At 36.7% G+C, this 135718-nt stretch overlaps 26 protein-coding genes and 4 non-coding genes across 36 annotated transcripts; 13 read left to right on the top strand and 17 right to left on the bottom strand.

Moving 5' to 3' along the window:
- Positions 1-3637: 3637 nt before the first annotated feature.
- On the bottom strand, positions 3638-6495 carry LOC106441204 (receptor-like protein EIX1). Its single transcript, XM_013883022.3, has one exon. The coding sequence runs from the start codon at positions 6455-6457 to the stop codon at positions 3743-3745; it is 2715 nt and encodes a 904-aa protein (XP_013738476.2). The 5' UTR covers positions 6458-6495; the 3' UTR covers positions 3638-3742.
- Positions 6496-7374: 879 nt separating this feature from the next.
- On the bottom strand, positions 7375-7448 carry TRNAT-AGU. Its single transcript has one exon. It is a non-coding gene; the product is annotated as a tRNA-Thr (tRNA).
- Positions 7449-7560: 112 nt separating this feature from the next.
- On the top strand, positions 7561-10094 carry LOC125600522 (translation initiation factor eIF-2B subunit epsilon-like). Its single transcript, XM_048773206.1, has one exon. It carries the CDS (start codon positions 7688-7690, stop codon positions 9863-9865), a length of 2178 nt encoding a protein of 725 aa, XP_048629163.1. The 5' UTR covers positions 7561-7687; the 3' UTR covers positions 9866-10094.
- A 438-nt stretch (positions 10095-10532) lies between these two features.
- LOC125600523 (phosphatidylinositol N-acetylglucosaminyltransferase subunit C-like) lies at positions 10533-11795 on the top strand. The gene has a single exon (XM_048773207.1). It carries the CDS (start codon positions 10759-10761, stop codon positions 11701-11703), a length of 945 nt encoding a protein of 314 aa, XP_048629164.1. The 5' UTR covers positions 10533-10758; the 3' UTR covers positions 11704-11795.
- A 144-nt stretch (positions 11796-11939) lies between these two features.
- Positions 11940-13714, bottom strand: LOC125600524 (RING-H2 finger protein ATL38-like). The gene has a single exon (XM_048773208.1). The coding sequence runs from the start codon at positions 13595-13597 to the stop codon at positions 12656-12658; it is 942 nt and encodes a 313-aa protein (XP_048629165.1). The 5' UTR covers positions 13598-13714; the 3' UTR covers positions 11940-12655.
- On the top strand, positions 12297-12380 carry TRNAL-CAA. Its single transcript has one exon. It is a non-coding gene; the product is annotated as a tRNA-Leu (tRNA).
- A 2665-nt stretch (positions 13715-16379) lies between the features above and the next one.
- LOC106441202 (E3 ubiquitin-protein ligase ATL9) lies at positions 16380-17896 on the bottom strand. The gene has a single exon (XM_013883020.3). It carries the CDS (start codon positions 17712-17714, stop codon positions 16608-16610), a length of 1107 nt encoding a protein of 368 aa, XP_013738474.2. The 5' UTR covers positions 17715-17896; the 3' UTR covers positions 16380-16607.
- Positions 17897-20840: 2944 nt separating this feature from the next.
- LOC106441201 (UDP-N-acetylglucosamine diphosphorylase 2) lies at positions 20841-24628 on the top strand. Of its 2 annotated transcripts, none has more exons than XM_013883017.3 (15): positions 20841-21086; positions 21192-21246; positions 21356-21507; positions 22158-22197; positions 22369-22461; positions 22546-22661; positions 22748-22822; positions 22925-22964; positions 23060-23142; positions 23234-23311; positions 23433-23576; positions 23760-23827; positions 23914-24028; positions 24113-24269; positions 24349-24628. In XM_013883017.3, exons 1-15 carry the CDS (start codon positions 20892-20894, stop codon positions 24444-24446), a joined length of 1509 nt encoding a protein of 502 aa, XP_013738471.2. In that variant the 5' UTR covers positions 20841-20891; the 3' UTR covers positions 24447-24628. The 2 variants fall into 2 exon arrangements, with proteins under 2 accessions (XP_013738471.2, XP_013738472.2); XM_013883018.3 differs by having other exon boundaries at positions 22549-22661.
- Positions 24629-24839: 211 nt separating this feature from the next.
- On the bottom strand, positions 24840-26919 carry LOC106441200 (pentatricopeptide repeat-containing protein At2g35030, mitochondrial). Its single transcript, XM_013883016.3, has one exon. The coding sequence runs from the start codon at positions 26776-26778 to the stop codon at positions 24895-24897; it is 1884 nt and encodes a 627-aa protein (XP_013738470.2). The 5' UTR covers positions 26779-26919; the 3' UTR covers positions 24840-24894.
- Positions 26920-34670: 7751 nt separating this feature from the next.
- On the bottom strand, positions 34671-36621 carry LOC125600527 (urease accessory protein D). The gene is made up of 8 exons (XM_048773212.1): positions 36392-36621; positions 36238-36303; positions 36083-36157; positions 35946-35990; positions 35578-35811; positions 35403-35485; positions 35133-35301; positions 34671-34933 (listed from the first exon to the last, which is right to left on the bottom strand). The coding sequence occupies exons 1-8, from the start codon at positions 36488-36490 to the stop codon at positions 34820-34822; spliced, it is 885 nt and encodes a 294-aa protein (XP_048629169.1). The 5' UTR covers positions 36491-36621; the 3' UTR covers positions 34671-34819.
- Positions 36587-39698, bottom strand: LOC125600526 (bifunctional purine biosynthesis protein PurH-like). Of its 2 annotated transcripts, none has more exons than XM_048773211.1 (12): positions 39488-39698; positions 39290-39398; positions 39118-39193; positions 38952-39048; positions 38695-38797; positions 38461-38594; positions 38207-38384; positions 37957-38114; positions 37662-37871; positions 37249-37596; positions 37044-37170; positions 36587-36940 (listed from the first exon to the last, which is right to left on the bottom strand). In XM_048773211.1, the coding sequence occupies exons 1-12, from the start codon at positions 39599-39601 to the stop codon at positions 36789-36791; spliced, it is 1806 nt and encodes a 601-aa protein (XP_048629168.1). In that variant the 5' UTR covers positions 39602-39698; the 3' UTR covers positions 36587-36788. The 2 variants fall into 2 exon arrangements, with proteins under 2 accessions (XP_048629168.1, XP_048629167.1); XM_048773210.1 differs by having other exon boundaries at positions 39290-39413; positions 39488-39686.
- A 1053-nt stretch (positions 39699-40751) lies between these two features.
- LOC125600525 (potassium transporter 11-like) lies at positions 40752-44897 on the bottom strand. The gene is made up of 10 exons (XM_048773209.1): positions 44489-44897; positions 44200-44253; positions 43921-44095; positions 43613-43838; positions 43294-43539; positions 43015-43065; positions 42663-42923; positions 42414-42581; positions 41541-42318; positions 40752-41329 (listed from the first exon to the last, which is right to left on the bottom strand). Exons 1-10 carry the CDS (start codon positions 44506-44508, stop codon positions 40846-40848), a joined length of 2463 nt encoding a protein of 820 aa, XP_048629166.1. The 5' UTR covers positions 44509-44897; the 3' UTR covers positions 40752-40845.
- A 6331-nt stretch (positions 44898-51228) lies between these two features.
- On the bottom strand, positions 51229-53330 carry LOC125600528 (probable arabinosyltransferase ARAD1). Its single transcript, XM_048773213.1, has 3 exons — positions 52428-53330; positions 51883-52248; positions 51229-51799 (listed from the first exon to the last, which is right to left on the bottom strand). The coding sequence occupies exons 1-3, from the start codon at positions 53226-53228 to the stop codon at positions 51611-51613; spliced, it is 1356 nt and encodes a 451-aa protein (XP_048629170.1). The 5' UTR covers positions 53229-53330; the 3' UTR covers positions 51229-51610.
- A 4070-nt stretch (positions 53331-57400) lies between these two features.
- On the bottom strand, positions 57401-57507 carry LOC125600529. Its single transcript, XR_007333833.1, has one exon. It is a non-coding gene; the product is annotated as a small nucleolar RNA R71 (small nucleolar RNA).
- A 5397-nt stretch (positions 57508-62904) lies between these two features.
- On the bottom strand, positions 62905-70961 carry LOC125600506 (protein NAP1). Of its 2 annotated transcripts, XM_048773183.1 has the most exons (23): positions 70853-70961; positions 70139-70581; positions 69969-70043; positions 69600-69680; positions 69304-69384; positions 69121-69203; positions 68941-69025; positions 68647-68772; positions 68397-68504; positions 68068-68112; positions 67840-67982; positions 67542-67674; positions 67243-67353; positions 67059-67137; positions 66696-66889; positions 66324-66469; positions 66143-66224; positions 65951-66061; positions 65439-65564; positions 65210-65355; positions 65017-65113; positions 63609-64825; positions 62905-63543 (listed from the first exon to the last, which is right to left on the bottom strand). In XM_048773183.1, the coding sequence occupies exons 2-23, from the start codon at positions 70550-70552 to the stop codon at positions 63027-63029; spliced, it is 4200 nt and encodes a 1399-aa protein (XP_048629140.1). In that variant the 5' UTR covers positions 70553-70581; positions 70853-70961; the 3' UTR covers positions 62905-63026. The 2 variants fall into 2 exon arrangements, with proteins under 2 accessions (XP_048629140.1, XP_048629141.1); XM_048773184.1 differs by lacking the exons at positions 70139-70581; positions 70853-70961 and having other exon boundaries at positions 69304-69394; positions 69969-70049.
- Positions 70962-72398: 1437 nt separating this feature from the next.
- Positions 72399-73802, bottom strand: LOC125600521 (glycine cleavage system H protein 2, mitochondrial). The gene is made up of 3 exons (XM_048773205.1): positions 73554-73802; positions 72888-73150; positions 72399-72736 (listed from the first exon to the last, which is right to left on the bottom strand). The coding sequence occupies exons 1-3, from the start codon at positions 73630-73632 to the stop codon at positions 72608-72610; spliced, it is 471 nt and encodes a 156-aa protein (XP_048629162.1). The 5' UTR covers positions 73633-73802; the 3' UTR covers positions 72399-72607.
- LOC125600520 (pentatricopeptide repeat-containing protein At2g35130-like) lies at positions 73803-77165 on the bottom strand. Its single transcript, XM_048773204.1, has 8 exons — positions 77048-77165; positions 76634-76821; positions 76325-76557; positions 75984-76233; positions 75612-75760; positions 75332-75537; positions 75117-75241; positions 73803-74496 (listed from the first exon to the last, which is right to left on the bottom strand). Coding segments are annotated over exons 1-8 (1776 nt in total). The 5' UTR covers positions 77050-77165; the 3' UTR covers positions 73803-73873.
- Positions 77166-79503: 2338 nt separating this feature from the next.
- Positions 79504-82265, top strand: LOC125600514. Its single transcript, XM_048773196.1, has 3 exons — positions 79504-79912; positions 80003-80119; positions 80241-82265. The coding sequence occupies exons 1-3, from the start codon at positions 79610-79612 to the stop codon at positions 81960-81962; spliced, it is 2142 nt and encodes a 713-aa protein (XP_048629153.1). The 5' UTR covers positions 79504-79609; the 3' UTR covers positions 81963-82265.
- A 16-nt stretch (positions 82266-82281) lies between these two features.
- Positions 82282-83436, bottom strand: LOC125600515 (protein EXORDIUM-like 7). Its single transcript, XM_048773197.1, has one exon. It carries the CDS (start codon positions 83352-83354, stop codon positions 82389-82391), a length of 966 nt encoding a protein of 321 aa, XP_048629154.1. The 5' UTR covers positions 83355-83436; the 3' UTR covers positions 82282-82388.
- A 1000-nt stretch (positions 83437-84436) lies between these two features.
- On the bottom strand, positions 84437-87634 carry LOC125575716 (protein NARROW LEAF 1-like). Its single transcript, XM_048773199.1, has 6 exons — positions 87416-87634; positions 86618-87163; positions 86390-86533; positions 86069-86309; positions 85084-85584; positions 84437-85004 (listed from the first exon to the last, which is right to left on the bottom strand). The coding sequence occupies exons 2-6, from the start codon at positions 87119-87121 to the stop codon at positions 84658-84660; spliced, it is 1737 nt and encodes a 578-aa protein (XP_048629156.1). The 5' UTR covers positions 87122-87163; positions 87416-87634; the 3' UTR covers positions 84437-84657.
- A 6566-nt stretch (positions 87635-94200) lies between these two features.
- Positions 94201-96902, top strand: LOC106441185 (histone-lysine N-methyltransferase, H3 lysine-9 specific SUVH5). Its single transcript, XM_013882993.3, has 2 exons — positions 94201-94390; positions 94723-96902. The coding sequence occupies exon 2, from the start codon at positions 94726-94728 to the stop codon at positions 96880-96882; it is 2157 nt and encodes a 718-aa protein (XP_013738447.2). The 5' UTR covers positions 94201-94390; positions 94723-94725; the 3' UTR covers positions 96883-96902.
- A 1253-nt stretch (positions 96903-98155) lies between these two features.
- On the top strand, positions 98156-100626 carry LOC125600509 (novel plant SNARE 11-like). Its single transcript, XM_048773188.1, has 9 exons — positions 98156-98556; positions 98645-98834; positions 98929-98966; positions 99091-99185; positions 99281-99360; positions 99450-99506; positions 99590-99682; positions 100054-100128; positions 100215-100626. The coding sequence occupies exons 1-9, from the start codon at positions 98480-98482 to the stop codon at positions 100302-100304; spliced, it is 795 nt and encodes a 264-aa protein (XP_048629145.1). The 5' UTR covers positions 98156-98479; the 3' UTR covers positions 100305-100626.
- Positions 100627-101551: 925 nt separating this feature from the next.
- On the top strand, positions 101552-103654 carry LOC125600519. The gene has a single exon (XM_048773203.1). The coding sequence runs from the start codon at positions 101665-101667 to the stop codon at positions 102208-102210; it is 546 nt and encodes a 181-aa protein (XP_048629160.1). The 5' UTR covers positions 101552-101664; the 3' UTR covers positions 102211-103654.
- Positions 103655-109225: 5571 nt separating this feature from the next.
- LOC125600505 lies at positions 109226-110146 on the top strand. The gene has a single exon (XM_048773182.1). It carries the CDS (start codon positions 109701-109703, stop codon positions 110019-110021), a length of 321 nt encoding a protein of 106 aa, XP_048629139.1. The 5' UTR covers positions 109226-109700; the 3' UTR covers positions 110022-110146.
- Positions 110147-110439: 293 nt separating this feature from the next.
- Positions 110440-110524, top strand: TRNAM-CAU. The gene is given in 2 exon segments: positions 110440-110477; positions 110489-110524. It is a non-coding gene; the product is annotated as a tRNA-Met (tRNA).
- Positions 110525-112925: 2401 nt separating this feature from the next.
- Positions 112926-114946, top strand: LOC125600513 (protein HAIKU1-like). Of its 4 annotated transcripts, none has more exons than XM_048773192.1 (2): positions 112926-113162; positions 113384-114946. In XM_048773192.1, exon 2 carries the CDS (start codon positions 113435-113437, stop codon positions 114647-114649), a length of 1215 nt encoding a protein of 404 aa, XP_048629149.1. In that variant the 5' UTR covers positions 112926-113162; positions 113384-113434; the 3' UTR covers positions 114650-114946. The 4 variants fall into 4 exon arrangements, with proteins under 4 accessions (XP_048629149.1, XP_048629151.1, XP_048629152.1 ...); XM_048773194.1 differs by having other exon boundaries at positions 112979-113162; positions 113421-114946; XM_048773195.1 differs by having other exon boundaries at positions 112986-113162; positions 113416-114946.
- Positions 114947-115547: 601 nt separating this feature from the next.
- LOC125600516 (multiple organellar RNA editing factor 6, mitochondrial-like) lies at positions 115548-116795 on the bottom strand. Its single transcript, XM_048773200.1, has 4 exons — positions 116356-116795; positions 116165-116262; positions 116006-116071; positions 115548-115897 (listed from the first exon to the last, which is right to left on the bottom strand). The coding sequence occupies exons 1-4, from the start codon at positions 116745-116747 to the stop codon at positions 115749-115751; spliced, it is 705 nt and encodes a 234-aa protein (XP_048629157.1). The 5' UTR covers positions 116748-116795; the 3' UTR covers positions 115548-115748.
- Positions 116796-124255: 7460 nt separating this feature from the next.
- On the top strand, positions 124256-126487 carry LOC125600508. Its single transcript, XM_048773186.1, has 9 exons — positions 124256-124746; positions 124834-124985; positions 125099-125194; positions 125292-125354; positions 125428-125496; positions 125600-125702; positions 125785-125850; positions 125953-126041; positions 126121-126487. The coding sequence occupies exons 1-9, from the start codon at positions 124404-124406 to the stop codon at positions 126262-126264; spliced, it is 1125 nt and encodes a 374-aa protein (XP_048629143.1). The 5' UTR covers positions 124256-124403; the 3' UTR covers positions 126265-126487.
- Positions 126488-130060: 3573 nt separating this feature from the next.
- Positions 130061-132315, top strand: LOC125600512 (AT-hook motif nuclear-localized protein 21-like). Its single transcript, XM_048773191.1, has one exon. The coding sequence runs from the start codon at positions 131272-131274 to the stop codon at positions 132124-132126; it is 855 nt and encodes a 284-aa protein (XP_048629148.1). The 5' UTR covers positions 130061-131271; the 3' UTR covers positions 132127-132315.
- A 1642-nt stretch (positions 132316-133957) lies between these two features.
- Positions 133958-134735, bottom strand: BNAC04G09830D (auxin-responsive protein SAUR78). The gene is made up of 2 exons (XM_048773187.1): positions 134593-134735; positions 133958-134489 (listed from the first exon to the last, which is right to left on the bottom strand). The coding sequence occupies exon 2, from the start codon at positions 134487-134489 to the stop codon at positions 134121-134123; it is 369 nt and encodes a 122-aa protein (XP_048629144.1). The 5' UTR covers positions 134593-134735; the 3' UTR covers positions 133958-134120.
- Between the last annotated feature and the right edge of the window lie 983 nt (positions 134736-135718).

Genomic DNA, 135718 nt, shown 5'->3' on the forward strand with positions numbered 1-135718 from the left:
AACCACATGTATAAGTTGGCATATTACCTCACAGATGGTATATATCCAAATGGTCAACATTTATCCAAACTATCGCACTCCCTCAAAGTCCTAACAACAGTTATTTGCTCAATTCAAGAATCAGTCCGAAAAGATGTCGAACGGGCTTTTGGAGTATTGCAAGCTCGGTTTGCGATTGTGAAAACCCGGTTCGTACAATGGCCAAAGAGAAGATAGGGAAGATAATGAGAGCATGTATCATACTACACAATATGATAGTTGAAGATGAACGAGATGGTTATTCAATGCGGTACGATATTTCAGAATTTGAAGAAGGAGAATCTTCCAGAACTTCGGAGGTCCTAAACGCAAACCCTACACTAAACGAAATCCCGACAATTCTCAATAATATATTTCCCAACCGAAATGATCTTCGTGATAGGCAAACTCATGAACGATTGAAGAATGATTTGATCGAAACATTTGGAATAAATTTGGCGATGAAGATTAATAATTAGTATCTTTATATTTAAACCTTGTATCTTTTAATCCTTGTATCTTTAAATTGAATCCTTGTACCTTTTATTTTAATTATGCAATTAATAAATTTTCAATTTCAATTTTTAAAAAAAAATATATAATATTTTAATGTTAAGGACTCCGTCTTCGGGATCACCATTGAACGAGCTTTTTGGACTCGAGTCCTTCACTGTTCAAACAAAAACAAAAAGCAAAAAAATTTATAATAAACAATTCCCAAGGATCCCAATGTGGGGATGACCATTGCAAGTGCTCTTATTGACTTATTTCCCAGCCGGTTCAATTATTAATTTAGAAAATACTAGCGCAATATGTATAAAAGTCTTTGGGTCATGCTTGTCGCATCTAATAATCACAAACCAACCATATAAAATGTGGATTTTGCATAGTTATAACTTATAAATATAGTACTTGGTGAGTTCAGAGGCACATGCCTCCGCGAACCTGCATTGGCTGTGTGTCAACGAAAGCTAAGTGATGATGAGTAGTACTGAAAAGTATACTTTTGTTTGGGTAATAATCATATTGCAGATTATAGGTAATGATGAACAAACCCAATGCACTTCTAATTCTTTGCTTTAAACTAGTTTAGAAATTCGTCAAATTAGACAGAGTTCATTATAGTCTTTTTCGCTTCAGTTACTCGGTACGATTACTCTAGTTTGCTAGAAACTTACTGAGCGAAGTAAACTTATCTCGATTTGGTTTGATATTTGATTTTTTCTTTATTGTAATACAGTCTGGATTATTCTTACACACCACCAAACAGTAGTTACTGCACATGAATTTGTCATTATATTCTTCAAAACTATGTACTGCATGCTAAAAAGGCAAAATAAAACTGGAAAAGAAAAAGATGAAAGTGGCAAAATGAAATAAAAATGAAATCTATAAACGGTATAGTTTTTGCGTGTAAAGGAGGAGAAGACACCCCTGGCATCCAAAGCTGCGTTGAACCATCATTTTCTTACTTTCCCCCATCGTATTACATATCTTGATCCTTTATCCATTTAATAGTAACAAACTAATAGCATGTTTCTTATATTTTAAATGATCGGTTTATGTATTTCTAACATGGACGGAAATACGTTTGGTTGTAAGGATGCCAGGAAAAACTATCATCATTACATGTCGAAATGAAGAAGAGTCTACGTTTGGCTATGTCGTACCTAAGAAAAAAAAACATTCATTCAGCCGTTTCTGAAACAGATTGTACGAATATTTTTTTTTTTGGTAAAATTTAATTTTTTTTTGATAGGATTACAAAGATAACAAGAAGAAAATAAAAAAATTTAAGACTAAACACAAACTTAAACTGTTTTAACAGGAGCATACACAAGAACCAGAACCTACCGAGAGGCTCGACCAAGTCCACACCATCCACTTGCCACGAAAAATGAGCCAAGTTCAAAGCCGGAACCCGGTAATTTTGGCTTCCCTAATGAATCCACTCTTAAAAATAATGATCTATCTAAGAAAAGCTTGCCGAGAGCTTCATAGCACCTATCCACACAAACAGACAGTCAGTGGCGGACCTATGTATAAAGAAGGGGGTTCAGCTGACACCTCTTAAATTTTATAAATCTAGTTTGTTAAATATGTACAACTGAATTTCGCTAGTTCTAGTGGTGTTCTGACTTCGGCTGACACCCTAAACCAGGGTTCAAACTGCTCTTGACACCTTATTTTCTTTCTTTTTTTAGTTTTGATTTTAACGCTCAATTAATTTCTGACCCAAGTTTATAAAATCATGGGTCCGCCACAGTAACTGTAGCGGCCAAGCATACCCGCATCAACTAAACTGAGCATTTATTAGACCGGAGACGAACAGAGAGCACGAAGTACAACACCCCCAAATGTCAAACGGCCAAAGACCGGGTTGAGATTGCCACTGAACTCTGAACAGACAATCTCTGAACCTGCACAAAACTAGCTAATCACCCAACCCAAGATGATCAGCAGCTTAGGCACTGGGATGAGTACGAATATTTATACAAAATGACTAAAGAATCCATAGATTGACACAAGTTCAAAGCAGATTTGGAGGAATTCACCCAGTACAGTGATTTTTTAGATTTACAACTTTTAATATATGTCCTGATTCTCTTGTTAAGAGAACACATGTACAAAATTCTTTATCATCTCATATAATTCATAACCAGTTGGTACTATCGGATTCTCCCTAAATCCATAGCGATGGCCAAACTTGATTTAATTTGTATGGGTCCTGTTAAAAAAAAAGAACCGCGGAGTTCTTGATATAAATCATAACTATTTTGGTGAGGCACTATTTGCAAAACATGGAGAAGACAAAAAAAACTTACAACCAGTAAATAGTGTAGCTTTACAAAAAGCTTCCCCCATACTTATAAAACAAAGCGCCAAGTCTCAGCTTTTGAAGCTATTCCAAACTGATACTAAAAACTTACATTGACCTTAATTTTCTGAAGTTCCAACTTCCAATAAGTAAAAAAGTAAAAGCAATGGTGCCAAAAATTCTTAAATCAGTCAGTTAAAATAGTATGGGCTATGGTTTGTAACTTTGCAAGACACCAGCACCCGGTTGGTTATACATACTTAATCAACCTACTCATAGCACCAAGTACCAACACATCTTAGTTTCAATACCTTTCCTAGTTTCAATATTTGGTTTAGCTTGATATGTGTGAAACATTTTGTGATCAAACAGTGATGGAAGTTAAAGGAAAAAAAAAGAGAATCAAATAATTAGCTGATTATATTGCAAAAATTAACTTTTTAAAAATATGAACAAGGTGATGGCTCATCACCTTTATCTCTTCATACAGGAGAGAAGAAAAGGTAAGAATAATAGCAAAAGCTAACTCATGCTGCGATCAATGTCAAAAGAGAAGAAAAGCTTTCTTAACTGAAACAAAATATCGCATCATAAAACCATGAATGTGAGTGACTTTGTCAACAACTAAAGTATAGAGGTCTACTTTGTCAACAAGTAAAATATAGAGGACAACTTTGAAATATTTCTCAATTTCCCACCGCAAGGGGGTAGAATTGGAATTTGATAAAAGCACAAGAGAAATGGTTTCTCGTTCAAATGTTTATAGGATTGATTTGTCTTCAGTGGCCAAGTTCCTGTAAGTGGATACAACTTGATCAGCTTAGAGCTGATAATTTTATTATTATTTTGGAATGATCAGGTACATTATCTTTGTAAGGTACTTCTTAGTACCGTATATTGTTGTTACTACAACATTCTCCTAGGACATTTTTTAGGAAGTGGTTTCCCACAGAGTAACTCATTTCCAATGTAAACGGACGGATCATCAAACTTCAGAAGCTGCGGTATCCTCCCCTCCAGTTTATTGTACGAAAGATTCAGCTTCTGCAGAGAAGATATCGCTGCCAAGCCCTCAGGAATGGCACCAGACAACATGTTCCTCGATAGATCAAGCGTCTCCAACCGACCAAGTTTCGAAATCCCCCCGGGAATCCTTCCCGCCATGGAGTTTCTTGATAAATTCAAGATTCGAAGGTAAGAGAGGTCCAAGATCTCCTCTGGGATCTCTCCGCTTAAGTTGTTTCCCGAAAGATTGATGCTGTTGACAATCTCTTGGTATTTGCGAGCTCTTGTGACTACGAAGACAAGGTTCTGGAACACCTCGAAGTTTGTTGTCCCGCGAGCAATGGCTGTGAGGTTGCTTATGCATTTCGGAACCGGGCCTGAGACTTTGTTCCCCGAGAGATCAAGAATGTGTAGATTGGGAACGCTGCAGAGAGTATCTGGGATTTGACCGTCTAAGGAGTTGCTTTGCAGACGAAGCATGAAGAGAGAAGACAGCTTACTCAGCCACGATGGCACTTTCCCACTCAGCTTGTTTCCTCCGAGATCAATGTTTGTAAGACCGGAGCAGTTCTGAAGAGTGTCTGGGATTCTACCTTGTAAAGCGTTCTGGTTCAGAAGCAAGACGCTGAGAGAAGGCAACGCGCCGAGAGAGGCTGGTATCTCGCCTGATAAGCTGTTCTCGGAGACGTCGATTCCGTAAAGCATGAAGGAACGGTGCCAGCAGTTTGGGAAGCTACCGGAGAAGCGGTTGTTTCTTAGGGAGAGGATCTGGAGACCGGTGACTTCGCATAGAGACGATGGGATTGGTCCGGTGAAGCTGTTGTGAAAGAGGTATAGCTTTTCCATTCTCGGCATTAAGACGTTAATGTTGAGTGGAAGAGGACCTGAGAAGTTGTTCTCGTAAAGACGAAGCTCTGTTGCGTTTGTTGTCCAGAGAGGGAAAGGGCCTTGGAAGCTGTTGGAGCTTAAGTCAACGGTGTTTAACTTTGGGAACGCGAGGCTTTGAGGTAATGTACCTTTGATTCTGTTGTTTGCTAGAATCAGGTACGTTACATCAGAAGCTATATTAGAGAACCAGGTGTGTGGTATTGCGTCTGCAATACCAGTGTTCCTGAGTGTGACGGAGTTGAGTTCGGTTTGTACCTGAAGCCACATTGGGAACTTAGGGCCGATCCGGCAGTTCTCGATGTTGATCAGCTCCAGTTTGAAAGGAGGAACCCATGTAGACGGGACCTTAAAGACGAGAGATCTGTTTGGTTCAGTTGTTAGACGGAGGCTTTTCAAGCTTCTGAGATTGGCGAAATGAGACTTCAGGAGAACGCCTTCCCATGTGTTGGCCATCAAGTCTAGATCCACGAGCTCCGCAAGCTTCCCCAAGGTTTCCGGGATGTTCCCGTTCATGGCGTTGAAAGAAAGATCGAGTTTCTTGAGTGACAACATGTTTCCTATAGAAGAAGGGATCGAACCAGTGAAGGAGTTGGATGAAAGATCAAGAATCTGGAGATTCCTCAACGCTCCGAGAGACTCAGGTAATGTCCCAGCCATCTTGTTGGAGCTAAGATCGAGAAAGACCAAGCTGTTGTATTTGTTTTTGGAGAAAGCGTCTAGAAAGCCATTGATTTGACTGTTGAGTTCGTTTGCAGAGAGGTCAAGATACTTTAGCTGAGGAAGCTCTCCAAGAACCGGTGGAACTTCTCCCGTGAGTTCCAGATTATTAGACAGATCTAATGTCTCTAGAAGCTTCAGGTTCTTGAATCCAGAAGGAATTGATCCCTGGAGGAAGTCCCATCTCAGGAATAGCTTTCTAAGGCTGGTGAGATCAAAGAGCCAGCTGGGTATGGGCGAGCTGAGAGAGTTTTCAGACAAATCAAGAACTTCAAGAAGCTTCAGATTCGCAGAGGAAGACAAGGAGGGAGGTAAGTTCTTGATCTCACAGTTGAACAAATGCAACTCCTTCAGCTTCGTGAGTCTAGTGAAGTCCTGTAACCAGGTTTCGCCGGCGCCGCTTAGATTCACATACCCCATGTTGAGGTAAGTCAGTGAAGAAGGCAGCCACTTGAGGTCGCTTGCGCGCAAAGCAAACGGACCAGAGTCACTAAACGACTCAGCGTACAGGTCAAGAAACTCCAGCTTCGACAAGCTCCCAAGACTCTTAGGAACTTCACCGGAAAACGATGAGGAAGAAAGATTCAAGTACCTCAGAGTATCGATGTGTCCGATGAACTCAGGGATCACCAGGCCGTTGAAGTCGTTTGAACTCAAGTCAAGGTAGCTCAAGAACTTGAGACGGGTCAGAGACTGATGGATCTTACCCCGCAAGCAACCTCTTTTATACTCATCGGAGTTCACTGCTTGACTCGGGTTTCTGAGATCAATATTGACGACGTGGCCGGTCCGGGCGTCGCAGAGAACACCAGTCCAGCTGCAGCAGTCTTGTCCGGACCAAGAAGAGAGTCGACCGGAAAGATCGGTAAGTGATTGTTTGAAGGTGAGAAGAGCTTGTCTCTCGGTGGATATGCATTTGGGAGTAGATGCTGATCCGGAATCAAAACTATTGAGAAGAAAGATGAGAATAAAAGAGGAGAAGAAGAAGCTTGGCTTGAGTTTGAGGTCCATACTTGAGCTATGTTTTGTTTGGTTTATTTTGTCAAAACGTTTATATAGACGTTGAAACGCAGACGTATTAGACCAGCATTTTGTATAATACACAAACTGATTCATTTGCGTATTTTTCTACGCGTATATCTGTATCAGATGCGAACGCGTTTTATATTGTAATGTAGTATTATTTAAATATGAATATGGACACGTGAAAAATGGCTGGCGTGCATCGAGCTTAGTGCAATTAGATATTTGATCATTACATGGCTCGTGGTGGTGTTTTGTGGGACGACCACTCTTGTGGATTCATACTAGAGCTTTTAGATATTTTTTGGGATCTTGTCTATTACTCTCATGTTTAACCGAAGCAATTCCCCCGAATGGGCTTTTTAGGCCCATAAAAAAATTGGTAACATTTTTGGATGATGTCTCTATGGACTTTTAAAGGCATCCAAGTGTTACCCTCGCGACGATATGTTACTCGTTAATTACATTGACACCGGCCTGTACAGACAGAAGAAGCGGATGGTTTTTCACAATTGTGGTTTCAACCGCCATTGCAGGCATGTCATTTAGCTTCTTATATATTCTTCAAGTACCTTCTTCTACTTATGACATCCTTTTACGCATAGTTCATGAAACTATAAATTATCCTTTTCTATCAAAACTATAATCCAGTCTAGCATGGATTCAAACATAGTGTCTATTATGTCTCAGTACATCCCACTCAATAGCCAAAACATTGACGAGATCTCTGTAATGAAGAACTCTAGCTGTCTGTAATAAAGACTGTTGAATCTTGGTTAGGGTGTATTATTAAAGGGTAAAGGAGTCCTCCTTTTTTTTCAATAATCAAAACTTTGAAGCGTTAATATAATAGTTTTGGGAAAGTTGTATGCAATGCAAAATAAAATCCAAAAAATAAAAATATATGCTTTCATTGAGAGTTGAACTCAAGACCTCCCGCTTACTAAACGGGTGCTCTAACCAACTGAGCTATGAAAGCATTTAGTTGTAGAATCATTAGACCATGTAATGTTTATTACTATTCCTTTAAGTACTTTAACCGTGAAAATATAAATTTGCAAACAGGACCTTGACATTTCTCAAAAAGAGCACATTTAACCCTCATTTCTCAAATTCGAGCTTCAGTTTTTATCACTAGACTCGTAAGGGTTTTAGGTTTCCATCGTGAGAATCTCCAATCGAATCGAACAGTGAGAGAGACAATATCGGAATCAAGAGATGGGTGCTCAGAAGAAAGGCGGCGCTAGGGTTTCCGACGACTCCGAGGAGCAGAGCCGTCAACGTCTCCAAGCCATCCTCCTCGCCGACAGCTTCACCACAAAGTTCCGTCCCGTAACCCTAGAACGCCCCAAGGTACTCTTACCACTCGTAAACGTCCCGATGATCGATTACACCTTGGCCTGGCTCGAATCCGCCGGAATCGAAGAGGTCTTCGTCTTCTGCTGCGCTCACTCCACGCAAATCATCGATTACCTCGAAACCTCCGAGTGGCGCACGCACCCGAACCTGGTCGTGAGGACGATCGAATCTCACAAATCGATCAGCGCCGGAGACGCCTTGCGTTACATCTACGAGCAGCAGACGGAGACGTCTCAGATCCAAGGCGACTTCGTCCTCGTCAGCGGAGACACCGTGAGTAACATGCCGTTAGCTGATTTGATTCAAGAACATAGGGAGAGGAAGAAGAAGGACGAGAAAGCTATCATGACGATGGTTATCAAGAAATCGAAACCTTCCTTGATCACGCATCAGTCGAGGCTAGGGACTGATCAGCTCTTCATCGCTGTTGATCCGTTAACGAAGCAGCTTCTTCATTACGAAGAGGATAAGGTTGATCACGCGAGAGGGAGTGTTTGCTTGGATAAGTCTTTGATGGAGAGTAATCCATCTGTGTTGTTGTATAATGATATGCAGGATTGTTACATTGATATATGTTCACCTGAGGTGCTTAGTCTCTTTGAGGATAACTTTGATTATCAGCATTTGCGGCGTCATTTTGTGAAAGGTGTGCTTGTTGATGACATTATGGGGTATAAGATCTTCACTCATGAGATTGGCTCGAGTTATGCTGCTAGGGTTGATAATTTTAGAAGCTATGATACTGTTAGTAAGGATATAATCCAGAGGTGGACGTATCCTTATGTGCCGGATATCAATTTCGGTGGGAACCGTCCTGTTAAGCTTGGGAGAGAAGGGATATACAGGGCTTGTGATGTGGTTCAGTCGCGGTCTGCTGATGTTGGGGCTTCTACTGTTGTTGGTTATGGGACAAAGATTGGGAATGGGGATAGGATCTTGAACTCGGTTATTGGGAGTGGATGTATTATTGGATCTAATGTGGTGATTGAAGGGTCCTACATTTGGAACAATGTTACTATTGAAGATGGGTGTGAGATAAGGAACGCTATTGTCTGTGATGGGGTGAGAATCAGAGCTGGGGCTGTTTTGGAACCTGGTGTTGTTCTGTCTTTCAAGGTTGTGGTTGGGAGGGACTTTGTTGTACCTGCGTATTCTAAGGTTTCGTTGCTTCAACAGCCGATGAAGGAAGACAGCGATGAGGAGCTGGAATATGCTGACAGTAGCAGTGGGGCTGCAGATCGTTTGTCTGGTCTAAGTTTGGAAATGGAGTCCAAAGGATCTGAGCTTGGTCCTGATGGAGCAGGTTACATATGGGAAGTATGTGAAGGGGCTCATGATGAGGAGTGGAAGCATTCTGTTGCACCAATCCCCGAGGATAAACTCGCTGAGATCACTCAGGCCATGGATGATTATGATGACATGGAGGACGAAAGTGTTGTCCCGACTTCTGGAGAGTTGAAATCTGATGCTGATAGTATCAACACTGATGTGAACGATCCTGGTGATGACTATGGTTACTTTGAGAGAGAAGTTGAAGGTACCTTCTTAAGGGCTGTTGAGGAGGGTATCAAAGTGGAACTTGGAGTTTTGGAGATTAACTCACTTCGTTTGTCATACAACATGGAGTCTGCGGATTGTGCTGGAGCAATATTCTACTCTATGATGAAGCTAGCAGTTGATACTCCACACAGCTCTGCTAGTGAGCTGTATAAAAACGCCTCGAGTATCATTACGAAGTGGAAGGGGCTTCTTGGGTTCTATGTAAAGCAAACTGATGAACAGATAGAAGTGATAATGAAGTTTGAAGAGATGTGTCAGGAAACTGCGAAGGAGTTGGGACCTTTGTTTGCTCAGATTCTGCATGTTCTATATGAGAAAGATGTGGTGCAGGAAGATGCGATAATGAGATGGGCGGAAGAGAAAGCAGGCGCGGATGAAGCCGACAAAGTTTATCTGCAGCAGTGTGAGACGTTCATACAGTGGCTAAAGGAAGCATCTGAGGAGGAAGATGAAGACGATGATGAAGAAGATGACTGAACTGGTAATGATTATTCCGTTTCAAAGCCTCATATTTTGATTGATCACTTACGTTATGAGTTTTGAGAGATGCTCTGCTTTAATCTACAACCTTATTTTATATGTTTCTTCTGTTTAGTGAGATACTGTCTCAGCCATCGAGTTTACAGATCTGCTTGACATGTATTTTGACTAAATCTCATGTTTAGCTATCTTTTCTCGACTAAAATAATCAATTCTTATTCTTAAACTTGATCGAAGCAACATGAGTTAACCGGTAATTCTCAGTTAAAACACAAAAAAAAACAATTTAACACCTTTTCTGTATACTAATGTAACAGGGAAAACACCCAAAGCTTACCTGTATTTATACTCTGAGCTGTACTTAATGCTATTGACATCCAACACACCACTGAACATACCAACCCAAGTATCAGAATCCACACAAAAAGCATTTAAATCAATGAAACATCTCAACTCTTCTGAGTATCTCCTAATTAGAACAGCAAGACCTTATGAAGGTAGCAGAGTCTAGGTACCTTTTACGGTTACGAGACGGAAATTCACATAACCTTTAAACAGTGTTGTCTGAAAATAAAGCCTACCTAATGGGTTTAGCTTGTAAAGGCCCGTTGTGTTTGGACCCACAAATGCATAAGAATCTGAATTAGTCTAAGCTTGACAGAACACGAAGAACAGATGTTAAAGCTTTGGACAAAACCCAATATGAAAACCGACCGAGATTTTCTTTTCTTATACAATTGCGTTAAAACCCCAATTTATTTCCAATAAGTCCCCTATACTTTCTTTTATTACAAAAAGCGCACAAATTCGCAAAATCTTCTCTTCCTCTCCATTAATTGCTTCTTCGATCTTCCATCGCCATCATCACACGCTCACTGGAGAATCCCCAAATGGACAATAACCTCGCCGGAGACTCTCCTCCTCCTCCTCCTCCTCCTCCTCCTCCTCCTCCTCCAAGACCCAAATGGCGCAAAGTAGCCTACGGAGGGATGCAGATCGGCTACGACGACAACTACACCGACGAAACCTTCCTCGAAGAAATGGTAATGAACGCCAACGTCGTCCGCCGCGACCTACTCAAAGTAATGAAAGACTCAATCTCAATCTCCCAATACCTCTGCATCGTCGCCCTCGTCGTCCTCGTCTGGTTCCACACCCTCCAATCATCCCTCGACGAAACCTCCCTCCTCCTCCTCGACCTCTCCCTCCTAGCGCTAGGCTTCTTGGTCCTCCTCCTAACCGAAGAAAAAATGCTCTCCTTGCGCCTCCTCCTGCGCTACGTAATCAACATCACGTTCTTCACTACAGGACTCTACGTGTTAGCTCCCGTCTACCAGACGCTGACGAGATCGATAAGCTCCGATTCGATCTGGGCCGTGACTGTGTCCCTCCTCTTGCTCCATCTCTTCTTGCACGATTACTCCGGGTCCACGATCAGAGCCCCGGGGGCGTTGAAGAGTCCGAGTTTGACGAGCTGTATATCGGTTAACGCTTCGGTTGTTGCGTCGGTGTTTGTCGCTTCGAGGCTTCCTTCGAGGGGACATGTGTTCGCTGTGATGCTCTTCTCGCTACAAGTGTTTTTGTTTGCTCCTCTTGTGGCTTACTGCATCAAGAAGTTCTCGTTTGGGTTGCATTTGGGCTTCTCGTTTGCGTTGATGGGTTTGACGATGTACTCTGTTTATGCGCTGCATAGGTTGTTCTTTGTTTTGTTTCTGGTGCTTGTGGTTGTTGTTAATGTTGTGTGTCCTTATTGGTTGATAAGGATGCAGGAGTATAAGTTTGAGATTAATGGTCCGTGGGATGAGGCTAAGCTTTGTTTCGACATTACTGATTGATAAAAAAAATTTGTAGCTAAACATTGTTTTGATATTATTCTTTGTAGTTTGTCTGGGTGATATTTAATAGACTTGGTGCCATGGTTTGTTCCTGTTAAGATTCCTTAGATTTATTGATTAAAGAACGAAGAACGAGAATAAACAACTAGACACGAAAGCTTGTTTACTCGGACTTCCTCAAATGTGAAGAAGAACTATACTCATTGGGTTTGGTAGCAATCCACTAGAACTTGAGCTTTGATCTTGACAATTGAGTTTTCTCTTTTTTTCTCTAGCTGAGTCTAGCTGATATGTTACAGTCTCATATCAAATCTCAACTTGAAAAAAAAACGACCAGGAGGATATGGCTTCATATCTCAGCCATTTACATATACTATCTCAGGTGTAACACATGTCCCTAGTTACTACTTACCAGAAGTCTAAACCGTCTCTTTCACTCAGTATATTCCTCACACCAAAGATAGATCATAGGATATGGGGACACTATTCTACAGTTCCCATACTGATAGATTGATTAGTTTTCATGTTGAATTGTATGCGCTTGACATAGGTTATAATTATGTAAAACATATCACCCACATCCTCTCAAAAATGTCAGGATGGCCGAGTGGTCTAAGGCGCCAGACTCAAGTTCTGGTCTTCGAAAGAGGGCGTGGGTTCAAATCCCACTTCTGACATTTATATTTCCAATTTTTTTTCCCTTTTTCTCTAAAATTGTCATGTTCAAATACAAACGATCGCAAACAAAATAAACACACTTAAAGGCTAGCATTCTTACACTAGATCATCTGGTCGGAGTTCTTATATGGCCGAGTGGTGTAAGACGGTGTGGTTCAAATTCCACTTCTGACAATTATCATTCCATTTTTTTTTTCTCTAAAATTATCATCTTCAAATACAAATGATCGCAAACAATATGTTGCAACAAAAACACACTTAAAAGCTAGCATTCTTACACTAGATCATCTGGTCGGAATTCTCTAGATGACTGCTCAGTATTCGGCGGAGCCACCACATCTCCTGCCAACCATACGCGAAGATGATCAGTGAAGGAGAGAGTCATCGAATGTACCCGCCGATGGTTCTTATAGTTACACCATTGTTCTGAGAAGACACTCCTCGCGCTTCTGCTTCCGACACTTCTGCTTCTGTACAAACCCTGCGAGCTTCTCACCAGCGTCTTCTTTATCAGTCTCGTCCGTACACCATCTGGTAACCGGAGTGTAAACCGGTCCAAATTCTCCACCGGTTCAGCCACACAGTGTCCGGTCGAATGAGATCTCGATAATGACATATCAGCGACTCGCAAATGGGGCAATCTCATCGACCTAGACCGAGGCGGTCTGCTTCTATTGGACCACGTCATACTTTCAGACAAACGCGCTTCTGTAGTATCTACAACTCCTAGTTCAGGATCCGGGTCGCTTCCCTGACCCTGTTGGAAGACAAGATCCACACGGCAGAGCGGACACGTGGAGTGATCAGAGAGCCAGACACTTACGCAATCAGCATGATACACATGACAACAATTAGGCATCAAACTCAGCCTATCATTGTCTTGGAACTCACAAAGACACACCACACACTCGACCCCGCCTTTACCAATCCTCTGCTCCTTCACCTCAGAGTATAGAAACGTCTGAAACGATTCCACGATCGCTGCGTCGATCCCACGCCTCGTCGTACCCCTCCTCGCGGTCTGGAGTTCATGTTGGGGGTGTGTAGACAGGTTTACGGATTGCTCGTCCGTGTAAAACCTGCGAGCGGTCCAGCGATAGCAAACCGAAGCCAAACCCACGATGAAGATGGAGAAGGTTAGAGCCGTTGCCACCATGATGGCTAGGTCGCTTTCATTTTTCACGAATCCTGGCTGTGGCATATCGTCCGCTGGCATATCTACTGCTTCGAGATAGTTTAACAATTCATTTTTTTTTCTTCTTTTTCTAGCTTTATAGATAAACAAAATTACGAGGACGTAATCTGAACTCTCAAAACTTGTGGCTACTCGATTTTTATATCAAACATTGCATATAATGAATAAGTTAATATGCAAAAGAAAATTAGTTTGGCATAAACCAAATTGTAAAAGAATACAAAATCTTCTTAAATTGATGTATAATGATGACTAATGAGATATTTATTACCTACTGTGTTGTAAGAGAATACAAAATCTTCTTAAAGTTTATATAGTATGTGTTTGACCAATTTGTTGGTTTCTGTATAAATCTTCGAGTAATTCCTCAGACCATTGAAAATCTTAGGAAATGCCAACTGTCAATTAAGATTCAAGGAAAGAAACTGACTTTTCTTAAACATGAAATTTGCTGGGGGTAAATTTAATTTAATTAGGTATCAACCACTCCTCTAGTGTCACGTGACACTTTTTACATACGGTAATGATTGATATTGATAACATGCGTAACGTATTCGTAATATTACAAAATATACATATTATAAAAAATATTAATAATTAACTTTATTTGTAATTTATATGTATAATTTATTTTAAATAATATTATGTTATTTTAATTATATTTGTAATTTAAATATATAATATCAAGTCAATTTGGTTATCACTTGGGTATATTGAATCGTATTTACTTCTCTAAATTTAAATATGATATTTTTGTGCTGAAATATATTAAAATTTTGATAATTTCGGTTTTTTTTTTGCATTTAAACTTTTGATATTAGTATAAAATTTTGGATTTATAAGTTTATTCATTTTGTGGGTTATATTGAGCTACACATGTTTCTTTGTATACTAGCCAATATATGTTTTACTCTTTTTCCTTAATCCTCAATTATTGAATAAATATTGTATTATAATTTTGCCAAAATACATTTCAAGATTTGACATCCTCTATATATTAAAAGAAAAACATTTGTCATTAATGCGTTCATACTATATTTGCTATGTGACAGTTTCACATCAATTTCAATTTAAGTATGTTTACGTATTGGTTTCACAGTCATTTAATAATTAATGCGTTCACATACTAATTTTTTTAACTCTACCGCGGATAATTTAATGTGTTTGCACTATTTTTTTTTAAATCATGTCTTTTTAGTTCCTGTTATTTTAACCCTTGTATTAGTAACTAAAATTTTCTTCATAATAATATCATTTTGAAAGAAATAAATTATAAAATCATTAAGATTTGCATAAACTAAAATGTTGGAATGAGAATGTTTTATAAATTGAAAGTTTTGTATCTTGCCGAACTTAGCCATGGTTGAAGATTATGCACACGAAGCTTAATGTTATGAATTAAGTAAACTGAGGTAAAAAACACTACACATAAAGACGGATCTTTAGTTTAGCCAAATATTGATTTTTTTTTTACGAAGTTTTCATCTCAGACAAAGAATTAAAAACATAATCAGATTATTAAAAAATAATCAGAAATCAGAAAAGCTTTAAAAGAAAAGAAAACTCATGAATCAATTGAAAAATAGAATTAAAGTACCGAGTGAAGAGATCACATTATTTTCCATGCAACTGTAACAATTTTCACTCGATTTTTTGTGTTTTTATTATATGTACCAAAAAAAATTATAAGAAAATACACGTTGTTAGTTATAGACTACGTCAATTTTGCAACATGCTAACCAATATTGACACGACGCTATCCATTTTTATTGGTATTCTTAAAGTATGGTCCAGTAATTATGTATGGTAAATAAACCTAGAATATTTGTTTTACATTTATTTTATTTTGCTTTATATTAGTAGAGAAAGTAAGTTTGGGTAAAATACATGGATTCAAAGAACCGAACTAGATTTGAAAGTAATACTAAACACAAAATAAAACTGATTAATTACTCATATGGTTCGAAAAGTTTAATATCCAGATAACCATACACGAATCTGATCCAAACTAAAATATTTGGGATACCAAAAGTATCTAAATCACAATTATATACTTAAATATGTAAAATTATTTTAAATTTTATATCTATTAGATATTCAAAAATATGAAAATATCTAAATTATCAACATAGTCAGAAGTAAATATAAAAAATAAGAGAAAATGTTCAAAATACTGAAAATATTTATTTATTCTCCATCCAAATATTTAAATTAAACTAATTATTATGTAAATTTAAATAGTTAGTCTTACATTATTAATTTTTTTATGTTTTATATTATTTTATTTTCGGATTTTGAGGATTTAAGTACATTTGAATTTTTTTAAATACATAATTAAAGTGGGTACAAAACTCAAATCCGAATCAAACCAATGATTCGAACCAAATTCAAACCAAAATTTGTAAATATTCAAATACAATTTAAATTTGTAACTCTAAAAATTAGAAATTCGAATAGATTAACTGAATTCGAACAAATATATGAATGTCCACCCCCATAAAAGATAGACAACAAATCCCTTAATACAACATAAAATAAATAATTCAATAAACTATTTCATGCATGACACGGGTTACTACCAAGTAAATGTTATAAATGGTTAACAAAAAAGTTAGGGTTAACTTTCCAAAAAAGGAATTTAGACATTCAAATTGGTATCAGGTCACAATGTGATCATCATATAGGCTATAGCTAGAAAATAGAAGCTCTTGCCATAGAATCGTAGTGACTTTGGCTTGGTTCTGGTTTCAATTATCTGAACTTCAAAATGTTTGTAATGAAACGAACTGAATATCTCATCATATTTCTTGAAATGCTTTTTTCATTTTGTATTGGTGAACTAAGCTTTAAGAAAGCTCTCGCTCATTGTATAATACATACACTTCAAATATTAACAATCTCACACACATACAATGTTTTTGTTTCAGAAACCTGATGATTATCAAACGAAACTTTTTCAACAAAAGAATATTTGTCATGTTTGTTGTTATGGTAAAAAGCAATCAAAGGCAGAAACATTCAAGAATCTTATTTACACTCGCTCATCTGGTCGGAGCCGTTCAAAAGACCGTTCACCAGATTCAGTAGCCGCCGGAAAATTCTTCGGCGGAGCCACCGTATCTCCACCGAAAGTAGACCGAACAGAACCACTTCGGAAAGAGAAGGAGAAAGATAGAGAATGCAGCCGCCGGTTGTGATTATGATCCTTCCGACCGTACGAGAACACGCCGCCTGTCCCGCTCCCGACACTACCGCTTCTGTAACCGCTCCGTGAACTCCTCGCCTGAGGTAACGTCACGTTTCTTATCGTCCTCGTCTTCATCAGCTGCCTATGTACATCATCCGGCAACCTCAGCGTAAACCGGTCGAGATCTCCAACCGGTTGAACCAGCGAATGTCCGGTCGAGTGAGACCTCGGGAACAAAAGACCGGTTATACTCCAGCTGGCTAAACCCGTTGACTTTGACCGAGGCGTTATGTTGTTACTATTGGTCCACGTCACGCCGTCCAGCAGATGCCTGTCGGAAGCTTCCAAGACCCCTCTCTCAGGATCCGAACCCGACGAAACCGTACCCGGATCCGAACTCAAGTCGCTACCACCGTCACCCTGTTTCTGGACAAGATCAGCTCTACAGAGAGGACACGTGGAACGTTCCGAGAGCCATACGTCGACGCAATCAGCGTGGAACACGTGGCAACAAGGAGGCATCAAACGTAGCGTTTCCTCATCCTCAAACTCGCAGAGACAAACCGCACACTCGACACCGCCTTTTCCGATCCTTACCGACTTCACCTCCGAGTAGATAAACGTCGGAAACGACTCTATAACCGCCGGTGCGAGTCCACGCGCCGCCGACCTCCTGATCCTGACAACGCCCACTGCAGCATCTGCGTCGGTGAGTCCAAAAACCGAAGGCCTCGAGTACACGGAGCTTCGGCGGCAGAAGATTGAGCCGAAGACCATGCTGAAGATAACGAAGAACAAGACCGTTATCACTATAACAACCGGGTCGCTGGCTCTCGTTTGGGGAACAGGCGGTGTGGGCTGACCTGATCCATATGGTACTGACTGGAGCAAGAGCAAGAGGAGTAGTAATGAAGCGCTCCGTGGGATCCAACGGTTGTAAATGATCGCCATATGATTATCATCGTATGCAAGTGGAGGAGAAATGTTTTTGGTGTGAAGATTATATGGTGGAAGAGTCAATGTCTGGTTGTGAAATCCACGGAGGGGTTGTAAAGAGTGGCTACGTCACTGTGGATTATACCACTTGGGGTAAATTATTAAAAGGGAATTCTATTTGATTTGATCTGATCTGTTCACAACTTTGACTTTGAAAAAGCCTAGTGTATGTGTATCCATCCATTTTTTGTATTTTTATAGCTAGGAAAGAACATCAACTTCATTACACAATTATTACTCGTGACCGCATATTCCAAAAAGAATTAGAAAATCTTATAAAATTAAAATATAATAAGTTACTTTTTTAATTAAACAACTTTAAATACATTGATCCAGACAGGCAAGTCTTCTATCTAATATCCATTATATATTAAAGGAGAAGCATTGTAATAAATACATTCACACTATAATATACACGTGGCAGCCTCACAATGATTTGATAATAAATATGTTAACGCGTTCACACTATATTCATAAATGTGTTCACACTATATATTTTTTTATTTTTTTTAATATAAAACTTATGTGCATGGTTCAAATAAAACTTTGGATTTTTCGGTTCGAATCAAAACAAATAACGAATCAAAAGCTAATATATATATATATATATATATATATTATTTTTATTGTTTACGGATAAAGTTGGGCAAAATATTTATAAGTTTTGATTCAATTCGTTATCCGTTTTGATTTGAACAAAAAAATATGGACATCGTAACTATACGAAGCAAATCAACAACTAAAATACAATTAAAAAAAACAAATCAAAAATACCAATATTTTTAGAAACGGATATCAAATTTGATCTGTTATATGCATATATATACATATATGTACAGAATTATATATATATATGTTATATATATTATAGTTTATATAAGTTTTACAATATTTTTACGGATTAAATTTATTATATTAGGTATTAAAATTTAAAAAGTTAAATAATATTTTATTTTTGTAATAAAATGTATTATTAAAATTTCAATTATTTTTTAAATTTTATTTTATTTACGGATCAAATCAGATATTCTTTAAAATTCTAAATCATTTCGGATATCAGAGTCAAAGCCTTTTTAATTTTTAATTAATTTTAATTTTATCTTTCATGTATTATTTAGAACAAAAATGTTATTTAATACTAATTAACAATATATTTATATATTTATCATTTATTTTTATATACTTTTACATACATATACATGTGCACCTTGATGTGAACACTGTATAAGTATTTACCACCAGTGAAGTATCAATTTTTTTTTGGAAGTTGAAACATTTTTTTTCTTAATGTTTCTTTCACTACCGACCAAATTATAGTAAAATGATTTGTATTAATAATTTTTTTTTCTTGAACTATTATCCATTTACAAACTATGAAACCATTGGTTCAACATGACGATTATCTAAAATTTATAACATGAAAATAAATAAATAATAATAATTTTTGGATTTTACCGAAAAAACTAAAAAACAAACGTTCTAACAGAATAAACCAAAATAAATATTAATTTAAAATAATGGCTATATTTTAGGAGATTAAAAACAAAAAAATAACTTAAAACCGAACCGATATCCAGATTAAATAGATTTGTTTTTTTTATTAAAAATAACAAAACTAATAATCACATCCCGCGCAAGGCGCGGGTTATTACCTAGTCTATATTATATTCATGACATGAAAATAAGATTAAACAAATCAACCTACAATATTAAACATGTTATCTCCTATGTTTAGTTAACTAATTTTAATTTATCTATTTTCAGTGAACTGGTCTTGGATTGGATTATAACTCGATTCGAGATAATGATATTTAATTTTGGTAGAATCCACCCTCTAGAACGTGGGAATCACCAACATAGCTGCTAAGAAACGGGCTACAATTCAGTCAAAAATTTCAGGTGTCTCTAGTAATTTTGGTATATAGATTTCAGACATATGATGGTAGTAGGCCGTAGGAATTCTAATAATAATTTTCGGTTCCAACAAAAAGAAAATAGTCAATTTAGTATGAGGTACGACGTGACAACCATAACTATCTTTTATATAGTTGTTGAAACTTATAGAAAAGAAGAACAATATACCATTTCAAATCTGATCAGTCTATGTAAATCGCCATCATCATCGTTGACTTAGAATTTTTTTTATATAACTTATTTAATCTGTCAATTTTTAACTATAATTCGGGTGTTATCCGGACTATATAGAAACATTAATGAAACATAGAGGCTTTAGGAGCAATACACAAGATTCAACTAACTACTTTCAGGAGTCACTATAAGCAACGTAACCATTGCTGAGCCGAATTTTAATGAAGCCCATAATACAAGGAACAATGGACATTATCCATTGCATATCTGTTGGGTGGACTTTCAAAGACTGTCGGCAAGTTGGGTATCACATCTGTGGTGACAGCTTCATTAACCTTCCTTTCAAAACATAACCTACAATATAAGCAGGAACAAAGGTTTTGATATTTTTCTTTAAAAAAACAAATGTTTTGATGTTTAAATATACAAGCATTTGGATACCAATCTCATGAACATTTATGGTGCAGCCAATACTGCAGTTCTTCAAAGAAGGCTCGAAAAAGGCTGACATTGTGGGCACAAATGTCAGGAAGCTGAAGAATCTCATGGAATAGCTACAAGTGAACACAAATGTTGAAATAGTTGCAACTTGCAAACCGGTAGTTTAAGACAATCCCAGTTCGATAAAACAAGTGCCAAGCATCTGTTTCTTCCTTGTTTCGCAATCTGCCCAGTAATATTAAACCAGAGTGCGCTGACTTGTTGGAGCTGATATAGCTGAAATTCCCATGTGGTCTTCTCCAAATGCATGAGTAGATTGGATCATATTATTTAACCAGGAATTAAAGGTGTGGAGTGTATGTATAAAATACCATTGATATTTTTTAAAAGGATATATGCAAGTTAATTCTAAATGGCCCGGAACCTGCGGAGCCAAAAGGAGGGTTAGGCTAACAAATTGTCGGAGGACTTTGACTATGAAGGAGGGTATTATGGTCATTTACGAATACTATTAACACGTTGATTAATTTGATTCATCGTCTCTCTTCTCTTTAGTACTATAAAATCCTCTAGACTGTGATTGACGTTCGATAGACGACGACGATGGAGGAGCCAACGACGGAGACAGAGATTAAAACCGCGGACGTGACGACGACGACGCTGCCACCTCCTCCTCGGACGGTGTCACCTCACCAGGAGCTAGTGGAGAGGCTCAAGGACTACGGACAGGAAGATGTCTTCGCTCTCTGGGAGGAGCTCTCACCGGAAGAGCGTCATCTCCTCGTCACTGAAATTGAGGTGATTTGCATTCTCTATTCATCGAATTAACTGAAGATTGGTAGTGAGTGTTGATCGAATTTTTGATTAGATTATTTTAAGCGTGATCCGTTATTGTTCTTGCAGAATTTGGATCTTCCGAGAATAGATCGGATCATCAGATGCTCATTTAACTCCCAAGGTTTTACTTATTAACTTTTGTTTTATCTTCCTGGAATCAAATTGTTTAAGCCTCTTTCACACGCATTATATGAAGATTTGAATTTGAGCTCTGTTTTTGACCTCGTTAGGGTTGCCAGCGGCGGCAATCGAGGCGCCGCCGGAGAGTTGTGTGTCGACGGTGGAGGAAAGAAGAAAGGAAGAGAAAGAAAAATGGTGGAAGATGGGGTTGAAGGCTATCTATGAAGGCAAATTGGGTGTGGTGCTTTTATCTGGTGGACAGGTTACTTTAATTATTACTTGCATCTTATTATTTTCTTGAGTCTTGTGTTGCTTTAGAAATAAAACATTGATCTGATTTTTCTTGGATTAGTTTTCTAAGTAAGTACTAATCACTAATTGGTTGAGTAGATTTTAATGATATTCGGATTATGGTTGGAATGGGTCGTCATTTTGGCTGAAATGATGTTGGAATGATGCTTGCTACCTACTCAATAATTGCTTAAGCTGGGGTCTGACATGTTTTCTTTTGATAATTGTGGGTTGAGGCCATAAAGGCTTTATTTGAAAGTAATCATGAGTGCTTTAAAAAAAAAACTTACCCGTCGGTGCCTTCTTCTAGATATCTAAGCACCTAATAATGAAAAAGAATGGTTATCACGTGACCTGAAAGATACTTTATAGGATACTGTAATCTTCTTTTCCCATTTGCTTTAACATTTAATGTACCTTGGGAATATACTTCTGTGGATATCCGTATGGGAGTGTCTGTCATCCATCACCTGAATTGCGAGTTGACCAGTTGAACGAGATGTAGGGGGTAAAAGCTACGTTTGAGTAGATATTAGTTGCTTGTTTTGAATGTAGTGTTTGTCAGTACGTCCATGTGAATAAAGTTCTCATGAAATGATCTGGTTATAAAAAAAATGGCAGGGAACAAGACTTGGAAGTTCAGATCCCAAAGGGTGTTATAGTGAGTAGTTCTCCTTCCAGCTCTGAATTTTGCTGTCCATCTTCTATACACAGTTGAAAATTGGCTTTGCAAGTTCAGCTTCTCATGTTTAGAGCAATATTCTATAACATGACTTGTTTTACTGTTTCCGGTATCTATTATTACCTCACCATAGTAGTTTTATCACCTTAGATATCGGACTGCCATCTGGGAAGTCACTTTTCCAGATTCAAGCTGAGAGGATCTTATGTGTCCAAAGGCTTGCTGCTCAGGCAATGAGTGAGGGTAAAGTTCACAACTCCACCGTTCCATGTATCTGCACAGTAAACCATTTTTGATACCTTGTTTCACATGACATTTTGAATGCAGCAGGTCCAACTCGCCCAGTTGCAATACAGTGGTATATAATGACCAGTCCATTTACTCACGAACCAACACAAAAATTCTTCGAGACTCACAAGTACTTTGGCCTTGAGCCAGATCAAGTAAGAGGGTTCTTAGTCGTAGTTTTCGTTCATGTCTACGGTTTCCTCTTTTGTGCGGACACCAATATCGATCTCACTCTCTGTAGGTCACATTTTTCCAACAAGGAACTCTACCTTGCATTACTAAGGATGGAAAGTTTATCATGGAGACACCTTTCAGTGTATGTGTAAACAAGCTACTTACACGCCGGCTATTGATGTTATAGCAGTTACTTTATACCCTTAAGACACTGACCTTATGAATTTCAATTCTTTGTGACTAGCTAGCCAAGGCTCCAGATGGGAACGGGGGAGTTTATGCAGGTAAGTATCCTCTTAGTCCTCCTGCTCTAGTTATCGGAAATAGTATTTTCAACATTTTCTGATTCTGATCAGAAACATTATATATGTTTGTCCAGCTCTAAAATATTCAGGGTTATTAGAAGATATGGCTTCCAGGGGGATAAAGTATGTGGATTGCTATGGTGTTGACAATGTTCTGGTAGCTCTTTCAATGCTTTCAAGTCTTTATTCGAGTACTTCGTCAATTCTTCTAGGCTATTGGAACAATAAACGGCAATCTTGGGAAACAGGTTCGAGTAGCTGACCCTACTTTTCTAGGATACTTCATCGACAAAGGTGCAGCTTCTGCTGCAAAAGTAGTCCGTAAGGTATTCATATACCTTTCTAATGTTCAATATCCTACATTAAATTTTCACCTTCTTGCATCTAGCTTATCGGAAGACAAATCAAAGTCAAGTCTTAATCGAGAAGTTTGTTGTATGAGAACAGGCATATCCACAAGAAAAGGTAGGAGTATTTGTAAGGAGGGGAAAAGGCGGGCCTCTGACCGTGGTTGAATACACAGAGCTTGATGAGTCCATGGCTTCTGAAACTAATCAACAAACAGGACGTCTTAAATTTTGCTGGAGTAACGTAAACTCCTCTCTCTTATACATGCTTTTGAAGTTCTTATAAGTTAATTTTAAGACATAATTGCTAGTGATTGCTCCATTTTATGCAACTTATGCATTGGTTATGTTAAAAATCTGCAAGGAAGGACAGTGAGTGTTGTTATGCAAGTGGCATGTGTTTAATCCTAATGTAAGTATGTTTCAGGTGTGCTTACACATGTTCACTCTGGATTTCCTTAACCAAGTTGCAAACGGGCTGGAAAAAGACAGCATGTGAGAGATGCTTTCACTCTAATTCAGTCCTGCTATATGAAAACATTTGACATATTCATAATATCTGATATCAAAAACTCTTGCAGTTACCATGTGGCAGAGAAGAAGATACCGTCTATAAATGGTTCTATAGAGGGAGTGAAACTAGAACAGTTCATATTTGATTGCTTTCCCTATGCGCCTTCAACTGCACTCTTCGAGGTATTGTGTTCTGTTATTCTTAATGAAAACCATCAAAACCGATATATACGTTCAATTGTAAAAGATTAATTCTCGTCTTTATAGGTCTTGAGGGAGGAAGAATTTGCGCCTGTAAAGAATGCAAACGGGTCGAGCTTCGACACGCCAGAAAGCGCGAAACTGCTGGTTCTACGGCTGCACACACGTTGGGTCATTGCAGCTGGTGGATTTCTAACACACTCCGTACCTTTATATGCGACGGGTAAAAGATCTATCATCTATCCAACGCTTATTTTTCATCACTATAAAGCAACTGGTATTAATGATCATGGCTTAAATAGGTGTGGAAGTGTCACCACTGTGCTCGTACGCTGGAGAAAACCTGGAAGCGATTTGCCGCGGAAGAACGTTTCACGCACCATGTGAGATCTCCCTCTAATCTTCCTTCTCTTCCTTTAAATTTGGCCATCTTTTTTACTTTTTGTTTGTTTGTTTCTCTTTTTTTTCTTTTTCTTGTTGAGTTTGGTCCATGTATGAACTGTTGTAACTGGCCAGGAGATAGTAGTTCCTGCCGAATGTGTTATACTCCTATTTTATTATACACTAGCATTGGTTAGCCTTTTTGACTGAGACTCAATACATTCAATTTAGGATTAGTGTGTTCACTCGGTCAGTTTTAACCGGTCGATAGCTCGAGTTTTCTTACTAACTAGTTTCGTGTTACCAGACATCTTGAAGTTGAACGTCTTTAAAAATTTGTGTCGAGTAACCCAACACCAAGTCCCAAATTTGGCGGGTATCACTCAAAAACAATTTTTTATATAACAAAGAAGAATGAATGACTGTATTATTCAGTATAAGATGGTAAAAGATCGAATCAGACAAATCTATAAGAACAGAAGTAAGAGCTTATCTTCTTCAACATCTGAAGTCATGTTCTTTCTCGTGTTGTTGCTAAGACCTGTTACTACCCAATAAAGAGCTTCAAACTGAGGATGAGAGAAGTCTCCAACTACAAAAGCATGCCACCCAAACCCGACTTTAACCCAACTACAACCTGGCGGTTTCTTCAACCCTCTCTCCTTCATCTTCATCCTCATCTCTGCAGCTTCCTCCCTTTTCCCACTCCTTTTATATATATTAGACATCATTACATAGGTTCCAGCATCATCCGCCCCTGTTTCCAGAACCTTCTTCACCACCTCGGAAGCAATACTCACTTCTCCATGAACATTACAAGCCGACAAGAGCGCTCCATAGACGGAACCTGATGGCTTAGCGTCTACACTATTGATGAACTTAAACACATCTTTCAATCTACCAGCCCGACCAAAGAGATCCACTACACAGGTATAGTGATCTTCACGCACAGAAAGTGACTTGTCTCTCACGAGCTCCTCAAAGAACTCCATTCCTTTATCCACCAAACCGGCGTGGCTGCAAGCGGATAGCAAGTTAAGATAAGTCACCTCACTGGGTTTGAACCCGTGTTTCCGCATCTGATCATACATCTCAATCGCTTCTTTCCCAAGCCCGTGGTGTGCATAAACCGCAATCATACTGTTCCATGATATCAAATCCCTTTGGCTTACCATCCCGGAGTCGAATATCTTCCTCGCAGCTACCAGCTCTCCACATTTTGAGTACATGTTAATAAGCGCTGAAGTCACGATCTCGTTCTTCTGGTGGACAGACTTCGATACCAACTGGTGAATCTGCCGCCCTTCCACAAGACCAGCCATGTCACTACATGCACTTAAAACACTCACATAAGTTCCCACGTTAGGCTTAACACAACCATCCCTCAACATGTTTGAGAAAACCTTCAACCCATTTTCGTTTTCTTTAGCCTGAACGTATCCTGTTATCATCGTGGTCCAGGAAATAACATTCTTTTCAGGCATCCGGTGAAACAAAACACATGCTCTGTCTACTTCCCCATTCCGTATAAACCCTGTGATCATCGTATTCCAAGAAGCAAAGTCTCTCTCTGGCATCACTTGAAAGAGTTGGTCAGCTTCCTCTATCCTATTGTTATGTGCGTAACCAGTGATCATCGCGTTCCACGAAACGATGTTTCTCTCAGGCATACAATCAAAAACCCGCCTCGCTTCATCCACCTTACCGTTCTTCGCCAAACCATCAACAACAGCAGTCCAAGACTTAACATCCCTTACAGGCATCCTCTCGAACAAACCCATAGCCTCATCTATCCTCCCGCGCATCACCAACCCTTTAATCATCGTATTCCAAGAAACAACGTTTCTCTCAGGCATTTCATCGAACAGCTCCAGGGCCTTGTCGATTCTCCCGCTTTGAGCGTACCCATCAATCATAGTGTTCCAAGAAACTATATTTCTCTCCGGCATCGCCTGGAAAAGCATCTCAGCTGCAGAGAATTGCTTGGATTGCAAGTACCCACGAACCATAGCTGTCCAAGTCACGACATTTTTCCTGGAATCGGACCTATCGAAGAGCTCTCTAGCTTCTCTCATGTTCCCTGACTTGATATACCCGTTGATCACATCCGTCCATGTGATCACATCTCTCTCGGGCAATTCGTCGAACAGCTTGCGTGCTTCTGTGATTCTACCTTCTTTGCATAGACTCGAGATCAGCCATTCGGGTCGTGTTACGTTCGGTTTGGTATAGCTGGAAGAGGAAATCGAACGTAGCGGATTTGATAGTTGGTTGGATCTAACATGGTCTGATATGGGCAGTGTTGCTCTTCTGTAGTAACTTTTTAGCCGCGACCATGCGCGAGACTGCATCAGCTAGAAGATTGGAAAAAGTGAGCTGCCTACTGTTTTCTTTTTGTTAGATAGAAGAGAATGAAAAGAGTTGAGGCGAGGAGGGAGCTCTTTGATACAGATACTCGAGACGACTCATCCGAGGCGGGATACATAATGATAAATTCACCTTAAGTAGTTTACTTTATTTTTCATAAAAATATTCTTTTGATTTAAAAACTACTAGGTGACCGGTCCGCACTCTGTGCGGACATAAGAACATGATCGGTCTGCACCGTGTGTTCTCTCTCGGTCCGTACCTTACGAGAGGGAACATAGCAACGTCAGTATGAAGATGCAGATATTGTGTGTATGTATAATTGCAACGTCACAAAATATTTTGTGTGTTTACGAAGATACTTTCATTCAAAAAATGAAATAAATAGTGTATAGTTTTAAAAGTAACAGATTTTATATTATTATTAATTAGAATTGTATTCTATATGTTTCGTAATTCTTTATTTTAGGTGAATAATATTATTTTTCCATATATAATAAACAAACATTTATGTAGACATATTAAAAAAAATATAATAATAAAAAAAATCAAAATATTATCCATAAATAATATAAATTATGAAGTATATTTTTCAATAAAGAAAGCAAATTCAATTAGAAATTTGCAAAAAATTAAATAAATTTTGTAAGCAATTTGACGGGTTAACATTATTTGATAGATTTATAAATTTCTAAATTTTATTGAACATGAAATAATATTAAATTGACATACTGTCATCGGTCTCCTAACTCATCACAACCCATCTAGCAAATACAAAAAATAAATAATTGCAACAGTTTATTCATTTTAAAATTTGTATTTGAAAAAAAAATAGATAAAAATTACGTACCGTGACTACGAAATATTCTGAAAAACTTGTTCGTAGACAACATTCAATATTTTTGTCTCCGGCTTCCCTTCTTTACCAGTTATTAGGATTTTTTAATCCAGATCTCGACTTAACTCTTGAAAGTGAAACTTTGCCTTGCATTTTGTAAGCATTTTATAAATTATTTTAAAATTATGATAAATTTATTCTTTAAACAACGATAAATAATTTAAAAATAATTTTAATAAACATTTTTGGATTTTGTAATATTTAAAATAGTTATTATATAATTATATTCGAACATAATTCATCAAGTAGAGTATAAAACTATTATAATTATCTTATATAAAATTTCGTTCATTGTATTTTATAGTTTATAAATATTAAAAGTAATAAATAAAACATTATTAATCTTTCTATAATACTTCCAAGGTAAAGTGGGTGGCAGAGTCGATGAAAGTGGGTGGCAGAGTCGATTCATCAAGTAGCATATAATACTTCCAACGCAAAGTGGGTGGCAGAGTCGATGAAAGATGAGGAGCATTTGCGTCTAAACACATTTTTCTTAGCACACAAGCAGCATCGTCGTAATACCTTAATAGTATGAGAGGAGAGATTTGTGAATAATACTTTAAAGAATGAAAAGATAATGTTTGTATTTTAAGACTTTGGGTGTCTCATATATATATATATACAATCGATTTATTTCTCATATTAATGACGCACAAAATTTTACACAATAAATAATGAAATCGTTTAAAGAAAGACATTAAATGTGTATTGTCAAAAAATGATTTGCATATGATATGATTTTAACTTGCGCAAATAATCCATATTAGAAGGTAAGTTATTAAAAACAAACAACCTAATTAGAAACATTAAAATATTTTGTAAGCAATGTAATAAATATGATATCAACATGCGCAAGTTTACCGTTTGAATAATAAGGAAAGTTTTTAATATTTGTCCAAATTTTAAATCTTGCCCAAGGGTAAACTAAATCGATAATATTTATTGATTTCAACTTGCGCAAGTAACCCATATTGTGAATAAGTGATTTGCATATTTAATGATTTCAATTTGCACAAGTAATCCATATTAAAAAAGGCAAGTTTTGTCAATAAGTTATTTGCATATTTAATGATTTCAACTTGTGCAAGTAATCCATATTAGAAAGGTAAGTTATTAAAAACAAACAACCTAATTAGGAGGGGTGGGCACTTTACCCGATATCTGAAGTGGCACCCGAACCCGCTCTGAAAATGCATGTCAAGTTTTTAATTAAAAACTAACAAAAAATTACATCCAAATTTTTTTAAAAAATAGCTAAATTAATGCCTTTTTAGTTTTAAATTTTTATGTCTAAATCTATTAACCATTCAATCTATTAAAAATAAAAAATTAGTTAACTGAAAGTTATATTTTTAAATATAAGAAACTTGAGAAATGAAAATTTTAATTTTTTTTCAAAATCTAAATATTCGAACCCGATCTGAAATAACCGAATCCGAACTAAAAATACCCGAACCCGACCCGAAGTACAGAAATACCCGAACGGGTTCTACACCTCTATACCGAAATACTCGAAAATCCAAAATACCCGACCCGAACCCGAACGGGTATCCGAACGCCCACCCCTACTAATTAGAAACATTATAATATTTTCTAAGCAAATGTAATTAATATGATATCAACATGCACAAGTTTACTGTTTGAATAATAAGGAATGTTTTTAATATTTGTCTTAGTTCTAAATTTTGCCCAATGCTAAATTAAATCGATAATTATTATCCCCTATCTATATATGGGCTTAACGAAATCGACAATAGTTTTGGGCTTGTCTACATAAGCGATTGATTAAAATAAATGAAAAATAAAATTCAAAAAAATCGACCAGTAGAATTATAACAATTTTTCTGAGAAGCTCTATATTAATGCCATGTCAGCAGAAATCACTAAAGTGACTTCTCTTTTAATGTATAGGAGGATTGTATATGTGTCGTAATTCTTTATTTAGGTGAATAATATTATTTTTCCATAAATAATAAACAAACATTTATGTAGACATATTAAAAGAAAATATAAAAAATCAAAATATTTGATAGATTTATAAATTTTTAAATTTTATTGAACATGAAATAATATTATATTGACATACCGTCATCGGTCTCCTAACTCATTACAACCCATTTGGCAAATACAAAAAATAAATAATTGTAACAGTTTATATATTTTAAAATTTTTATTTGAAAAAAAGTAGATTAAAATTACGTACCGTGACTACGGAATATTCTCAAAAATTTGTTTGTAGACAACATTCAATGTTTTTGTCTTCGGATTCCCTTCTTTACCAGTTATTAGGATTTTTAATTCAGATCTCGACTTAACTCTTGAAAGTGCAACTTTGCCCTGCATTTTGTAAGCATTTTATAAATTATTTTAAAATTATGATAAATTTATTCTTTAAACAACGATAAATAATTTAAAAATAATATTAATAAACATTTTTGGATTTGTAATATTTAAAATAGTTATTATATAATTATATTCGAACAGAGTTCATCAAGTGGAGGATAAAACTATTATAAATATCTTATATAAAATTTCGTTTATTTTATTTTATAGGTTATAAATATTAAAAGTAATAAATAAAACATTATTAGTCTTTCAATAATTTCGAGAATAGTTTCCATAAATTGTTATTTGTAATATTCGTTAGATTATATGGCAAGTGATGTTAAACGTCAATAAATTAAACAATTATTCCATATTTGGAAAACATATATATATATATATATATATATATATATATATATATATATATATATATATATAACAATGACAAATTAAATGGTAGAGTATGTAAACACCTGTTTTCTACCATCGTGAGTTAGAACACCGCCGTATTTAAGAATCATAAGAGCCTCTACAGGTCTTTATTCTTCGCCTTCACCATCCCACTTCAGCGGCTTCAGTTGAACCTTCCTGTATATCCTTGAGAAATTTCCTCCCTGCGCCATTTCAAAAGGTTCTCTGCTGTGAGAAAATGACCTCATAAATTAAATAAAAAATGCATAATGCTAGCTTACTTATAAGATAGTATATTCAACAAAAAAAATGATATAAGATAGTATTACTAAATGATATTATGTAATACTTTCCCGGACAATATTCAACAAAGAGAGAGAAAGTACTAAAGAACCTCTTCAAGAACTGCTTTAACTTGGCGAAACTTCTCAGCATGTTCAATCAAGGTTTTCTGGATCACTATCACTCTCACGACCTGGTCTACATATAAAAAAAGAAGACCATATTGTTGTTACCAGTATTCAACACATAGAAAATATAGACCAGACATGTTTTTTGGAGACAAGACACAAATAGTTGAGTTCAGGGTTCTAAAGATGAGGAGTCTTTGCGTCTAAACACATTTTTCTTAGCACACAAGCATCATTGTCGTAATACCTTAATAGTATGAGAGGAGAGATTTGTGAATAATACTTTAAATAATGAAAAGAGAATGTTTGTATTTTAAGACCTTGGGTGTCTCCTATATATATACAGTCGATTTATTCTCATATTAATGATTTTAATATTTTTCACAATAAATAATAAAATCGTTTAAAGAAAGATATTAAATGTGTATTGTCAAAAAATGATTTGCATATGACATGATTTTAACTTGCGCAAGTAGTCCATATTAGAAAGGTAAGTTATTAAAAACAAACAATCTGATTAGAAACATTAAAAGAGATTTTGTATGCAATATAATAAATATGATATCAACATGCGCAAGTTTACCGTTTGAATAATAAAGAAAGTTTTTAATATTTGTCTTAATTCTAAATCTTGCCCAAAGGTAAACTAAATCGATAAATTTAATGATTTCAACTTGCGCAAGTAATCCATATTGTTAATAAATTATTTGCATATTTAATGATTTAAACTTGCGCAAGTAATCTATATTAGAAAGGTAAGTTATTAAAAACAAATTTTGTCAATAAGTTATTTGCATATTTAATGATTTCAACTTGCGCAAGTAATCCATATTAAAAAGGTAAGTTATTAAAAACAAACAACCTAATTAGTAGGGGTGGGCACTTTACCCGATATCCGAAGTGGCACCCGAACCCGATCCGAAAAACCCGAACTGAAATCCGAACCAAAGTAGCAAAATATCCGAACGGGTATTGAATAAGGAGAGATTGGATACCCGAACCCGAACGGATAATACCCGAACCCGAATGGATATCCGAAGATAACCGAACATATGTATAATTAACCTTATATTTTTAGTTTACATCTCTCATTTTATATAAAATATATATATTGATACTGCACATACTTTAAGTTCATATGATATACATACAATTACGAAAAAAATGATTTATTACTCACTTAAAATGCATGTCAAGTTTTTTATTTAAAAAATTAACAAAAATTTACATCTGAAATTTTTAAAAAATAACTAAATTAATGCTTTTTTAGTTTTAAAATGTTATGTCCAAATCTATTAACTATTCAATCTATTAAAAATAAAAAATTAGTTAACTGAAAGTTATATTTTTAAATATAAGAAACTCTTGAGAAATGAAAATTTTAATTTTTTTTTTCAAAATCTAAATATCCTAACCAGATCCGAAATAACCGAATCCGAACTAAAAATACCCGAACCCGACCCGAAGTATAGAAATACCCGAACGGGTTCTATACCTCTATACCGAAATTCCCGAAAATCTGAAATACCCGACCCGAATCCGAACGGGTACCCAAGGCTAATCTAAATCGATAATTATTATCCCCTAACTATATATGGGCTTAACGAAATCGACAATAGTTTTGGGTTTGTCTACATAAGCGATTGATTAAAATAAATGAAAAAGAAAAATTCAAAAAACTAGCCAATAGAATTATAATGTTTTTCCTGAGAAGCTCTATATGAGTGCCACCTCAGCAGAAATCACTAAAGTGACTTCTCTTTTAATGTATAGGAGGATGTTTTATACAAATATTCTATTTTTTAAATTTTAAAACAAAGTTGTGTTTAATTTTATTTTAATACCTTTTTTATTTTTAAATAAAAATTTTATTTTAAATACAATTGGTCTCTTTATCTTTCTGGTAATAACTAGATAAAATATTTAATTTTAATTACAAATAGATAAAGAAACAACTTTTTTTAGAGCGTTAATATTACTGTATATTTCTCAGATCCATTAATAAATTTTAAAATTATTAATATTTTGTTAACATATGAGTATTCTATTAGAATTTTTTATCAATAGATTGTATTTTTTAATTAACTTCTTACAAAACTTCTATTTTTAGAAAGTTATTATTTTTGGAAAGTTATTATATTTTTAATAAATCTTTGTAAATTTTGGATTTTAATTTAGAAATTAGGTTAACAAGAATTTTTGTTGATATATGATTATTCTTTTATAATTTTTTACAATACGTTGTATTTTTCAATTAAATTTGAAAAAAAAACTGATTATTTTTGGAAAATTATCATTTTTTAAAGAACTATTGTAGATTTGGAATTTTGATTTAGAAATTAGTTTAACAAATTTTTTTTATTGATATAAAATATACTTATAGATTTTGATCAATATGTTGTATTTTTAATTAAATTGATACATGAGTTTCTTTGGTTTAGAAATTAGCACAACAAGAAGTTTTGTTTATATGCTGTATTTATAAAATAAAATTTTAAAAATTGTTATTTTTAGAAAGTTATGAAAAATTCTAAAGAATACTTTTCATTCAAAAAAATTCTTGTTAGCTTAGAGATGATATTGAAAAAACACAAATATAATTTAACTTCTTTTTAACAAATGCAACTTTAAGTATGAAACAACAAATACAATTCGTAGGATGAAACAACACAACTTTTGACATTAATCGGTATTGGTATTATTAATAATTTTAGAGATGATGTTGAAAAAACACAAATGTAATTTAACTTTCTTTTCAATCAATGTAACATTTAAGATAAAACAACACAGTCTTTGAGAAATACTGTATGTATAACTAGGGTCGGCCCGCCCTACGGGCGGGATATTAGTTAATTTGATATCCACTAAATGTTCGAGTTGAAATTTGTTTTAAGATTCAAGAATTTTGTTATCTGTTATGTCTTACTTATTAGTATGCGGTGGTATAGTTGTTTTTCGATTATTCTTGCTTTGGTATTGTATCAAATTAACTAATTGTCCAACTCATAATTATAGATGTACAAATGTGGATTTGTGATAAAGTTTGATGACAATACTGTTTTTTTTTTTAATTTTTATTCATAGTGGAGTGTGCATGTGTCAGAAAGAGGCCTATAACAACTTTTATGTTTTTGTGTATGGATTTTAAATATATATTATTTTGTATAATGCATATTTGCTCTACAACATTTGCTTGTAGACTAAAAAAATTGTTTTTTATATTTTTAAAAGAGAAAATATTTAGTCTAGAATATAACATGGACATATGTATTGACTATATATAGAAGTTGGGTGTTATTTTAAAATGACATATGTATAGAGATTTTTCAACCATTACTTCACTGGCATAAAACATTTATAACTGTAAATACCTTCTTTTAAAAGCAAAACTAATAAAAGCGTGTACAACAAATGTATTTTGATATATATTATATGCATCAAGTTATAAAGGTTGGAAACAGTGCAAAACTGTTTGGAGTAAAGTTTTTAACTTCACGATCTTCATCTTAACGTCAGTTCAGTGTCGAAGAAGCATGGACTTCCAGCTGACACGATAATAAGTATTTTCGCGGCCACATATTTATAAAAAGTGACTTTAGCCTAGTGGTTCTAAGAGAAATTAACAGTGCTGGAGGTGTTGGGTTCAATTACCCTTAACTGCATTCATTTATTTTGGCCCTAAATATAAAAAGGGACACGTGTCACTCCCAGAACGCACGAATTGATGATGTGGCATCACGGGAGAGAGGCAAACATTTCTTTATATATATAGATTTAAGTTATTTTTAACAAATGCAACTTGCAACTTTTATGATGAAACAACACAACCTTTCAACATTAATTGAGATTGATATTATTAATAGATTAATTTTGAATTACTTCTTATTGTTTTCACCTAAACACCAATATGATGTTGGATGGACTTGTTGATGCTTTTGGTAGAGTAAGAAAAAGAAGAAATTGAAAATGAAAAAAGACTCAAGCATAAGGAGATTGACCAAGAAGTGGTTCCAAATCACCCAGTTGTTGCCTCAAGAAGTTATAGACTGACTCTGTGGAATCCGAAGCAATTCGAACCACAACTCCTTTCCCCTGCAATATATTCACACCATGTTTCAATCATTAAAGCCTAGCCGCAATAGCCATTCATGCGTTGTCTCTAATCCTACCGGTCAATCTTGTCTAGTTTTGGGCAAAGCTGTGTATATATATATATATGGTTTCTTGATGGATAGGAGAAACAAGATTTAAGGATTTGGAAACTGAGAAAGAAAGCATGATTACTACTAACCTCAGGGCCAAAAGTGCTGCAGGAAGCTATGAACTCTGGTTTCATGAAGCCATTACGTACCCTTGAATCAGGATTGTGTCTCCGAGAACTATAAGAGATCTGCAACTGTTCCGACATCATATTCTTCACGTTTTCTTGAACTTGCTTCTGGAGTTCCCTCAGCTTTGGCCTTTTGCCAAACAGATTTAGCAAATAAACCAAATTCTCACTATAAAGATGTGCTCTAGTGCCTTCTCTAGAACTACTGCAAGAAGACAGAGAGAAACCAACCCGAAGAGTATGACCATTGCTATGGCATGATAGTCTTGCATCCGCTCCGCTATGCTTTGTATGTTCCTCTTCTCTAGCAGCACCTGGAGTAAACAAACCGTTACCACAGTAAGGTCTAATAATCTTGGTCATGAATGTTCTTATCAGATGAGAGTAAATGAGATTAGTAATTTACTGTGTCAAGGAATAAAGGTTTATCATCTTCCAGGTAGACATTGTTTATGCTTTTATAAAACTCGAAGTCCCATTTTTCACCATTTGCGTGACGCCCGCTTGTGATCCAATCCACAAGGACAAGGTTAGAGTCTGAAAGCAATCTGAAGTTCTGTTTCTGATAGTACCGAGCAGTGGAGAAGCAAGTCACTGGATCTGGAACCACAACCAAAAGAGACTCACTCCCTATTCTCGCCTACTGCACGACAACAATATGAGAAACAGGAATCAAAGAAAAAGAGTCTTATTCTATTGCAATAGCAAACTGGTGTTCTATCTAACACATACACAGCTCAAATGATTGTAGCAGACATGTGAAAGAAACATTACTTCTAAAGTCTGTTCAGAGCACTTTGATCCTATTGCCTTGTATACCTGTAGTGAAATAACAGGATCCAAGCCCAGAGAATCAAACCAAGTAAGATGAAGTTAGTGTATCCATTTCAAAAGAGACGGAATGTTTTAACCTTAGTAGAAGACTGGGTTGTAAGAACTGCAGTGCAGCCATCACCAATGGTGAACTCACATGAAATCGAATCTCCCTATGAACAAGAACTTGTTCAATTAACTGACAAATTTACTGAGAGACAAAAGGAAGTGAGAGAGAGAGAGAGGGAAGTACAGAGACAATGCCGCCGCCATAGGTGATACTGTAAATCCAGACAACATCAGTTCCGACAGGAGCTACCTGAAAGTTCGATATCTTCCTTCACTGTCGGGAACTTAAGCAAGTGAAATTCTGAATAAGAATCTGCATTAAAATAGATAGAGAGAACCTTGGTAGGAAGTATGAACTTGAGAGGATACTTAGAGAAGCAACTCGTAGCCGTAGATCTCCCTCTTATCTTCTCCACCACCACTTTCCCTGTCGCCATCTCTGGTCTCTCTCTCTCTCTCTCCACTGTCGTTGACTCTCTCGTTTTAATTTGAGTTGACTAAATATATACACATCTCATCATGTTGCTTCCGGGTGTTCATAAAAATATGATCTTTGAGTAGAAAAATGCCAAATTTATTCGTTGAAACATCTCTCAGGTGCAAATCATACACAAAGTCAAACGCTTTCATATTAAAGTTACAACATTTCTCAACTCTTGCTTTTTATTTTAGTGGGTGTTGTTCTTGCCTAGAGCCCAGACACAAACTCTTTCAAAATCTCTTTTGGATTCATCATCAATGGCGGAAATGTCTAACGTTGGTGAAGAGAAGAGAGACACCATACTTGTTGCAGCAATCAATAGCGTCTTGGTCTCTAATACTACCTCCAGGCTCTGCTATTGCTCCTATTCCTTTCTCACACGCCTCTTCTACCGCATCTTTCCAAGCTGCCATTCATCACACAACAACAACAGCAAGTATTAAAACTTTCTCTTCATAGAAGCATTACGCTATTACAAACAGAAGAGTGGTCTATGAAAATAAATATACCAAATGGGAAGAAGGCGTCACTGGCCAAGGCAGCTCCTTTGGCTTCCTCGCCAGCTTTCTTAAAAGCTAGTCTCAAACTCTCTACTCGGTTTGGCTGTCCACTTCCCATCCCCAGCATACAGTTGTTCTTCACCATAAACAACCCAAGAATCAGAATCATGAACGAGCCAAGACGTATAGAAAGAGAAGAAGAAAGGGAACCAACCTTTGCTATCACAATGGCATTGCTCTTGACATGCTTAACACAAAGCCAGGCAAATTTGGCATCCGCAAGCTCGCTTTCAGTTGGAGTCTTATCCGAGACGGCTTTAAAACTGATGTCTTCTGGAGTTATATCATCCGAGTCTTGAGCTAACCATCCTCCACCAACTTGTCTGAGAGACAGCTTCCCTTGGTCATTCTTTTTCGCCTCCAGGATCCTCAGAGTTTTCGACTTCCCTTTGAGAACTTCAAGACCTTTAGCAGTGTACTTTGGAGCAACCACGATTTCATAAAACATTCTAGTTTCCCCGTCTGTTGGGCTCCTGAACTCCCGGAGCTCTCTAGCAAGAACCTAGAGACATATTAACAGATTATTAGACAACTGAATACACTATGGACAGAACTAGTTGAATTTACCTCGTCCACTTCGACATTGAAGGCTACAATGCCACCAAAGGCGCTAACTGGGTCAGCTTTCACAGCTAAACGGTAAGCCTCGAGAATATCATCGCGTGAGGCAACACCACAAGGATTTGTGTGCTTCACGACCACACATGTCGGGTTTTCGAATTCTGACACACAGTTCCACGCAGCGTCAGCATCAAGATAGTTGTTGTATGACATTTCCTGCTCAAAGAAATATCAAAAAAGGGATTATATGGCTGGAAGGCAAGTACAAGGATGATAAATGACAGTTAAAAACTAAAAGTACCTTTCCATGGTGCTGAATGGCTGTGGCAATACCACCAGCGTTGACTTCAGCAAGGCTCTTATCAACATAAAAGGCAGCCTTTTGATGAGGATTTTCACCGTAGCGAAGGGAGCTTTTAAGTGAAAGAGGAACTGTAAAGCTGGGAGGGAACTTCTCTTCTGAGAAAGGTTGCAAGACAAAGATATAATGATTTAGAAAGAAGTTTGATTTTTTAGTATATTCATGTTGAGTCACAAGTCTAAGCACTTACTTCCTTCGGTCTGCTTCCATAGCCATTCTGAGACGGCGGAATCATAAGCAGCAACATGCTGAAAGGCCTTCCACGCAAGTTTTCTGCGGAACTGTTGGTCACTCTGCCCTCCTTTGAGATACTCCAAAACGGCTTGATAATCCTCTGAATCGACAACAATGAGGACATCCTTGTGGTTCTGTCCAATAACATAAAAACACATTCATCATCAAGAAATGAATATAAGGAATAAGTTTCATATGCATATGTATTACCTTAGCAGCTGCTCTGATCATAGCAGGACCACCAATGTCGATGTTCTCAATCCCATCCTCAAAACTGATCCCACCTGGAGCAGTTACTTTGTTGTAGAACGGATACAAATTGACAACCACCACATCAAATGTACCTGTCATTCAATACATACGAAACGATGTAATTTAGCATAAAGACACACTATAGACAGCTTAATCTCAACCTTAGAAGGCAAACTAAATGTGAAAACAAACCAATGCCATGCTCATTAAGAGCTTCCATGTGATGCTCCACATCTCTTCTAGCGAGGATACCACCGTGAATGTTTGGGTGCAAAGTCTTCACACGGCCATCAAGCTGATTTTCGAGAAGAAGAAAAAAAAACAAAACAAGAGCTAAGTTTAACATACCAAACTAAATTGCTTAATCATTTTTTTTAATGAAAGGTGAATCCTATTGAAGAATTAAAAACGATAACAAAAGAGATGCGAACTTAAAGAAAGAAACTTGCCATTTCAGGGAAATGAGTAAGCGTCTCGACTTTGGTGACAGAGACTCCAGCATTCTCCAAAGTAGAAGCAGTTCCTCCAGTAGAAACAATGGTGTATCTAGAGATGAAAAAAAAAGGAATCATTTTTAAGTCCATAAACATAACTCAAGTTGTGAAGAAGACATACCCTAGCTCTTGAAGACCGTTGCCAAGAGTAGCTAAATCCTTCTTGTCAGATAAAGATATCAAAGCTTGCTTCTTTCCTGTTGTATACATTAAAAAACCTTATTGTATACAAAAAATATAATCAAAATCGATCTCTGAACATGAAATTTCATGTTAACAGAGAAAAAACAAACCAGAGGAGGCCGAGGACTGTGGCTGGTTCTTTAGAGCTGTCTGAGACTCTGACATGGCTCTGACCGCAACGAAACTTGGACGCAGAGACTTACAGTATACCTGCTGCTTCTGAAAAAAAATCAACTAAGTCTTTATCATCAGAATGTGAAAGAAAGACACAAAAGAAGGCGTCGACAAAGGGAGAGGAGAGAGCTTACAGGCTGAGCAAAGCGAAAAGGCGCGACGGTTTTCCTGCGCAAGTAGCCGTAGAGAATATCGCCAGAGCGAGCACTCACGGAGGTGGCGGTAGCGGTGGCGGCGGAGCTGAGCATATCTATCTGTTTCGCAACAGTTGTGAGGAGTAGTAGTGAGTGGTAATGTTTTTAGGGTTTTTGCGATTTTGCGGCTAATTGGAAAAACAAATTAAAAAAAAAATAAGAATTAATAGGGAAATATTTAATAATATATTATTGGAAGTAATTATTTATTTATTTATTATTAAGGATGTTGACATTAGATAACACCTGTAATCTCGCCTGGAATATTTCGGAAAAAGCTTATGGTTAAGTAGAAACCAAAAGTCTAATGTGTACTGTGAAACCAAATTAGTAGTAAGAAAGTTAAACTTTACTGGATTGAAGTGGCAAATCAATGGAGATGACGATTACTATGAATAAATCAAAATAGTTTTTTTTTTTGGGGCAAAATAGGATTAAAACTAGATTAGCGTGAAAAATTATAACTAACTACAGATAATATTTGGTTAGCCTTTAATATAATTTTGCAAGTAATGTTTCACACAGGTCGATGTGTTCTCTTTCGGAATCGTCTTGTGGGAAATCCTTACATTACAGGTGACTAGGTGAGGAACCCTACGCCAATCTGCATTACGGGGCAATAATCGGTAAATGACTTTCTGTTCTCTTTTATTACCAACAAAGGTTTTGTACAATTGTAGGCAGTACATTCAGTTCGGTCTTTACTAATTTGTTGCTTGTATGAATAAAAATGATAGGAGGCATTGTGAACAATACACTGAGACCAACCGTGCCAAGCTACTATGATCCAGAATGGAGGGTTGCTGATGGAGCAGTGTTGGGCTCCTGACCCATTTGTTCGACCTTCCTTCCCAGAGATAGCAAGACGTCTCCGTACCATGTCCTCTGCGGTACAGACAAAAGCTCACGCCGCCAGCCACCAAATCCACAAGTAATCCATCAGTTTATCATTGCGGCTACATAAAAATAAATGGTTTTTGTATATATATTTTCTTCTTCTTTCGGATTCCAGAGTTTGAAGGTGTGAAAATATTGTGTTGGTTTGTACAAAAAAAAAAAAAAAAACTAAAAGCACATTATTTTGTTATCCATTGTTTATTATTATTGAGTGTAAGTAAATTGGTTTTGGTACAAGTACTTGGACTCTTCTGTAGTAAGAGTCATATTTTTCTTTTTGAGCAATTGTATAATCTTACTCTCCATATACAACATGATAGACAACATTACATTCAAAAAGGGATATACATACAACACATGCAATATCATCCGTGCATTAGTGCATACACATATCTCATATCTTATACATAGAAGATCTGACCAACATTCAGAAGGCTCTCCTGAGGAACATTGAAGATAACACTATGTTCTCTACAAATCTTCCTCAAAAACGCATACACATAATCAATAGCTATCTTCTTGTAGAACCTCGCTTGCCTCCTCGCTCTAACCACCGTGTTCCCCATTATATGCACCACTCCCGCATCTCTACACCTATTTATAAACTCCAGCTCATCCACTCCACCGCTCATCTGGCTCGACGCCGTCACCGTGTGGCTCACCCGTTTCACCGGCGTTATGGACTCTATAGAGTCAAACGTATCAAAGGTTGCAACATTCTCGTTCTTTTCTTTGAAATGATTCTGGCTTCCACATATGCTGTAGTCATCTGAATCAGAACAGCCTCCTTCCATCATGGACTCAAGTCGTATGAACAAGAAGAGGCTCTCGAAGAGACGTTTTTCGAAGTCATCGTCTTTCTTGTGCAAGTCTCCATATCCATACCTGTTAACAAATGGCTTCAAGGTTAAGAATGATATGGCTAAGGACAAAACAGTTTACACAACTTCAAACTTAAAACTAATAATGGCTAAGGACAAAACAGTTTACACAACTCCAAACTTAAAACTAATAGTGATAAATTGGATCGGTCCTAACCTTTTATATATTATTTTATTAATTCTTTAACTACAGATGTTAAACTTTCATGTGTTACCTTGCAACGCAACGGAACATGTGGAAGTTTTTAGGACCAATCCTTTTAACAAGGAACCGTTCTTCCTCGGGAACAGTGTAAACCGGAAGGTTCTTGACGCATACAAACACCACAACAGAGTGAATAGCCGGTAGGTTTGTAATGAAGTGAGAGAAGATGTGAGGGACTCCACTAGCTAGCTCAGTGTAGACAAGCCCAACACCAGGAACACGAACAAGCCCAAGGCTAGGCCCAAGTCCAAGAATCCAAGCCATTGAGACTCTACTATGCATCTCAAACTCATACCTCTTCAAAGTTCCGTAATGCCATACCGACATGATGAGGAGAAACGCTGCAGCGATAACAAGCGGAACCCAACCTCCTTGGTCCACTTTGAATAGCATGGCTGAGAAGTAAGTGCATTCAACCACAAGCGAGAGGACGGTGAACACAAGAACAAGAACCCAATGGCAACGCCACACTAGGATCATGATCAATGTCATAAGCAGAGTTGTGACAAGCATGACGATCACAACTGCTGTTCCGTAAGCGTTACCTATCTGACTCTGGTTCTTGAATCCAGCCGTGACGGCGATGCAGAGGATCATCAAGATCCAGTTGATGTCCGGAACGTAGATCTGACCAAGAAACTTTCTAGAAGTGTGGACTACTTTAACCCTAGGGAAACAACCGTGTGCTAGAGCTTGCTTGATCAAAGAGAACGTGGCTGAGATCGTGGCTTGGCTTGCAACAATGGCTGCAGCAGTTGCAATAATGAACATTGGCCAATACACACTTCCTACAAAGAATACAAAAAAATAAATAACTTTAACTCCAAGCTTCTTCTAACAAACACTACAGACTAAAAAGTAGGTAACTTATCAAACAAGAAACCTGGAATGGAACGGTAAAACGCATCAGCCACGTGATGAGGGTGGTTTCTAATGTAGGCAGCTTGTCCACTATAAGCCAAGAGAAGGCAAGGAAAGACAATGGCAGTGAAAGCGATTTGAACAGCGGAAACAGGAAAGTGAGATAGGTCAGCGAAGAGTGCTTCAATCCCTGCCATTTTCAAGAAAATCAAGATTTAGTATTGTTGAAGATTCAAGGGCAGAGTCAGCAGCTTCTTCTTTTTGTTGTTACCTGTTATACTAAGCATGATGCCTCCAAGGGATGTCCAGCGATCTATACCTCCTCTTTTGAAATAACGGTAGATATACACAGGGGAGAAAGCTTTCAAGACGGTGGTATCATGTTTCCAGATGTTGTACATACCGATACTTGCGATGGAGAGAAACCAGAGAAAGACAATGGGAGCGAAAAGCCAACCAACACGGTCTGTTCCGTAATGCTGTACACTGAACAAGCTGACTAGTATCACAACCGCAACAAGAACAACAACACCTGCAATATAATAACAATAACCAACAAACTTATGATTACTAATGAGACATCAAATGTTTCCAATGGAGTTGAATGTATTAAGTGGTGATACCATTGCTTATATGAGGAAGGTTTACTCTTAGCCCTCCTGCAGCTGACAGAACTGCAAAAAAGAGTGTAATGTTATTATCAATAATCGTTCATCAAGCCGGTCCTGAGATTTTGGGGTTGTAGGCGATTTAGTAAAAAATTTCTAATAATTTTTTTTTATTTTTACAAATTTGGGGACCTATATATGTAATTTTCTTCAAATATTTTGGGGGCTATTTCACTTGGCTATGCCCAGGACCAGAACACAACTTACTTGAAAGAGAAAGTGAGAAGGCATTACCAGAAATGGCTGGAGTAAGGATACCATCACCAATGACCATGCAAGTACCAACAAGAACCAAAACAAGAAGAGCTGTTTTCCTAGATGTCCTGTCTTCTAACCACCTTTTGGTTTTGGCAGCAAAGGAATGCTCATGAAAGGTAGACCGGCTGTAAGTAGTAAGCTCTTCATCGGTACGGTGCTGGTTCCTTATCGTTTTCACCTTGGCGTGTCTACATAGTAATGAATAGAGAGCAAAGGTTCCACCTTTCAATAAAAAAACAACTAAGTCAGTAACTAGCAAAGTGAAAATGCATAAAGATTTGTGATTTGGTATTACCTTGACCATTGTCATTGGCTTTACATACAACGAAAACGTATTTGAGGAGAGGGATGAGTGTGAGTGAATAGATAATGAGAGATAGAGCTCCAATGATGTCTTCAGGATCTTTGATCCCATGAGGGAATGTATTGTAGAAAACATAGAGAGGAGAAGTCCCTAAATCTCCATAGACAACACCAAGGCTCTGAAACGAAAGCTGCAGAAGCAGAAGAGCAGAGAATTTCTGCAATAACCAAATTGAGTTTAGAGACAAGATTTGGAGTTTGTTGTAATAATAAAAAAAAATTAAAAATTAGAAAATAAACCTTTTCTTTGTACATGTTCCTAAGCCGACCAGCTTCTTCATCCATAGATTGATCAAGCTTCTGGTCCAAATCCCACATGCTACCTCTCTCATCACTCTCTTCATCAATCTCACCACCACCCATTGTTGCTGCTTCTACTCTTGCCGCCATTTTTTTTAACTCATAAAGCTCAGATCTTTACAAGCAAAACAATAAAAGTGTGAAATTTTCACAAATACAAACAGATTTTTCAAGAAGACAGGAAAGTGCTTAAAGAGGGAATGTCGTAAGAGCTGCTACTTCTTGCCAGATTGAGAAAAAAGAGATGGGAGTGAACAGTAAAAGGAGAAGATCCTGTAAATTGACAAAGAGACAAATAAGATCAGGAAGATGTAACAATCACACAAAAAAAAGTATCAAACAAAGAATATTCGAAAATCAATTTTTCATACAGGAACCACTCACAATTAAAACTTTTCTTCCTTTTTTAAAACAGAGATTAGCTAAAGTATTATATTATGTGGAGGATAAACAAGAGACAACAGAAGAAGAAGAAGAAGTTGTCTTTTCAAAAGAAATAGATTCTCACGGTATGTAAGGTGTTTGCATCTGTGGGTCCTGTTTGATTGAGGACCATTGAAGTTACCAGAAGAAAGAAAGCTCTCAACTTTCACTCAGAATTGAGAGAAAAGCCAGAGACTTTGCCTTCTCTCTCTTTCTCCGCAAAGAAGGCAAAGTTATGTTTCTAGAGAGAGAGAGTATGCATATATGGTTATGATCTCTGACAGATATGAACATGGAGGGAATTAAATAAAAATAAATTAGCGTAAATAATCATAAGTCCATTTCATTTTAAATGTATTGGAATTATCGAACAACTATTTAATTAGTTGTATTCTGTGTACTAAGATTGAAAAGTACAATACTTTACGCACGCACACACGTACAAAAAGGACTCTAACATCATGTATAGGGGAAAACGTACATTACATACTTAAAAAAAAAAAAAACAGTGCCAAACCAGATAAATTTAGTTTGTTTATTTATAATTATTTTTAGATCCAAATTAAAATTTTCTAATCATGATATTAATAATGTTTTCAGGAACAGTTGATAAATAATATATAAAGTATATTCTAATGTAACGGTCATAGAACTTTTTTATCTACGCTAACTAGGACGAAGATTATTTTCTTTTGTCAAACGTGATTCTTGATTTGTCCGTCAGAGAATCAATTTCTATAGTGTAATTAAATAATTTAAAAGGACAATTCAATCAAGGTACTACTCAATAATCAAATATTGGATCCGTTCTGATTTTCTTTTTAGCTTTATATACACATCTCGATCTAATTACCCAACATGTTTGCAATTTTTCTTTATTCTTTATTTTTTCTTCTTCATTTTTTAAAAAGGATTTTCATATTAAAATTGCAGTAAGAAAGAGGCATTCTTTATTTATTTCTTTTGTGTCGTCAATCAACATCTCATGTTTAAGACCAAGCTGCTGACTGTATATGTCTGATTTACATTCCAATATAATTGCATATTATCAACAAAAGAAAATTAGTTGGACCAGCCATAAAATAATATTGAGAAGATTTTTTCTAGAACAATTAAACTAAAATTTTAAACCCTCATTAGTTACTTTTAAAAAACCTTGAAAAAGGTGACTTGCTTCACATGCTTTTTAACAAGAAGGTTTTCTTAACAGCCAATGTCTCTATGATTCTCTCACGGCATTCTTCGTTATCTCATTACTTGGTTTGCATGCGGTACTGTTTCTCATATGTTAATTTTATACAATATCTGGAAAGAGCGAACTGAAAAGAGTTACCATCTAATAGATAAAGCCTGTTCAGACCAAACTCAGCATCTGGTAACACAAAATCCCCACGCCTTTGTGACCTCTGGCGACCCTAGTTTCCAAGCACACATGAGTCACGTTTAGCTCGATTTTTTTTCTTTCTAAAAACTCTGATAATTCATATTGTTTTTTCCCAATTTCTTTTCCAGTCCATGTAAATATTATTTTGTGGAGTATTTATGTTTATAATTTGAAAACACTGAAGTTGAAATTTGTTTTGAATGATCCTATTGTTTTCAAAACAATTGGTTTGAGCTTTGTGGACGTCTTACCCATGAAAAAGAGAGAGTTACACTGAGAGACACAATCTGTCTTTCATTTACGTGAAGAGACACATTCTCTCTTTGACACACTTTCTCATGACAGCTGTTTTTGTGTGGACAGAAATAACCCTACTTTTTGTGTAAGGAGAAGTTTGTTTATTTTAAAGAAGGAAACGTAAGTTGAGCAAAATGAAACTAAGTTTGTTCTTAGTTGCAATAAATGATAAAAGTTCAAATGAAAAAGTAGATATATAAGTAAAAATGAAATTTTTGGGGCGTTGGATCTATTTACAGGCATAAGATCTAACGACTGCAAATATGTTTACCTTCTATAATGTAAATATTTTTATATTGGTAGATAGTGCAATTAAAAGAGATACAAAGATGGTGAGAATAGTGTGATGTCATGTGAGCCACACGGCTTTAACCATTTCACTGATAAATTTTTCTTTTGGTTTCAAAACAAAAATGTATATGAACCAAAATCTAATTGTATAATACAAAACAAAAATGTATTTGAACCCTATCATGTTATACAAATCTCGTAAATACCCAGAACATAGAAGACAGAGGTGGGATTTTCATTGTTATCCATATCTCATCTTACCACCTCTTATCTAACCATTGCGCACTTGACCTCTCCCCTCTTCTCACTCTCATGTCCACAGCCACCACATCCACATACTGCCGATCACATCCACACATCCTCTGTCCACAACATCCACCAACACAGCATCTATCACCACTTTCTTCTCCTCACGTCTTCCACCTCTGTGTCTACATCTACCACCACAGCATCCACAGCCACAGCATCCACCACCTCCTCCTCTTCCTCACGTCTACGACCTCCGTATCCACATCCACCATCACAACATCCACATCCACTTCCTCCTCCTCACGTCTTCCACCTTCGTGTCCACATCCACCACCACAACATCCACAGCCACAACATCCACCACCATCGCCTCCTCCTCACGTCTTCCAACTCCGTTTCCACATCCACCACCATAGCATCCACAACCACCTTCTCCTCACGTCTTCTACTTCCGTATCCACATCTGCCACCACGGCATCTACCATCGCGGCATCCACCACCACAATAAGACAAAAAAACTAAATTTTCATATATGAATCTGTTAGATATATCTATGAAATTAGGAATAGAGAGACATGATTGAGAATAGATTTGAGTTTCTGGATTCATGGTGTGACTCACTAATGGTCGAGGATGAAGAGCTGGAGAGGCTAATCCGGCGAACCAGTCTCAGATCGGGTAAAATCTAGAGGTGGAGACAGAGAGCTTGAACAAAGTGACGGCTCCGACGCTTCACCAAACACGCCATGACGGAGATCTTGTTACATAAGAGAGAAATCAGGGCAAGAGGGATATTTATAGTGATTGTGATTCTACCTCTTGATCAAGGAGAAGAAAGGGGATCGAGAAACATGGATTATGGTTCAATTTCTCAGACCCTTATGTTGGAGCAAGAGGTTAGGATTTGATTTGTTTGTGTTTTCACGATTTAGAGATTTCCAAGAGATAATGTTCTTGTTTTTTTTTTAATAGTTTATTTGTTTTAAAGAAATAGTTAGAAAAATAACTAAAGACACATGATCACCTAAAGATGCCATCTCATTGGTTGAAGGTTATCTTGGTAATTTCTCTGAGAGAAAGTGTTCTAAAGACACAATGTGTCTCTTTAAGTAATTAATAACTCAGAATGTGTCTCTCAGGGTAAATTTTTCCATGAAAAAACTTTGACCTGGTAAGTGAGAGTAATTTGTCCATTTCGGGAACGTTAACGCTATCTGAGCTCATCGCACTTGCCATTTTTAGCAACCGTAAACTATTTAATAAGTCCTATGTATTATATATCACACCCTGATTTTGATATCTTGGCACTTGCAGTAGAAATATGATATCGAAATAACAACTAGATCTGTTAACTCCACCAAGATAATGGTTTATAAACAATGAAAAGAACTGAAGTACATTGAATCAAAATCAAACACCTTACATAATACCTACCATAACAAATACTTTATAATATCACCAAAAATCGAATAAATTTGGATATCCTAACCACAATACTACACACTAGATAATATTCTCTGAAAAAAACGTTACACTAATTTAACGAACGAGAATCACGATGGAAAGTTATAAACAATAAAAGATCACTGTAGTTAACCTTAGAATCATCACTACTGAATAGTGATGTATTTTCTTTCTTTCTGCCAATTACTATATTTGAGTACATTTTTCAGATCCGTGAGTTTTAATATTTTGTTTATAGTTAGTTATACATCTATCACCTAACACGTATATTCCACTACGTTGCATGCACACATGTAGGTATCCAGCTTACACACTTGGATTCCAAAGTAACATAATGGCCTGGCGTGTGCATTATCATAATCTATAATGAATCCACATTAATCAAATCATGAACGAAAGTCTATCAACGACAATTAATACATATAAAAATAAGCTTTTGTTTTGCTTTTTTTTTTTTGAACACAAGCTTTTGTTTTGCTATATATCCGAATATAATGTCATTATATACAAAAGGACCAAAACAGAGATAATCAGTTATCAAAAACTAATTCCTAATGATAATCAGAAGATCAGTCTCAACTAATTGTGGTAGTATGGTGAAAAACTGGGATATACACACATTATTAGTTTCGAACTACCCCTTTTTTCATGGAAAAATTTCAAGGTGAGCCATGTAATATCATGTGATCAGTCTCAATTCAGCCATGAGCCATGTAATATCATGTGATAGGTGCACCCACGTGGCTGTATGCTAAATATAAACATTACGACAGCTGGTACGGTTAACCCTATGATGTATGTTGTGGAATGTGGTCCTTTGTCCAAAACACATACGAGTCCAAGTTTTTTTTGGGTTCAAGTACTTGTATTTGTTGGCTTCATGAGAACAACAAATGAACATATTTTATCTATACAGATCTCACATATTCTCGTGTTTACTAGAAAAAAAAGTTTAGTATTAAAAGAAAAATCTTAAATTTTCACTCGTTGGCGATTTCCAATCAATACTAATATTATATTATTATATAACAGATGTATCAAATTCTTTTGATAGTTTGGTATACCTACATATTTTGGTAGAGATGTAACCCGCAATACCTACTCACAATACCATATTTTACTATTGCTTTCAGGTCTGTTCCATAGTACACGGCACAACCATTCAGAACCGGACTAATACAAAAAGTCTTGGATACAGTCAAATAAAACACCAGTCTCAATTTTAAAATACTTTAAAAATCAATATATATATATATATATATACACATAAATTTTTTGAAATTATTATTAAAATTTTATCAATTTTTTTACTAAATTATTATTGGTCTCCAAGATTTGAGAGCCGGTCCTTCTATATATATGATGTTTATCTTCTAAGTTCTAACCACAGTTTGCCAATGATCCAAAACCAGCGGCCCTAGTGATAAACAAATTTGACATACATGAGAGCTTTCACGTGACCACTCTTGCTGGGCCAGAAGTTTTCCAAGACTAGTTAAGCGAAGACTATTAATGTTCGATGAGTACATAACGTTAGCTTAGATGTATTATAGGGTTGTCGACAAAAAAAAAGATGTATTATAGGGTTTACTTTTTGTCTGAAAATGCGACCAAAATAGCTTTAATAATTTTCTAAAAATCAAATAATTTACATACGTCCAAATTAGTTTTGGCCCATGATCTCAAAAGGAATAAGATCCTTATCCTAATTAAATTACGAGAAAATAACTGAAATTGTAAACTTATTTGTAATATGTTTTTAAAATTCATGTATTCATGTCATTGTGTATTTATTCATACGTGTTATCGTTTTCGAACCTGCAACTAGTTTTGTCACCATATGTGATGACTGATTCATGCATGGTATGATGGAAAATCACATCGGATTTATATAAGACGTGGCGCGATTTAAATGGTGATGGATGACCAATGTACCAGCAACAATATCATGGCATATCTCTAGAATCCAACGTTGATACGTATATATAGAGATATCATATACAGTATCTGCTATATGGTATCGATAAAGACATGTATATGTATGTATGCTTCTTCAGATGCATTCCATTTTTATTCGACTTTTTCTTATTGGTTAACCTATGTGTACTGACCAATCAATTATCGGGCTATTTTAATTAGTATATATCAACATTAAATATTATGAGAATGTATTTTAAAGTAGTCAGAAATGAAATTTAGATTAGTTGAGCGCACCCTAAAACATCATACGAACTAGAGTGTTTTTAGTTGAATTCACTTAAAATTCATATTGTAAGCGACTATTTTCTATATATAAATAAACATATGATTATTAAGTTACTTAAAATTGTACTATATTGTAACATCGAACTAGGATATATTTTAAAATCAATAATCGTGCTTACTCTATTTTTTCCTCCCAATGAATTATTGGTGATTGTACTGGTGTATGATAATTAAGGATTAGTCAATTTAATAATCAATTGAAAGACATGCAATGTTTTCAGCTTGTCGTCGGTTAGGTTTCATTTAATCATTTCAGTTCTTTTCTTTCAATCAACTAAACATTTGTTATCCGTTCCGTTTCCAGTTCTTTCTTATTTTTTTTTTTCCAATTTTTGTAAGAAATTGTATGTAAAAGTGAAAGGTCCGAAAAATAAATGTCCAGTTAGATGTATTTTTAGCCGCCTAAAACATGATTTTATTTATAGATCACTACATTAATTTTTTCAATGTTTTAAATTATATAAATTTTAGAGCATAAAGTTGGTCCTTTATAAACTACTATATAAATCTTAGCAGCTAAAGTTGGTGTGTTCTAGCCATGACAGATACGACTGTGTATGGCTTCATACATCTGTATATCATGGAGAAAGCTAACACGTTTCACAGGACAAAACAGTGAAACACATACAATGTATGACTGATAAATACCGGTATTGGAGACCAAACCAAGTTAACCTCTATCTTCTATTGTGTCCGGTCTCCCCAATACCGTTATTTTTTGTTGGTTTGGTCAAATTCATACCATAAGTAAACACCTATTTTCCGATTGTTGCCTTGCAGATGAACAATTGACAGTTGACCAAAGCTTGCAAAGAGTGATATACTCTGAAACATTGGCAGAAACCAATCGATGTTGTTACATGCAAGGCCGGTTATAGGCTAAAAGGGCTTTTATGTGCCAAATTTTATAATAAGTTTCGGTGATCAACTACAAAAAGTTTGTTTGAGCTGATATCTCCTAGAGTTATTAAATTTTTCTAGGCACTGACATGTACAGAGTAACAATGGGGCAACAAAAAAAAGAATGGATGGTGGTCCGTATAAAGTGTGACACTATATTAAGTACGAGAAAAAAAACTAATGGAATCTACAAAAAAAATAAGGATTTCAAATATATCTTCCTTATGAATCTGTTTCCTGACCGGAAAAGTCAAGCCACGAGAGGCGGACATCCGCATGCGCAAGTCTCAGGGCCAAGAAGTTAGGAGCTCCTCCACTATCTGATAGGTCTCGCTCAAGAGACAAAAAGAGTTTTCTTTATATGGAAGTGATGACACCAGTTTGGTTTGTGCACAGACATGAGCAGTCTGGCTCAGTGGAGTTTCTAAGAACCAGACGTTTGTCACGGTTACTCATTAGCTTGATGAGTGGTAGCTTCTGTGAGACTTGACGCCAGATCTCCTTCACAGCTCCATTCGGGTTCCCATAGTCAAAATACCGTCTTACCTGTGTGCATATCATCAGGTATGAGACAAACATCTCCAAATCACCTAAAAGAACCAAATATTTCAATACAAGGAGAAAGGTACCGTCTTCATCTCTCTCTGATACTCCAGGATCTTCTTCCTTCCAATCTTCCTCAGCATCTTAACCAGAAACCCAGGCTTCAGTGCCACATTGGCCTCAACAAAAATCGAAAACTTTCTATAATCTATAACATCCTCAAAAGGCAACTCGATGCTATCGCTAACAATCACAGGCACACACAAGCTAACAATAGAGTCAAACAGCCTGCAAGCGGATGGAGTATCACCAGCAGGGTTTAGACAGAACTTAGAAGTATGCATTCCTTTCGTAGCAGCTCGTCTGTTCTCTCTAGATTGAGTCCCATGCTTTATCGTCACGTCTCCTTCCTTTTCAAGAACTTGGAACAGCAAATCACGAACCTTCCCACCCTGAAGACACACGAAGAAGCAGACCAACATTGTTTATTACAATAAAAAGAACCTGATGCCGTTTCGGACAACAACACAAGAGACAGTAACTCTCTGTTTCTTGCAATAACATAACTACCACTCTGCTCAAGTTTCAACCTTTATCCAAACCCACAAAGGCCAAAGAGATTCAAACTTACATCTTTGCGATATCGATTGCCCATGAAGAAGAGCAACGTGTTACGAGACTCAACACCTATCTCCCCAGTGAAGATATTAACCCTATGAGAGTAAGGAATCACCACATCTTTAACGAACGAGCCTTGATCAGGCCTCAACCGCCCGAAATCCGAAACCAGAAGAACCGCGTTCTTGACCCGGTCCAAGATCCGATACAAGGCGTTCGGATCTCCAGCGGGAATCACGTGATCTCTCCCTCCGTTTCTCCTCCACCACACCTGACGCTCGAGCCAATCAATCAACCCCTCCTGCATCTTCTCGTCGCTGTAACCCGACCCGGGCTCAACCGGGCGACCCGCGTTCACGATTAAGCTCAAGGAAGAGAACACGGGGACGTAGAAGAGATCGGCATCCGCAGGATCCAACACGCGGGTGATAGGAGAGCCGGATCGATCCGCCTCGGGTCGGTTTAGATCCGAGAAGAGGTACCACTCGTGCATGTGCTGATGACCCGGGTACTTGAGCGCGGTGACGTCATTGGTAGGCTTTTTGAGCCCGCCGCCGCCGCCGCTGCGGACGATGGAGTGCTGCTGGATTACGCCGTGGGTGAATCTCGTGGGGAGATCGTACATGTAAACCTTGACTCTGGGCTGGATCGGAGAAGGAGCTTCTCGTTCTCGCTCTTCGCGGATGAGCTGACGCGGGAGATCGGACGAGGAAGGGAGGGAGCGGCTGACGGAGGCGTTGAGGATGGCGTAGATTGCGATTACGGAGACGACGGCGATGGCTGCTCGTTGGAGGACGGAGGATTTGCGCGCCATTTGTTGGAAGGAGATTAGGGTTTTTTCAGGTATGTGAGAGAGATTGGAGAATGTTTAGTTTAGCTCTCAGAGTCGAGCGAGACTCGTGATCGTGAAGATAGACTGTTTGTATTGTATCTGGTTCTACACGCTTCCATAAACGCTATTCATTAATCAATATTAATTTTAGGCATGTGCACAAAACCGAAATATTAACTGAATCTGATCCTAACGAATGAGTTAAGAGGCTGAATCCGAATAACCAAAATTCTGATCAGATAACCTAACACGAAAGCCTAATCTATACTATTAAAACGACATCGTTTTGATATACGAGAAAAAGTAAATAAATAAATATGTTTATTCCGGTTACATTAACAACTAGATAAAAATAATTTTTTGAAATATTACTACAAATTTGAAATTATATAAATTACTATTTTCTTCATTTTATCCAATTTAAAATTTTGGTGATAATTTTTTCTGATTTATATAAATACATTAACATGTTTTGTATTTATCATATCTTTAATAAACTTATATCTTACTAAAATATAAATAATAAAATATTTATTATTATGTGATCTTAAATATACTTAAAACTTTGAATTATTTATAAACTTTTCTTATATAAATTATTTTTAATTTTTAAACTATTAAGTGGACATTTTTCTATTGTTCAAGGTTAATATTATGTATTTTTGATATTTTGTTCAAAAATGTTAAGGGGCCTTTTACTTTTCTTTCACTAAGATATCTTGTACAAAATATTAGACATTTTAAATAATAACTAGAATATATAAAAGCAATCACCAAAGTTTTAAATTGGATAAGATGAAGAAGAATAGTGGTTTATATAATAGGGAATTTCAATTTGTAATAATATTTTTAAAAAGTTATTTTAATATAGTTGTTAGTGTGCTCCTTTAAAAGGGTATCCCGACATGGGTTTGAGTCCTGGAATGAACATATTTTTTAAAAAATATCTATATCAAAACGATGTCGTCTTATCTTGTTAGCGATTGACTAACTTGTGTTAGAGTCAACGTAGATTTGTGCACGTTTTAAGAAGTTTGGATAGTTTTTCTTAAATTATAATTGAGTTGAAGTCGTTTTTGGCACTGACCATTTGTTCGGGTCCTATTTGGCATGACTGAAATTGTTGAGGTCGAAATTGCCAATTTTCCTTGTATATCAAACAACGTCGTTTTATCTTCTTAACAGTTGACTAACTTCTGTTAGAGCCAACGTAGATTTAAGCACGTTTTAAGAAGTTCGGGTAATTTTTTAAAATTATAATTGAGTTGAAGTCGTATTTGGCACTGATCAATTGTTTGGGTCGTATTTGACACAATCGAAATTGTTAGGGTCGAAATTGACACTTTTTCCCGAAGATGACTGTTGTGTATGGTTCCTTACCAGTACACGCTTCATTCCATAAAAAGTTAAAACTATTTACTAATCAGTATTATTAATTTTAGGCATGTGCACAAAACCCATATCCAAATCGAAAATCTATGAGAAAACTCGACCTGAAAATTTGAATTAGAATCTAAAATAATATTCCAAACCTAAAACAAACATCAAATATTAATTTTGATATGATTATATAAAAATACAGTAGAACTTCTATAAAAACCATCATCTCGAGGTTAAAGAAAGATCATATCAATCCCATTAAGTCTGAGCTGATCGACTCTTACAGGAAACCCTTGATCCTCGGATATGAGGACAAGCTTCTAACCTCCTTATTCTTTATTCGTCACTGTTTGAAGAAAGTTCTGTAGAGACTCATCGATAGAAATATCCGCGATTTGGCTCTTAGGTTTCCTTAGGTGCTCTGGAATGTCCTCCATAGCATCATATGATATATATATATATCATCTTCAATGCTTTCATTTTTTGTTCTATCTCTATCCTTAAAGAATTTCTAATGATCCGCTTGTACTGTGGAGAGTTAGCTTTCCAGATAAACAAAAAACTTGAACGGCGAACTGAAACCAATATTTTCTAGGCCTGGGTGATAAGCTGTACAGTAAACTTAGTTTTCATATTAGACGGGATTGAAGCGTTCTCATAATCATTGATATCTTGCATATTTACATTGTTTTATCCATTTATTCATGTGCATTTTCATCATATAGATTAGGACTTAGCCATGTCTAGGTTGCATTTTGCATGCATATGTCTCTATCAGGTATTTGAGTACCACATGGAGTTTCTGGAGACATTTGGGTGCATTTGGAGCTCAAAAGGAGGTGATTAGAGTGATCTTTGGACGAGCACTGCCGGAGCGACCTCTCGGAGCGACGGCATGAGGTCGCTGTGCACCACATCCCGGAGCGACTCATCCAGAGCGACTGCACAAGGTCGCTCGCGTTTTCACGTCTGGAAACACACATTTACACCTCGGAGCGACCTTCCAGAGCGACGTGCTGAAGTCGCTCCCGAAGCTCAGAGCGACCATACCAGAGCGACAGGGAGAAGTCGCTCGCGTTTTCATCACCCGGAGACGCGAGAACGAGCCCGGAGCGACCTCTCGCAGCGACACAGCGAGGTCGCTCCCGAAGCCTGGAGCGACTTGTCGGAGCGACGGGCTGAGGTCGCTCCGTGTTTTGTTTCTGCTCGAACTTGTGATTTCTCAAGGGCATTTTGGTCATTTCATTATGCACGTTTTTATTTTCTAAACCTATGTTTTATTACTCTGTAAGCCATTGGAGGCGAGATAATCTCTTTTCTAGAGGAGAACTAGTAAAAAACCTTTTTTGATTCAGATTTCATTGCTTTCATCTTGTGTTCTTGTTGATTTCTTATCTATTTCTCTACATGGTTAATCTAGAATCCAATATGGGTTTAAGAGGAATCATGGAGATTAGTGAGTAATCATCTTTTGAATTCATGGGTTAGGGAGATTAAGGGTGATTAGGTTAGTTCTAGGTTGTTTTAGTGTAGATCATTCTTGTTCCTTGCTAGTAGAGTATTCATAATGCATCTTCTGAGTTGGCCACTCAAAAGTTGATCAATAGGCATTTCCCACCCAAAAGGTGTTTGATGAAATGCCTGAGACAACTCTCCTAGGCTTTTAGTATACTTTGCCAAAGACATTTGTTGTTAAAGGTGCTAAGATAGCTAATAGACTTGTTAGTAATGATTGCTTTCATATTATTCAACCAAAGACATTTGATGTTTGAGATATGTTAGCAAATGAGCATTCATCTAGACATAGAGCTTGCTTAGAATTGTGTCTAGGCTTAAGGTTGATAGTTTGATTGATCATTTGCCATCCTTAGTTCGATACTTGATCACCCAAGGTCTAATCCCTATGCCCATGAGTTCTCTTTTCCCTTAGTCAAGAAAGTATCATTCTGTTATTGCTTTTTAGATTTAGTAGTAGTTTAAAACCCATCTAAATCATTGGTTGCACTTAGATTAAGTGAGTACTTGCATTCTCAGTGCTTTGATATCCCTCAGAACTGGTTCGACAATCTTCTATACTACAACATTTGTCTTAGGAGCCTTGAAAACTCCTAACATCAAATTGGCGCCGTTGCCAAATTCTGAGTAGATTTGAACATTGAGATTTAGTCACTTGCTTGAGACTAAGTCATTTTTATTTTCTTTTGTTACTGATTCTTCTTCACCTCCCTTTAATCTACAGGTGTATGAACTTGAGGAGCAGGGGTCCATCAAACCTAGTTCCAATAGCTGCAGACATCAGAGCTTTAGAGAGAGAGTGTGCTAGAAATAGAAGAGAAGAAGAGCAACAGGCTCACTTGCAGAGATTGAGTACTGATATGGGAGACATACCTCAAAACCAACAGCGAGCAGCTCGACCCATTGGCACTTACGACCGCCCCAACATTCATGGTCATAGATTGGGAATCCGAGCACCCGCTGTGGCAGCCAACAACTTTGAGATCAAATCAGGACTCCTCAACGTGATCGAGAACAACAAGTATCATGGCTTGGCTCTAGAGGATCCATTTGATCACTTGGACAGGTTCGACAGCTACTGTGGGTTGTCAAAAACCAATGGTGTGTCCGAAGATGCCTTAAAGCTCAAGCTATTCCCTTTCTCTTTGGGGGATAAGGCACGTCAGTGGGAGAAGTCTCTACCCAGTGACTCCATCACTACTTGGGATGACTGCAAGAAAGCATTCTTGGAGAAGTTCTTCTCTACTTCAAGAACTGCTAAGCTGAGAAACGAGATTTCCAGCTTTCAACAGAAGAACTTGGAAGGCTTCAGTGAAGCCTGGGAGAGATTCAAGGGCTACCAAGCTCAATGCCCACACCATGGCTTTTCTAAGGAGAGCTTGCTGAGCACATTCTACCGTGGTGCTCTTCCTAAGTACAGAGCCAGACTGGATACAGCTAGCAATGGGTTCTTCTTGGGGAGAACTGAGGAGATGCAGAAGAGCTGGTTGACAACATGGTAAAGAGTGATGCAGTCTACAGTGGAGACCACGACAGAGGCAGTAGAACAGATGATAAGCAGACGAGGAAAGAGATCAAAGCTTTGGAAGACAAGATCGACCTACTCATTGCTGAAAAAGCAACCCAAGAGCAGCTGAAGTTTGTTGGTAACTCCAAGCAGGAAGATCCACTTGCTGTCAATGAGGTTGAGGGTTTGGAAGGTCAAGAGGAGTTGTGTTTCATCAACAACAATGGTAGCTGGTACAAAAAGGAGCCCAACTTTCAGTACAACAACTACCAACAGAAATCCTATCCAAACAACCAACAGAGTGGCTATCCGCCAAGAAACAACCAGCAAGGCAGCTATCAGCCTCAGCAAAACCCCTCGTCTGGTTCTTCTGCTCCTCAAGAGAGCAGCACTGATACCTTACTGAAGCAAATCTTGGAGTCTCAGACTAGAAGTGAGAAGCAAGTTGGTTATGAGTTGAAGAACCTTCATTCCAAGATTGATGGGAGCTACAATGAGCTCAACAACAAATTCTCACACCTTGCTTCTACAGTCAAGAATTTAGAGAATCAGTTTGCTTCCATGAACACTCACCAGAATCGCCAGCAAGGATCTCTACCTGGAAAATCTGACCAAAATCCCAAGGAGGCCAAAGCTATCACCCTTAGGAGTGGTAAGCAGTTACCTCCTAGAACCCTCACCAAGGATGCTGAGAAACTAGGTGAGGGGGTTGCCATCAACATAGATGATGAAGTGGTGATTGTTGATGAGAAGATCAATGACGAGATCTTGGAGAAGATAGTGGAAGCCAAAGGTAAAGGAAAGGTTGGAGAAGAGAAGAAGACAGTAAAGGATGGTGAAGTTGTTACTCCAGCAAGTGAAAGTTCTTTTGTTCCTCCTCCCTATGAACCCAAACTTCCATTCCCTGGTAGATTCAAGAAGCAGCTGCTAGAGAAGTACAAGGCTCTGTTTGAGAAGCAAATGAGTGAAGCTCAGGTTGCAATGCCCATCATCGATGCTTTCATGTTGATTCCTCAATACAACAAGTTCCTGAAAGATGTTGTAGCTGCAAAGAAGAAGGAGATGGAAGGCATGATGATTCTTACCCATGAGTGCAATGCCATCATCCAGAGGCTTGATGTTCCAGAGAAATTAGAGGATCCAGGAAGCTTCACACTACCTTGTGCTCTTGGACCTATGGTATTTGAGAAAAGTCTCTGCGATTTGGGAGCTAGTGTCAGCTTGATGCCTTTGTCTGTTGCAAAGAAGCTTGGATTCACTCAGTACAAGAAGTGTAGACTCTCTCTGGTGTTAGCTGATCGTTCAGTGAAGTACCCTGTGGGCATCTTAGAGGACCTCCCTGTGAAGATTGGAAGGTATGAGATACCTACAGATTTTGTGGTGCTTGAGATGGGTGAGGAGGCTCAAGACCCATTGATTCTAGGAAGGCCATTCTTAGCTACAGCAGGAGCTATTGTTAATGTGAAGGAAGGCACGATTGATCTCCATTTGGGTAAAGAGAACATCCTCCACTTTGACATCAAGGAGAAAATGAGGAAACCAACTGTGTTCGGGCAAGCCTTCTACATTGAAGAGATGGCCACTCCTGCTGATGAGCACCTTGAAGAGTTACCACCTGAGGACGACGAGGAGGGAGCATCTCCCTCTACTCATTCCCTATAGAAGGTAAACCACCACACTCCCTTGTATATACCATTTCATTTTTGCATATTAGTCTTCTTTTCGGTATCTCTCTCTACTTGACAACACAGAGACTGTGTAACTCAAGTTTGGGGGAGGTACCAAGTATTTGATCATGTTTGCTTTGATGTTTTCATTGAGTCATGCATTGCATACCTATTTGCATAAAAAAAAAAAAAAAAAAAATCATTTAGTTTGCATCATTTGCATTTTTAGGAGAGTCTAGAGCATATAGGTTGCATTCACTTGCATTGGGAGCAATGATTTTAAATGCCTTGTAAAGAACACTACGTTGCACCTTGAGTAGCTTTGCACCTCTCAAAAACTTGTATGTTTCGAGCCTTGAAAACTCTTCCTGAAACTTGTTGATTGCTGAAACTCAGTCTTTGAAGCCAACTACAACCTTATTAGAAATGAATGAACTTAATGCTTCTTGCTTAGGGTCCCTTGTGTACTGAGTCATGGCTATACACACTGGAGTTGTCACATCTTTTATGCCAATCTTTTTGACAAACTCTAGTGGTAGACCACTCCCAAAACCTTTCCTTCCTTTTAAGCTTTCATTGTTTGATGAGTGAGGCCTTCTTCGGAAAGTCTTACATGCGCATAATGTTGAGAGTATCGGGAACGACAATGCTTGATCTTCATTTTTGCTAGATTGGACACTCTTTTGTCTAGCTATAGGTGGGAGGGTGAGTGTTGTGATCATGATTTGGGAGAAATGAAAAATAAAAAGGATAGACTCTTTGTGCTTAAGTGAATTGATTTTCTGGGATAAGTAGAGAACCTCTAGCTCTAGTTTTGAAAAGTCTTGGCCCCCAACCTAAAAAAAAAAAAAATATATAATAAAAAAAAAAAAAAAAGAAATCGAAAAAAAAAAAAGAAAGAAAAGGGGGCTAGCAAAGTTGTTAGGAGCTAAGAAATGTTTTGAGGTTGTAGAAAAATCCCTTGTAGATTTCAAAAAGAAAGAGTTAAAGTTCTTAAGATCTTTTGGTGAGAGATGTGAGTTGGGTTTGACATTTGGGAATGATTGTGTAATGGTATGTTTGGGAAAAGGGTAGAACAATGGAGATTGAGCATTGTATGCATGAGTTGATCCCTTTCTTAGATATATTATGTGCAATGTCAAGGCTACTTGTTTCGAGAGTAAACCACTTTAAAGATCATATGTTTTGAACCTCTTGAATCACTTGAATAAAAGCCTTCCCTTACCCAACCAAATGACTTGGACCAACTGACCATTTGCAAGAATTCACCTGATGTTTTGTGCTTAATGAATGTGAGAGTTGGTTGATTTGAATGTGTGGATGCTTGATGATGAGTGTAAGAACAAAAAGAGTTAAGATAGGCCTAGAGAAGCTAGAGTGTAATAAGAGAGTGTGCTAGTTGTGTTTCTTTTGGCTATGTGCTCCCACCTTCAACCTCTCTCCCTATGAGTTCTAGAAAGTTCACTTGAGGACAAGTAAAAGAACAAGTTTGGGGGAGTTGATATCTTGCATATTTACATTGTTTTATCCATTATTCATGTGCATTTTCATCATATAGATTAGGATTTAGCCATGTCTAGGTTGCATTTTGCATACATATGTCTCTATCAGGTATTTGAGTACCACATGGAGTTTCTGGAGACATTTGGGTGCATTTGGAGCTCAAAAGGAGGTGATTAGAGTGATCTTTGGACGAGCACTGCCGGAGCGACCTCTCGGAGCGACGGCATGAGGTCGCTGTGCACCACATCCCGGAGCGACTCATCTAGAGCGACTGCACAAGGTCGCTCGCGTTTTCATGTCTGGAGACACACATTTACACCTCGGAGCGACCTTCCAGAGCGACGTGCTGAAGTCGCTCCCGAAGCTCAGAGCGACCATACCAGAGCGACAGGGAGAAGTCGCTAGCGTTTTCATCACCCGGAGACGCGAGAACGAGCCCGGAGCGACCTCTCGCAGCGACACAGCGAGGTCGCTCCCGAAGCCTGGAGCGACTTGTCGGAGCGACGGGCTGAGGTCGCTCCGTGTTTTGTTTCTGCTCGAACTTGTGATTTCTCAAGGGCATTTTGGTCATTTCATTATGCACGTTTTTATTTTCTAAACCTATGTTTTATTACTCTGTAAGCCATTGGAGGCAGATAATCTCTTTTCTAGGAGAACTAGTAAAAAACCTTTTTTGATTCAGATTTCATTGCTTTCATCTTGTGTTCTTGTTGATTTCTTATCTATTTCTCTACATGGTTAATCTAGAATCCAATATGGGTTTAAGAGGAATCATGGAGATTAGTGAGTAATCATCTTTTGAATTCATGGGTTAGGGAGATTAAGGGTGATTAGGTTAGTTCTAGGTTGTTTTAGTGTAGATCATTCTTGTTCCTTGCTAGTAGAGTATTCATAATGCATCTTCTGAGTTGGCCACTCAAAAGTTGATCAATAGGCATTTCCCACCCAAAAGGTGTTTGATGAAATGCCTGAGACAACTCTCCTAGGCTTTTAGTATACTTTGCCAAAGACATTTGTTGTTAAAGGTGCTAAGATAGCTAATAGACTTGTTAGTAATGATTGCTTTCATATTATTCAACCAAAGACATTTGATGTTTGAGATATGTTAGTAAATGAGCATTCATCTAGACATAGAGCTTGCTTAGAATTGTGTCTAGGCTTAAGGTTGATAGTTTGATTGATCATTTGCCATCCTTAGTTCGATACTTGATCACCCAAGGTCTAATCCCTATGCCCATGAGTTCTCTTTTCCCTTAGTCAAGAAAGTATCATTCTGTTATTGCTTTTTAGATTTAGTAGTAGTTTAAAACCCATCTAAATCATTGGTTGCACTTAGATTAAGTGAGTACTTGCATTCTCAGTGCTTTGATATCCCTCAGAACTGGTTCGACAATCTTCTATACTACAACATTTGTCTTAGGAGCCTTGAAAACTCCTAACATCAATCATATATCACAGGAGTTACAGCTTATCACCCGTGATATATGACTATGAAATTTTTTAGGCATGTGCACAAAACCAGTACACGCTTCCATAAACACTATTCACTAATCAGTATTAATTTTAGACATGTGCACAAAACCAAAAAATCTATGAAAAAACCAGACCTGAAAATTTGAATTAGTATCTACAATAAATATTCCGCACCTAAAATATCTAAATCTAAATAGAAATTAGTTACTTGGAAGCCTTCTTGTTTATTGGTTTTACCAAAAGTTTATTAATATTTTTATACTAGCTAGAATTATCGACTGTAGTATCATCTACGTTTGTAAAAAGAGAAATCAAAATTAGTTGAACCCAAAACGAAAACGGATTTGAAATAAATTTTAGAAAAAATGATAAAATATACAATAATCCGAAATATTATTAACCTAATCCGATCCAAACGATGGGCTAAGAGGCTGAATCCGGATAACCAAAATTCTGATTAGATAACCTCACATGAAAGCCTAATTAGTTTAACTTATAGCAACTTGGTTGATTAAATGTGAAAATGATTGTTAATATATGTAAATAACAGATTGATGGAAATGACCAAGAACATAAGATATGCATAATTGTTTTTGCGAATAACAAGTCCAAATGATCCAAAACATAATAAGCACAACAATTAACAAGTGTTGCCAATGATTTGTACAAATCTGATCTCTCTACATAATTGTATTTTTCTTTTTCATTTAGTAGAATGTGGCAGTGTTCTTTTACTTAGTTATGCTGTTTATAAGAGATGGGACCAGATCTAGATACAGCAAACCTTGGAAGTGGACTAGGACCTGTACTGTTTGATCCTGACCCTCCTTTATGGCTCGTGCTGTAATCTAACGGTCCAGAACGACGAGAACTACCCCTTTGTTTGCTCTTGTTTTCATTGTTCCTAGAGGTTCCAGTCTCAGGTTCGTTGTAGTGTTCCTGACTGTAGACTGAGGATGACGAGCCTTTGAAGTACCCTGAATCCGCACCTGCAGCCGTGCTACTGCCGCTACCACTACCACGGGGAGTGGTCGCGTTTTTCATGGAGGGAGAAGCGTGGATTAGCGATACAGATGGGGAATGGTGTGGGGATGCTGTTGCCAGCGGCGTGGACGGTGTGTTGGAGTAGTATTGAGTGTAGATTGACCTGAGGATTGTGTACGGAACGTGTGATTCAAGGGAGCTTCTTGGCAGGAACGGTGAGCTCTCACAGAGTTGATCTAGGAAGATAAGCTTAGCCACAAGATGAGATCTGCAGAACAAAGAAGATGGTCTATGATGATGCAAACAAAAATGTAAGAAACAGATTCCTTTTACCTGTTTGCTTCGTTCCATGAATCTAGCACGATCGACGCAGCGAATTTAACAAAGAGTAGCATTGAAGATTTGATGCTTGCTTCAGCAGTTACACGAGGTTGAAACTCTGAGTCTAGATTTTCACTAGACTGGTGACCATTGGAGAGGGACTGATGCTGCTGCTGGTATTCACGTTGTAACCTCACATACTCACTTCCTGCAATAACGGCGCTTATACACCGAGCCAAGCAATGTATGTTGTTGCTGAATCCGCCAGTCTCGATGTTGAAGCCAGTAGTGTTCCAGGCGTTTGAGCTCATGAAGGAGGCGAAAAAGTAAGGTAACAAACTCCATGAGTTGTCATTTGCACCTCCAACTTCTTCTAGGATTAATCTAACCCATTCAGAGTCATGATCCACAGATACACCATTGCCATTTGCCACGCCTCTGATCCTTCTGATCTCTTTCTTCTCAGGTACTTCTTCCGGTATGTGCTCAACGATGCCAGAGATCATCGAGTGAATCAAGGATGCATTGTCTTCAAGAACAGCTCCAGAAGCTTCGGCTAGGAGCTCATCGAAAGCCAACGCTTCACCAGCTTCAATACAAAACCCTATCACAGTATCCAAATCCACTATCTGCCTGATAGATGCATCTCTCTCCCCTCTATCACCAGAATGCATACTTGCAGCAGCTGCTTCAATCAATTCCCTGTTCGACCTCAGAGATGTTTCTATGCAGTTTACAAGGGCAGCTGTATGTACTTTCATCATCTTATCCAACCGGTCTACTCCATAGCCTCCAAATATACGAACAAACGCCTGTAGTTCCTTGAGGTCGGTGACCGACTCTGCAAAATACCCACCAACTGGTCTAGCGCTTTTGAAGTATTTGTGCCTCGGAGCAAAGAGGATTCCTGCGCCAGACACGTCTTTGATGATATTGTCCATGTACCAGTTGCACACAACTTCGACGGCGGATCCAGTGTTTTGCTGTTGTTCAGCAGGTTTTTCGAACGTATGCAAAGAAGAAACAGGCCCTGAAAACGCTTCTGTGAGTAAAATTTCTCGGATGCCTTGGGTTAGGTCCATGCTAACGTGCTGCTCTGCCAAATGGACTATGCTCATATGCCGCCTTATAAGAGACTCCAACACAGAAGGCCGTTGAAGATCATTATCAGTTTGTAGTGCAGTGATAAATCTTCTCTTGAAATTCGCGAGGATGCATTCTCTCATGTACTGCAAATATCGAAACAGCAGGATCCAGTCAAAAAGCTTAACAAGACCAGACGATGACAGAGAATTCATCGGCTCTTTCCATGAGATAATCTTCTTAATTTACGGATTTCGAATAGGATAATTCAACCATTCATGTGTTTTCTTTCTATAGATAGATCCTTGAGTTGATATATAGAAGATTGAAAGTTCACCTCTCTTAGGACGAATACGTGATTTATAACACAAATAGGCTCCATGTCGTTCAAAATTGAACACAGATTAGTTAACCTTTGGATTGCAGCTTCCAACCTGCCATCACAAAGAGATATTTAAGATAACAGCATACAAGAGGCAGTGGTTTCATGAAAGAGAAAAAAAAACTTCAGGCTAGACTCGGGCGCTCACATTTTGATAGACTTATTATTCTCAGGATAGCTCTCATGGCCGGGTAAAGTGAAACCGCCTCCGCCTACAACCCTGGGGGATTTCATTGAAGGAGCAGAAATTCTAGATGCATTATTCAGATACGCTGCAGCTTGTTCTGGAAGAAGCTGTGAAAGCTCATCGTATCAGTTTGAGGACAGTAGTCAAATAGAAGATTTCTTTCGTTATACTATTGAGTTTGGTTAGAGACCTGTGATTCCAGAGCGCCAAACCCGCCTTCTGAATCAAGAATATTTATTAGTCCCTCCAGACCGCCCATTATTGATTCAATAAGAGACTCAACGTAAAGCACTGCGTCTCGCCCAAATTTGGTAACCTGTGGAGAAAGACAAGAAAAGCTTTTCGTTTAGTAGATGTTGTCACTGATATAGGAAAAATGGACATACAATGAGAATTCGTGATTCACCAAAAGAGAACATGTATATTGCTTGTTTTAACAACAGAGGTGATATGCTAAGAAAGAGATGTGAAATCCAATAGTAGCTAATGGAACATCAAACCGTCAACAACTTGAGCTGCCATGGAACATATGCAAACACGATAACTAAGTCAATTTAATTTTACAATCACTTCATTATTTATTGGCATACTAAGAGTGATATGGTGCTCAGTTGCTCACTGGGTGGTCGTTACACTACTTGAATGCATGCAAGAATCTCATGATCCAGACATGTACAGCGGTAGAGTGAAATATAGATTTACCTCCTCAGGAATTATTAGCGAAGCACACTCTGGGAAGCTACTAGCCACACTAAGCCATGCACAACAATGCTGGGGACGCCCTTCTGGTCCAAACATTGTATTTCTGAAAACCTTTAACAACAGTCGAATGTCAGATTATGCATAAGATGACACGGGAAAATAATGGACAATGAACAACAACAACAAGTATACAGTTGTAAGGTGTTGATGGTAGAAATATAGTTTCTTCAGACTTCCATGCTTTGATAATTGAGACTCTATCTCGTCAACACATCTGCATTGAGTAGACAAAAAAAATTTCAGGATCTTAGCTTTGCTGTTTTCCTTGCTAGAAGATAATCAAATAGTGGTCATATAAGGACGAGAACAGTACCTGGACCAGTTATAAGCTGCATTTCCTTCAGATAGCAAGCCCTCCTTCCCTGTAGAGACAGTGGCTTTTTCGAGATGTCTGATGTTTATCGATGATCGAGAAGAAGTCACAATCATCAAAATGGACAACCAATCTTTTCGGAATTCCTATACAACAAGAGGTGTGGAGCATTACGAAAACAGATTGATGAGTAAACAATATAACCTTGTTGGAACCAAGTTACCATAATATTTGGAAGACATAGCAAATGGGAAATATCTGGAACTGGAACATGAATGAATCTACCGTCTATGGTGTTTTGATTATCATTAAAAGAAAATGCAACTATATGTCATATGAATTAAAATAAGTGGATCTAGTTTAGCATCTTACAGATAGATCGCATGTGATTGCAGAAACATTTTCTCCCTGCGTTTTGGGTATAGTTTCTAGATGCTGCACAATACGCTGGAAAAGGCCTTTCAAGGTTGGATCAAGGTCCAGAGCTACGATTCCAGGAGTGCCCATCAAGTAACGAATCCTTCCAGCAGATGAAGAAAGGTATGATAGTGCATAACCTCGGGCAGCTGCATTTCAATAACCAAAGACCATTGAAATCACCATATTTTGAACACCAGTACTGATCAAAGGGCTCTTATCAAGGTTTTAATGAGTCCCAATGGGTCCAATACCAGCGTCTCAAACCCATCTAATGACAACCAATGTCCGAGGATGTGATATCTCAAATTAACAAACCTGCGATGTACTTGCGTACTAAACAACAAAGACGGTCCATTCCGTCAAGCAGGAAGCCAATGGTTGGATCATTTGGATCCTAAGAAATAATGAATAACAAATGAGTCATCATAACAAATTTGAGTTCACTGAAAGTCAAAGTTACAATGTTGAGCGACTTTGAACGTTCATGCAATCAACTTACTATGTCAACTGGTATCACTCGAGCAGCTTTGGATCTTGATGATGCAATACCAGCGTGTTGAAAATACCAGAGAACCTCAGATTGGGCCAAAGCCAATGCAGAGAATACCATCTAAGAAAGGGAAGTAAATAAATTAATAATTAAGGAATTCAGGGAAGGAAAGAACGCTTATGAGTATACCACTAGATAGGAAGACTGTTAAGTACAACCAATCAGTGACAGACGCTAAACCTTTATCCCGTATATGCAACGGCCTAAACCTAGGTTACAAGCAAAAGAAACTCAAACATCCAGCTAACCTGAATGTTTGGAGCCAACAAACTTGGTTGATCTGTGAAAAATAAAACCATCCGCCCTATTTCCTGCTTCAGCAATATTCTTCTTTCTCGGTGTATGGTATCACATAATTGCAAGGCTTGGTCATGCACCTCACTGAAAGCAGCGACCAGAACAATAATTAAATTGTATAATCAAGAGCTAATATTCTTGAAATCACAGCCTTGGAGGAAAAACGACAATTCTCCAGTATCATATGAAGATTATGAAGTTAGATGTGGCTCATAAAGCCATAAAACTGGAGCTAGAGTATGGAGTTACCTAATCATCTTCTCAACTTGCTTTGCTACACTATATTCTAGATCAGCTTCCTTTTGTTTAGTCCGACCAGACTTTGCCATCTTCTTTGATTCCAACACACGAGGTAAAACATACAACTGGTAGTCCTCATGCAACATGATGTACTGCATGGTTAGATTAACATAGTCAGCTAATGAAAACCAATCTAAGCCAAAACTCTTTGTCGCAGACAATTTGATATCAACTTACCTCATCCCGGAATAAAGTCACAACTAAGTTTTCCTTTAGCACAACCTGAAATCCAACAGGGCGGTAAACATTTATTAAAGACAGCATAAACAGGCAATCTGTAAATATAACTGGAAGCTTTTTGTACTCCATAGCTAGTAATCTTTAAATAAATTAACAATCGACATGAAAGGACATAAATTCACACAGCTAGTCCAAAAACAACCAATTTCGAAAACAGCAGAGAGAGGCAGATAATTTCTGATTTGTGTTCAACCCTCGTGAAAGATAACTGTGTGCTTCTTTATCAAGATCTCAATCAAGAACCAAAGGAAGAAAAAGATTTGTACCAGGGCGATATCAATGCTAGTAACACGAAGAAGCTCGTCAGGGCAAACGAGATATCCAAGTAGCACCCATTCTCGGTACGAAGTAACATTTGCAAGGTCCTGCGCTCTCTGTAGGAAGCAACAATGTAAAAATATGCAGTTACTAACATTATACACAAGAAAACTGTTAACGGGAAATACTTATAGCATCCTACTAATTCAGAGAATCTTTAGTCTTAATGTTGATAAGTATCTAGGCGTTCAGACGTACCATGGGATGAGCAGAATTTGTAAGTATGTCTGGGAATCGAGGATGATATGGGCTTAAAAATCCCTCATTTCTCAACTTCCTCGTGTCAGCAGATAGAAAAATACTGGGTCCTACGGCCTCCAGGACCTAAGAAAATGGGTAACATTGTTAGTGCTGATGTATCAATTCCAGTATTAGCTCATAGTATACCCGTTCATTTTTAATTTGGTTATAGCAGGTGCAGTCTCAAATCTTACAATCCAGTGAAATCCTAATAAGCCAGATAACCAAATCAAACAAAGACGAAATATTAACCTCTCCAATCCTCGGACTGACAAAATTCAAATCCTCTTGTAAGCCTTTCAATGGCGGATCATAAGAATCTATGAATTGCACCAAGCTGGATGAAAGACGAAGAGTATTAGTTCATGATAATTGGCCTATTGATTATATGTAAATTAACGAATGACACTACAAGGAAAAAATAATTCATACCGGTGATAAAAGTCACAGTCTCGATCATTTCTTGATAACGAATGCAGAAGATTGTAGACTTGCAGCAACATTTTTCTAGGAATCTACTTTGATAGAATAAACATTCTTAGAGATTGGTAACAAAAGAAGCGTATGTCTTAACTGAAATTTATGTTAATCAATCCAAATAAGCTTTCAGCATACCTTCTCAGCGAAAAGATTGACTCGGACAAATGCACAAAAGAGATCCATGAATGCATGCAGTATAAGCGAGTTCTGATGAGGCTGCAAAACACTGAACTAAGTTATGAGCTAATCATGAATAGTAAAGAGACAAAAATTATATCCTCATCCCCACAGACAAAATTTTGACAAGTAGAAATATAACTTAACATGTCGAAGTTTTTCATACTCCACCCAAGATATGAGTTCAAAGTAGAATTCAAAATTTCAACCAAAAGCAAGTAAATGCTTTACGCAGATGAGGGACGTTGACTCACCAGCAAAGTAATCACAGTGCTGCTTAGGTCTAATATAAGCCGTAGTGCCTGTTCGCGAAATGCCATCAAGTCGAGCAGCAGCTGAGAAAGAAAAAATGGGTGACGTGAGGAAAATGAAGACAACCCTACTGAAATAGAAGGCTAACAAATACCACTCTTATACAATTTACAGGCGAAAACCATATCTTAGGTATCATATATGCGTGAACATATATATACAAAGCTAGTCCTTTATGAGGAGGAAAGAAATGAATAGAGCAAACTTTTAGAAGCTTGACTATAGAGCATGTCGAGATGCTTCACTATCTTCAAGAACAATATGAGTACAACAGAACATTGACCACAACAACATATCACATAGATAGGTACCTGTATCCATGGCTCTAAGCTCTGTAAGTGAAGTTCAGCACCATCTTGCAAGCTATCCAGCGAAAACTTATCAATCTGCATAAATATTGCAAAAAAAACACATTTCTTATTACCATCACAGCAACAAAAGCACACACTAAGCCTAATACGAAAACGAACTCATAACTTACACGTTCGAGTTGTGATTTGGTAAAATTCTCAGGGAACTTCTTCGAGAGCAATGTGCAAATCCGCGGATGATTAGGAAACACACCCGCTTTCCAAAACGCCTCAGAGAATACATGACCAACAGGATCTGGGTACTCCAAGATTTGGTTCAGTCTATACATTTTAGCCATGAGTCCCTCCGCAACCTCGATCATTTGAACTACCCACTGTATGTTCAAAGCCTTGGTGGAGGCAGCAGAGCTCTGAACATGTCCATCAGAAGTCGTGTGCTTGGAGCTTCGAGACGACACTGATGAAGCCATTTCAGGTCCCAAGTACTCAGTCCACCTTGAAGGACCCTCCCATTCCCTGGATCTCACTGAAGTGGGAGACGCTGATTCATCTTGAGATGGATAGTATTGACGGGAATTCGCCATGAATGATCAAACCCCAGTAAAAGAGAGTCCTGCAAGTAAGGGGAAACTCAATTTCAGAATCAACATTACACGATTGCATTCCTGAGAATCGTGACTCGAGGATTGTATGTTAAACCCAGTGATTGTGATTCTCAACAACACCTCGTCAGCTAATTGGAGTGAAGTTCTATAGGATACGATCTTAAACAAGTTTACGAAGCTAGGAATCGCGATTGATTATTACTCCATTGATGTCTTCTCGAGGAGCTAGGTATAACAAAGACCCAGGTCAAGCAAGAGTCTCGTGAATAGTGAAGTTACCTGAGGAAGGAAGCTCCGATGTGGGAAAGTCAAGTAGGAGAATTGCTCGGAGGTGAGTGTTAGAGTTCAGATCTGAGTTTCTTCAATCTTCTCCGGAGGAGACGAAGACGGTGAAGAAGAGGAGAGAGCGAGCAGAAGGACAAAACCGTCTATTATTTTAATAGAATTATTTATTTGTTTTTTTATTTTGAAATTTAAATTCTGTTAAAAAGAAAATATACAAATGCTCTTGTTGGGTGGTTGAGATATAAATAAGTTTCCCAAGTTTTGACGAAGATGAGGAGGATAAGTCCATTAACTAATTTACTACTCTTTAACTTCTTTTTTTATAACTTTTATACAGGAAGTAAGTTAAATTCAAAGATCAAAGGTGATTTTGATGGCAACAAATGCCACTTGTGATTATCATTACCTCTACTACAAAGCTGCTTTTAGGTGTACTAATTGTCAATTATTTTGAAATTACTGTGTGAAACTACTGTATGATTCAATTGATCATTTATGTTTCTGACTTTTTGATTATGTCATCGTGGCGATTTGCGAATTTTAGCAGCTCGGCTCCTTTTTCAAATTAACTGTCCTGATTTAAACAAGCATTCCATCTGTTGACAAAAAAACATTCCATCTTTTCAATATTAGAATTGATTTAAAGATAATTCGTTTGTTTATATACAATCTCTTTTTTCAAGTCTACACATAGTAGCTTATGAAGCTCCAGTGGTTGAATGATTCAACATATGGATTTAGAGATTAGAGTTCTTATCTTTCCCACTTTAGGTAGTAAGGTAAATCATAATATACCTGTGGTAAAAAAATACCCACCCTCCAGCTCTCTCCAGCTCTTCTTCATGAATCATGATTCCGAGATATATTATTAGTGGAAGACATGACAAAGAACAAATGATAAGATAAATTAAAATAAAAGAAATACTTAAAATTCGATATGAAGCAAGAAAGTACTGTATTTGTATATTAGTGCTAATAATAATAATAATTATTAGGGTTGACAAGGCAAGAATCTTGTATTACAAGGTACATCTCCGTAGCTTTGTCGGCCAATTTTGAGTGCTTGGCTTCCACAATAAGCAACAATCATTCCCAAATCTTTTCCTCACTGTGCGTGCACAGTATCATTACACCACACAAGATTTTGTTTCCTTTCACAGTTAAAACTTGCAACTTTTGAGGTTTATTCCTGAACCAAACAAGAACAAGAAAACAGTTCCATGCGGTTGGTATGATTGATATATTTCTACCTAATTCGTGTGATAAATCTTCCATTATATTCTTCTTTGCGGGTCCGAATCTTGTATCAACACTTCTTGAGAGATATAAATTATGTATCTTAGTATATATTATTGCCTATGGATCCTTCTTCATATGAGCCATTCGTCCCTTGATATTAATAGCATTTATCAGCCGGATCGGTCGCTCAAGACCTTTGGTCTCTACTCATGTTAGAAACCTTTTCAAGAATCAATTCTATCACTTAAAGATCCCAGATGCAGAGATTGGAAAGAAAAAAACAACATAAAAGGCCAAATGAGAAACAAATATGTGTTAACTCCATGAAAGATCAAATCAAATTGTAAATGCCAAAAGCTTATTATTCTCTACCATTATTATTCAAAACAATACTTAAAAAGAGAAGCAAAGATCCAAATCTTCGGAATTATCTCGATTCATCCATCTACATATATCGAAATTTTGTGTAACACAATCCTTGTTGCAGTGGAAGCTTCCCGAAGAAAAAGATCAGTGCTTGGCGTCCTCTTCTTCACAGAACTTAGAGTACTTGTCTGAATCCATCAGCTTCTCCACCTCGCCTGCATCACTCAGCTCCACCTTTATGATCCATCCTTCTTCATATGGGCTCGTGTTCACCTGTCAGTTCAAACAAAATCATATCAGCAACATAAGCAACATGTTAGTCGATGAATCAAATCTATATTGGTTGCTAGTGAACCAAGATTCTCAAAGTTTTATCACGGTTTAAAACACAGAAGCAATTCTATTACTTTAAACGAGGACTCACCAATCCAGGGGACTCTGTCAGCACCTCATTGACTTCGACCACCTTACCAGAGACTGGAGAGTTGATATCACTAGTTGCTTTCACACTTTCAACTGCTCCGAAGCTCTCACCTTGTGACACCGAACGTCCCAAATCAGGAAGCTCAACATAGACCACATCACCCAAGTGGTCCTGCGCGTGATCCGTTATACCAAACGTCGCTTTATTCCCATCAATCTTCACCCATTCATGTGAATCAGCATACTTCAAATCCTTCAATACCACTATACAAACACAACAGAACAAAAGAGAGTTTTGGATCCAACATCCCAACAACAGAATCAAACAACAAAGACCATGAAGATTTCTTTCAGGCAAACACATTAGTTTCTTCAATTCAAAACGTGAGAAACTGCAAACAACATGAACATCACACAACAACCCAAGTGTCTGAACACATTTAATACTCATTATTAACAGAGCCTCGAGTAATCAAATGCAAACTTATGTGATTTGATACGAACAAATACAAACACAAAGCCTCCGACTTTCTCTTATAATCCGATCAGATATCAACAACAACCAAAAACCCATCATTTCTATAAGTAACAATCTCAGATTCGATTATCACAGAGAGAGAAACCAAACATCAAACAAAGAGAAACGAATCAGGAAACTGAGATTCACCGGAAGCAAACCCTCGTTGGGCAACGGAGATCCTTAGATGAGAAGCAACCCTAGAAGCCCACAATAACCTAGCAGCCATCTTTTTCGTAGCGATCGAGAAAACGCCGACACAACACCAGAGATAGATATAGAGAGTGCACTCACCGAACAGCTTATCAATACGACAAAAGGGTTTGGTGGGTTTGCTTTTTTAGTTATAAAAACCAAACCTTTATTCATATAAATATCACTTTCTGAATGATTATGCGATTATGACATTGGACCATATATTATAACATAAATAATGTACATCACTACTGTTCATAAAGATCCAAACTTTATCAAGTAGACACAGTTAAGGACTTAGCCACTAGCTGCTTTGGGGCAAGAGAACTCACAGACACATTCTTATGCATCGTCCTAATCACTTCAGTAACCTGTTCCACTTGCTCCTCACTAGCACACGCCTTAAGAAGCACCTTAGCTGTTCCTCCATCAGGCACACAACCCGAATCAATCATCTCCTCAAATATCTCCAAACACTTCACATACAGCTTCTTCCTCGAGTAACCACCCATCCTCGAGGTCCACGTCACAACGTCTGGTCTCAGCTTCCTCTCCTTGACCTCCTCGAAAAGCTCCTCGACTCTCTCCAAGTACCCGGCTTTGCCGTAGACGTTGATCAAGATGTTGTACGTGCTTATATCCGCGGCGCAAGGACCCTTCTCCATCTCGGCTAGAGTCTTTTCCATCTTGGTGAATTGTCCTAACCGGCCGTATAAGTTGAGCATGCTGTTTAGTACGAACGTGTCTGGTTCTACTCCGTTTTGGCTCATCTCTTTCACGATGGCTTCGCATTTTGTCACGTCTCTGGCTCTGGAGTAGGCTGAGAGAAGCAGCATGTGGGATTTCATCGTTGGTGATATGCCGAGTTTCTTCATTTGTTCAAACACAGCTTCTGCATCTGGTTTTCAAACACACACAGTTGTATCAACATTTTTGATATAAACAGAAACCGGAATCCGGACCTTAACCGGAACAGAAAACCAATCCGATCCAATCCAAACCGTCAAAATGGGATTTAAGAACTAGGTTCTTTCGCGTTCTGTGTACAATCTGAACTGAACCAAAATCCAAATTAAGAACCGAAATTATCCGAAATTTTAGTTAAATATGTTAAAAATTGTATATATCTTTAGGTAATTTAGATTTTTAAAGTGTTTTAAAGATTTTTGTAATTTTTTATCTGTTATCTCGCATATTTTTAGAAAATTTAGATACTTCATCTAGTTTTTAATTAGTTTTTTTTTGAATCATTTATATATTTTGAGTTTTTTGATCAAATAATTAAGTTTTTTTTAACAAGAAAGATTGTGGGCGATTTGATTCAAACACGGATGGAACTAAACCGAACCCGACCCAAAAAAATTAGTGAAATTCGAATGAAACTTATGAGCACAGTGTACCAAAAACCCAAAAATTCGAATATACTGAACCAAATCTGAATGGGACACTGAACTCCCATGCCTTATCAAAACAGAGAATGTATGCAATGCTGACTCCTAATGTTTTACTGTGTGTTACCTGAGTGAAGACCTGCTCTACCATAAGCATCGACCATGATATTGTAGGATGCTCTGTCTGGTTCACATCCCATATGTTGCATTAAAGAAAAAATCTCAGCAGCACCATAAGGATAACCTGCACGACTGTCTCATGATTTTGAGGATGTTACATTTAAGTTTCTTATGATTTTCTTGGGAGGGTAATATACTAATATAAGGTTAATAACTAATCACCTGTATGCTTCCATGAGAGCGTTATAGACATATACATCAGGCTCAAGCCCATCTTCTTGCAGCTGCTCAAAAACTTCCTCAGCTTTCTGGCAAAGACCTTCTCTAGCGAATGCGTTCACTAGCGCTGTGTATGTGCAGATGTTCGGTTTACACTGGTGACTTCTCATTTCACAAAACAGTTTCCAAGACATGTATGATTTACTTGCCTGACAATAAAACCCAATGAACATGAACATGACATCTCCCAAAAAAAAACACTATGTTCATATGAAAGCTAAACCTTTCCGTATAAATTTATCATCAAGTTGTAAGTTTCAGTGGTTGGTTTGCATCGTTCCCGCTTCATCCTCTGGAAAACAACGATTGCTTCTTCAGTGTTTCCTTTCCTCTTTGTTAATCCTTCAATGTATGCATTGTATACAATAGCACCTACACAACAACACAACATCTTTGTCTCTAATCTCTCAAGTCAAGTTGAACATTTTTTTTTTTGAATTGAATTGAATGTTAAATTTAATTCAAAGAGAAAAGACCTTTTTACAAACAAGTGTTACCCTCTAAGAATTTGTATAAAAGGTCTAAACATGCCTAGACTTCAAAAAGAGATTCAAATAAAAACTTCTATCTCTTTATGAAGGTGCAGAAACCATACTTGGAGTGACATGATGCTTTTGCATCTCGATTAAAACAGCTTCAGATTTCTCTATAAGCCCGGCCAAACAGTAAGCCTTTACAAGAAGAGCGTATGTGTCTTCCGTAGGCACGCAGCGGGACTCAAGAAGCTGTACATAGAGTAACTCTGCCTCCTTGTACCTGAGCTTCTGTCCGTAAGCATCTATAAGCAAATTGAAGCAGATCACATCAGGCTGAAAGGAGCTCCTCCTTAATATCCACTCACACACCTAACACAAGAACGTTAGCTTTAGCCATTAAAGACACGTGTCAACATTCAGATGTACAGACAAAACTGAAACTGCTCCAAGAAAAGCTAACCAGAACAATGGGATCCCATTTCTTGTTCAGCCGGAGCTGCACAGCGACATTGATCAGATCATCCCATGAGGCATGTGTAGAAGGAAGAGTTCCAAGGACATCAGCTACTTTCTCAGGATCAATTTCTCTTTGAATGAAGCTCAGAATCTTCTGAGCAATAGGACTCAGAACAGGAAAAATCCCATCTACAAAACCGGATCCATACTTCCATCCTCTCCCTCTCAAAGAGCCACCTTACATTGAAAAAGACAAAACATTCAAATCTTATAGAGCATCATAAGGAACTGTCTTGATGATGTGGAGCCTTACATCGTCTCCTGGAGAGTTTCTTCTTGTTGAATCTTTTTAACTTCCCGCGTTCATCTATGACAAACCCCTCCTTTCTACAGCTTTTCACAACCCCACCACCATTGAAATGCGTCACTCCAAACCTCAAATATCTCTGGAAGCTACTGGTGTCAGTGAAAAGGCAATTCAAAGCGTTTCCAGCTACCAACCTGCCATTCAAAAGTCCAGTTGAGAGCTTTGTTTACTTTCTTTATAACCCCCCAAGTCTCAAAATGTGCTAAAGAAACCCATAACAACACCCAATAATTGATTACACTCATCTTTCTAAACCGGGAAACCAAACACTCAGAGGGATGTAGGGAACTTCAAAGTAGATAAGATTAACCGACACAATCTCAGAAACCAGCGTGAGAGAGAGTGAGAGTGGGTTCTTACATGACCAGAGAGATGTGGTGAGCTTTGGAACAGTGCTGTTGTATATATATTGATATATACTCTTCTCCTTCTTGAGTTGTTGTTCATGGAGGATAATATGTCGCAAGGATGAGAGTATCCGTTAAGTAGAGGCTCAGGACTCGTAAAGGTTTTCACTTTCATCTTCATTTTGTCGTCTTGCTTTTCTTATTTGGAAAAAGAAATACAGTTTTTTTCACGCTATAGTTTTTGAGATGTCTAAATAAAAGTCATTTTCTTCCAGGAACAAATCAATTATATCAAGATCTTAGTTTTTAAAATAAAATATAGAAACTTTTCAAATATTAAAATTAAGTCATTTTAAACATAATTTTTTTAAAAAAATTGATAGAAGAATGAAAACTAACGATTTTTTGAAGTGTCTTATATATTAAAAGAGAAGTCACAACTTTGACTCATGTGTGATTTTTTTAAAAATAGACTTAATAGACCTATTACTAGAAAATCATGTTACATTTAATTTCTAATATTATCATTATTATAGATCTAAATAACTCACTTTCTAGATTATAGGAACTAAATAATATGTCTACTACATTATAGGAACTAAATAATTATCAATCTTTTTCTAGCAAAAAAAAAACGTGATCTGGAAACAACCAATTCAATAAAAAAATATACGATAAAATTATTATATTTTAAAAATATACGATAAAATTATATTAATATATACCAAAGTAGAATTGAAAACAAAATGTTTATATAAAAATAAATGAAAATAAAAATCCGCGCGGTTGCGCGGGTCGAGATCTAGTTATATGTTAAGATATCCTCAGTTGTGTTATTTAAATTAATTGCTTTAGAAAAATCTAATTTAGAATATTTTTGTTTGTCATCTATTGCATTAATATTAGTACCCCTTCTGTTTTTTTAAAGAGTGTCATTTTAGATTTTTTTCTTGTTACATAAAAGATGTCGTTTTAGATTTTCAATAAAGCTTTTACTTACTTTTGATTGAATATTAATTGTAAAATGCATTGATCTAATAAATAAATTTATTTATCTCAAATACTTAGTCAATTAAAAAACATAAATACATTTCAATCATTTTCTTAATACGTGTGAAAAATGTATAAATGACACTTATAATAGAACGGAGAGAGTATTAATTATTAAACGTCATTTTACACAAAACTGGTAAAGGTTTATAACCTTTCCAGATTCAATAGCCACTTTGAATACTTTTAAATACTGAAAAAATATTATGAATTTTTGAAACTACTTCCACTTAAAAACAAATTTGTTAAAAGAGTCTATTAATTTTTTTTTGAAAACGCAAAAGAGTCAATTAATTAATCACATGTTTTTAGTGTCAATTAAAGTCAAATTGCAGCTAACAGTCTACAGAAGAATTGACAGATATGTCACTCTTATGATATGTTCCTGTGTTATTTGGTAGATTGAAAGTTGCTTTTGGTACCAAAAGTTTAAGAACTTGTGTGATATTTTCTTATACGAGTATTCTTTATAATTATGTCTTAATATATTAATATTTGAGTTATCATTCACTATTTTTATTTTTCGGTAAACAATATTTTATATTTATTTCTATGATATCCAGTTATTTATTTATTTTTAAATTTTAACAAAAAAAATCCGAAGGGTCATAAAAAAAGAAGCTTTTGGGCCAACACGCAACAACAGGCTACGAAGATTTTGTTAATGCAATATCCGGAATATTTATAAATAGCCGAAAGAAAACAGAGCGACCCCCCATACCGTAAACAGAACTCTCTCTCTCTCGATATTTGCGTTACTTTTCATATCGCCTCCTCGCTCCGATTCTCTCCCCCTCTCGCCGCTTGGTTCCCCCTCTCTTCCGGCGACACTCCCCCCCCCAAAAAGTATAAAAACCCTAGCCGCGATTTCTCATCGTCTTACTTTCGATTTTTGATTCCAATCGACTCGTTTATGGTTGTTTTTGCATGTTTGTTGTTGTTTCCTTTTTTTTTTTTAGGAAAACTCGAAGCGGTGATTTCTCTCACAATCCAGGTCTTAAATCTTCACCGCCATTGCTAACATTGCTTCGATTCTCTCTCTAATCATTTTCGTCGCGTCATCGTTCGTAGAGCTTGATTGTTTGATTTTGTGTGAATGTTCGTTACGTAACTAACTATATCGTCTTCTCTTTTAGTGTTTGTTTTATTCGCTTAACCGTTTTAGCACTTTGGCCATCGATTCTCAATCTGTATTAGCTCTCTACATGGAGGAGCATTAGTCCTCTAGTGTTATTGTTTAGTTTTACTGCTAAAGCATCTTCGTATCTGCGTGATTGTTTTGATTAACAGTGATAAGCTTGAGAGAGAGAGAGAGAGAGTTAGGTGAGAATTTGAGTGTTCAATTGCGTCACACTAACTTTCTTTTCTCTTTGTGGTGTTACTTTCAAATGTTTGATTCTGGATTTTTTTTTGTATTTATCTACCTACTGTTTTTGGCTCTACATGACCTTGTGATTTTTACTGTGAATGTAGAAAATTAGTCTGTTGTTATTATTATTTTTTAGTTTTTTTTTCTGCTACAGCAATGGCGAAGTATAGGAGGAGGAAGTTTCTGGAGGAGTCCAACGGCGCTTCTGGAGAGTTCCCTGAGCACGGGGCCATATTCATGTCCAACAGCTCCACCAGAAGGGAATGCCTGAGAAGAGAGCTTTTCGGTTTGCCGATGGGGCAAGCCGGTTTTGTGAAACATGTCAAAGCTGGGATGTTTTTGTTTTTGTTTGAGTTCGAGAGTAGGGAGCTACACGGTGTGTTTCAGGCTTGTTCTGATGGTGCGATCAACATTGAGCCTGGTGCTTTCTGCTCTACTGGGAAACAGTTTCCTGCTCAGGTACATACTTGGGTTTCATGTTTTTTTTTTAATCCATGAGTATGTTTTGGCTATTATTAATATTGTGTGATTGTGGTCCCGTTTGCTTAGGTTAAGTTTACTGAAAAGTGGCGTTGTAGGCCACTTGGTGAGATGGAGTTTCGTCATGCGATTAGTGATAATTACTTTACGGCGAAAAAGTTTAACTTTGGACTCTCAAAGTCACAGGTGTGTGGTTGACTATTCTACGGTAAATCCATGCATTTTTGGTGAATCTTTATGGTTTTGTCTCCACTTATCTGTGTTTGGTTAAATTATTCGGATTGTGGTTTGAAAATGTTATTTGTAGGTTCAAAGGTTGTTGAAGTTGTTTAGCTTGAAGAAGTTAGAGAGATCATTGTCCACTAGAAAACTAGAAAGTAGGTTGGGAAATGCAGATGGTGGTCGCGGCTTTAGGGATCGTCGTGCAGAAGAAACTGAGGGAGATGTTGACCGTAAGCTTCCCTTCAGAGTTACATCTGCAGGAGATGCTCGTGGTCGTAGGTTATCAGAAAAGTATGGGTCTAGGGACGAATCTGTTAGTGGCGTCAAAAAAGAAGAGAGTGACTACTCCCGAGATGCGTCTGGGGTTTTTAGGAGGCTGGGTGATCCCAAATCGCGTGGGTTCGAGGATAGAAATGACCCTAGCATGAAAAATAGCTCTAGGGCAGATGATGACTCTGATTATTCGCTAGCTAATGGTCGAAGAGTCCCAAAGAACTTGAGTCACCCCGCAGTTGGCTGGCTTGAAAACGAGTACCATGAAAGAGATGGCTTCACACATGAAAGTAACCACGAGGAACACCCTACTTTTGAAGAAGATTCGGCGGTTCCTGCTCAAAGCTCAGTACCTCCAGAATCAGCCTATGGAACAAACACAGAACACTATGACCCTTGTAATCCTGGGATCATGGGAGGTGCAGCGATGGAAAGCTCTAGGCATGATATTGATGAAGAACCGGACTACTACATTCCAATGCCGACTGAACATCCTCAATACCAAACTAGCACTGGCATGGCTGGAGCATCTCGTTCTGAATATGAATCTAGATATGGTCATCTTGGTCATTCTCAGCTTCCTGGTTTTCTAGCTTCTGCAGAAGCCACGGAGAACATGATGATGAACTCTGAGAGGCCGTCTTACCCCAGCCACAGCATCTACCCTTCCTTTGCTTATCCTTTGTCGACGGATTTGTCTCCTAACGACGGAGTTAACTATAAAACTTCAGCATATCAACAGCAGGAAGAACTTGGAGGTCATGCTTCTTATTCAGACGATAGGGCGGCAAGGGATCCCAGGATTTACCCTTCTTTTGCTTATCCTTCAGAGCCAGGGGATGGAGTTGATTTGTATCAAGAGAACAGAGCTCAGAACAAAGTTCAAGATCATCAACAACATGAAGAGTTTGGCAGTGAGGCTTTTGACTCTGACAATAGGGTGATTCGAATGAAAGATGGTGTTAGTCCTGCTGAACCTGAAAGAAAGAGAGCCAGAAAAAGTGTCTTTAGTAGGCTTGTTATGCCTCCAAAAGAACCTGATGCTGAAAAGGATTCTTCTCCGGTCGCTGAACCAGTCAATGAGGTAATGGCGTTTCTAAACGAATGTCAAAAACATCTGATGGAGCAAAAAAGACCAGATACAGCTGATCCTGTAAGGTTTGTTAAACCCAAGAAGAAAAAGGAAAAGAATCATTCAAAAGAGGCACTTGACAATGGTGCGATGATTCCTTTTACCGGGACTAGTCCTGATGATATGTCTGATTGTGAAGAAGGGGTGGAACATAAGCAACCATTCATCGACTTTAAGCGTCGTAGCCAAGCCGAAAAGAGCAATCCAACTCAAGAGTGTAAAGAGAGCCTCGAAGATTCACTTCCTCAGGACAAGAAAAGGAAGCTACTGAGGCCAAGACTAATCGAAGATGACTCGGAAAAGGATAGAGGAAACAATGACAATCCTACTGAAACTGACATGGCCCCAAAGCCAGCTAGTGAAGTCTCCCTCCTTGATCTCCTTGCACGGTTTGATCAATAACCATTCAAACTGAGATGGAAACACTAAAGGACAGAACAAGGCCTCTAGGAGAGGATATGTATCTACAATTGAACGTGGGCATTGATCCTTAGCAGTTGTGTCTTTTAGTTTCTTCCTAAGATGAAGGTGGTAAATCTTTTTTTTCTTCTGTATCTTCGTAAACATTGTTCAGTAGATAGAACAATGCTTACATGCTTTGGCAAAAGAGCAGTTTCAAGTTAGGATTGCGTTGGTTTTTTTTTGGAGAGTACGTGCTTTATGTAAATGACATTGCATAAATCAATTGGTCAAGAGTTATCTCAATTTTAAGGATGAGACGTAGATTTGTGTGGTTTATTTTTATTTCATAAAGCAAAGATAAACCAATATACATTGTCTCCTCAAGGCTTCAATGGAAAGAGACAGAAGTAACAAACATTAATGTATCTAGTTCATAGCGTTTGGTCCAAAGCATCTGTTCCTAGTAAGATCCCAAACCCATTGAATCAAATATTTTCTTCCTCTAACTCCATTCACATTATACACACTTCTCCACCTATCCTTATACACAATCCCCATATACCCACCTCCACCTCCTGATCCATACACTCCCAAACACAAGTCTGCTATCTCGGTCGGTGCCATCGCGTCCTCTCCTCCATACCACCCGTTCAACATCGGGTTACTCGACACTTCCGCCAGCTCATGAGCTATAACACTGATCATCCCATCGACCCCCACCTCTCCATTTGGTGGTTTCATCTTCTCTCTACTCACAAACCCGCTTCCTGGAAACGGTTTAGGCTGCGCAAAAGGGTACGCGCACATCTCCGGACACTGTTTCCTACTGTTCCCGACCCACGCGTACGGTACCGTTGCACCAACGACGGTTGAGAAAGTGAAGTAATGAAACCCGCAGATCGCTCTGCAGAACTCTTGCATCTCTACATCGTCTGAGGTCAAGACCAAGTACAAGCCGTTGAGAGAGTTTAGTGGTAGCTTGTTGGCCACGGCAGTTCTGATGATGGACTGGACTGAGAAGCGACTGAGGTGAGATCCATGTGAGTAGGTTGAGTCGTGGAACTCTCCGGACAAGACAAGTGTTCTGGTGATGTTGGAACCTGTTTGGTCTCTGTAGAGCATCACCGTTTTCCACCAGTCATATACTGAGGGATACCGTGCTGGTGAAGAGACTGAGTAGATGAAGTCTCGGATTGTAGACTGGTGAGTTGGGGTCCATCGGCCGTACCATATGATGTAAAGACTAGTCTCAGGCGAGGATATGACCGGGCCCATGTGGTATTCAAGGTTTACAAGATCGGATGAGCCTTCGTAGTTCTTGCTTTCGTCGTAGAGTTGTCCATCGGATCTGAAAGAGAGTGAGAGGAAGAACAAGAAGATGAGAGAGATCATCTTCTTGGGGTTTTGTTTGTGATTTGGTGAGTGAAGAACTTGGTGATGTTATTGGTGTTATAAATAGAAAGGTACATGCACTCCAAAGTAGAAGAGATTAGATTAGAAACTCCATTCCTATGTAATTTTTAAGTTTTATACATTATGATATATGTATAAATCAATGAGGCTGTCGGTTAAGTAGAGCTTTTAAGCTTGATTGGTGGCACTGTTAGGGTTAGACATAGAGCCCCACTTGACCAAAAGCATGTTTACCACTAATGATTTCTTGTCAAAACTAATGAAAAGTAGTACTATAACCATTATTACATAAAATAGTATAAGATCCAATATCGAAAAGTGAAAAGCTTTAGATGTTAGCCTAGAGAATAGAGTAAAGCATTAGCATAAAATTTTAACAGAGTTGGGAAATCATCTGACAAGTTATTATATCAAAGAAAATATTTTGTATATTCAAATCTAATAGTATAACTTTTGAATTATATGCTTGCTATTCATAAGCTTGACCAAACAAAAAAATGCTTGCTATTCATAAGTTTTGGTAATTCTGAAAAATTAACATGATCAGTGATCTATCGTCGCTAGTCAAGTCACTTTTACAGTTTGACTAACCCAATGGAAAGTCGTCAAACCTTTAATTTTTCAACTGACATTATCTATAGACATAATAGTATGACATTTATGCTGAACAGTTCTACATGAATTAGATTGAAAACTTATTTTATTAATCTGTATAATAACAAATTGCATCTTTTAGAATTTGAACAACATACATTCTTTCTTTGTATAAAAACTAATGAATTTTGATCAAACACCGGATTAGAACTTCTGTATTAGTTTCTATTTATGTCTGATTCTTGTAAAAATAGGTAAAACAAACAAACAAAAATGATCTATAAGAATTCTTTTAGAAAAATTACTTGATTCCTTAGTAAATTGACAAAAGACAAACATTTTATCCCCGTGGAAAGTGACCTTTTGCTTTTAACCAACCAACGCTCTTTTTCCAGATTCGCGGTAGTCGGAACTGTTTTCTAATTGGTTAAACCGGAAATCAAAAGTCAAAACTTCTTAACCGTTACTCGGTTTAATGTCCCACCTGGGTATTAGTATTACCTTTGAATTTCATAGAACTTATGTTCATGCAGTTCTGCTACAGTTTTCGAATGTTATTTTCGTCCTTAAAGAATAATAATACTATGAACAATTACGACATAAAATTTTTGGGGAATAAATCAATGGCCATCAAACCAAACTTAACCGGGAACGGATCCATTTTCGGTTTACTCCCCTTTGCTTTCAGCTAAGAAAACTTTGACTTCTTTAGTTTTGGCTCACCAAGGTGCAACGAGATGCTAACCTCATCTTCTTCTTCGGAACTGCTCTTTAAAGCGACAAGATCATCAACTTTGAGTTTCTCTTGCCCTCTACTAGTAGAAGTAGACTCGTTAAACGACAACGGAGCAATGAACACATGTTCCTCTACTTCAGGTGTTGGTTTGATAGCCTCTTCTATACGAAACTCAGGCGGTATAAACGGCTCAAAGCTCTCATCTTGTTTGTCTCCTGACGCAACCGGGTCCGGTGGTGATGACTGGCAAACCGTTGAACCAATGGCTGTAACCGAAGTGTTTCTCTGTTCTCTAGCAGCTGCTTTACACAAAGCCAAAACCAATAAGGACATGAAAAGGCATGGAAACGTAATGAAACATAGAAAAGAGTGTTCAACCTTCGAGCTCATGGTTAGATGTGATGAGATTTAGCTCCAAGAGATCCAAAAGCCGACCAAGATCAACTCCGCTCGTCCAGTTCTCAGGTTCTTGTCCAGCTATCAGTTTCAGCCGTCCTCTGTTAGCTGTTCCACCCCAAATGATCCCAACAGGTCGTGGCTTCTGACCATTTGGACTCGTTAAGAGTATAAGGCTTCCACTGTCACCTTCGAGGTCAAAAGTCTGCTGGTTCTCACCAATGACTAGAAAATCAGTGAGGAAACAGATCCCTTTCTCGTCGTTGTATTCCAAAGCATAAGCCATAACGGTTCCAGTGGTGTATCCAGAGCTTCTTCCAACTTTAACAACTTGTTTCCCAATAAGGGTGTCAATAGGTGATTGCAAGTCTATGACGTGAACATTGCCTATCTCACCTATGCCCTTTATCACTGTGGTTACATTGCTCATGCTGAAATCTTCTGCAAAAGGAATAAATGCACCATCCGCTCTGACAAATGTTTCTGCATTGGGATGGATACAAAACAATGTTCAGTGTGAAACAAGAGTGTCCACATATATTGAATTGTAATCATGGTTCTATAAATCCTTTAGGGCTTAGGCGAGTGCCTAAGCCCGAAACAATTTTTTTTAAATCTAATTTATACGATTTAAATTGGTTTAAACTGCTTTAAATAAGTTTAAATCGGTTTAAATCGATCTAAACTAGTTTAAATTTGTTAAATTAAAAAATAATGTTACTAACTTACTACCAATCCACAAATTTGTCTTTTCTGTATATCTAACTTTGGTAATTCGTTACAATAATTTTATAATTAAATCCATAAACTAAAATATCTTATATAAAATAAATCAACAATTCCTTAACCTCTAAACCTTGTCTAAGCCTCTAATAATCCACCTGGTCATTAGTCTTTTATAAAGTGTCTAGTTACCGCCTAGCAATGTCGTGACATTGTTTTGTAATAGACATCATAACTGGAGTACCTGGATTTGTATCAGCAAATATGCCGTACCACTGATCATCTGTTATAAACGATGTTGCTCTCTCAACTGCACCGAGGTAGACACCAGGTCCAAGGCTTGGAGGTAAAGGATGAAACATTTTCTGGCTTGGATAATCCAAATCAACTGCGACATGCCGGTTAGTAAGGAAACCAACCTGATGGTTACCGGTTCTGCTTCTCACTATAGCTCCCAAGGTTCCATACGTTTCTTGGCTTGCAACCTACACAACATGAAACAAAACTGAGACTTTATGCTTACAGTTTGCAGGAGAGGAAGCAACAAAAAAAGAAGAAGAAGTACCTGAGAACCAGAGCCGATGCAGGGATCACTTCCTCTCAAACCATCTACAAGTTCATTATAAACCTGCTCCTTTGGTGTTGCAGCAGGAGCACCGTAATATTGGAACTCCACCACATCTACATCACACCAAACCCCTCCAGGACCCTATTAAGAAACCAACACATCACTTATCATATACACTCAGATCAAACTGTAAGTAGAATGGAATGGAATGTAAGATAACTAAACCTCGAGAGCGGAAGGAAGACACTGCATTGGATTAAGCCACTGCCTATGAACTTTCCTAGCAACAAACACAAGTATCGCCGGAGTATTCGTCAGCACACCACGCGTGATCCGGAACCCAACAGCAGTACCAAGACTAAACCGACGCAGGATTTTACTATGAAACGCTCTGATAGTCATGAGCTCAAGCAAGGTAGTAGCTTGCTGTCCTGAAGGCAACCTCCCAACGATTTCAGGCAAAACCCCTTTCTGGAGATTAGCAAAGTAGTTAGCTCGGTCTTCCACAGCATTGTTGAGGCGGCTGAGAGTGGGCCAGGAGAAGTAAGGGGCGTTGCTCTCTCCGTGCTGGATGTTGAATGCGAATGGATTAAGAGAAGAAGGGCTTGAAGAGGACGGAAGACTCATGTGGTTGCAGTGATGGTTGTTTCTCTCCAAATCAGAAGCAGAGTCATCTGATTGAGAAGAAGCTGCTTGTCTGAATCTCTGACACCAACCTCCCAAAGTCATAGCTTTTAGCAATAAGCAAAACCGCACCGTAACGTCTCAGCTCTGTAACAAAGAAAGAAACAAACTTCATATTAATACCACAATCAAAAATGGTATCTTTACTAATATTAATAGCAATAAACCCAAATCGTGTTCTATGAACCCTAGAAGTAGACTTATCTTCAAAGTTTCGAACTTTACAATCCGAAAGAAGATAATACGCAAATCTAAACAAACCCAGAAGCTAAATCGTGTAAATTAACAAAAAAACGATGATCTGAATCATACTCGATCAAGTGAAATCGGGAAACTCACCTACAGGACAGTTCGTGGGAGTATCCGGGAGAGCTTCATGGGGAGAAGGGAGCAAAGAGGGGAAGTTAGCAGGGATGAGAGAGAGGAAGCTGCTGCATTTAGAGGGGAGAGAGAGAAGAATGGAGGAAGAAGACGAAGGAGGGATAGCAATGGCTGCATAATAATAATTTTATTTGTTACTGTTGATTGATGGTGGTTGTGTGTGTATACAGTAACAATACAATTATTTTCCTCTTCTTTATTTTGTCGACGCATGAATAATTATTATCTTATTATATTGTTGTCTTACCAATCAAATCTTTTCTTTTGGGTCAACAGACTCAAATCCAATACAAAAATATATACTTTTAATTGTTTTCCTTATGCTTTATATTATTTTTCGACAATAAACTTTTTATTTAAATAATGAGTCTTGAATTTTGGCCAAACATACATCCGTGGGCTAAAAGCCCAATACAAAAAATAAAATTGAAAACTGACAAAATTTATCTTCGTATAAAAAAGTATATATCTATTCTATTAAACGGGAAACAGTCTTAGGTTGTTACAACTATTCATTTTAGTCCAACCTATTACACTTAACCAAATATTATAACTAACCCCTAATATAGCAACCAAATCATATCTCTAACATTTAAGTAAATCCACTTTAACTCACTCAATTCTTTTACATAAGATCTTTCAATATACCACACGACTATACAAACATCCCTTATATATTAATTGAGGAACATTTGAAAAGATGTAACCTCAATTTTGTATTAATTAAAAGAGGTCCCAATGCATAGGTGGCATTCAATTAGGTAGTCAATTACATTCAATTGAAAAATAAGTAGGTCCACATTCGATTTTTATATGTTGTTAGATATATAAGTTGGTCAAACTATATGATATAATGATATGATATGATATTTTCTTTCCTTAAATAAAACCTACGGAATTACCATAAATGACTAATATATATATGACAATTAATGAGTTTAATAATAAAGATTTGATAACAATGTATATCTCCTCCATCATTTTTTGTTTAATTTTATATTATTAAAATAAATTAAACAATCAAATTAGCTATAAAAATAAAATTTAGATTTTTTCGTATATGTTATATTTTGAATTTTTAAAAACGACAATAAATGACTAAAACTATTAAAATTATTATGTTAAAAATTAATGATCAATGGTTTAACATTTTTATTATAAGAAGATACACATGATTTTAAAACCATATGAGTAAAAAATATCATTTAATAATAAAATAAATATATATATATATATATATATTAAACACTATATACCATAAGATTACATAAATATTTTAATATTAAAACTTTCAATGAATTTTCAAGAACATTTATAAATTATAAACTTATTAAAGATTTCAGATTGAAAATTTTGTTATCGATGATTTAAATATTTTGTTATAAAACGATATGAACGATCATAGAACCGTATGATTATAAATTCTTATTTAATAAATAACTATACAAAATATACTATTCCTAGAAAAATAGGTTGGTCCATCTTAACTTATATTACACTTTTTATTAAACTAACTATCGAATTGATAAATAACGTACCAAAAATGTTTTGCACTTTCCTTAAATAAAAGCTATGAAATTACCTAATATGATTAACGTATATGTGAAAATTAATTATAATGAATAATAAATATTTGATAACATTTTTTGTATCTTAGTTCTTTTTTTAATTTTATATTATTAAAATATATTTAAAAATCACATTAAATATATAATAAAAACATTTATAATTTTTCTTATATGTTATATTTTGAATTTTTCAAAACGTCTATAAATTATTAGAAATTTGAAGATCCCCACTCTGAAAATTTTGTGATCAATAGATTTTTTTTTGTCATAATAAGTTACAAATGATCATAAAATTGTATTAATATGAACTTATATTTAATATTATAAGAAGATACACATTATTTTAAAACCATATGAGTAAAAATATCATTTAATAATAAAACATATATATATATATATATATATATATATAGAATATACTATATACCATAAGATTACATAAATATTTTAATATTAAAACTTTCAATGAATTTTCAAAAACATTTATAAATTATAAACTTATTAAAGATTTCACATTGAAAATTTTGTTATCGATGATTTAAATATTCAGTTATAAAATGATATGAATGATCATAGAACTGTATGATTATAAATTCTCATTTAATAAATGACTATATAAAATATACTATTCTTAGAAAAATAGGTTGGTCCATCTTGACTTACATTATATTTTTTATTAAACTAACTATCGAATTGATAAATAATCTACCAAAATTTTTTTTGCACTTTCCTTAATTAGAAGCTACGAAATTACCTAATATGATTAACGTATATATGAAAATTAATTATTATGAATAATAAATATTTGATAACAATTTTGGTATCTTAGTTCTTTTTTTAATTTTATATTATTGAAAGATATTAAAAAATCACATTAAATATATAATAAAAACATTTATATTTTTTCTTATATGTTATATTTGAATTTTTCAAAACGTCTATATATTATTAGAAATTTGAATATTCCCACTCTGAAAATTTTGTGATCAATAGATTATTTTTTTGTTATAATAAGTTACAAATGATCATAAAATATAACGCATATGAATTTTTATTTAATAAATATTCAAACTAAATAATATATATATATATATAAACACTAATGATTTAAAGCAACAAGATTGGCTGATCAATTTAGTCGTCCAGTTGAAATCTTTCAAAAGTATGTGAAGGACTAAAGTCAAAGTAAATATGGATTTAGTATAATAGTTATATTTTACTAACCAAATACCGAAAAAACCGAACCGAACCGAAACCAACCCGATATCCGGATTGAACACCCGTAATCCAAATGAAGCCAAACTATTGTTTCATTCTCCAAAATATAATAAAAATAATAAGTTAATCCCGCGCAAGGCGCGGGTCTTATCCTAGTTTAATATAAACCTTATCAAATGTTTCAAATAATTCACTAAACGTTTTGCTTAAACCAACTTCCTACAATACTTGATATAAACGATATTAAAAAATTAACACATAGAGGTCATGTCAATTATATATATTTATATATATATATATATATATATATATTATATCTCATCCTCTTCCATTATATCAAATACTTGCAATAGATCGGGTCCTGTTAAAAAAAATATTGATCAAACAATATTCTAATACATCAGTGTCGTTTATAGAATGTCATGACTTCATAGAAAATTATCGGTTCTTTTAAAACTAATCCGACTTCACGATAATAATATTGATTATTCACGATTTTGAAAATTATTTTTTAGATACTATACTTTTATAATACTTTTATAATACTTTTCACTTATATATGAACTAAATGATTAATCTTACCATAAAAAAATATTAAATGGGTCTAAACGGGTTGGAGATTTAAAAGGAATTAGTAAAAGAAAAGATTGGTTTAAATAGAACATGTTTACTTACTTTACAAATTCTAACAATGCATATGATACGTTTTATTGAATTTTCACAAATGTAAAATATCTAGGCTTTAAATCGGATAGTTTAGGCTGTTTGAAAAAAATACAGGAAAATAATTAACTATTAATTATCTGAATAAAAAATATTCGAGTAATTAGTTTTTTTTTTGCATAACTTGGTTTATAAATAGTATTTTGGGATATTTAGTTATCCAGAAATTATATATATTAATATTTGTAGGTATATAATTTGTATTTTAAAAATCAAAAACTCATTTGGTTCTCAGTTTGGTTTCTATTTTTTCGGTTCCCAAAATATAGGATATGCTCGGTTATTTATGAAATTCAGTTTAATTTTGATTTTTTTTCAGTTTGATACGGTTCAGTACATCTGGGTAAATATACCCAAACCTATACATAATCTTAGACAGAAGTTATATAAGAAGAATTTATATAATTTCAAAAATAAACTCGCGCTTTCTAAGCGTGGGTCAAAATCTAGTATGTATTTTAATTGATGTTCAAAAAATTGGTATAAAAAAATCGTTTATATCCAATTTTTCTAAAATCTGATTTGTGCGGTTTAAATTGATTTAAACTGTTATAATTTTAGTACAAATTCATAAATTTATCAAAAAAAAAATTCATATCAAATATTTCTAGTTTATCAAAATAATTTTATAATTAAACACAAAACTAAAATATTTAATATAAATACAGAATATATAAAATATGGATATCAATATTGGTTAATACATAGACTTCGTCTTCTCGAATAATCAACTTAGCACTAATCTTTTATAAAGTGTCAAGTTACCTTCTCTCAATTTCTTTAGTCTTCTTAAATTTTGTATGCATCAATGCATCAATGCATATATCTAATGTTTAAAATAGTCAGGATCTTCCGACAACCAACTTCAAGTTCTTCTTCTTCGCAATCAAATCTAACTCAAAATTCTAGACCACCCAAGATCCATATCACCTCTCTTCGATCTTCAACATTTTCTCCCAGCTACTAGAAAAGCATAACCTCGTCTTTATTATATGTGACTCAAAGATTTTTACCGCCTCACTACACATTAACAAATTTACAAAGTTCCAAAGTTATATATTTCAAGCAAAAAATGATGTCGCCAAAAAATGAATTTAAGCTTTGACTAAATGGATAACTAGAGCTTAACCAAACAATTTTAAAACAAAATAAAATTGTTTTAAGTTTTTTTTTCTATTAGAATTTGAAATAAAACATTTAGAGCAAAAAAAATAAATCGAAGAAAACATAAAAAAAAGGACAATTTTTTGGGGGTCGATTGAAGAACCAATGGAGGAAACAAAATAAGAAAAATATCCTACCTACAAATTTAAATCCAATTCTCATAATAAGAACTGAAAAAAAAAAGAAATGTAAAAGACTGAAGAGAAGAAACTTAGAGAAAAGGTAACGATCGTAACTTACTCCTAATATCTTTATATTATTTTTTTATAATAATATTATTAATTATTATTTTCTCTTTATTTTTTAGAAAAAAATCTAATGCAATTATTTTTGAACGTTTCAAATGAAATTCAATGTGCATAATTTTTTGTTTGTAAATAATTTGTTCAATTCATTTATATATTGTATTCTAAGTGTTATTAAGAATAATAATTTTATTCAGTTCACCTATATTGTTATTATAAAATAAATAATTAGTAATACTATGTATATTTTAAAATTATATTAAATATATTTTTATTTATGGTAGTTTCTAGCAGAGAAAAATAGTCAAAATATCTCTATGTATAAGATTTACTTCATCCTTGTTGTCTAATCTAAGATTATAGAAATTTTTTTTTATTATTTCATAGCAATCTGATTTCTATTGAAATATTGATATATTTAAACATATATGGTGATATATTAAATTAGAAATGAATCTAACAAATGGTTAAGAATCATTTCAATAAATCTTAAAGAGTTTTCATTTATTAATGTTTAAAAATAATCAGTAATAGACTAAATAGATTTTGTAACTAAAAAGTAAATAATATTCCATTTTGTAACTAAAAAGCAAGGAATATTTCATTTTATCATCTTATTGTCTTAGCATATCATAATTAAATAAATTATAAATAAATGAGTAATTTTAAATTAATTTGTATTTTGATGAACGGTTAAAATTGACATAAAAGTTTAAAGAGAAATTATGTCTTATATATATATATATTATTATATGTTTTAGATTATGCACTAAACATAAGAAATATAATTTTATAGATAAGAGATTTTTATGCATGATCGAAATTAATTTTAGAAACCTTATTTGGCTGATTTTTCTACATGCATATCATTGGAATATTCAGAACATAATAAATCAAGTTTAAAAGATGAGAAAATTATTTTAACCTAATATTTTCTTTTTCTTATATTATAGTTTATGGTGATTTTTCTAAATACAATTATTTTTAAATACGATGATTGAATGTAATTATGTAATTCTATTTTCCTATTAACTAGCTACTATAGATGTTTAATACCCTTAAGTTGTGTAAATTTAAATTCTGTTGATAAAAGTATTTACATTTTGATTTATAAAAATTATGATTTTAAAAACAAATTATTTTATGTAAATATACCAATGTTACATTTACCAAAGAAAAATCACTAAAAGTTAATTTTATAACAATTTATATTATTTTTGAAAATTTAAAGATTTGCTTAATCTATTTATATATAATATAGATTAAAACAAATATAAAATCTGTAAATATATTTTTATAATAATATCGATTTGAAGTTTATTGGTAATGAAAAAGAAACTTTAACCTTTCTTGTGAACTTTCTGTGTTCTTTTTTAATATACTGTTCATAAAAACTTTTTTTATTACAAAAAGTGAAAATAATTCTTTAATTGTATACTTATTATATAACTAACCTCTAAATATTTATGTTTCATGTAAATTAAACTTGTAAAAAATATATTTTAAATTTGTAGAATTTAGAACACACAAATTATAAATCATATTTTCTTATATAAAAATGTTGGCGTTATAATTATTAAACATAAAAAATAATAAACAGTGTATCTTTTTAAAGCTGATTTATTATATGATATTAAAATGTTACTTATGCATATAAAGAATGTATCTTTATAAAGAAAAAAGTAGAATTTTAGTTAGGAAAGTTGAATATTTGAAGGATATACATAAACCAAAAAATATTGGTGGAATTTTTGGATTTGGTGAATATTCTCAAAGATTACCTTCTAAAAAAAATAAAAATCTACTAAAAAAGAACCCTACATCTCTAAAAACATTCATTCTTACAACAACAGTTGTCTTGTGTAAACTTTGTATGAACAGTGGAGAAAAGTTTTGAGAAAACAATGCATATTCTTTTGTTTACAGTTTGAGTAATACTCGACTCACTTCTCCCGCTCTTCCCCCGATCTCCTTCAGATTCTCCGCCCCCCATCTTTTTATTTTCCTTCCCCCCGGTAAGATCTGATTTTCCTTTTGGTTTGGTTGCATGGTGGATCGGTGTTTCGTTACTCTCTCGGTCTCTCTTTGATTACGTTTTTGTTAATCAGACCAATGTAGTTACAATTCAGAGATCTGGGTTCAATTTTCTATATATATGAATTATAGAAAAAAGGTTTGATCTGTTGTTTAATCAAACGCTTTTGATTCGAGATTTGTCTGTCATAAAAGCTTGAAAACATGCTTATGTCTGTGTCCCTTTTTAGTATTTTAAGTTTGTGTAAGTAACCATAAGTACTATAGGCTGGTGTTATTTTGGTTCATATATGTTTGTTTCTATCATGGGTAGGGAATGGAGAGCAAGTCATCAAAACTTCTTTCTAAGAAGAAAGAAGCAGCACCAGAATTGGATAATGGTAGTTTCATTGATCCTATGGGTCGCCGCAAGTCCAAGCGTTTTAAGGCTGCAGCTGTGAGAGACTTCCCACCTCACTGTGGACCAAGCTCCACTGGGCTCAGATCAAGCACGGAGCTGATGAAGAACAACGTGTCTGATGAAGCTGAGGCTGATGAAAAGCTTGTTGAGGTAGTAGCAGAGGGAGCTGAACAACAAGTGAAAGATATGAACGGTGGCTGGCGAAGCGTTGGGATAAAGCAGCTTGGTGGAAGAAAGATTATTGCAGTAAGAGACTTCCCTCCAAATACAGGAACCAAGTTTTCCGATTATGGAAAGACCGTGAATGATGCTGCTGCCTCCAAGAAAGAGTTAACATTGGATTCTGACAAAAGCATGTCGAAGCCATTGGAAGCTGAGAAACCAAAGTTTATAATCCCAAAACCAAACGAGACAGCAAGCAAATTTAAAAAAACGGAAGGTGTTGTACTGCCTTCACCCTTGAGGCTTCTCCAGAAGATTAATAGAGATAACGGTGAAGGATCTAGCAGGAAAGATAGTGATAAAGAGATTTTACCTCCTTCACGTCCTAGGGGAGACACTAGCGCTAGGGACAAAGTAATGGAAACGCTACGTCTCTTCAGTGAAGCTTGTAGAAAGCTTATCCGCGAGGATGAAGCAAACCCAAGGAAAAAAAACGGCAAAAACTTCAACGTCTCCGTAGAGGCTTCAAAGATCGTCAAGAGCAAAGGCAAGTACCTCAACGTCGGCACACAGTTCATAGGAACCGTCCCTGGCGTCGAAGTAGGCGACGAGTTCCAATACAGAATCGAACTAAACTTTCTCGGCATACACAGAGCAATCCAAGCTGGTATTGACTACATGAGAGACGCCAACAAGGAGCTGCTCGCCGTGAGTATAGTAGCCTCTGGTGGCTACGACGACGACCTTTGTAACTCCGACGTTTTGATCTACACAGGCCAAGGCGGGAACCTATCTAAAAAGTTCCAACAGGGGAACATAACCAACGAACCTAAAGACCAGCAGCTCTTGAGAGGAAACCTCGCGTTGGCGAACAGTATAGACAAACAGAACCCTGTGAGGGTCATAAGAGGCAACAAGAAGACACCACCTTCTGATAATAATAATACCAAAAACTACGTCTACGATGGGTTGTATCTGGTTGAAGAGTTTTGGAAAGAAGTGGGATCTTATGGTAAGCTTGTTTTTAAGTTCAGGCTGCGGCGTATCGCCGGGCAGCCTGAACTTACTTGGAAAGTGGTTAAGAAAGCAAAATCATCAAAGGCCCGCGACGGTCTCTGCTGCGAAGATATCTCTGGAGGGAAAGAGAGGTTGCCTATATGCGCTGTTAACGAGATAGACGATGAGAAGCCTCCTGTGTTTGACTACACTGTTAACATGATATATCCGGATTGGTGCCAGCCGATTCCTCCGAAAGGTTGCGGCTGCACGAAGGGCTGCAAAGACTCGAAAAACTGCGGTTGCGTTGCGAAAAACGATGGAGAGTTGCCTTATAATTATGATGGAGCGATTGTTTTTAGAAAGCCTATGGTCTACGAGTGTGGCCCTCTCTGCAAATGCCCGCCTGACTGCTACCTCCGCGTCACGCAGAGAGGGATCAAGATCCAGCTGGAGATCTTCAAGACCGAGTCGAGAGGATGGGGAGTGAGGTCTCTAGAGTCTATTCCTTCGGGGAGCTTCATCTGCGAGTACGCAGGGGAGCTTCTACAGGAAAACGAAGCTGATAGGCTTGCGGGTAAAGACGAGTATCTATTTGACATTGGGACTGATAATGGGAGTAGTAGCTTCTACGAGAGCAGCTTCTTTACCATAGACGCTGCGAGGAAAGGGAACGTAGGGAGGTTTATAAACCATAGCTGCTCGCCGAATCTGTACGCGCAAGACGTTTTGTACCACCATGAGGATATGAGGATCCCTCACGTGATGCTGTTTGCGAAGGACAATATACCTCCGCTTAAAGAACTAACGTACTATTACAACTACAAGATTGGTCAGGTGTTGGACGCTGACGGTAATGTCAAGGTGAAGAATTGCTATTGTGGTTCGGCCAAGTGCAGTGGTAGGCTCTATTGATAAGCAGCTGATGTTGCTAGCTTATATTCATGTTCTTCTTCTTCTTCTTCTTCTTCTGCTTATTCTTTCATCTAATGTTTAGTGAATTAGTAATAGCCTGATAGACTTGGTATTATTAGTCTTTATACTATAGTCAATTGCTGTTTGTGTTATTTCCTTCAAACTCACACCATGGTCTAATCCTAGGTTTTGTTCCTTCCATAAACTGCAATGTTTTTTTTACTGTCATACACTGCATTGTTTCTTTGTCAACTTAAATTCATGAAAGTTAAGTCTGTTTAACGTATTAGAGACAAAATTTCCTACATTAAAAGCTAGAAAAGATATTAAATTAGTATATAAAATAGATGAGTCAATCTATTTATCACCAATTAATTTTAGATTGAATATTCACGTAACATAACAAGGAATCAGTCTTTATCGATATTTATTTGAATATTGTAAAATTGACGCTCAAAGAACTACATCTGAAAAGAACATATTAGAAATAAGGTTTTCAATATTGAAAGTTGAAAAAGACATTAACGAACCAATCTACCTATCAACAATTAGTTTTAGGTTGGATGAACTAACAACTCATTATAAAATATAAGGAAAATAAATAGTATCGTATTAGCAGCGTTCTTTTAGTAAGGAATCGGTATTTAAGCTAGAAACAGTTGAAAAGCACTTTTCAGATAATAAATCTAAGTCCCAATATATGTTATTTTCAATTAAACAGATCATAGCTCAATAGAGACTTGCATTGTTATGTATTGCAAGTTTGCAACTCTGTTTGTGTGTGTGACAACATTTATATATAACCTAGTATTCCCACATATATTCCCAAGAGAATGTTTTGTGTGAACTGAATCCATGACCTTACTACAGTCTAACTTCTTTTTTTTTTTGCTAAAAATCTTACAGTCTAACTTCATCCACTTATTTATTGATTGATTCCAAAATTGTTCAATGATGATGTCATTGTATCTTAACCATTGCGACAGACAAACGAAAATATGGAACGCTGATGTGGTTTAGATTAAAGCTTTTTTATTTATTTTATTGTCACAAGGTTTAGATTAAAGCTTAGATTTGGTTTTTAATTAAAGGTAGGGAGACTTTGCAATCTATCTTACATTCTTACTTGTAAAGTCGAGTGATCGTATAAGCTACTGCAAGAGTTACTTGCCGTTAGATCTTGAGAGGTGAACAATCCGACGTCCCACGTTATAAGAGTGCAAAATACTGACAAACGACGTCGTATCATGTCCCACTGATTTTCCCGACAGCCCAGGTTTTTTCAAATCTCTCTATTTATCTTATTTCGTCGTCGTCCCGTTGGAGCCAAATCAAATGGCAACAAAAGAGCTCACATAATTCTATCTCCTACGTTATCGAAATTTTAAGACATCCCACATTGGTCGTCCGAGATCTGTAATAGTATATATATTATATAATCCAACGCATTTGGTACGACGTTTTGTTCTGTAATACCGACATCAAATGTTTTGTTCGAAGAGCGAGATGATGATTCGATTAGGGATCTGAAGAAGAAGAAGAGAGCACATTGTTTTCTGTTGTGTGTGGCTGGGTTATATATAAAAGAGAGAGAGAGATGGATTCAATATCGGCGGTTAGCGAAGAGCTTGCTGAGATCGAAGGACAGATCAATGACCTTTTCCGTGCTTTATCGTGAGCACCTTCTTCCAGTTCTTATCTGTTCATAATGAATTAATGATGATTACTCATGTTAATGTAATGTTTTGTTTTTGGGGACCAGGAATGGATTCCAGAAGCTGGAGAAGATCAAAGATGCTAATAGGCAGAGTAGGCAGCTCCAAGAACTCACTGACAAAATGCGTGACTGCAAGAGCCTTATTAAAGATTTCGATAGCGAAGTCAAAAGCTTGGAAGGCGGCGGCAACGACGCCAACACTAACCGGATGTTGAACGACAGACGTCAATCTATGGTACGGTACCCTTTTTTATTCTTACCTTGATCACTTATTCATTTATTTTCTGAGTTTTATTATGTGATCAAGTGATGGTGTTTGGTTCGTGCAGGTTAAGGAACTAAACTCATATGTTGCTCTTAAGAAGAAGTACGTGACACCGTCTGCTTATTCTGTTTTGATGTTTTAAGATCATGTCTAACAGTTGTTGGAGTTGTTGCTTGTTAATTATGTTTGTGGTGGTGATTGATGATATTGAGGATGGTTTATGCAGATATTCATCCAATTTAGCTAGCAATAATAAGCGAGTTGATCTTTTTGATGGACCAGCAGAGGACAACATGGAAGAGAATGTCTTATTAGCTTCCAGTAAACCTTTTTACTTATCTAGTCCTTTGTTATTATATGAATTCACCCACTACCTACCTAGAGTATTTAACTGGGAGCTTTAATCACGTTTTCAGACATGTCCAATCAAGAACTTATGAATAAAGGAAACTCCATGATGGATGACACTGATCAAGCCATTGAGAGAGGCAAAAAGGTTACATGGGAGCTATATGCCATCTGATAACTTCTCTCCATTTTCATAAAAAGCAGAATCTCACTGTATTTGTGTGGCTTTGACAACAGATTGTTCAGGAGACTATAAATGTGGGAACAGATACTTCTGCAGCTCTCAAGGCTCAGGTTTTGTGCTTCTCTTCTGAATCTCTGTTGTTCTTTACAACATTCCACACCTAAAGATAGTTTACCTTTTCACCAATGTTCAGACCGACCAAATGAGTAGAGTGGTTAACGAACTCGATTCTATTCATTTCTCACTCAAGAAAGCCTCCAAGCTGGTCAAGGAAATTGGTAGGCAGGTCTGTTTCCCAAAATCTTCTTCTTACTTCTTGTTGATACAATGATAACGAGATATGGTTTTGGAGTTTGAGTTACCGGTCTTATTGATTTTACTTTTTAGCGTTAGATTAAGCGTTTGGTGTTTTTTCCTTTTTTTAGTTAAGTTTAAGGTACTTTTTAATTTAGGTTATGATGATCTCTTTGTATTGTAACCTATAAAAATAGCTTATTTATGATTTAATAAAGATTCAACTTCCAACAATGAACTTTAGTCTCTAAGAGAGTTTAGGGTAAAAGGAAGCTCAGCTACTTCTCTTTCATACAGTTTCTAATTATCAGCAGCTTCCTCTTGTCCCCTTTACTTACTTTCTGCTCTTCTTCTTACTCTCAGGTTGCCACGGACAAATGTATAATGGCATTTCTTTGCCTTATTGTCATTGGTGTCATAGCAATCATCATCGTCAAGGTACACCTCTCAACTTTCCTTTCTTACCCATATATACACACTATATACAACACCCACAAAATCTTCTTTTTTCCCCTTTTGGATAGATTGTGAACCCAAACAACAAAGACATCCGTGACATACCGGGCCTAGCACCACCAGCCATGAACAGACGTCTACTCTGGAACCATTACTGAAAACGTTTGGGCACACGCTTCTTGCCGCTGTAGATGAAACCGCCTCACTCACTTGAGTAAATTAACAAGTTTTTGTTCTCATGGCTCATGACTGGAGGAATTAAATGCCCTTTCGTTACAAAACAAGGATCAAAAGCCAATCTATTTTTTTTGTTCATGTGTTTGTATAACAAAGACTCTTTTATGTGTTTTATCAATGTGTATTTTTGTAAACGTAGTCTATGTTTCCTGTTCTGGTAATTATAATTATTTGTTCCTCTGTTTTCACTTGTAGGAGTAGACGACTCGCATTATTTGTGTCTGTGAAAAAGTGTATTTGGTTGCTGGTACTCTCGACTTTGTTCGTTCTCTTGTTTGTGTACCTATCTATAGGGGATTACCATTGATGAATCCTTTCTCTACTTGAAACTAGCTAGAAATCATCACTCATTAGATCATCTCTAGTGGATCACTCTACTATATTTTTTTCTTCGAAATAAAATAATTTTATAATAAAATTATATTCTACTCCAATGCGACTCTATTTTAGAATGAAAAAGAAAATGAACAAAACATAATAAATTTTACTCCATTTATGGACTAAACCTATTTTTTTACTCAGTTATAAAATAAAAATTAGAATAGATTATGAACATTTTTACTCTAAATTCTATCTTAGAACGAAAATAGAATAATTGGTGATGTTTTTACCGTTTCATTTATGGGGTACATTTTTGCAATCTAAGTTGTAGGTTTCGTTTTAAGAATTTGAAAGACATTAAAAATGTTACTAAGCAATCACAATATTGGATTTATCCAAATTTTGATTCATATTATGCTTAGTAGAAGTTGTATTTTGGCTTCAACATTCTAGCATATTTTAGCTTAACACACTTATACTTCTTAGCATTCCGTATCTCTTTACATAGGCTCCAATTTGATGATAAGGCAGATATAATTTTATTTGTTTTTTTTTTAACTTTGGAAGTTCCAAGCTCCATAACTTCTATGCGGTCTGGAGTCATCTGCCATTAATAAAATCACAATTTGAGCGTAAAATCGTTTTATCTCAAAGTAGAATTAAACCAATGATTTTTGAATAATCTCAAGAACTGACAATGTGTTTAGTAAGTGAAATGTAGAAGTGTTACTTACTTCGTTAAAAGCAAATGTATCGATATGGGAAACAAAAACGTTTCACTTAACCAAAGGTTAAGGTTAAAAATAAAGTGGGGCTTAATCTAAAATAAAATAAAAAATTCCCTTTATAAACTCCGCCTCTCTCTCTAACTTTCTCTAGCTTTCAGTCCAAACGAACGGTTGTGTTTCGAAGACATAGCAAGCAATAGAGAGAAAGAAAGGAACACATAAAAACACTCTAATGGATTTGCGTTTCCACGAAGGAGGAGGAAGCAGCGTTTGGCAGAAATGCTCTAGACACCGTTTCATCTGCGGTGGCGGCGTTTGTCCTTACTGCCTCCACGAACGTCTCTCCTCACTCTGCCCCGACTGCGCCCGCGATATCCCGTGTTCTTGTACCCCACGCGCCTCCGTCGACGTAGATGTTCCCTTCGCTGATGTCGGATCGGTTGGCCGCGTTTCCAGCCTGATCGAATGCGAGCCGGCGTTTAGGAGATCCACATCAATGTCTGTTCCGTTTCTCCGGTCTACTAAACCGGAACTGGTTGAGAAAACCGGACCTGGTCGTTCGCTCTGGAGGATGTTCAGAAGAGAGAGTAAAAGCAAGACTGGTACGATGATGATGAGGAAGTCGAGATCAGTCGCAGTCTCTGATGCCGGAGAACTGTTGTCTTCTCCGGCGCCGGTGACGAGCAAGGGAAATGGTTGGTACTTTCCAAGTCCGATCAAGGTTTTCCGACAATCAAGAATCTTGTTTCAACAAAGATCTCCTTTGTACAGAGGTTGAACTCTAGGTTATTTTCAGTTTGGTCTCTCTTTTTTTTTTTTTTGCTAAATGCTTTTTATTTTGTTGATCAATAGTTTGATTAATATGTTTCATAATGATAATGTTGATTTTTTACATGAATCTTGTGTCACCAGCCAAGCTCAAACACGCTATATATTCTCAAAACTCAAATGTTTACTTTCGTTAAGGGTCATTGAACCAATTAAGTACTTGAAACATATGGTAATGTTTTCTAAACTATAGAAAGTACAAACACTCAGTTATCGAGTAATAGATAAAGTTTGATGGCTTTGTAAATATTTTTTAACAAAAACGAGAAGCAGTAACATGGTTACATGTGCATGGAAGCCCTACCAAACACGTGAATGAAGCAGTCCCCATTTTTTATAATACTATAAATCTATTTGCAAGAAACAAAAAGGGAAGAAGGAACGGGAAATAGGGGAACGTGAGAGGACATAGAAAAGAGAGTCCGACAAGGAGTGGCGACAAACATACGCACACGGTTGCACCATCCCTCTCCCATGTCATCATCACCAATTCCACTTCTCTACTTTTTTCCCTAATAAACCTTTCAACCTTTTAATTTTTATAAATTTAACACCTATAGAGTATTTCAAGGGTCATATTTCAATCATTCTCCATGTTTTCTCCTTCTTCTTTTTTTGAAACTTTCCATGTTTTCTTCTTTTGAGCTATATGGACTTCAAGATACTAACATGTAATAAGGATACATACAAAATTAATTTTTTAGAAAGATATTTATATTAGTCTTAAATCTTAATTGTACCATCTTATACAATCTTTGTCGACTGGATATCAGTATTTTGTACATAATCTGGAGTGTTGCTCAAAAGAAACAACCAACTGTGGAGTTTACTTGTTATGGATTATTGGATTGGAATCATATATCATCCGGATTCCCTGCACCCATCTCTTGGACCCAACACCCCATCATCGACAGAGACATATCAACTGCCCTTAAAGCTCCTTTTCCAAGAAACCCTTAATTTACATGGTTGGCACAAAGCGAAGCTCATGCATCTTCACTAATGCCATGATTTAGGCCCAATTCATCATGCATGGGAAAGTACCAAATCATGGTAGACAAGCTTATATCAATCAAGTTTGGAGGCATCAAGAATCCTATTTTAATTTCTTGCAGTTATATCTCACGGGTATTTTTACAAGGTTAAATATGTTTGTTTTTATCTGATTATTTTAATTAGAACTTCCATCTTTCTTGGGGTATTTTACTATTTAGGTCGTCACACATGAGATGCATGTTCAAATTTTTTTTTAAGGCAATGCATATGTTCAAATTGTTTTGATGTTTTTTCACAAAAGGAATGTCATTTTCAAATACGATCTGATCTAGATAACTGTTCACAGCAGCCTAGCTAGCGCCCTGATTACCATCGTAAGTTAATAGCATTGGGTCACAAACTCATGATCTTTTTTCTTCAGATAAGTAAATTTGTGAGCGACAGTATATGTTAAGATCTTAGGGCATCATTATTGGTAGGACTAATCCTTGAGTCCTTAGATTATTTAATTAGTATTTTGATGTTAAGAGTTTTAGTTAAGGACAAACTTAAAAATGTAGATTATTGGTAGGACTTTTGTAGAGTCCTTAGATTATTTTATTAGTATTTTGAAGTTAGTAAATTAATTAAGTATTTTAATTTTATTACATAAAATAGTAAACATATTACATTAAAATAAAACACATTACATTGAAATTGAAAACATACTAAAAAAGCGAATTTTATCACATTTTTACTAAATTTGTAGATTGCGCAAACAAACAATTTTATTGAAGATCTCCAAATTTATCCCATATATTTTCTATCAAATCTTCTTTTAATTGTTGATGAATGTGTGGATCCCGAACTTCTTTGCGACGAGCAATTCTATTGCCGTGTTTTGTAGTATTTTTAACGGCAAAAGTGGAATCCTCATCTTGAAATTCCTCTAGAGTATGTGAATCTCGTTCATCTTCGACGATCATATTATGGAGAATGACACATGCTCTCATAATATTTCCTATTTTACTTTTATCCCATAAATTAGATGGATTTTTAACAACGGCAAACCTTGCTTGGAGGACCCCAAACGCACGCTCAACATCTTTTCGGACGGCTTCTTGGTATTTAGCAAATAACGAATTTTTTGGACCCTGTGGCAGTCGGATAGATTGAATAAAAGTCGCCCAATTTGGATAAATACCATCCGTCAGATAGTAAGCCAACTGGTACTCCCTTCCGTTCACATAGAAGTTAACTTCCGGAGCTATTCCGTTAATAATGTCATCAAAAACAGGTGATCGATCAAGAATATTAAGATCGTTCATAGTACCTGGAGCTCCAAAAAAAGCATGCCATATCCAAAGATCATACGAAGCAACCGCCTCCAACACAATTGTTGGTTTTCCGGTTCCTCGTGAATACATTCCTTTCCAAGCGGTGGGGCAATTCTTCCACTCCCAGTGCATACAGTCGATGCTGCCCACCATCCCGGGGAATCCACGTTGTTCTCCCACATAGAGTAGTCTTTGAAGATCCTCTTGTGTGGGACGTCTGAGGTATTCATTCCCAAACAAGTGGATTATTCCGGCGGTAAATTGGTGTAAACATTTTCGTGCAGTTGTTTCACCAAGTCGGACATATTCGTCAATGCCATCAGCCCCACCCCCATACGCCAATTGACGAATTGCTGCGGTACATTTTTGGAGCGGTGATAGACCAGACCTTCCGGCTGCATCTTCTGTTGGTTGAAAATACTCTACTTCTGTAGAGAGACGATGCACAATACGCAAGAACAAGGGCTTGTTCATTCGGAACCGTCGCCGGAATAAATTGTGCGGGTATGTCGGAGTGTCGCTAAAATAATCATTCCAGAGCTTGTTGTGGCCTTCTTCCCGGTTTCTCTCAATAAAAATACGTTTTTTTCGCTCTTTTGGTTCAGGAATAAAATCGAGATTTTCAAAGATATCCTCAAAAATAGAATCAAATTCATCATCATCACCGTTGTGGTAATGATAATGTGAAGAAGAAGCCATTTAAATGTTGCAAATGAGAGAAAATGTTATGAGCGTGAGGAGAAGTGCAAATTTAAGTGGGAGAAGAAGGATGTTACTTATAGGGAGACAGTGAAGAAAAAAACAAAGCATGTGACTTTGGAGTTGCTATTCTCAACCCCCCGTGATACTTATTACTTTGGTGAAGAAAGAAACAAAGCATGTGACTTTAGAGTGTAATGTTTTCTGACATTTTGGCAGCTTATTTTGGTGAAAAATATCAAGGTCACTAGAGTTGTCTCCTGTGTGCTCGTGAGTGGCAAGGTCACGAGAATAATGTGTAAGAGATTTTGCATAAGGTCACGAGAATAATGTGTAAGAGATTCTGCAAAAGGTCACGAGAATAAACTTCAAAGTAAACTTGTTTCAAACAATACCATGTTTCAAACAATAACATCAGACACTAACAAGTATCAACAAGTCCATCTTCAAATTAAACAACAATAAGATATTACAAATCCATGCAGGGTACTCGTGCTCATCAAGTCATATAACTAATCCGTGCAGGGTTCCTATTAAAACCAAAACGAGAACCGTAGCACCTACAAAGTACTCAAACCTCCCGGTAAAAAAAGATTTCTTCGTGGTTATATCAGTCACAAGCTTCTCTAGCCTAACCATCTTCTGTTGAGTCTCATAGTCGATGGAGAGGGTCAGATTGTCTACCTTATCAGCCAGCTGAATCACGTGTCTATCTCTAGCTCTCATTTCCTCCATCACCGCAACATCCCACCATTTCCATATATGACACTCTCCATCGTCTGCATTCACACAAGTGTAGTATCTTCTCCCTGTGGTGATAATACGGAAAAGTAAATGATCACTTATAGAAGAGTAAATGAGTATATGATTATGCATATCGACATGTAACCTGGATTATTCCGACCGGTAGATGTTGCAAGCAGAGGCTGAGCACCACAGTAGCATATCTGTGGGAAGCCAAACTCAACCTCCGGTTGTGGAGGGTACTGAACTGATGAATGAGCCTGTAAGCTAATCTCAGCTTGGTCACGTCGAATTAGATCATCTGTTTCGCTAAAACCACTACTTACTGAGTTACAAAACAAATCCTCTGACTCCGAGGGCTGGCTGTAGCTGTAGTCATGTCCCATGTTAGACTTAACCTGCATAAATAGACAATGTTATTATTACCAAAATTAATTGAGTTCATAATGAAAGAATGCAAGACACAACAACACAGAGTTTAAACAGAAATAATATATATTATTGATAGCAAACGGAGTCCATTACATGAAGAAACTTAAGCACTGACAGTCCATTACATGGAGAAACTTAAACAGAAATAGTAGACATCAACCAACAGAGATCAAACACAGATTTAAAACAGAGAATTGTTGTTCATCATTCTCAGAAATACAAGGCAAGCAGCTTATTCTTAACTACTTCTTCAGCATCACTTAATGGTTGCTCTCTAGTAAGCAGAGTGTCAAGTATTGCCAGCTTTGACAATTTCTCCTTCATCTCCAAATCCTCCTTTTTGAATTCCCAAATGGTCTTAACCTCATCAAGATCCCTCCCCTTACAGCTACTCCTTTTTGCCTTTGCAGCCTTAGAACCTTCAGGCCGGGTCTCATGATCACCAACTGACGCTTGGGAACCTGGCTCACCCGTTTTTCTCTTTAAACTGCCACTGGGTTGAGGTGTGTTAAGGCTAAGCCATTTCTGCTCAAACCTTAACACACACCATGCATGTTCAAGAGTAAACTTGGTGTTATGATCAGCGTAGAAGATCTGGTGAGCAACCTTCAGAACATCAGTTTCGTTCTGGCCACTGGCTTGTTGTCTTTCTGCAGAAGCGTATGCGGCGCAGAACTTGTTGGTGACCTCGTTTATTTTGTGCCACCTTTGCTTGCAATGGATATGCTCCCTCTTCTCACCCTCTGTAGCATGACGAGTAGATGCATAATATTCTCCAACTCTTTTCCAAAAGGTGCGTGCATTTTGATCATTAGCAACAACCGCATCCTTAGATGTGTTGAGCCACGCGCTGATTAAAACCTCGTCATCAGCCGGGGTCCATTTCTTTCTCTCCCTTCGCTCGACCGGTATGGCTTCAGGTTGACTTGGAGGGTCAGTTGGTTGTGAACTGAAAGGAGGGAGTTCAGATGCTCCAAGGTTAACAGTACTAGAATGAAAACTTTGAAAAGGAAAGTTTTCATTGACAACACTAGGTTGTTGACTGTGAAGAAGGCCTAGATAGCTAGCGGACTGGCTATATGGATTCCTTGGATCCATGGCAATTACTACAGAGAAGGGTTTATAGAGGAAAAAAAATATTTGGTTACTGATTTTAGCTAAGCGGAGAGCTGAATAAAGAAGATGTTCGATGGTTGGGGTTTAATAGGTGCAAGTGTTAAGTGTAATAAGTTCTAGTGTTAATGCTCAACCAACAACTACCGTTGTCTAATCAAAAGTTATTAATAAGTTCTAGTGTTACAGACTACACAACTTAAAAGCTATCAAGTGGAACTTAACAACTTGACAAAATGAATTACTGAATTTCGTTTCAAACAAACTACAAGAGAAGTACAATTCATCATTTAGTGCTATCTCAGTTTCAAACTACTCTTCTACTACGAGAAGAAAGCAGACACAACATTTCGAAATAGGACACCAGCTAGAACTATCAGTTTATAGAGTTCAATTAATCATCTAGTACTATAAGTTTTAAAAAATCGAAATTTATCAAGATTATGTAGTTCAATTCATCATTTACTGCTATCTCAGTTTCAAACTACACTTCTACTACGAGAAGAAAGCAGGCACAACATTTCGAAATCGAACACCAGCTACTACTATCAGTTTTAAGAAAACGATATTTATCAAGGTTTATGTAGTTCAATTCATCATCTACTGCTTATAGTTTCAAACTACTCATCTACTACGAGAAGAAACCAGACACAACATTTCCAAATCGAACACCATCTAGTACTATCAGATTTAAAAAAACGAATTTTATCATGGTTAATGTAGTTCAATTCATCATCTACTGCCATCAGTTTCAAACTAATCATCTACTACGAGTTCCTCAATCACCCATGATTCAATCACAGCCAACCACTTACAATCACAAACAACCACATACAATAACAAACAACCACACACAAACGGTAACAACGACGAGGACAGAGGATTGAGCGTTACCTTATTTTGATTCCAACCGGCGGAGAGATTAAACGGCAGAGAGATGACTCAGCGGAGAGAGGAAACGTCGGGAGACAGAGCCGGAGAGATAGGTCGGCGGAGACAGATAGATCAGCAGAGATAGAGGTCGAGAGACGGATCGGGAGAGAGAGGAAACGTCGGGAGACGGAGCCGGAGAGATAGATCGGCCGAGAGAGGGAACGGCGGAGAAAGAGGTCGAGAGACGGATCGGGAGAGAGAGGAAATGTCGGGAGACGGAGCCGGAGAGATAGATCGGCCGAGAGAGGGAACGGTGGAGAAAGAGGTCGAGAGACGGATCGGGAGAGAGAGGAAACGTCGGGAGATGGAGACGGAGAGATAGATCGGCCGAGAGAGGGAACGGCGGAGAAAGAGGTCGAGAGACGGAACGGCTGAGACAGATTTTGGGAGAGGGAACAGGGTGAGACCGAGATCGCCGTTGAGAGAGAGAAGGGAGAGGATGAGAATGACTCGACTCCCCTGTTCCAACCCTAGACGCACACTCCCTCCCGCGATGACACGTGCCGTTAAGGACGGACACAAAAACTTCTTAACTAACATACGTTTTCTTATTTTTAATTTCATTTTGATTTATTTTTTCGGTTTAATTCGGTAAGGACGCGGTTTGGGACGCCGATAATGATGCTCTTATATAGGTCGGTATGAAGAAATCATGAGTTTCAAGATTTGGAGCCAGGTATACAGTATCAAATCTCTAAAACGTCGAAAACAGATATATATCTCTCGTAACTGTTGGAACATTATATTCAAGATTGATTCTCATTAATTTTACAAAAAAAACTTGAACTTAAGAAAAAACATGAGAGATATAACATTTAATGATTCATACGAAAAAATAAACAAAACATAATGTATCTTTTCACAATGATTGTGGAGTTTCGTTGTTCATGAGATAAGAAGATCTAGAGTTTTCTTAATTAGCTGTAAGATAAAAATAGAATGACTATAAAAAGCATCTACTCATAAAACTCTTTTTATCCACAAAACGATATTGAACACTAAAAATAAGCAAAACACGACCCAAAAAGGTCACATTTGTTTTTTTCTTGTCAATCAAACAACCACAACCCTAGACAAAAGTTACCATTTGGGAATTGAGTTTTCTTCGTAACACCTCAAAGCCTTTACGATACAAGCAAATCAAAACCCACTAGATAACAACACCCTACGAATTTCTCTCATTCTTAGGTTCAATTCCTGTAGGAAGATGAGCCTGAACTGCCTCACTTGCCACACCCTGCAAAGATCAGACTCGGACATAGACATAGTAAGCCTTAAAGATTCAAACATTAAGGGAAAAAACGTAACGTCAGGATATGAAAAGATGGTAAGGAACCGAACAATGTTGCCAGCGGTGAGACGGGTCAAAATGGGACATCGTAGGCTCTACAGCGCAGACGCCGTGGTCTATAGGGATCTTGACGAGCCAAAGCTGGCAAGAAGCAGTGGGCTTAGAAGGGATTGGAGCTTTGAGGATCTAAAAAAACAAAGAGATGAGATAAAAATTGGAGAGACAATAAAGGAATAAGTCAGTTTATCTCCTTTGTTTCTTCTCATGTTCTTGTTGTTGTTAACTTAATTGTACGTTCCTTTCGAACTGTAAGGATAACCCACCGCCCAATGTCAAGGTTCATATATGTACATTCATTTTCCTAACGAATTTTCTAGAAAAATTACCTGAAATCCATTATAAAACCAAACGAATCTGAGGTCTTCAGAATCATTTTCTTTCGTTAGAGATTTGAATATATACAAAAAAGGAGATATTCAGAACTCGTCGATGAGATGTTTTCTTGGCGCTTTACATACAATTTAGCAAGTCTAGGAAGATTCTTCTTTGCCGGTGCAAGATGTTAATGGTTCTCTACTTGTCCATCTGAACAGAAGAGACTATCAGCCGACACAAGTTTGATACACTTAGAATAAAAATGTATTGATCATCAGATGGGGTGGTGGCGCAGTTGGCTAGCGCGTAGGTCTCATAGCTATTGAGTGATCCTGAGGTCGAGAGTTCGAGCCTCTCTCACCCCACTGTATTTTTCTGCATGGCTTTGCATAATTTCGTTTTTTTTTAATGTTCACATAGTAACTACGAGTATCAATCTACTCATCAACCTTTGGAGTTTAGCACCATCCATGTCTGATCGTTTTTTACAGTACTACTTTATAGATCTGCTCGAGATCTCATCAAAAGCTCATAAGTGCTATCACTTTCAAAAGATTTTGTATATATTTTGTTTTACCATATATGAAATTTGGTTTTCTAGAATTAAATGTAGAATTTTTGGAAGTTAATGACTTAATGTTATCGACGGTCGATTACGAAATCTTCGAGATGTCGTTTTTGAAGCAAATAATTTTGTTCAATTTTGTTATGGATTTTAAATCCCTTTTTTTGGTGCAACATGGATTTTAAATCTTTAAATTATTGTTTGGAATGGAATTTGTTTTAGTATTTTTTAACACTGAAAGGATAGTTATAATTATAATGAACTAGAAACATTACAGTTCAACGAAACCCAGTAAAATTACAGAAACCGACAAACCAATACACAAGTTTTCACAGACTAACCCACAAATGGAAGATAAACTGAAACATAAAACATGCAATGAACCTAAACTTAACCGATCTAAGCTAGAAGGAGTGAAGAACATATAACAAAAGAGCACCAGACAAAACCAACAACAAACAAAGCATGCAGACTTCAATAGAGCTCCTTTGAACGTGACAAGGTGAGGAAGCCAACCATGACTAAAACCTCCTATTTGTGAAACCTCCTATAGAGAATAGCCCAAACGGATAAAAGACCAAAGCTTCAATACTCAAGGAGACAGAACAATTTAAGTTCATACATCTTCAACCAGAAAGATGTTGATAACAGAGTAACAGGAACCGCCAATAAGAAGCATAACAGAAGAGAAGATCCCGATCAAATCTTGAAGATAAATGACAAAGAACGAGACAACTCATAAGCAGGTTCAACCTTACTCAAGAGACTGAGAAAGTTGAAGTTTGAACCATGTTATGATCCAAAGAGAGCTCAAAATCAACATGCAAATCATTCTAATCAACACAAGGTTTTTTGTGATATAACAAACTAAGTCCCACATTGGAAAATTAGACGAAGAGAGTCTAATATATAAAGAGTTGTCCAACTCTAATAGTACGAGGCCTTTTGGGAAGGAAACCAAAAGTATATTCATGCGAACCAGCCGCTAAGGCCCAAAGTGAACAATATCGTACTAATCAGATAATATATAGCTGGATATGTGCTTAATAAATCCCAACAGTTTCCAGGGAAACCAAATCTGAAGAGTAATAGATCGAGAGCATAAGGATGATTAAACACAACAAGAACAACACAAACTCTCATTCAGCCCGGAAAGAACCAAATCGAAGATCTGGATACAACACCCGTTGAGTAGAATACGACCAAAATTTGAAGAATTATACTGGATAATCACAACAAAAGACAAAACAAAAAGTGAAACCTGACTCTGACGCTGTAGAAGCCGCCATATTCGGCAAACCAACAAAGATAATTGAGAAAGTTTAAGAGACAAGGTAGAGAATTAGAGATAAAATATTAGGAGGTGTTATCCTCTGCAAGAAAGCATATTTTCTTCTTGAGGAAAAAAACATATTAAAACTAAGATTACATCCATGATACTAAAATTTGTTTTTAGCTGGATTTAGCTGGATTTGAAACTCACAATGCAGCGAGACCGTTTCTTATCTGTGAGATAGGTTTTAGTATATTAGTCAAGTACTAGTTTGATAATTGGACAACTCTAGAACCGCTAAGGCACTAAATGGTCTTCAGCTCAACACATGTGTCTATGATGGCATCACTAATGGAGATTGATAAGAAGGTTCCGGATCATTTCAAGATTGAAACAATCTCTGCTCCCCATATCCCCTCCTCGCGCATAGTCGATTGTCAATGCAAAATCAAATATCTATTATCTTTGGAAGATTGGTTTGGGCTGGACAAAAAATCCGTAAATTTTGATTCCATTTATTATTCATTTTGATTCGAACAGAAAAAATTGGATATATCAAAAGAACAGTTAAAAAAAATCCGTAGAAAATATTATTTTCTGTCGACTATGTACCTTAGTTTGTATTTCAACATGCATTTTACAATTTTACTAAAAGTGACAATAAAAAGAATAAATCTAAAACCAGATATGGTTTCCTAAATATTGTTCTTCTTAGTATAGAAAACAGAATATACAAATTGACCTTTCTGCTTTGGACAACTTAGGAAGATGATATATTTGCATGTGAAAACAACCTTTCTACTTTGGATATATATAACAACTTTTCCCTTCCTATTATACACCAATCCATCCATTTTCCATCAACTCATTCCTTTATTAACAACTAAACACTTGGGGGAAGGAAATGTTCGAAGTGTGACGATCTTGACACGTCACTATAGTCTGGCAAAAGACGATATTTTTTTTCTTCAAAAATATATAAAATAAAAAGAAATGCCTTGAGAGACGATTGGGTCATCTCATTTCTTCTTTCTTCGTTGACAGATTTAATTTAGGGTTCATTTGAATTCTCCTTCTTTCTCAGTTCATCTCAGGTGCTAATTGAAAGATCTGGTTGAAATCAAGCTCTGGGCTCTTTTGGGTTTTCTCGGATCCCAATTCTCAGGTGAAAAGACATGAACTTTACTCCATCTTACTTTTATTTTTTCGTCAGGTGTAGTTGGGATGTATAGAGAATTGTTATAGGAGTGTTATGCTTTAGTGTTTGATTCAGTTTCTGAGCTTTAGATTCGTAGGCTTTTGATTCTGAGCTACTCTCTGCTGAATCTTGATTCGATTCTGAGCTAAAGATTTGAACTTTAGCTGATTTTAAGGATAATTCTTCAGATCATATTTGGAATTGGCTTCTGGATTGGTAGTGAAGGTTCAAGTGTGGAGATGGATGGGCCTCGACAGAATGATCATTTGGGTGTGAACAAGATTGGGAAGAACATCAGGAAGAGTCCTCTTCACCAGCCCAACTTCGGTGCCAATGCTAATGCTGCGAGGCCTCAAGGGCAGCCTCAGGTTTATAACATAAGCAAGACCGACTTCAGAAGTATGGTTCAGCAGCTGACTGGCTCTCCGGCGCGTGAGAGTCTCCCTCGCCCTCCTCCGCAGAACAGCTCGCCAAAGCCTCAGAGCACGCGGTTGCAGAGGATTAGACCACCACCCTTGACGCAGATCAACCAGCCTGCGGCTCCTGTACAACATTATCCTCACGGATACGCTAGTGGGCCTCCACCACAACCTCGTTTGTTACAAGGCACACAACAACATCAACAACAACCGATGATGGGTCATGGAGACCAATTTTGGTCTAATACAGCTGAGTCTCCCATCTCAGGGTATATGCGTTACCTTCAAAGTTCACTTGGAGATGCAGCTCCTAGTGGTAACCAAATGCAGCCTGGTTATGAACATCGCCCATATATGCCGGCTCAAGAACATCGCCCATATATGCCGCCGCTTCAAGAACATCGCCCATATATGCCGCCGGCTCAAGAACATCGCCCATATATGCCGCCGGCTCAAGAACATCGCCCATATATGCCGCCGGCTCAAGAACATCGGCCTTATATGCCAGCTCAACCTCAGCCTTATATGGCACCTCAGGCTCAGACTCAGCCACAGGCACAACCACATATGATGCCTGGATCGCAACCTCATATGAATATGCAGGGCCCACTGCCACCACCGGGGTTAGTTCCTAGCCCAGCGCCTCGTAATCTTCCCTCCCAGCCTCAGTTCAATGGTCCTGTTCCTGGCACGCCCACTCTTCCATCTCCGAGGTTTAATCAGATGTATGGTGGTTTTCCTTCTCCTCGGTATAATGGTTTTGGACCACTAAACTCACCTACATCCCAGTTTGCTCCACCATCTCCTTCCGGTTATCCGAATATGTTCTCTCCTAGATCATCGTACCCATTGCTATCACCAGGAGTTCAGTATCCTCAACCACTTACCCCAAACTTCTCCTTTTCACAACTATCTCAATCAGGAAATCAAGGACCCGGTGCAGGAACAGGTCCTCCTCAGCCACCTCCTTCTCCAGGACTCATGTACCCGTTGTCTCCAGGGTTCTTCCCAAGTCCAAGATGGGGTAATTACTAGGTGCTCCCTAGGTTAGTCTGTACTATGAAAGAAGCTTAATCTCCAGAGCCTATAGTAGAATAGACGCAGCTGCATAGATGAGTAAAACGCAAAAAGATGCTTTTATATACATTCTTTTACTCTGTTTTTTTGGGTTCTTATTCTAGGTAAAGGGTAAAACCTTTAACTAGGGATCTTGGGATAATGATGATTACTTTTGTTTGTTTTTTCACAGAATCTGCTTTCTTTTGCGTAATTTGTACACAGGCTTTAAACAAAACTCTTGTCAATTTATATGATATTTAGCTGTTTTTTAAAGAAATTATCTCTGTATTTTAACTCTTTAACATAATTCATTTGTTCTTCAGAAGAAAAAGGTAACCAGTGACAAAAGGAGTGTAAAATTTGAGAAAATTACATAAGAAACCTTCGAACAAATGTGCAGACAAGCTTGCAAAACAAGCAAATACCAAATCAACAATTCTTCATCTCTGTCTGATTACTCTGATCATTAATAAAAATGGTTTTGCGTTAAAAAAAAAGTTTTCAATGCAATTTTCCCTTTAAATTAGTGAAAATATTTGGATATAAACATTTTGCCTCTCCATTTTACATTACTTGCGCATTCTGGTGGATGAAGAAACAAACAACTAAGCTTTAATTTAATCCATAATACTCCATCGGTTTCTATATAAGTGTCACTTTGATATTTTCACACATATTAAAAAAATGACGGAAATATAAGTAAATTGATATTAATTATACTTCTCCGACGAATAGTATTTGAGATAAATTATTTATAAAATCAATATAACTTTCAATTAACTTTCAGGTGAAAGTGAGTATAATTTGCATTGAAATTGTAAAGTGACATTGTTACAAAAAAAATGTTAAAATGACACTTATGAAACAAATGGAATATTAAAAACTCTGTATCTGCTAGCAATTAAGCTTCAGGTGAAGCAAGATAACCAACATTATACATAACACCATCATCACCCTTTACATTATTCAGACATAGCGAAGCAAATAACATAAGATAAAAAGGGTAATACGATCACAGTTCAAATGGAGAAAAAAAAAGGATGTTTAGCATAGAAGCCTCTGAGAAACTGGAGTCTTAACGCATATTCTCTCTCCGTCGGACATTCCTGGTTCTGTCATTGTACTTGTTGGGTCTATCCGAGCTTCTGTGAGTAGTTAACTCCACCATCTTCCTCTGTCTCTCTGGAGGACGTGGAACCACTTCTCCATTCACAAACAACTCGGCTACAATTCCAAAAAACATTCACCAAATAATTGATCAGCTAATAATAAAGAACCAGCAAATAAAGTTTAAATCTTTCAAACTGATAGAAGGGTGTTGATGAAATTTACCTCCGTAATCTTTGTACTCTGGATCAACGTAGGAGTCAGGAAGCACGAAGAGAACACCAGGAATCCCTAAACACTCACAAGAACCAAAGAGACATCAATTACACACTAATCACATCATCCACTAACCAACTTGACTAATCGAAAAGAGAGAGAGATTACCTTCGAGTTTGTTTGATGTCTCCTCATCAATCTCACATCCAAACCCAAAATACCTCTCGCAAGAAACGTTGTAGATCTTCCTCTTAGCTTCTTCCTCACTAAAAAAAGCAAATAAATAGAGTGAATTCTAATTACAGGACACGGAACTGTTTGGTCTGAAAATGGGAAGGAGGAAAAAAAAAAACTTTTACCTTCCGACAATTTTGGCAAGGGTTTGAACATAGCAATCGATCATCTGCTGTCTAGTCGCGTTTTCGCCGCCGGGCTTGTCCATGACGATGAGCCAATGCTCGTAGTCGCAGCCTGGGAATAGCGGCGCCATCTCAGTAGGTGCTCGGTCGCTGAAACTGGATCCGGAGTTGAGCGGCGAGTACGATCCACCGGACCTATCCATCCGGGTTCGGATCGTCGTGAGACGGGTCGAATCGGGGATGAATCCGATGGCATGGAATAGTGACGGTGAGGATCGACGGGAAATGAGGGTAGAGTGAGAAGGAAGGGGAGAAGGAGAGATGGTTCTGGAGGTGGAGAAGAGACGGTTGGCGACGCGTGATGCGGTGGAGCGGGATAGGGTTTTCGCCATTGAGACTAGGGTTTAAGGATTCGAGCGTGTGAGCTCTGTTCTGAACGACTGATAAAAACAGGAAGATGATGATACAAACTAATCGGGCTTCAAGTTTGTTAATGGGCCTTCTCATTGTTTAAAATGTTCGCAAACTTGAAGCCCAATTGCCAAACAAACAGATTTATAATGCGGTAAAGGAAACCTTCAACGGTATAAACCAGTCGTCTGGTTGTACTTGTAAAATTGCTGACGGTTTTGGTGCGTTTCTTCACTAAGCTAGATTTGTGTCTTGTCTCTGGGTTGGTGCCATGGTTCAGTGATGGATCGATATGGTTGTTATGTGATTTTTGAGTAATTTTCCTATTAGCAGGCAGACTCTTAAATCTAATCTTTGAGAAGCAAGTTTTCGAGTGGTTTGTGTTAACCCATGTTCTAGTATCTACAGAAAAAAAATGGGAGTAATATAATGAAATATTTGAAGATTTTTAATCTTTGAAATTGTTCGTGTTGGAGATTTTAATTTATATGTTTATGTTTTGGCTAAAACATTCGTTTTGGTTTATTTGTTTTTCTGCGGCAGTCCACTTTGACTTGAAACTAGAATCAGACACACATATTCGTTGATGCACCTTCTACCGAATTTATTGACGTAGATTAGAAAATAAAGTATGCAGAATTGAGAAGAGAAGAAGAATATGAGGAAAAGTAAAGGGAATCGACACAAATAAATGTTTATCTAAGTTACAAAAAAAAAAAAATAAATGTTTATCTATAGATCACCTATACTATGTCTTTAGACCCAAGAAGCAAGCCACTATAATTTTTTGTTTTTTTTTTGAAAAAAACCACTATAATTTTAAAACAAAGATTAAGCTATTCTTTACAATTGGTTTAGAAAGATAAGAAACACATGAGTTATTTTTATTTTTATTTTTTGATCAAAGAGATTACATTAACCTGACTGGATTAAAAAAATTGTGTACCTTTCCATAAATCTATTAAAAATATTTTCAGATCTTATCATTTGACATGTCTTGGTTTAACTTAATCAATCTGTATTTATTTTCATGCCAAATCTTAACAAAATCAAACAATTTATTCCAGATTTTGTTTTTTTTTTTATGTTTCCATGTTCTAGTCAACCACTCGTGGCTTCAAACTTCAAACAAACACTCTACATGCTACTGTAAGACATGAATTCCACGCTTCACAATAACAAACAATTTGTTATCGTGAATGCAACATGCAAAGACTAATTTGAAGACATATTGAAGGCATAAATTTCACGTTTCATAACAAACAAACTTTCACCGAGTATGCAAAATTGCAGAGACTAATATTTCAATCGTTCAGTGGACAATAGTCAACAGTTCCGGTTCTTCCCATGTGCACTAAATCCATTGGTTCAGGGTCGAAAAATGCAGTTAGAATTGAGTCTCTTTTTTCGTAGAGCTAGGGTCCTTTTTTTACAAAATATTTCTATGATCAATGTATAAACATAAAACTTGTACAAGGTCCACCAAAAAGTTAAGCCGGGCCTGATAGTCAATCCTATTACGATCGAGGATTGAGAGAGAAGATGGAGAAGATAAGAGAAAGAGTTTGTTAAGAAATGTAGATATTTCTCATTAGTCTCAACGGTCAACTTTACAAATATATATATACAAGTATTCTCTTAAACCAAACTAAACCAATTCTCAATAATTAGAATGAACCAGCGAAAGGAAACCGGTTCAACTAGTATTAGTCTCCAATAGTCCCCTCAAGATGAGCTGTGTATATCAATCATGCTCATCTTGGACATAAGATGTTGAAATTGATGAGGAAATAATGGTTTAGTTAGGATATCTGCAACCTGATCTATCGTACGAACATGAAGAGTGCGGAGAAGACCTTTATCAAGCTTCTCACGAACTGTATGACAATCAAGCTCGATATGTTTCGTTCGTTCGTGGAAGACTGGATTAATGGCAATGTATAGAGCAGCAGTACTGTCAGAGTAGAGCACTGGAATAGGAAGACGAAAGATGCGCAAGTCACGAAGTAATTGACACAACCACATCATTTCACAAGTGGCCAATGCCAATGCTCTGTATTCAGCTTCAGCTGAGGACCGTGAGACTGTAGGTTGCTTCTTCGATCGCCATGAGATCAAGGAAGAACCAATGAACATTGTAAACCCAGTAGTTGAGCGACGACTATCTTGACAAGAAGCCCAATCTGCATCCGCAAAACCCTTAAGAGTGAGATCATCTTCAGCAGAATAGAACAATCCACGACCAATAGTTCCCCTTTATATATTCCAGAACTCTGTAAACAGCATGAAGATGAGGAAGACGCGGAGCAGATGAGTATTGACAAAGCTTGTTAACAGCAAAAGTGATGTCCGGACGTGTGATGGTGAGATACATCAAACGTCCAACAAGTCTACGATACCGTTCTGGAGTCTCAAGAAGGTCACCTTCTGTCTTTGAGAGTTTGAGATTAGCCACCATTGGAACAGAAGATGGACGACAAGCTAACATGTCTTCAGATGTTAAGAGATCCAAAGCATATTTGCGTTGACACAGAGAAATACCAGCTTCACTTCGAGCTATCTCCAATCCCAAGAAATATTTTAATACTCCAAGATCTCGAAGCTTGAAGCACTTCTTAAGATCACTCGTTAATCGCAGAGCTTCATCATTACTTGTACTAGCAATGATTATATCATCAACATATACTAGCACAACAACAAACTCATCATGAAGACTCTTGACAAACAGAGTGTGATCTCCATGACATTGCTGAAATCCCATCATCAGCAATGAGTCAGAAAACTTACGAAACCAGTGACGTGAAGCTTGTTTCAAACCGTAAATGGATTTCCTAAGTCGCAAGGCAGCATTTTGTGGAATTGAGTCCCCCTTCTTCGTTAGTCTATCTGCATAACCATCTGGTAACTTCATATAGATCTCTTCATCAAGCTCACCATTGAGGAATGCATTAGAGATATCAAGTTGATGCAAAACCCAACGTTTTGAAGCAGAAATTTTCAACAAAAGCTTGATTGTAACCATCTTTGCGACTGGTGAAAATGTCTCATTGAAATCCAAACCCTCCTTCTGTGTATAACCCTTTGCCACAAGACGAACCTTCCTTCTATCAAGAGTTCCATCAGCATTAAACTTCAGAGAATAGATAAGTCTGCAACCCACTGTTTTCTTCCCTTTCGATAGACTAGTAACATCCCAAGTGTGAATATACTCCATTGCACCAAACTCCAGATCAACAGCATCACACCACTCTTTATCTTTCTGAGCCTCAGTATATGAAGTAGGAATGGGAATTTTAGTGATGGAATTTATGTAAGCGAAATGAGAGGATGATAGTTTTGTGGGTGAAAGAAAGTTTAAAGTGGAATGAATATTGTCTGATGCAAGAGCATAGCAATGATAGTCCTGTAGATGAACAGGAACTTTCTTAACACGAGATTTAGAAATTTCTGATGGAAGATGAGAAGTGGAATGAGGAGTATGTGATGATGAAGTAGTATTACGAACTGAAGGCTCAGAGTGTGGTGTGACCCATTCAGGAACATGTAGAGGAGAGTCCTTCTTCATTGGAAACAAATCTTCATGAAACAAAACGTTCCTAGAGATGAACACTCTGTTACTTTCCAAATCCATAAGCTTGTATCCTTTATAACCAGATGGATAACCCAAGAATATACACGCCTTAGAACGAGGAAGGAACTTGTGACGGAGCTTAGGTGAGGTGGATCCATAACAAAGACAGCCAAAGGTCTTTAGCTGAGAATAGTCTGGAGACGTACCAGTAAGAATCTCAAACGGAGTTTTATGTTGAAGGAGCTTAGCTGGTGTTCGGTTGATCAAGAAGACTGCAGTGAGGACACAATCACCCCAAAAATGAAGTGGAACATGAGATTGAAACATCAAAGCTCGAGCAACGTTGAGGATATGTTGATGCTTTCGTTCAACCACTGAGTTTTGCTCTGGGGTTTCTGGACATGAGTGATATGCAGTAATACCTTGTTCTCTGTAAAACTTGGTAAACAACAGTTCCTGCGCATTATCAGAACGCACTGATCTTACTTTGAGTCATACTTTGTCTCAACTTGTTTGACAAAAGCAGGAAAAACTTATAGGACTTCATCCTTAGTTCGGAGTAGATAAACCCATGTAGCTCTGGAATGATCATCCACAATTGTTAAGAAATATCGAAAACCTTCAATTGTCTCAACTGAGAATGGTCCCCAAATGTCTATATGTAAAAGCTCAAAATTGTCTTTACAAATGTTGTTATGAGAGATGTAAGACAACTTCTTTTGCTTCGAAAGATGACATGTATGACAAAAAGATTTGCCTTTATTCTTCATTCTTGAAGTTCCTAGAGCTCCAGAGATCGTATCAAGCTTCTTGTAAGACGGGTGACCAAGCCTCTGATGCCAAGTACCAAGATCAACCACTGCATGGACCGAGATGGGTGATGTTTGAGTATCCAGGACATAGAGGTTCCCCAATCTTTTACCCTGACCAATCGTCAACTCCCTGGTAGCATCCTGAATCGTGCAAGAAGAAGGATCAAATGTCACAGAAGAACCAATATCATCAGTTAAAGAGATTATACTGAGAAGGTTCAATCTGAACTCGGGAATGAATAGCACATTATTGAGTAAAATGTGATCATTCAATCTGATACTTCCCACACCACTGACTTTGATAGTGGAACCAGTGGGCAAGTTAACAGAGCTTGTAAGAGAAGAATTCAAGGAGATGAAAATGTTCTTATCATGAGCAACATGATGCGTTGCACCAGAGTCAATTACCCATGTCTGACTTGAGAGACGATGCTGAGATACCATAAGTATGCCAACAAAGTTATAAGTCAGAGGAGAAAAGAAGATACCAGAGGTTGTAGCTACAGCATCGGTTTGAGTAGAACCTGAAGGAGCTTGTAGCTGAGAACTAAACAAGGCAATAAACTGCTGTATCTGGTCTTTGCTAAGACTGCCAATCATATTCTCAACCGTGTGTGCTGGAGTAGCTGCTGAGGAAGAGTTCGAAAGAGCAACTTGAGCAGCAACTCTAGTGGATGTTCCACCTTTCTCAGAAGGGTTGTATTTGGATACAAAACCTGGAGGAAATCCATGCTTCTTATAGCAACGTTCAGCAATATGACCAACTCTCTTGCAGAAGGAACAAATAGGACGACCCTTGTTTGGACCATTCTGAACATAAGAGATCGACTGATCAATCAAAGGAGAGGAGTTTTCAGAGACCTGAAAACCTGATGGGGGAGAGATAACCGCAGAGAATCCCCGCTGACTGTCATCTTGATCAAGAATGTTGTACACTTCAACCAAAGATGGCAGAGCTTTCTTCATGATAATCTGACGGCGAATGATAGCATAAAACTCATTAAGACCAGCCAAAAACTTGACTATCTTGGCACGTTCAGCTTTCAATTGTATCTTCACAGCATTTTCACAAACACAAGGTAGATCTGGCTCATCAGTACTCTCCAGATTATCCCATAGTGTCTTCAACTTTGTGTAATACTCAGAGAGAGACATTGATCCTTGACGAAGATCCTGTATCTCTTGCGTCAAGTTGAATGTTCTCGGCAAATTCGTCATGTGGAAACGACCATGAAGATCCTTCCATACATCTGCAACATCATTCAAACGCAAGATACTACGATATATCTGTTGAGAGACTGAGTTTAAGATCCACGATTTAACCATACTGTTACATCGAGACCATAAGCGAAAAGAAGGATCCGAGATCTCAGGTCGAGTTAATGAACCATCAATGAATCCTATCTTATTATTTGCATCTAAGGCAATACGCATAGCAGCATTCCAATCATCATAGTTAGATCCATCTAAGCGAAGAGAGATTAGTTGTAAACCAGGATGATCGGCGTTATGCATATACAAAGGAGACTGAGTCGTATCGGTCGAGACAGGTACAGATACCGTTGGAGTAGTTCCGATCGGTTGAGTAGTTGCGATCGGAGGAGGAGGCGGAGGAGATTCGACATCTGTGCCGGTTCGAGAGGAGATCCGAGCTGAATCGCGAGCTGAGCTAGTGGAAGCTCGTGTTCGAGTCGATCTTCGAGGAATCTTCTTCACCGAAACCATCAGAGCAGATGATTATCAGATCAGATGATCGGAGATGAGAAGATCGGACGGGAATCAAACGGAAAAAGAGCTCGCTGGCTCTGATACCATATTACGATCGAGGATTGAGAGAGAAGATGGAGAAGATAAGAGAAAGAGTTTGTTAAGAAATGTAGATATTTCTCATTAGTCTCAACGGTCAACTTTACAAATGTATATATACAAGTATTCTCCTAAACCAAACTAAACCAATTCTCAATAATTAGAATGAACCAGCGAAAGGAAACCGGTTCAACTAGTATTAGTCTCCAATAAATCCCTATCAAACACAGAGATAAGAGAGCAGATACAAGGTTTGAAGGTCTTGAGTAAAAGCACCCACGACCCAACTAAAAGGCCATGTATGTGGGTGGATAGTGGATACACTCGTAGTTAGGGCCGGGCACAGATTGGATATCCAGATTTTTTTAAAGTATTTGTAATTTGCTTTCTATATTATGGATATCTACTTTTTCGATTTGCTTTATTTCGAAAAAAATACGGATATTCAGAAAAACGGATATCTTGAAAATAAATAGATATTTACGAATATTTACGGATATCTTATCCGTCTTGATTAATATAAATAATCTTAAAATTTTGATGCAATTGTTTTTGAAAAAATATTTATTTTAGCATGATATATAAATTTAAAATTAAAATAAATAGTGAAACTACATATTTTGTCAATTTTAAACATAGTTAACAATTATAATAACATAAAACTTAAGAAAAAAAAATTATATTAACACAAATTGTTTTCTCTTTTTTTTATATAATACTTTTATATAGTAATAATGTAAATGATTTGTTAGAATAATAATTATATAACTTATACATTTAAAATTTAAATATAATTATGATATACATATAATTTTATATTGTCGGATCGGAGCAGACATCCGCTTCCCAAAATTTTAATATTTGTGATTTGCTTTGATTTTTACGAATATTGATTTTAGTATTTACTTTGTTTCGAAAGTTTACGGATATCTAAAATTTTTGAATTAAATCAAAACGCAAATCAAATTTAACAAATAAAGTGTCTAGTCTTGCTCATAGCATCCGTCTGTCGCGTTGTGTAAAACTCTGCTTTGAAAATTCTGTGTATTATTTATTTTATTTTTAAAATTCAGCTTTGCAGAATCTGTATGGATGTGTGTTTATTCCACGTGTCGTGCATCGATAGGTCGACATAACAGATTAAAATAAATAAATAATTAATGACAGGGCCAGTTACCTCCGTTTGGAACAGATTCTGATGCCGACCAATGCTATCTCTACGTGTCAGATACTGGTTGGTTATGTAGATATGCTTCATCTACATCATATATCCTCCTAGCCGCACGATAAAAATCCTACGGACAAGAACAAACCTTATCTCTCCAGTTTTAGATTCTGTATAAATTCAAAGGGAAGAACACAAATAAGCAGAGAAGGAGAAGTGAAAAGGCAAATGAAAAAGACGACGTACTAAGATCACGACTGAGAGATTATTAGTTTCCGCGACAATGGAGCTTCCGTTACTCTCTTACACCAACTCAGCCTCGTTTTCCCGGACAGGCATATGCTCTACTTCTTCCTCCTCAACTAGTATTAATGACTTCCTGGAGAGAAGAAGGAGCTTGAGAATGAGATTCAACGGTGGAGATAATCCACGAAGCGTTAGAGCTTCCGCTGGACGAAGCAGCGAAGGGATGGAGAAGACAAACAGCAGCGGAGGAGGAGCAAGACAATTCGCCGGTCCTGTCATGGAGGTCACTACACTTGATCGCGGCTTTGCTAACTCCACTACTGTTGATTTCCCGGTATGGGACAAAATAGGCGCCGTGGTTAGACTTACTTACGGGATCGGTGAGTACTTTTTACAAATGAGCTAATGATGAATCATTAGCAACTTTTGTTTGGATTGAGATTTTTAAACGTGTTTTATTTAATTAGGAATATATGGAGCAATGGCTGTAGCAGGAAGAGTCATATGTTCAGTGACTGGTATTGACTCTTCTGGTGGCTTTGATCCTTCTCTTGATGCTCTTCTCGCCGGTCTTGGCTATGCTACTCCACCTATCATGGCTCTTCTCTTCATTCTCGATGTGAGGATTAGTCGTTTTTTTATTCTTATAATATTTTTTTTTTCTTGCTTAATTCTTATAATATTGTTTGGATTGGTTTTTGAAAAGAAAAACATTTTTCTTTCTGGTTTCAGGATGAGGTTGTGAAACTATCACCCCATGCTCGAGCCATCAGAGACGTGGAAGATGAGGAACTAAGAGGTTTTTTCTTCGGAATGTCCCCATGGCAGGTGAAAAAATATAAACTGAGTTATTTTTTCCTAAGTTTTCAAATCTTTCAATCTTCTAGTGTTTGAGTTTTCAGTTTCTGCTTAAAATGTTCTCCAGTTTATACTCATTGTTGCGGCCAGTTCCATAGGAGAAGAGCTCTTTTACCGTGTTGCTGTACAGGTTTGGTTTCACTAAACTTTAGCCACTTTGATTGAATTGTTTTGTTGCTGATTAAAATCTATGATTCTCACAGGGTGCGCTGTCTGATATATTCTTGAAAGGAACACAGTTGATGACAGATTCTAGAGGCATGGCATCTCTGGTAAGCTAAAATCTATCCTCCACAATTTTTTCTACTTGTAGTTTTCTCATTTATAAAATATTCATGGATTTCATATGCTATTGTTGTTGTTGTACACCTCTAGACCGGAGTATTGCCTCCATTTGTTCCATTTGCTCAAGCATTTGCAGCTGTGATCACCGCCACTCTCACAGGCTCCCTCTACTTTCTTGCTGCTTCTCCAAAAGGTTACGATCTTTGATCTTTCTTATTTTTTTTAGTTGCTTACTTGGTTCTGTCCTTTCTCATTCTCAGTTTTTTCATTTCCAGACCCGACATACATTGTTGCCCCGGTTTTAAGGTCACGCCGCGATGATTTCAAGAAGCTTTTGTCTGGTACTATCTCTTTCTCCCTTATCTGTATCTTATGATCATATTGTTTCAAGATAAGATTTGAAAGGATCAAGGGATAACTAAAGCTATCATTGTTGTGGACAGCATGGTACGAGAAGAGACAGATGAAGAAGATTTACTCTCCCCTCCTGGAGGGACTCTTAGCTTTCTACCTCGGTATTGAATGGGTTCAGGTACAGTCTCCGGTTCGGTTTAGAATTCAATAATTTTTCTGGTTCCAGTTAATAATGTTTTCTTTTATTACATTTCCAGACGGATAACATTTTAGCACCGATGATGACGCATGGTATATACTCGACTGTTATATTAGGGCATGGGCTGTGGAAAATACATGATCACCGTAGAAGGTTACGCCGGAGGATCGAACGGCTTAGATCGGAGACCGCTGATGAATGAACGGTTTTAAAATCATCTATAGATTGTAACTGGTTGTGGGGTGGATTTGTGTGTATTTTTTTTGGGTATGGGGGGGGGGGGGGGTCGTATAGTAATAACTAGAGAAATTAGGTCTCCATAAAATTTAGAACAGCTGCATATATATATACATAACATAAAACTTGTATTTGTTCCTAGTTGTGAGGCTAAAGAACAATAAAGCTTGAGTCTCTCTTTAAACTCACTTTGACTAATGTCTGTTTGAATGGACAAAGCAATCATAATTAAGTGAAACTAAAGAACACAACACATTCATTTTAATCAACATTCCAGAGCCCTTCAAGCTAATGTCACAGTTCGGTTTCTTCTTTTTTTCATGAAAATCTGAGAGCTCACAGTCACCAACCCCTTCCAAGTTCTGTAATGCGGCTAACGCCATGTGACGCCTCCGTGCTTCTCTTGTTCTCGGGTTTGAGCTTCCAACTTGGGCCTCTACTGAGACGAAACCATGAATCCTTTTGTCACTTTTTAGAGTGTTCGAATATATGCCTTTAGTCACGGAATATTTAGAGTAACATACAGACTTTGAAAATGATTAAATTAGACAATGACTTCAGCATCTTAATCATCGTCATTTTTTGTCAACTGTGCTGTCTTCTTCTTAGTTAGTTCTTAATAGTTTCACAATTACAGAAAACGACAAATTAACGCCAATACTCGGTAGAAGGATCATGTGGAGGAGCAAACCTTGTTATATTAGTGAGAAATATTCCAGATTACATTTATTAATTTTATCCTTTGAGTTTCAGACTTAAATAATTCTAAAACCAACTTCGCACATAAGGATTTTTTTTTTTTGGCTTTTTCTTTTTAAACAGAAAATACTTTTCCTTTTAAATTTTACTGGTAAGAAATATTTCAAATTAAATTATTAGTTTAATGGCGTGGCTAGATCTAGGCAACAAAAAAAAAACACAGTAGCCTTATCTGTAAAAATATTTATACCATATTAACACAAAGATAAATTAAATACTTTTAAAATTGGTTGAAATAATTAAAGCAAACAAGCGATTCTTAGTAGAATTATCTCTATATATCTACTAACATTGTTTACATCATGGACCGACAATACGGAGAATATCTGGTTATAGACGTTTAGTTGAATGTTCGAACTTCGAACTCTTACCAAATCTTACCATTTTTATATTCACGATGGCTTTAGTTTGTTATACATAATATGCAGAGGAAACCACGCTTCAGTGATCGGGTGGTCGGATGGTCAAGACATTCTGTAAATTCCCAAAGAATCCGAATTTGAATCCGCACCATACCAAATTTCTACATCGCGTGATCATCGGAACTTTCACATTCTCTCTTCAAAAAATAGTTTACCATTTTTTTTTAATATGTGGAGAAGATTCCAAAAAAGTCACTATAATAAGATGCTTGCGTTCAGCGTTTCGTATATATACTTTATTAAACTAATTAATCTGCTCACACTAAGTACGGTCTTAATTCTAAATTTCTCTTATCATCAGATCAGATCAATATATCTATATAGAAATTGATGCATATTCTGGTATGAAAAATTATGGAATGGTCTCATATTGGCTGTTGCAATATATATACAAAGAATAACCAACGGAATAACATCATGTTGGGTGTATGGACATTAATTTAAATACTTCCGGTCGTGCGTAAACTAGTTTAAATGTGTCTAGTTAAATTGATTATTAACTAAATTATTTCAGCCTTATCATATTCGAGTTTGACTGTGATGTTACTTTACATATTTTTTAAGAAATCAATGTTATTGTTTGTTGATTGTGGTTGTTGATAAATTTTTACATGACACGAGTCATTACGTAACGTTGTGGGCATATCTCAAATTTCGAATTGTTTTTTATTCAAAAGACTAACAAATGTTTGGTACGTATTTTAGTAATTATATATTGCTAATATATATGATGGCAACACACAGATTAAATTATTAGACGTTATATACATTTATAAATAAATTAACTCTGAAGTCCAGTGCAATTAATCAACTCTTGTATTCGATTAGTGATTAATGGAATCTTGATCATTTTAATAATCTAGGTAGAGTAGAGTTGATAATTGACTATGCTAATTAATAATTAATGGTCGGCTTCTTGATTTGGTATTAAAATGGCTCCATCGCTACAATAGCACAAGAAGCCGTCACACGTTGTCCGCCGTTGCAAAGTCTATCATCCCTTTACATCTAATCCGTTTAAAAAAAAAATTGTTTCTTCGTATAAACTATTGCTTTGTGCCTTTCATAATTTATTATTAATGATTAAACCCTCCAATTATTTAGGGAGTTATATAGTTTAAATTTTAAGAAATGTTTTATTTATTGTTATCTCCTTTTGTATGCAGACAAGCTTTTTGTCATCTAATGATGGTTGCAACCCTAAGACCTGAGTCTTATATATCCATTTGAAATAGGTAAACAAATCTGCTGAAAATGGAGCAATTAGATGGTACCAGGTCTGACTGCTATGTGGTCTTCGCGTCCCTTTTTTTTTGCTAAGAAATCTTGGCGTCCCTTGGTTTATCAGATCACGAAGTTTATCTTTGTCCACGGTATAATTGCTGTTTTGAAAATATCAGAAATTTTGTCAACTGGTTTGATTGCTAGCTAGGAGTTAGTTTCTTTCATGTTTTATAATACAACAGTTAAGTTTTCTTAGAAGCATGTATATCAGTATATGCAAAAAAAATCTTTCTAATTAAGCACTGAGGATTGTTTTAGCCAAAAGGGCAAGCGAGTATCATAACGCATAAGGGCGTGGAACCACGCGTCGCTGCGCATCCGTCACTTGACCGCTCCGCGTTGCTTCCCTTTTGTTTAATGATTCTCCTCTTAATTTATTTTAAACTAATCAAAATAATAAAGAATTTTAAGTTGTTAACCATGGTTAATCGTTGACAAAGAAAATAAAGAAACCATAGTTAATTGGTCAACTTGGGTAACTAACTATAGTTTAAAATAGAACTGAGTTCATCGTCATCCATTTGATGCTCCAAATAAATATTACAACACAAAGTACTTATTTGTCCCCTAGGTGCTCATGATTTTAATAGTAAACACAGCTAGAAACCTAGAAAACATTAACAGTAAGCGTATTAGTTTATTTGAATTCGTGTGTATAGACTTGTAGTAAATTTCCCTTAGATATTTGTTTGGCCGAAGAGTATGTCCGAATCATAGATTCATAATTAATGGGTAGACCATCAGAGAACTAATAGGGACATTATGGAAAGTTTAATACTTCATGGCAACGTAATGCTTTCTTTGTCTAAATCTTATACGTAACTCATTTGTATATGTTTTCTTTAGTTTATGACTCTATGTATTGGTTCACCGATAGGATGTACTGATTTTTACTAAGAATGTCCTCTCTAAATCTATTTGCAAAAAAAGTCTAATTAATGAGAGAGATGGATTGTTAATAAATTTATAAAACTAATGTGAAAAGATCAAACAAACTATATATTTCACATTCTTGGGATCTCGATGTTGTCTCCAAATGTCCAATCCTTTATAAAGCCAGAAAACATAAACTAGTACTCTAGTACAATGGCAGATTCTTCAATAACATATACATATAACAAAATCTAGCTAAAACCGCAATGTCTTTATGCATACTCGACAATATAATAACTAAGACTTAATTATGAGTAGCTTGGACTCGAATTTGATTGATCTAATACATATATATACTGCACTATATACAGATGTACAAGACCTTTTTTTTTGACCACACATGTACAAGACCTTATAAATTAGGGGTGGGCACTTCGGTTATTTTATCGGTTCGGTTCGAGTTCGGTTCGGTTTGGTTAGTTTGGTTCTAGAATTTTTCCAGCTGAAATAAACCATAGTTAATTTGGTTTGGATCGATTTCGGTTCGGTTATGTTCGGTTCGGTTTATATTCGGTTTGGTTTGTATTTGATTCGGTTTGTATTTCGGTTCGGTTTCATCAGATTTTTCTTAGTTTAGTTATTGTACAAGAAATCTTTTAAATGTATAGTTGTCATGAAATAATCGCGTTGGTCATAATAAAAAATTAAGTATGTAAATTAAATTCAATATAAAACCAAAATAAAAACCTTTTAAAAAGTTACAAATATAGTTTATAACTTTATAAGAATTCAATCAAACGAAAATTACCTAAATAAAAAGAAAAAAAATAATATTGTTGTCTCTTATAGCATTAAGAATTAAAAAAAGCCTGGAATGAATCATCTTCCATGTGATATCATAAAAAAACCTGCAACAAATCATCAAATACTATACGAGTATTTATCTATATTTTTACTATAACTCTACACCCATGATGATTCCATATTGTTCTTTTCACTAACTAAAATTGAAAACAGAACACGTCTTTGAGAGAATTTGAAATTATTAGAATTGACACCACCAAAAGGAAAAATATGCAGGAAGGAGAATAGGAGACGCAGAAAAGAAATGCAGCAGGGAACATTTTTAATTTAGGATTTTAATATCTTGATATTACTAATATTTTTAATTTAAATAACTATAAAAACATTTCGGTTTATCGGTTCGGTTCGGCTTAAACCGAACTGAACTGAACCGTTCGGATTGGGAAAATCTTCAACTGAATGATTTGAAATGGATTTTGGTTTGGTTCGAATCGGTTTCGGTTCAGTCAGTTCGGTTCGATCGGTTCGGTTCGATTTTTTTGCCCACCCCTATTATAAATTGTAATAATTGTCTATTGGGGCCAATTGGGTCTAGAGACAAGACTTGGTCTTCTACTTCTTCTTCCCCTTTCTCCCCTTTCATAAATATTTCATTTCTCAGGTTTCTATATAGTTTCTTCTCTATCTTTTTATAAATGTTCTGCTTGTCTGCTATCTCTTACATTAAATCTAACCCTAAATCATTAGTATCCCTAATTACGTTTTAAAAATCCCAACTCCCTTTTTAAATATATTTTGTTTGTTTTTTTCTCAGTTTGATATATATTGGCATGGCTGGTCTCGATCTAGGCACAACTTCTCGCTACGTTCACAACGTCGAAGGCGGCGGTGTTGGTCAGTTCTCCACCGACAACCACCACGAAGATGGCGGTGGCGATGGAGGAAACCACCATCATCACCATCACAACCATAACCATCATCAAGGTTTGGATTTGATAGCTTCTAATGACAACTCTGGACTAGGCGGTGGCGGAGGAGCAAGCGGTGAGCTCGTTATGCGGCGGCCACGTGGCCGTCCAGCTGGATCGAAGAACAAACCGAAACCTCCAATGATCGTCACGCGCGAGAGCGCAAACACTCTTAGGGCTCACATTCTTGAAGTCGGAAGTGGCTGCGACGTCTTCGAGTGTATCTCTACTTACGCGCGGCGGAGACAGCGAGGGATTTGCGTTCTTTCCGGAACAGGAACCGTCACAAACGTCAGCATCCGTCAGCCGACGGCGGTCGGAGCTGTTGTGACGTTGCGAGGCACTTTCGAGATTCTTTCCCTCTCTGGATCTTTTCTCCCGCCGCCTGCTCCTCCAGGAGCGACGAACTTGACGATACTCCTCGCCGGAGCTCAGGGACAGGTCGTCGGAGGTAACGTCGTTGGAGAATTGATGGCGGCGGGGCCGGTGATGGTCATGGCGGCGTCTTTTACGAACGTGGCGTATGAAAGGTTGCCTTTGGACGAGCACGAGGAGCAGTTACAAGTCCAAAGCGGCGGAGCAAATATGTACACGGAAGCCACCAACGGAGGTGGAGGCGGAAGCTTGCCGTTCTTCAGTTTACCAATGAGTTTGCCTCATATGGGAGTTGACAACTGGCCGGGGAATTCCTCCGGCGCCGGTAGGGCGCCGTTTTAGCTACTGTTTTAACAAACTTGAATTTGTTTTTTTTCATATTCTCTTTGTGGCGGAATTTATGGAGTTATGATTTTTTTTAAAAAATTGTTCATGTTTTCTCAGTACATGGTTTAAGTTTTTTGTTTACTTAGTTATCTATATATATTTTAAAGGTTCTAAAATAATATTCGACTATATGAGTAGTTTCATATATGGAATAGTTGTTTATCTGTTATTGGTTTTTTCCACGTATACAGCTTCTAAAATAATAGTGGACTATATGAGTAGTTCATAGATAGAATCTCTGGTCTTTAGCACAGTAACTCATCGACAGGATTAACGGTTAGAACTTTTATACAATACTAACATATCCAATAACGATATACTCTAACGCACACATATTAACTATATTGCCAACATACACACTGTTTTCTATTAAATTATAATATAATTTCGTAATGTTTGTTAGCAACGTTTTTATAACCAAAGTCACGAACATAGCAGTAAACAATAACAAAAATAACAAAAGTTGATCTAAAACACTGTAACCCTCAACCCCAAGTTGCTGTCTTGGGCAATGGTTAACATAGAATAGCAATGTTTTTATCACAGAATGATCATTAATACATATTAGATATTTAGATTTAATTAGATATATATATATATATTCGAATGTTTTTATATAATGCAAACTTAAAAGGAAAAATAACAATCATTTAGCTCGCTAGGGTTTTTCCAAACACATGACTGAATAGATTGTCCGCCTTTTCAAAGTTTTGAGGCCATCAAAAAGTAATAAAAGACGGGAAATAGTAAACGACAAGGAATTAAAGTAATGCTAGTAAAATACAAAGGAAAGTGCAAGTGGAGTGCTAATTAAGAAATTAAATTATTAATCTACCATTTGGATTCCAATCATACCCTTAAGTGCTCGACCCATTTGATGCTAAGCTGGCACACACGCAATTAACTAAAGCAAAGTAGCTGAAAATGTTCATCACAACACATTTACTATTGATTAACAATCATCATTGCTCATAGTAGGGATGGGTGTTCGGATACCGGTTCGGGTTCGGATCGGGTATTTGATTTGGATTTTCGGATATTTTGGTATAGAGATCTAAAATCTGTTTGGATATTTCTACATTTTAGGGTATTTTAAGTTCGGATTCGGTTATTTCGGATCAGATTAGGATATTTAGATTTTGAAAGAAAAATAAATTAAATTTTTCATTGTTTAAGTGTACTTAACATATATACTTTTAATTTAACTGATTTTCTAATTTTTATTAGATTAAACTATTAATAAGTTTGATGATATAGTAGTATATGATTATTTTAAGTAATATAATGCAAGTAGTTATCATTTTCGGTTAACAATATACTTAAGTTATCTAAGTTACTAGATACAAAAGTGTTCATATACAAATATATAAATGTGGGTAAAGAAGAGACAGCCATGATTTTTACCAAAGTACTACGGATCCTTGCCCTTTCTTCATTGGAATCCAACTAACTTTCACAAATATTGATATTATTAAGAACAGAAGCATTCTAAAACAAGCTAATCAATCTTTCTTTATAAAGTTCATAAAGTTGCAAACGATTACTTGTTAAATATAGTTTCATATAACAATTATTAGTGAACCATTGATCAAAACATCACATCCGAATGTTTGACCCCTAAAATTTCTTTGGTTATTTAAATAATACAATGCCTATTTGTTATCTTATGAAGCTAGATTAGATTGACAAACTACGCGTACCGCTCAGTGTTTTTGTTGGTTGCAAGAGAACAGTTTTTTGTTGGTTCATTGGTATCAAATCTCAAATCTCATAATGGGCCGCAATGTCTGTAGCAAATATTAATGAGCCTTCTCGTTATAGCACAAAGATCACAGATATTTCGAAGCAAACCGATCCAAACTAAAAAAAACTATGAATCAAAGACCGAGTATAGCATCACAGTATACACGTCTAAATGGTTACACCTTGCAACATCACAATTTATTTCTCTAGCAATCTTGAGCGTAGAAATCAATGATCTCGACGACATCCATATCCGAAAATGAAGAGGCATCGTTACGAAGAAGCCACAGCAAGTGCTCGAACAAGATCGAGTCGACATGATCAAGCCACACTACTCTACCAGTCCGGTTTAACCGGCTCTTGGTACGATCCTTAGCCGAACCAATCAAGACTCTAAACGGTGTCTCTTCGAGGACGTACGGTTCGACCATGAACTCTTTCTTCTCCTTCCCCACCACCACCCTTATAACCGAATCCTCCATATCGTCGTCGCTCAGATTCCGGTATGCAAACCGCCGCGAATCAGCCGAGGATAGACGACGGAGTTTCATTACAGGGGAAATCAAGCAAGCCATCTGAGAGAAGAATCAGAATTGTCAAGATATAGTTTAACAAGAATCAGAAAAAGAGAGTTTATAAAACGGTATGAACACAAATGAATGGTTTTAGAGTAAACACGGTTTCATTTATAACCAAGACGGTAAGCTTTGGTACGTGACGAACTATGGTTGGTTAGTATTGCTGCGATGTTATTTATCAAAGAGTTAGACGGCCCACCCACAGGCTAACTGGCTAAGCTTTTTTCCTCCCATCCACATGTTTTTAGGAAGAGAACGACTTTACTCGTATATATGATAATCTTGTAGCTACGTACCAAGAAAGGGATATTTTTTCTAACTAATTCTTCACGTCTACGCAAGCTTGGCATTTATAACCTAACAAATATATTCAATATGAACGAAAATGATATCGTTATATAGTGTTGTTACAACTTATTAATATGATTTTCCGGATTCTATCACTTTTTACATCTACACAAAATTAACATATCTCTTTGCATTTCATAAAGCAACAAGTTATTATGTTCAGCGAAAATGATATATATATATATATATTTTGATAATCGTGGTATTATCCAAAAAAATTTCAAAATTCAAAGACTAATCATTACAAAGATTGTATAAATCTGAGTTTTTTTGTCATTTGAAACGTCTGCGATTGGACAGATTCGAATCAGAGTAACAGAATTCACAGCTATGAACTCTTTATCGCCAGAGCTGGAAACTTCATTTTTAATATATACATCGTGAATTTAGATACCTTTTCGGTATTATTTTTATAATTTGTAAATATGGATTTTATGGATTCACAATCAGTTTTTACATCTACTGAAAGCTCACTAAACTAATATGAACATAAACGCTCATTTTAATCTAGTATGTATATTGCATTTGCATATAGATTAAATATTATTTGAAGTTTATATATTTTCGAGAACATACATTTTTGTATCTCACATCCTAAGCAATATATTAAATCCTAAGCAATATATAAAATAGATGATCAATCCACTAATCACTAATTAGTTTTAGGTTGATAACATCTAGCTTAACATACATTTGAAGAATCAACCAAGATAACTCACGTTATTTTTATTAGATAAGACGCAAAAGCATACATATTACATCTACACAAAATTAACATATCTCTTTGCATTTCATCAGAAGCAACAAGTTATACTGTTTAGCGAAAACGATACACACATCGTGGATTTGATACCTTTTCGATATTATTTATATATAAT

This window comes from Brassica napus, unplaced genomic scaffold (genome assembly GCF_020379485.1).
Source record: "Brassica napus cultivar Da-Ae unplaced genomic scaffold, Da-Ae ScsIHWf_228;HRSCAF=393, whole genome shotgun sequence".
Taxonomy (NCBI): Eukaryota; Viridiplantae; Streptophyta; class Magnoliopsida; order Brassicales; family Brassicaceae; genus Brassica; species Brassica napus.

Bases quoted from the DNA above. Each gene is read 5' to 3' on its own strand.
- LOC106441202 (XM_013883020.3), bottom strand. From the start codon at position 17,714: ATGGCGATCATTTACAACCGTTGGATCCCACGGAGCGCTTCATTACTA.
- LOC125600512 (XM_048773191.1), top strand. From the start codon at position 131,272: ATGGCTGGTCTCGATCTAGGCACAACTTCTCGCTACGTTCACAACGTC.
- LOC125600516 (XM_048773200.1), bottom strand. From the start codon at position 116,747: ATGGCGAAAACCCTATCCCGCTCCACCGCATCACGCGTCGCCAACCGT. The intron at 116,072-116,164 runs GTAATCTCTCTC...GTGAGTGTTTAG, and splicing joins GACATCAAACAAACTCGAAG to GGATTCCTGGTGTTCTCTTC. The intron at 115,898-116,005 runs GTAAATTTCATC...TTGGAATTGTAG, and splicing joins AGAGTACAAAGATTACGGAG to CCGAGTTGTTTGTGAATGGA.
- LOC106441204 (XM_013883022.3), bottom strand. From the start codon at position 6,457: ATGGACCTCAAACTCAAGCCAAGCTTCTTCTTCTCCTCTTTTATTCTC.
- LOC125600525 (XM_048773209.1), bottom strand. From the start codon at position 44,508: ATGCAAACACCTTACATACC. The intron at 42,319-42,413 runs GTTTCTTGTTTG...TATTCTTTGTAG, and splicing joins GTTTTACCGTTCCATTCCAG to GAAGTGTGTATTGGCCAATG. The intron at 41,330-41,540 runs GTAACACATGAA...ATTTGTTAACAG, and splicing joins ATGTTCCGTTGCGTTGCAAG to GTATGGATATGGAGACTTGC.
- LOC125600515 (XM_048773197.1), bottom strand. From the start codon at position 83,354: ATGATCTCTCTCATCTTCTTGTTCTTCCTCTCACTCTCTTTCAGATCC.
- LOC106441185 (XM_013882993.3), top strand. From the start codon at position 94,726: ATGGAGAGCAAGTCATCAAAACTTCTTTCTAAGAAGAAAGAAGCAGCA.
- LOC125600528 (XM_048773213.1), bottom strand. From the start codon at position 53,228: ATGGCGCGCAAATCCTCCGTCCTCCAACGAGCAGCCATCGCCGTCGTC. The intron at 52,249-52,427 runs GTAAGTTTGAAT...GTGTGTCTTCAG, and splicing joins GCAATCGATATCGCAAAGAT to GGTGGGAAGGTTCGTGATTT. The intron at 51,800-51,882 runs GTACCTTTCTCC...ATATGCACACAG, and splicing joins ATCAGAGAGAGATGAAGACG to GTAAGACGGTATTTTGACTA.
- LOC125600514 (XM_048773196.1), top strand. From the start codon at position 79,610: ATGGCGAAGTATAGGAGGAGGAAGTTTCTGGAGGAGTCCAACGGCGCT. The intron at 79,913-80,002 runs GTACATACTTGG...CCGTTTGCTTAG, and splicing joins GGAAACAGTTTCCTGCTCAG to GTTAAGTTTACTGAAAAGTG. The intron at 80,120-80,240 runs GTGTGTGGTTGA...TGTTATTTGTAG, and splicing joins TTGGACTCTCAAAGTCACAG to GTTCAAAGGTTGTTGAAGTT.
- LOC125600521 (XM_048773205.1), bottom strand. From the start codon at position 73,632: ATGGCTGCTAGGTTATTGTGGGCTTCTAGGGTTGCTTCTCATCTAAGG. The intron at 73,151-73,553 runs GTGAATCTCAGT...GTGTTTGTATAG, and splicing joins CCAACGAGGGTTTGCTTCCG to TGGTATTGAAGGATTTGAAG. The intron at 72,737-72,887 runs GTGAGTCCTCGT...TTGAACTGACAG, and splicing joins TGACAGAGTCCCCTGGATTG to GTGAACACGAGCCCATATGA.
- LOC125600508 (XM_048773186.1), top strand. From the start codon at position 124,404: ATGGAGCTTCCGTTACTCTCTTACACCAACTCAGCCTCGTTTTCCCGG. The intron at 125,355-125,427 runs GTTTGGTTTCAC...TGATTCTCACAG, and splicing joins TTTACCGTGTTGCTGTACAG to GGTGCGCTGTCTGATATATT. The intron at 125,851-125,952 runs GTACTATCTCTT...TGTTGTGGACAG, and splicing joins TTTCAAGAAGCTTTTGTCTG to CATGGTACGAGAAGAGACAG.
- LOC106441201 (XM_013883017.3), top strand. From the start codon at position 20,892: ATGGAGGAGCCAACGACGGAGACAGAGATTAAAACCGCGGACGTGACG. The intron at 21,247-21,355 runs GTTTTACTTATT...TGACCTCGTTAG, and splicing joins ATGCTCATTTAACTCCCAAG to GGTTGCCAGCGGCGGCAATC. The intron at 24,029-24,112 runs GTATTGTGTTCT...TCGTCTTTATAG, and splicing joins CTTCAACTGCACTCTTCGAG to GTCTTGAGGGAGGAAGAATT.
- LOC106441200 (XM_013883016.3), bottom strand. From the start codon at position 26,778: ATGCAGTCTCGCGCATGGTCGCGGCTAAAAAGTTACTACAGAAGAGCA.
- LOC125600527 (XM_048773212.1), bottom strand. From the start codon at position 36,490: ATGGCGACAGGGAAAGTGGTGGTGGAGAAGATAAGAGGGAGATCTACG. The intron at 36,304-36,391 runs GTTCTCTCTATC...TCGAACTTTCAG, and splicing joins AGTTCATACTTCCTACCAAG to GTAGCTCCTGTCGGAACTGA. The intron at 35,302-35,402 runs GTTGGTTTCTCT...GTTTGGCAAAAG, and splicing joins GCAATGGTCATACTCTTCGG to GCCAAAGCTGAGGGAACTCC.
- LOC125600505 (XM_048773182.1), top strand. From the start codon at position 109,701: ATGAGCCTGAACTGCCTCACTTGCCACACCCTGCAAAGATCAGACTCG.
- LOC125600520 (XM_048773204.1), bottom strand. The intron at 75,761-75,983 runs GTATGGTTTCTG...GTTGTTGTGTAG, and splicing joins AAAGCATCATGTCACTCCAA to GTGCTATTGTATACAATGCA. The intron at 74,497-75,116 runs GTAACACACAGT...TTTGAAAACCAG, and splicing joins TAGAGCAGGTCTTCACTCAG to ATGCAGAAGCTGTGTTTGAA.
- LOC125600522 (XM_048773206.1), top strand. From the start codon at position 7,688: ATGGGTGCTCAGAAGAAAGGCGGCGCTAGGGTTTCCGACGACTCCGAG.
- LOC125600509 (XM_048773188.1), top strand. From the start codon at position 98,480: ATGGATTCAATATCGGCGGTTAGCGAAGAGCTTGCTGAGATCGAAGGA. The intron at 98,835-98,928 runs GTACGGTACCCT...TGGTTCGTGCAG, and splicing joins ACGACAGACGTCAATCTATG to GTTAAGGAACTAAACTCATA. The intron at 100,129-100,214 runs GTACACCTCTCA...CCTTTTGGATAG, and splicing joins TAGCAATCATCATCGTCAAG to ATTGTGAACCCAAACAACAA.
- LOC125600524 (XM_048773208.1), bottom strand. From the start codon at position 13,597: ATGCCAGCGGACGATATGCCACAGCCAGGATTCGTGAAAAATGAAAGC.
- LOC125600519 (XM_048773203.1), top strand. From the start codon at position 101,665: ATGGATTTGCGTTTCCACGAAGGAGGAGGAAGCAGCGTTTGGCAGAAA.
- LOC125600513 (XM_048773192.1), top strand. From the start codon at position 113,435: ATGGATGGGCCTCGACAGAATGATCATTTGGGTGTGAACAAGATTGGG.
- LOC125600523 (XM_048773207.1), top strand. From the start codon at position 10,759: ATGGACAATAACCTCGCCGGAGACTCTCCTCCTCCTCCTCCTCCTCCT.
- LOC125600526 (XM_048773210.1), bottom strand. From the start codon at position 39,601: ATGCTCAGCTCCGCCGCCACCGCTACCGCCACCTCCGTGAGTGCTCGC. The intron at 38,798-38,951 runs GCAAGTTTCTTT...CTCGAAAATCAG, and splicing joins TTACTCATTTCCCTGAAATG to CTTGATGGCCGTGTGAAGAC. The intron at 38,595-38,694 runs GTTTGTTTTCAC...ATTGAATGACAG, and splicing joins TCTTAATGAGCATGGCATTG to GTACATTTGATGTGGTGGTT.
- LOC125600506 (XM_048773183.1), bottom strand. From the start codon at position 70,552: ATGGCGAATTCCCGTCAATACTATCCATCTCAAGATGAATCAGCGTCT. The intron at 66,225-66,323 runs GTACTGTTCTCG...TACTCAATGCAG, and splicing joins GCAGCTTATAACTGGTCCAG to ATGTGTTGACGAGATAGAGT. The intron at 64,826-65,016 runs GTGAACTTTCAA...CGATATTTGCAG, and splicing joins ACGTATTCGTCCTAAGAGAG to TACATGAGAGAATGCATCCT.
- LOC125575716 (XM_048773199.1), bottom strand. From the start codon at position 87,121: ATGACTTTGGGAGGTTGGTGTCAGAGATTCAGACAAGCAGCTTCTTCT. The intron at 86,310-86,389 runs GTACTTCTTCTT...CATGTTGTGTAG, and splicing joins GCATCGGCTCTGGTTCTCAG to GTTGCAAGCCAAGAAACGTA. The intron at 85,005-85,083 runs GTTGAACACTCT...TGTGTAAAGCAG, and splicing joins ATCTAACCATGAGCTCGAAG to CTGCTAGAGAACAGAGAAAC.
- BNAC04G09830D (XM_048773187.1), bottom strand. From the start codon at position 134,489: ATGGCTTGCTTGATTTCCCCTGTAATGAAACTCCGTCGTCTATCCTCG.